Source organism: Cherax quadricarinatus, chromosome 43 (assembly GCF_038502225.1).
Source record: "Cherax quadricarinatus isolate ZL_2023a chromosome 43, ASM3850222v1, whole genome shotgun sequence".
Lineage (NCBI taxonomy): Eukaryota > Metazoa > Arthropoda > Malacostraca > Decapoda > Parastacidae > Cherax > Cherax quadricarinatus.
In genome coordinates, this window is record NC_091334.1 from 15,853,513 (window position 1) to 15,967,305 (window position 113,793).

At 39.0% G+C, this 113,793-nt stretch overlaps 2 protein-coding genes across 3 annotated transcripts; one reads left to right on the top strand and one right to left on the bottom strand.

The window, feature by feature from the left end:
- Positions 1-2,039: 2,039 nt before the first annotated feature.
- LOC128694288 (zinc finger C4H2 domain-containing protein) lies at positions 2,040-16,114 on the bottom strand. The gene is made up of 5 exons (XM_053784361.2): positions 16,022-16,114; positions 9,699-9,870; positions 6,067-6,245; positions 3,522-3,731; positions 2,040-2,624 (listed from the first exon to the last, which is right to left on the bottom strand). Exons 1-5 carry the CDS (start codon positions 16,090-16,092, stop codon positions 2,495-2,497), a joined length of 762 nt encoding a protein of 253 aa, XP_053640336.1. The 5' UTR covers positions 16,093-16,114; the 3' UTR covers positions 2,040-2,494.
- A 5,971-nt stretch (positions 16,115-22,085) lies between these two features.
- Positions 22,086-87,479, top strand: LOC128694289 (threonine-rich protein-like). Of its 2 annotated transcripts, XM_070093610.1 has the most exons (6): positions 22,090-22,244; positions 34,653-34,778; positions 43,760-44,002; positions 56,789-56,860; positions 60,737-60,827; positions 85,930-87,479. In XM_070093610.1, exons 1-6 carry the CDS (start codon positions 22,181-22,183, stop codon positions 85,949-85,951), a joined length of 618 nt encoding a protein of 205 aa, XP_069949711.1. In that variant the 5' UTR covers positions 22,090-22,180; the 3' UTR covers positions 85,952-87,479. The 2 variants fall into 2 exon arrangements, with proteins under 2 accessions (XP_069949712.1, XP_069949711.1); XM_070093611.1 differs by lacking the exon at positions 34,653-34,778 and having other exon boundaries at positions 22,086-22,244.
- The last annotated feature ends 26,314 nt before the right edge of the window (positions 87,480-113,793 follow it).

Sequence of the window (113,793 nt, forward strand, 5' to 3'; positions counted from 1 at the left end):
TATAGAAACAGTTCACTGTACAAAAAATTTTATTAATTTACCTACTGAACAAATAAAAAAAAAGACAAAAAAGTTATGAATTAAAAAAACAGTACTAGACAAAAACACATTGCTGTAAGTGAAAAACAATTTCATGCAACAGATAAAAGAACACAATATCATATTTATGGAATGTAACTAGACATGTACTTCACTGAAAATGCCTTACAAATTATTTAATTAAGTATCATCTATCCATTTACTGACATACTTAAGTCATACCCCAAAATGAGTTCCTAACCATCCTGACTAACTCTAATAAAGGAGATTTTAGAATCTAGGAAAAAGTTAAATTAACAACTTAAGAATTACTGGACTTGGAATAAACATCTGACAGTAATATACAATATAAACAGTGCCCAATTAAAGGTGCCATTTAAAATGTACTAATAAATAAAACACTGAAAAAAATATACATACATTACAGTCAAAAATATATTTTTAATTTGCACCAAGGAACAATATTTTGAAAAGAGACAAGCATTGTATTATTCTGCATAGCATAAAACCTTTATTTAGTATGAGTGAAGGTTAATTCTGAGAATAAATTCCTTGCAAATGTTATAGAAGGAGACCTTTATAATCCACAAAAACATTTATACTGTATTTAAAAAAAATATATTAAAATATAGCTCATACATTACTTGTACAAGAGAAAGGAAGGGATTGAGCCCTTTTTTTACCAGGGAAATTTGTTCCTGATATTAGTGTTAATCATATAATGACAAACTCAATGGAGCTTTTAGTCACGGGGCCCGAGATATTACACTAACCTCTTCACATGAACAACTTAACAAGAAGCACTTTTATCCAAGGCTATGTAACCCATGATGGACGTCTGTAATGTATCACGTTCAATATTTTGATATTCATGTCGCTAGTCTGCATAATAAAGTAAACCATCAATTTAACGAACTTTGATTCAATGGACCAGAAATGTGGGACAAAATCTGCTCGGTGAATTAATTAAAAAAAAAAACAAAGTTTGTTGGTTACAAAACTGTCCATTAGTCAGTTACATTGAGTGTCACCCTGTGTGTATTATAAGCATCTGTAGAGATAAAGATTGTTAAACTTGAAGTATTATTGCTGTGCATGTCAGAGTAAGGAACTAGTGATGGTTGAAGAGGTGGCTGGTTGCAGGGGAGGAGATTTATTATATTCTGTCAATGATGATGCATTCATAACCCATCTGAAATGCATCGAGAGATTTGCTTCACCCTCTGTCATTACCACAACTCACTTGTACTTTTTCAAAAATAGAATTTTTGCCAAATGATGCAGCATGCTTTTTTTAGGAACCATGATGTGTAACATGAACCAACTTAAAATAAAAATAAAAAAGTGACAGAGATAAAGGAAACACAAGAGAGTATGTACAATTTCTTCCTCTGCGATGAAATTGATCCCCTACCATAAAACATTGTGAATGCTTGAGGTTTGCACTGGAGGTAAATAAATAATGTTTGACTTTAACAAGTTTAGCACTTTTTTGTGTGTAAATAATATAAATAAGTTGAAAGTACATTTGTACAGTATTCATTCATGATACAAAAGTGCATGAAAATTAGTGCTGTAAAGAGAATGACATAGGAACCATCCTACAGAGGAGCTAAATTGGGCATGTCATTTATTTCTGAAAGCTCCATACACAGTATATATCTAAGATTAACAGTTTTTTATTTTGTTTTTACCTGACAATATTTAATCTAAATCTTAAAATTTATATTTTGGCACTACAAGAAAGAATACGATTAAGAACATTTTGAAAACACAATATGATTCTATAAGAAGATATACAATTACAGATATGTATCTGCCCAGTTCTTTTACTAAGCAAACAAGAAAGTACTACAACTTTTGAATTATCTACAAAAAACAAGTCGGTAAAAACACACACACACACACACACTTACACATCACATTATTATCTTAAGTGTGAGGTAGCCCCTTACAAAATCAACACACCATAAGAAATAGTGTCTTATCTGGGATAAGAATTCTGAAAGCTTTCACAAAAAAATATGTTAAAAGGCTTGCTGGGCATCAACATCTATTCAGAATACCAAAACTAAATTGTGAAAGGCTATCGATATAATGCCATTTATATATTTTGGAAAAAAAAAATTATTACTATTTTGGTTTGCAAGGCAAGCAGGGATGTTTTCTCTATCAGATAAACCAAAGTGGTTAGAGAATCTAAGATCAATCCTAACAAGATTTCCTCCAGGTAAGGACTAAGATTAGAAGAGAGGGGTCCAAATTTCTACATAGTAAGTGGACTATTTATATTACACTGTGAAAGGTACTGAGAGAACAGTAACAGAAAGTAAGCAGCATATACAAAATACACCTTGGCAGTATCAACATTGGAAAACTTATTCCAATGCTGATTGAGAGATTTCTGTCAGATAAAGTATTGCATCCAGAAAAACTGGGAATATATCTGTCACCATTAATCTTTCTTTTTGGGTTTCTTGGGGTTGCGTGAACGTGATTTAGCCTTGCACAGTGGGCAAATAGGAGCATTGCGGTGAATCTGTTGGTGACAGCTAAGGCAGGACTTCATGGGGGGTGGTTGTTGCCTGGGTTGAAATGCAAATAAAAATAATGATGTGCATCTAAACCATAAATCACAGCAATATTCAATATATCCAGAATTTATTTTATTAATATTTTATATATTTATGGGCAACATGTGGCATAAATATTATGCAGAGAATTCATAGTGTGGAAATTAGGAGGTGCAGAGTTACTAAAAGTATTATTAAGAGAGCTGAAGAGGGGCTGTTGAAGTGGTTCGGTCACTTAGAGAGGCTGGAGCAAAATAGGATGACTTGGAGGGTGTTTAAATCTGTAGTGGAGGGGAGGGGGAAAGGGGCCATCCTAGGAAAGAATGGAGGGAGTGGGTAAAAGGTTTTATATGTAAGGGGCTTGGACATACAGCAAGCATGTGTGAGCGTGTTAGATAGGAGTGGAAACGAATGGTTTCTGGGACTTGATGAGCTGTTGGAGTGTGAGCAGGGTAAGGTTAGCTCAACTTGAGCCCAGGAGGTGGGAAGTACAATGCCTGCACTTTAAAGGAGGGGTTTGGGATATTTGTTATTTGGAGTGACATTCTGAACTGTCATATCTGCATGCCTCTGCAAAAACAGTGATTATGTGTGAATGATGGTTTAAGTGTTTCTTTCTTTTTGTGGGTCACCCTGCCTCGGTGGGTCACCCTGCCTCGGTGGGTCACCCTGCCTCGGTGGGTCACCCTGCCTCGGTGGGTCACCCTGCCTCGGTGGGTCACCCTGCCTCGGTGGGTCACCCTGCCTCGGTGGGTCACCCTGCCTCGGTGGGTCACCCTGCCTCGGTGGGTCACCCTGCCTCGGTGGGTCACCCTGCCTCGGTGGGTCACCCTGCCTCGGTGGGAGATGGCAGACGTATTGAAACAAAATATATATAATGGACAAAGACTGAACTTATTTTTTGTTTACCTGAAAGCTGGAGTGGGTGGCCCTGGAGGAGGAGGTAGAGGTCGTTGATCTGCTTTATGAGGAGTTGCTCGAAGAGGTGCAGGCAAGGGAGCGGATGGGGACAGGAAGGAAGGTGGGGCACTCATGGCACCAAGTGAAGATAAACTCAAACTCCCACCACGAAGATCATCATGATCCATGTTCCACTCTACCCCTGCTTTCTCAAAGAAACTGAAAAAACACACACACACACACAAAATTATTTTCAAGAATTTAAGAAATAAGGAATCAAGTTATTTTCAAAAATTAAAACCCATAAAACCTGTGCTCCTTAATACACAAGCTCTTATTTTTATCATAATTGCTATTGCACAAAAAATTTATTCCTTTACATAAAACTCACGGTCAGAGTCTATTACACATGCACCACTACTAAACATATCTAACACTCTCATTTTCTTCAAGTCACAGATTCAAGCTAACTTTTCTTAACACCTACAGCATCATTAGTATTTATCTTAGGTGCCGTGGTTAACATCCACAGACCAGACAATGAGGCATAAGCCACTTCCAGAATGTAATGAGGTGGTGTAAGCTGTCAGTGGAAGGAAGCCATGTACTGGGGTGTGTAGTAGCCCAATTTTTTATAATGAAAACTGTATTATATTTTAATAATTGACAAAGTACAGTAAATGCATAACACAGTACGAAGAGTGCTCATAAAAAAGCTAGTTTTTGATTATGTAAAATTACATTTTCAATCATTGCATTGGCTTTCCCACCTCCTGTGAAGAATGTTTCTTCAAGTCCCATTCTGTGAGATCATCCATGATTTATACAAGAATTTTAGTCTGAGTGGTTTTAGCAGTGTGTACATGACTCTTGCTTACATGGATAGCCAGAATGGAGTAAGGTTCCAGTACTCTGCTGTCCCAGAAAACCTGCTCATAAATAATTCACTCTTCCTGCAGATTGTTATTCATGATTTTTATGAGCTCAGGCAGAGCTGTGAAAACAGGACTCTCAAAACAGGAAGAGTGCACCAATATATTATATCAAACAAATCATTCAATTCCTTCCTTAAACTTCTTGTTTCAACTTTTTTCCCTTCTTCATACTCCCATGTATTGTATGACAGAATGAAAGCCTTTCTTTCAGACATAGCTGTTGTATTTGTAATCTTACATAGTATTATCTTTGCCTTTACTTCCTATACCCATGTTTGCAAAAATAATTATCAGTGAACTTAAATTTCACCATATTATTTTGTAGTGCTACTTAACCCTTTCACTGTCGGTGAAATATAGGTATGGCTTACAAGCCAGTGTCGTGACATATTAATAAGCCAAAAATTCTAGTGGCTTCAAATCTAGCAGGAGAAAGCTGGTAGACCTATATGTGAGAGAATGGGTCTGCATGATCAGTGTGTGCAGTATAAAAAAAAATCCTGCAGCACACAGTGCATAATGAGAAAAAAAGAAACTCCGTGTTTTTGGTTTAAAATGCCGACTATAAGGTGTATTTTCGTATGGTATTTATGGTTATATTTTCGTTTTCTTCGTCTCATTTGATATAATGGAAGATATATTACAGAAAAAGATGATTCTGATTGCTTTCACCCAGAGAATTACCTTGAAATTGAGCTCAAAGTAGCGGAAATGTTAGATTTTTGCCGATGTTCAATTGAAGAGTAAACAAATAACGTCACTGTCCAATATGTGTCCAACTGGCCAGTCTAATACACAGTCACAAATGGGTTGACATTATTTATACAATTATTACAATAATGCAGTAGTCTGCATAACAGTAAATCTTCTATTTTTTGTGTGAATAAAAATTCAAAATGGAAAGCAAGAGTAATATAAGAGGGGCCTGGAGATGTGACTAATGAACAGAGAAAATGTTATTTTAGTGCCTGGAATGTCTGCATTGTTTATTCTGGACCCTATTTTGATGTTGGCATCTTTTGAAATTTGTGTGAAACTGGCCAAATTGTCAACTTCTGACAACTTTATTGGGTAGTTGAAATCAGAAAATGGGTGGTTTCCTGTACTCAATTAATAGAACAAATGGAGTTCTAGTGAAATAGCTATGAGTTTGGTCGACTGGAACAATGGAATTGGCTGATAATAAGGCTCAAAGAGGGCGATTTCGCCGATACACATTTATCGCCAAGACAGCTAACTTTGTGAAAGCGCAATTCTGTAAGTTTTCCATCAAATTTCGTACTTTTAGTGTCATTACCATCAGGAAAAGATTCTCTATCATTTCATGAGAAAAAATAATAATTTTTTTTTAAATTCTTCGGCACAGAGAGGAAGTTTGTGAGCAGGGGTCTTGACAGTGAAAAGATTAATTAACTAGTACTGTACAACTCCCCTGTTAGAACTAGGCAATCATATTTTAATTTTTTTTAATTTTACAGTTTAGTACAGCATAGTGCAGTATAATGCATAAAAAATTATGTTTTGCCTGAAATGTTTTGCATCCCATGGGGCTTCATACTGTATGTTGTGAACAGTAATTATGAAATAAAGATTTTGTTTTGTTTGTAATTCACACTTACTCTGGCGGCACAGGGTCATCCTCAGCTGCTAGATTTGGTAAACTGAAGTCGTGTCCCAGCTGTTGTGAGGCTAAACGGCTGGCCTCCTGTTTGAGGGGATGGTACTCATCATAGAGCCGCCTTGCATGCTCTAGACTTTTATTGCGCAGGTCTTCTGCTGATTTTATAATGCTTTCCATCTGTGGAGAGATTTTTGCAGATTTTAATACAGTATCTATATTTTTTGTAGGTAGTAGGTTGGTAGACAGCAACCGCCCAGGGAGGTACTACCGTCCTGCCAAGTGAGTGTAAAACGGAAGCTTGTAGTTGTTTTACACGATGGTAGGATTGCTGGTGTCTTTTTTTTTTTTGTCTCATACACATGCAAGATTTCAGGTACGTCTTGCTACTTCTACTTAAACTTAGGTCATACTACACATACATGTACAAGCATATATATACACACCTCTCTGGGTTTTCTTCTATTTTCTTTCTAGTTCTTGTTCTTGTTTATTTCCTCTTACCTCCATGGGAAAGTGGAACAGAATTCTTCCTCCGTAAGCCATGTGTGTTGTAAGAGGCGACTAAAATGCCAGGAGCAAGGGGCTAGTAACCCCTTCTTCTGTATATATTACTAAATTTAAAAGGAGAAACTTTCACTTTTCCTTTTGGGCCACCCTGCCTCAGTGGGATATGGCCGGTGTGTTGAAAGAAAGAAAGATCTATAATTTTCTCATTACTGTACTTTAAATACGAACTGCTACAGAACTACATTAAGAACACTGCTACTGAAGTAGTTCACATTTCCAGTGAGATTTTGAAGAACTATGATAATTTTTTTAAATCATGAGTGTTTTAAATTTGGCATGCATAATTGATAATTTTGAAGAATAAATTTATTGGTTATTGATGCACATTTTAAAATGCATTGTGATGGTCTTTAAAATAGTGTACTCATTGTATGGGTGAATTTGATCATAACATCAGTCTTGAATATGAACTAAATAAAGCTTAGTGTAAATTACTGATAGGCAATTCAAGTAACATTTTTATTTCCAGGGTTTCCCACCAGGGGTCACCCTGCTTTGGTGAGAAACGGCCCATGTGTTACAAAAAAAATGTTTCAGGGTGAAAGAAATCTCGCGAGATGACGTTCAGTGTGGAGACAATAAATGTATCACTATAAAACCAGAGACAAAATCTTTACTCTTCCACAAACATGTTATAATATCAGATTATACAATAAACAGTATACCGTATAGTAGACAGGGCCAAGTTATGGCTCACAAGCCATGACTTATACTGTATTCTACATATTAATATATTACATTCATGGGGGAAGCACTAAACCCACTGGATTCGTGGGGAATGAGAGGCAATCAGGTTTGATCAAAGGAAAGTGAGGTCAGATCAAGAGCTCCTCACTTGCATCAAGGAACCACCCTTGAGGGGAATATTATGCATAGTAACTAATACAGTTAAACATTTTAATTATACAAAAGCAATGGCTAAAGCAATGACTGAGAGTCTTCCTGGTTAACTACTAACATAAAGGAACATAATCAAGTAAATATAGTCATGCAGTATATTTATGGAAAGCTCTAAACCTATAAGGTTTACACAGCAGAGTTGAAAGAGGTGGTAGAGGAAAAAGGTGGAGGCAAAAAAGCATGTCAGCAGAAAGTGGAGGGGCTGAAAGTAGATGTAACAAACCAGAATCAGATTTAAGATATCATAGAGAGAGAGAGAGCATCTGCCTTAAAAGATGAAACTGAATGGAAGTGAAGTATTCCAGCAGTGTTGTGGTCTTTCTATTTGTTTACATCATAAAGCACTACAGATGTACTGGTAAACAAATTGATTAATTACAGCACTGCATTACTTGCTACGTTTGGCTACAAACTACGCAATTACTTGCATATAATGTTAAGAAGCATTTCATGGTGAGATACGTTAGACCTGCTCAATAATGTTTGCACCATACAGTCGACCCGCTTAATAATGCTTGTGAAACAATTTTGAATAATCGCTGAAAAACAAACTCCAACTTGCCATACTTAACAACTACGTACTTTGGTGCTCAAATAACCAACTCATTCCATGGGGTTACCATTAACAGGGTGCAAATGTACATGCCACTAATTCCAGTGAACATCTCACTATGAATACTATCATAGTATACATCAGTATATTTTATCCCCAAATAATTTGAGATATAAAATACCAAGAAAAATTAATAATAATAAATGTGGTTGTCATGTGTGTCATAAGAGGCAACTAAAATGCCAGTAGCAAGAGGCTAGTAACCCCATCTCCTGTATACATTACTAAATTTAAAAAGAGAAACATCTGGTTTTCTTTTTAGGTCACCCTACCTTGGTGGAGTACGGCTGGTTTGTTGAAAAAAAAAAATGTGGCTGTAGTGGATAGCACTGTAAATGTGTGGGTGCACTGAAGATGGTTGTGGTGGTGGTGTGGGATAGCACTGTAAATGTGTAAGTGCACTGAAGATGGTTGTGGTGGTGGTGTGGGATAGCACTGTAAATGTGTGGGTGCACTGAAGATGGTTGTGGTGGTGGTGTGGGATAGCACTGTAAATGTGTAAGTGCACTGAAGATGGTTGTGGTGGTGGTGTGGGATAGCACTGTAAATGTGTAAGTGCACTGAAGATGGCTGTGGTGGTGGTGTGCACCTGACCTACACCATCCCTCACCTTGACTAAACCAACTGAATGATCCTAACAAATAGAATCTAAACAGAACACTAACCTAACCTATGTTAGGTAAATTGTCTTATTTGTCTTTTATTTACAAAAAACACTAGACTCTTAAACTGTGTGACTGAAATAAATATTTTTAGGTTTCATATTTATTCTAGGGTCAACATAAGTGACTGAAGCATTTTTAAACACTAGTATCTATCTTCCTTCTACCAACCTCAGAATTATAACAAATATGAGATACTACAGTATACCATATCTTCAGTAGCAGATATTACTCCACAATGTGTCACAACTATAACTATTTGGAACACATGAAGAATATGCTCCTCAAGAAAGAGTCAAATTTTGTAATGCAGGTTTTTTAAGTCAATTTTTATATTTAGCCCCAATACTAACAATATACACAATATAACAAATGCAATTTGGACAGAGAACTGAAATGTGTATTAAGAGTATTTTGTTATTGCCTCTAATTTTTGCTTGTCTCATGTTCTCATTGCCAGCTGCTACTACATATATAATAAATGATATCTACAACTCTATACTAGAAGAAATTACTGGCAGTGGTTCACTTCTCTGTTTGGATCTGCATTCAGTGGGAGAGGAGGAGGAAATGAGAGAAGAACTGGGAGAGTATGAGAGAAAGTACGAGAGGTAAGGAGAAAGGAGAAGCCAATCTCTCACGACTATACTGCATAGTTATAAATTTCATCCCCCCTCCCCCCCCAAAAAATATGAGCTATTATTGTCCCAGTTTTCAGTTCAGGCTAAAAGGCGATTGTCCATAGAAAAACGCAATTCGCTTAATATATTTTCCACTTAACGAAATCTCAGTCTGGTTCCTACCTAAGTTGTCAAGAGAGGGTTGACTGTATGTGGTACTTTACCATTTTAATATTCATGCTAATGAATGTTTGAATCAGAGACTAACTGCATTGATGTCAGCATGAATTTGCCGCAGTTCTTCCACATGGGCCATCTTCTCTTGCAGCAGCAGCTCCATCTCGGCCCTGTACTCAGCAAGGCTGGCTTCCTCTGCCTGCACCACTTCCACTTCTTGAGCTAATCTGCCTCGCAGCCTCTCCACTGCTACAACTTTAGCCCTGAAGAAAAAACATACTCAACTATTTTATTATTATAGAGTAAGTTTTACTAGGGGTGTGCCCGTGTCAGTATCAGTGGGTATTGGCTAATTTTGATGGTATCAGTACTGGCCTAAAATTGGGTATTGGTAGGCAATGGCCAATTCTGATGGTGTCGTCGGGGTTCATTGGAGATTAGATGGTTGTAGTTAAACACACTGGTTGGATGGTAACACTATACAGTGGACCCCCGCATAACGATTACCTCCGAATGTGACCAATTATGTAAGTGTATTTATGTAAGTGCGTTTGTACGTGTATGTTTGGGGGTCTGAAATGGACTAAACTACTTCACAATATTTCTTATGGGAACAAATTCGGTCAGTACTGGCACCTGAACATACTTCTGGAGTGAAAAAATATCGTTAACCGGGGGTCCACTGTACATTGCAGAGTATAAAGGGGTAGCGGGAGAGAGAGCCCAGCCTTGCCTGTGTCTTCTATGGGCCTATGTGACCAACTGAGAAAGATCCCAGGAGGGAAGCGCTCACCCAGCCTCACATGATGTCACACAAACTAGTCACTGGGCCTAGCAAGGGGTCGTGTATGTAAAACATGTGGATGATACTATGATACACAGATGACATAACATATACGGGATCAGCAACTATGCTGACAATGGCACAGTATCAGCGTTGGTACCAGTATCAGTGGGTATTGGTTAATTTTAATCTGAACTCTATCAGTATCAGCCTAAAATTGGGTATCAGTATTGGAAAAATAAGAAAAAAAAAATTATTGTTCCACCCCAACTTTTTTACTTACAGTAATATGTAGCAGTAAACTTAAGTGGGCCATTCAGCACAAGAACTGAGGTAAACTCAATTATCTGCCTGCCAATGGCGAGACAGATATCGTATTTTTTGTCATATAAGGTGCACGAGCATTACGAGCATAAAAGCTTTATTATTATAATGAACTGCATGTCTTTTTATAAAACACCAATAACTCAAAGCCTACTCTTGACCCTGACCTTGAGCATAAAAGATGCAAGCTGATTTTCTAAGACTTTTCTTGGGGTGGAAAAATGCACCTTATATGCTGGAAAATACGCTATGCTATTTAACCGTGTTCAAGGACCTTCGTAACAAAAACTATACTGTGGATATGCACCTTATGAATACACATTTTTCAAAGCAATTAATATCTTTATTTCTACAAGTATATGCACAAGGTATACAGGCCTATCTGACATCAATTACATATTACTACAGTATATAGAAAGCCACTTGTTATGCAGAGCATTCCAGGCAAATTAAGTCAGTTTTGTCCCAGGATGCGACCCACACAAGTCTACTAACATCCAAGTATACTCATTTTACTAATAGGGAACATAGACAACCAGTGTAAAGAAACACGCTCAATGTTTCAACTCTCACTTGGAATAGAACCCGGACCCTCGCCATGTGAAGTGAAAGCTTTAGCCACCAGGCCACGGGGCACCGTAATTCAACAGTACAGATACAATAGTCATAGCGTACATGATGTGCACATTTCTTTAAAGGATGTTGGGCAAAGAATTTTTGCAGGAATTTTGAGCATAGTTTTGGGAAAAGGGCAAAAGTTTGGTTAGAAGAGGGGAGCAAAGATCTGATGTGAAGAAAGGGGAAAAAGTTTGGTGGGAAAGGGGGATAAATGGGTGAGTGATATTTTGATAGCTGGGATAATTGGGAGGGTGATATTTTGATAGCTGGGTGGGTGATATTTTGATGGGTATGGGGGGGTTAACTGGATGGGGATAATTTGGTGGGTGATATTTTAATAGCTGGGGGATAATTGGGTGAGAAGATGGGGGCAAGAATGGTTGGTTGGGGAAGGGGGAATTGATAAGGAAGTTGGGAGATTGTTGGAAATAGAGGGGAGGAGGAGGATGTTTTGTGAGGAAGAAAGAAAATGTTAGGTGGGGGAGGGAGAAGAATACTTGGTAGGGAAAGAAGAATGTTTGTTGGGGGAGGGGGAGGAGGAGGAGGAGAAGGGTTGGTTGGGGAGGGGGAGGAGGTTTGGAGGAGGGGGAGGAGAAGGTTTGGTTGGGGAGGGGGAGAAGGTTCGGTGGGGGAAGGGAAAGAGAATGTTAGGTGGGGAGGCGAAAGAGAATGTTTGGTGGGGGAGGGGAGGAGAAAGTTTGGTGGGGGAGGGGGAGGAGAATGTTTGGTGAGGGGAGAGAATGCTTGGCAGGGAAGGGAGAGGAGTATGTTTGACAGGGGAGGGGAAGGAGAATGTTTGGTGGGGGGAGAAGGTTAAGTGTTTATTGTTGAGAGGGGAAGAGTACAAACACATACCATTAGGCCACCTTCATAGAAGATATTTCAACCCTGAGACCTTGATCACTTTAATTACATGAGGAATATGAGCAAAGAAAAAAAAAAAACAGGCTATGTACAAAAGCAGGAGAAAGTGTACTAGTGTGGGTCATGGTGCATGAAACTGGAAGTGGGGAAGAGTTGATCTTATCACTCCAAAACGTTGACAGCTATAACATTTCCACAAATTTTGGCATGTGCATTCTTAGAAACATGCTTTCCGGGAGGGAGGGTGGGGGCGGTACAGTCACAGGATGTACCGCTCTCCGCTTTCTGTGTCTTAGCGATTAACATACTACCATACTCTTTCCTGTTTATGTATGTATGGACATGTATGTATGTATGTATGTATGAATTAAGGTATGCATTTATGTATGTTAGTTAACATTTTGTCAATTAGACACTGGTATACACGAATGACTATGCAGTACATACATACGTACAGTCACAAGCAATATGGTTTTCAGGCAGAATGATTAAAACCCAACAAATAACTGGGTCCTGATGAACTGTTCTCTAGGGTTAAAGAGGAATGTAAGGAGGAACTTAGCAAATCATGAGCTAGTTTTTTCAACAGGGTCCTAAGAAGCAAGATCACCACCCATCTAGAAACCCATCAGTTACACAACCCAGGGCAACATGGGTTTAGAACAGGTCGCTCCTGTCTGTCTCAACTATTGGATCACTACGACAAGGTCCTAAATGCACTAGAAGACAAAAAGAATGCAGATGTAATATATACAGACTGCAAAAGCCTTCGACAAGTGTGACCATGGCGTAATAGCGCACAAAATGCGTGCTAAAGGAATAACAGGAAAAGTCGGTCGATGGATCTATAATTTCCTCACTAACAGAACACAGAGAGTACTCGTCAACAGAGTAAAGTCCGAGGCAGCCACGGTGAAAAGCTCTGTTCCACAAGGCACAGTACTCGCTCCCATCTTGTTCCTCATCCTCATATCCGACATAGACAAGGATGTCAGCCACAGCACCGTGTCTTCCTTTGCAGATGACACCCGAATCTGCATGACAGTGTCTTCCATTGCAGACACTGCAAGGCTCCAGGCGGACATCAACCAAATCTTTCAGTGGGCTGCAGAAAACAATATGAAGTTCAACGATGAGAAATTTCAATTACTCAGATATGGTAAACACGAGGAAATTAAATCTTCATCAGAGTACAAAACAAATTCTGGCCACAAAATAGAGCGAAACACCAACGTCAAAGACCTGGGAGTGATCATGTTGGAGGATCTCACCTTCAAGGACCATAACATTGTATCAATCGCATCTGCTAGAAAAATGACAGGATGGATAATGAGAATCTTCAAAACTAGGGAGGCCAAGCCCATGATGACACTCTTCAGGTCACTTGTTCTATCTAGGCTGGAATATTGCTGCACACTAACAGCACCTTTCAAGGCAGGTGAAATTGCTGACCTAGAAAATGTACAGAGAACCTTCATGGCGCGCATAACGGAGATAAAACACCTCAATTACTGGGAGTGCTTGAGGTTCCTAAACCTGTATTCCCTGGAACTTAGGCGGGAGAGATACATGATTATATACACCTGGAAAATCCTAGAGGGACTAGTACCGAACTTGCACAAGAAAATCACTCATTACGAAAGCAAAAGACTTGGCAGACGATGCAACATCCCCCCAATGAAAAGCAGGGGTGTCACTAGCACGTTAAGAGACCATACAATAAGTGTCAGGGGGCTGAGACTGTTCAACTGCCTCCCAGCATACATAAGGGGGATTACCAACAGACCCCTGGCAGTCTTCAAGCTGGCACTGGACAAGCACCTAAAGTCGGTTCCTGACCAGCCGGGCTGTGGCTCGTACGTTGGTTTGCGTGCAGCCAGCAGCAACAGCCTGGTTGATCAGGCTCTGATCCACCAGGAGGCCTGGTCACAGACCGGGCCGCGGGGGCGTTGACCCCCGGAACTCTCTCCAGGTAAACTCCAGGTAAACAGATCACTAAAAAATGGGAGAGACAGGAAGGCCCCACTTTACAGCCCTTTGCCATACAGTGTTTCACTAATGCAGTGGTTTTCAATTATACCCATTCTTCATATATTCAGATTTCCTACAATATATTCACTATAAGCTAAGTATGAAAATATTTTAACGTAAGTAATGTGTGTACTGTATATGCATATTTTAGTTTGAAAAGTTCATCTCCTGCAAATGTAATAAATTCACTGTACTCCAGTTATCAAGTATTGTATATATCTGTGTAATCTATACAAGAAAAAACTGTTTATACTTGCTCTATAGTGATTATTATTTTATTATATTTAGGGGAAGTGCTAAACTTGCAGGGGTCATCCAGCACCTGGGGAAGGATAGCAAACAGGTTTCATTCAAGGAAGTAGAGGATAATTTCAATTCCTTGAATCAAAAGCCCCTCACCAGTGTCAAGGAAACCTCTCTTGAGGAGACTACAGTGGGACAAGGAAAGAGAAGAAAATAAATTTAAAAACGTTATGGCATCTATAAATATTGAGGAAATTAAGGTTTACTTGTATGTACAGCATATATGTATTTGAGTATACATATGTACAATGGGCATGTTTCTTTACATCTGCTGCCCCTGTTCACCTAGTAGTAAGTAGGTACCTGGGTGTTAGCTGACTGGTATGGGTTGCATCCTGGGGGTGAGGATTAAAGAACTTTAGTGTAAAGAAGGTAGACAGTCTGATAACTGAGGCTTTATTGGGTTAACCTGGGTTACTAATCCTCCAGGTTAATAATACCAACAAAATCTTCACTTGGGTAATGGGAGGTAATCTGGTTTGATCTGAGGAAGGGAAGGTTAACATCAATTCCTTGGATTAAGTGCCGAGAAACATATTATATTCATAGGGTGTTAAACCCAAAGGGGTCTTACAGAGCCTGGAGGAATGAGGAGCAATCAGGTTTAAGAAAGGGGTGCACAGGTCGAATTCCTTGGATCAAGAGCCCCTCACTGGCATCAAGGAACCTTGAGGGCTAAGTTACGAATAAATCAAAAAGTAATCTAAATGCACAAAAGAGGAGCTCTCATTGGGCTTGTATAAGTGTCAGGGGCCCAAGACTGTTCAACTGCTGTCTTCAAGACGGCACCGGATAGGCACCTAAAGTTAGTACCTGACCAGCCAAGCTGTGGTTCATACATTGGTTTATGTGCAGCCACCAGTAACAGCATAGTTGATCAGGCCCTGATCCACCACGAGGCCTGGTCTCATACCGAGCCACAGGGGTGTTAACCCCCAAAACCCTCTCCAGGTATTTCTTTACTTCCAAAAATTCTGGATGTATCCCAGGGAGAGAAGACTAACCCCAACTCCTCGGAACAAGAGCCCTCTACCAAGAAACACCCTCCTTGAATGGCAGAAGTGCTTGAAAAAAAAATATTAATTTAAGATCAAAACTGAAAATTATCCACATACAGTGGCCCGTGGCCTGGTAGGTAATGCTCTCGCTTCACAGTGTCAGTGGTTCGATCCCTGGAAAGGGTGGAAACACTGGATGTTTCCTTACACCTGTTGTCCCTTCACCTATCAAGTAGGTACCTGGATGTTAGTCGACTAGTGTGGGTCGCAACCTGGGGGACATGATTTAAGGACCCACAATGACACACTGACATTCTTGGGTTATCCTGGGTGGCTAGCCCTCCAGGGTTAAAAATCAGAACAAAATCCTTCTCCCTTCCACGAGACACAAGAGCTGTCACCCCAGCGGTGTTTCTTTACTTCCACCAAGTTCTATTATTTCAACTATGTTCATTTACATAATGGGCACATACTTAATCCTAATTACATTACCTAATGTCCTTAAGAGCCTCTAATTTCATATAAACTGCCCGGTCTCTCTCGTCAGCCATCCCTCCAGACATGTTTGGTAAACAACTCCACCAGTCAACTGAGCAACTCAGAATATATATATATATATATATATATATATATATATATATATATATATATATATATATATATATATATATATATATATATATATATATATATATATATATATATATATATATATATATATTATATATTATATAAATATATATTATATATTATATAAATAATATGGTTTAAAAGTTGATATACATATATAAATATATATATATATATATATATATATATATATATATATATATATATATATATATATATATATATATATATATACTATATATATTATATATTATATAAATATATATTATATATTATATAAATATATATATATATATTATATAAATAATATGGTTTAAAAGTTGATATATATATATATATATATATATATATATATATATATATATATATATATATATATATATATATATATATATATATATATATGTATATCAACTTTTAAACCATATTATTTATATAATATATAAATCAAATTATCAATTAACCTTGGTGGCATAATTTTGTTAAATTATTTAATAATATACTTATTAAACAGATTCTGTTTTGATGTTTAGAAATAATATATCAAGATCTGTATTATTTTTCAATATTAAAAAAGGGAAGATGCTAATATATAATATGATAAAAATGGGCATTTTTTTAGTTCAGGTTCTGGTCTGAGTTTATTCATATTTTATTCCTTAGGCGAGTTAGATTTAAATTAGATTTAAAGTTAGATTTAGATTCTTTACTTCCAGTCATTGCATTAACAAAATATACAATAATGAGAAAGTCCACAGGATGTATAGGATATATTAAGAAATATTAAACAAATTTTAAGAAAATCTAACCTGAGGAAACCCAACTTAATATGACAATGTATCTACCACATCTGCTCAGATAATGATAGGATGGATAACGAGAACCTTCAAAACAATATCTATCAAGCCATGATGATTCTCTTCAAATCACTTGTTCTCTCTAGGCTTAAATATTGCTGTACACTAACAACCCTTTTCAGTAAGTTTATTCAGGTATACACCAGTTACATAGATTATCATACATAGCAGCATATGTGTAGAGAACCTAGAATAACCCCAAAAAAGTCAGACAAATTGACTTATTTCCACTGGGGTCCTTCAGGGCATGCAAAATTGTAGACCTGGAGAATGTAAAGAGAACTTTTTCATAGCGATCAAGCACAAACACCTAAATTAAAGTGAACGGTCAAAGTCCCTTGATTTGTACTCCCTGAAATGCAGGCGAGAAAGATGCATGATAACATACACTTGGAAAATCCAAGGAAGCCTAGTCCCAACTCTGCACACGAAAATTACTCCCCAAGAAAGCAAGAGACTGGGCAAGAGATGGAACATCCCCCCGATGTTAAGAGATAACACAATAAGAGTCCGGGGCCCAAGACTGTTCAACTGCCTCCCAGCATATCCATGGTGAGGCCTAAAACTCAGAGGCCAGTGCGTTAACCACTTGACCTGTTGCTCTAAAAAGGTATACCTGCAGAGTCTTCCAGGGGTCAATGCCCCATGGCCTGGTCCATGACCAGGACTCGTGGTGGATCAGAGCCTGATCAACCAGGCTGTTGCTGCTGGCCACAGATAATTCAGCATATGAACCACAGCCTGGCTGGTCAGGTACTGATTTTAGGTGCCTGTCCAGAGCCTCCTTCACAACAACCAGAGGTTTATAATAATAATAATAATAATAATAATAATAATAATAATAATAATAATAATAATAATAATAATAATAATAATAATAATAATAATAACAATTATTATTATTATTTCTACAAGTACATAACACAACTTTGACTTTGACTCTGGTTCATTTTGTCCCCCAGGATGCGATCACACTGGTCGACTAACACCCAGGTACCTACTTACTGCTAGGTTAACAGGGAGAGCAGGTGTCTTAAGGAAACACTCTCCCAGTGTTTCCACCCGTACCGTGAACCGAACCACAAACTGCAATACGTAAGCTGAGTGCACTACCAACCGAGATACGGGATACCTGTTGGTAATCACCCTTATGTATTGGGACGCAGTTGAACAGTTTTGGACCCCTGACACTTATTGTGTTACTCCTTAATGGATATTTCTATACACCATAGGGAGGTTAGCATAGGCCACTACTGTGACCACACATGCATGTTTCTTTTTATTTTACAGATGAATCCCACACTAGCATGGCTGTGTCGAACTCTAGTTTAGATCCCCTCAAAGCCGCCATCATGGTCACAGTGGTGACCCATATTAACCTCCCTTTTTTTTGTGACCAGCTGGTCAAGTGATTAACGCATTGGCCCGTGAGTTTTAGGACTCACTTATCATGGGTTCAATCCCTACCCGTTCCGTCTTCTTTTGTCTGATGCTTCTTTGTGGGGTTTAGCGCTTAGTTAAAGATTAAAAATTTAAAGATTTATTCATTTATTTGCAATGTTTACTGTTTGTGATTACAATTTTGATTCGGTAAGTACAAAGATTAAATTATTATTATATATGGTTTTTCTTTTTAATAGAGGTAGCTAATTATTTACAGTAATTAAAATTTATAGTTGTGATATAGTATATAAAAAGTTACAGTATTACAATTTTGCGCAATTTACAATAATGAAATTTAAACCATTTTAAGTTGGAATTGATGATTAAATAGTTGGGAAATCATAAATTATTTACTTTTTTCTGAGTAACTGGTAGGTGTAAAGTACAGTGTTTATCTGATTAATTTTGGGTGATGAGGTGGTTTCTAAGTAGGCCTTAAATTGATTTGCAGGCAGCAGGGGCCTTTTAGTGTGCTCTGGCAATGAATTCCAGATCTTTTGGCCTTTTATGTGCATAGCATTTTTGCCTAGTGAGAGATGGACACGAGGGATATCAAAGAGTGATTTATGCCTTGTGTTGTGCTTGTGTGTTCTGTTGTAGTTATCAAGGAGGAGTTTGAGAGGAGGGTTAACATTGGAGAATAATGTTCTGTGTATGTAGTAGGCACAATAATAAGTGTGGATGTTTTGCAAGTTAAGGCTCTTAAAAAGAGGCGGACTGTGCTGTCTAGTGCAGGAACTGGTAATCAATGGCACAACAACTTTTTGTTGGGTTATTAAAGGTTTAAGGTGATTTGCTTTGGTTGAGCCTCATGCACAAATACCATAGGTGAGGAAAGGGTAGATGAGAGAGTGGTAAAGAGCAAGAACTGCTGTTTGGGGTACATAGTACCGTATCTTTGAAAGGATTTCTGCTGTTTTGGAGACTTTCTTGGATATTTGCTGTATGTGGGTCTGGAATTTGACTTTGCATTCAAGGTGGAGACCAAGAAATTTGCCCTCTGCGTGTCTTGAAATGGGTGAACCATTTATCGATATGTTAAGCTGAACATTTGAAGCTCTGTTTCCAAACAGCATGAAGCAGGTTTTGTCTATATTGAGAGTAAGTTTGTTGGTAGTCATCTAAGTAGGTGTTTTTAGCAATTCGTCGTTAACAGTGTCTGTTAGTATAGTTGGGTTTGAGTGAGAGAAGACATAAGTAGTGTCATCTGCAAATAAAACGGGTTTAAGGAGTTTAGATGCGTTTGGAAGGTCATTGATGTAAATGAGAAAGAGAAGTGAACCAAGGACACTACCCGGTGGGACTCCAACATGAACATGTTGTGTAGTGGAGCTTACGCAATTTGTGCGTACGTACTGGCTTATTTTGCTAAGATTTTAAGTAATCGAGTGAGTGTCTTCTGACCCCATAATGTTCAAGTTTTAGGTGCAATAGGTCATGGTCAACTGTATCGAAAGCTTTTCGTAGATCTATGAAAAGTCCCAGGGGAATTTCATTTTTTCGAGTGCCATATATAGAAGTTCATACATATGTGTAATTGCATCATTAGTATTTTTTGTCGGCCTAAATCCAAAATGACAAGGGTTAAGTATGCAGAAGTAGACTTATATGTGAATTAATTTGTCGAAGATTTTAGATAGTAGGGGCAAGTTTGATATAGGCCTATAGTTATGTGGAAAATTACATTTATCTGTATGTATCATTATGTACATAACAATAAATGAACATAGATAATTATTATTTATCAGTTAGACAAGTAGGAATTTGGGACACCTAGGTCGCAAAAATGTCCCCCTTCGATACCTACAACTGTCATATCCACAAGTTGCTCTGGACCTATTAATTAAATGAAATATACATACACCAGGAATACTGGTAAATATATAAATTTGTGGACTGTATATTAAAAATAATAAATGGTTATATATATACACAATTACAAAACAGAAGGAAAATATGTCTTAATATCACTCACCAATTTGACTGGAGATTAATGTGTATCACACTCAGAAAACCTCACTCTAACTAAATCTATGAAAATAATGCTGGCCAGAATTACACACAAATCTAGAGAGCTTATCTGAGGTTCCTGGAGCTGTCTTGTCCAGTCGTCTGATATCTCAAGTTATGCAGGAATGCACATCCACCAATTTCGCCTCCTATTTGAGAGGTGTCAACACAATTTAACCTCTAGAGCACGAAAAATTCTTCCCATTACACCAACGTTTGTACAAAATTCAAAAACCAAGATGGCGAGTCTCCTGCCCAGACGCAGGCTTTCCGTTTTCTATGACAAATATTAAATACAGTATAGGCCATCTATTTACCTATAAATTACCGTATTTCCGGAAAATATATACAGTATTTTCCACAAGTTATTCAGTTGGATCACCTCCTTTGAGGATCGGAGTGACCTTTGCTGTCTTGATTATTATTATTATTATAATCAAGGGGAAGCGCTAAACCCGGAGGATTATACAGCGCCTGGGGGGGGGATGTGGAAGGCATTCAGGCTTAATTCGGGGAACTGGAGCACAGATCCAATTTCCTAAATCAAGAGCCCCTCACCAACATTTGCTGTCTTGAGTATGGATGGGAAGGTAGAAGATCCAATAGCCTTGTTGAAAAGAGTTGCAATAATTGGTGACAACACATGAGAAGCTTTTTTGTACATGAGTGGTGGTAAGTTATTCAAGTCTCCTGTATTGTTCTTTAGTGTTTTGAAGAGCGAGAATTCAGTAGTGTTTGTTGGGGCTAGAAAAAGTATTTGGGTAGTTACCAGTGAGGTAGTTTTTTAGCTGAGTGTATGAGTTTGGGATTTTGTTTGCTAGCTTTGTTCCTATGGTTTGTTGGCAGTATCTGTTGGCTGGAGGAGAGGTTCTTCGGTTCTTCTGGTTTCGTTAAGTTAATCACTGTTTCGAGACAGCTTTTTAGATCCTAGAATTTCAGATAGGGTTTTCCAGGTCTTTTTCATATCCCCTTTTATGTCATAGTTAGTTTAATATGTTTATTATGCACCCCATACCCATCCTGTGGGCGGTAGTCAACAGAGGTACATAATGGGTCCACGGACTGAACCCCAAAGTTTTGATAGCTGAACTAGTTACAAAGGTAAAGAACTTTAGGTAGATCTGGTCACAATCTGTTTTAGACCTTATTAGATTAGTAAGTATTGACGAGTAACTTTTGTCAGTTCCTTTGATATTAGACCCATTCTGTAGTGTTTTTTATATAGATGTTTCTTATCAATAGATTTGAGGGTGCTGTTTGTAATAATAATAAATGATGCTTCTTTGCTTGCGTTCTAATTTTTTTTATTTGTTGCGATACGTCTTTACGTTGCCATGCGTCTTGCACCGTACAGCAATACGCATATACACTTCATTAAGAAATAAATCTGATTTAACATCTCACAACGTCCGCCATGCGCCGAGTTCATTTCATTTTTCCCGGGAAGAAATAACGAAATACTGATCCTCGCCCAATAAATTTCCGCACGACGCAGCAATCAAACAGAGAAAAACGCGAAAGCTAATGAAGTACCTGTAAGTTGATACGGTTAATTAATTTGCAAAAGAATGAAGTTAGAAGGAAGAAGAGTATAGAGCTTGATTTGAGAGGGTGTTGAGAGGAGCTCATATGACAGTGTAACGTGAGGTGTAAACACCAGAGGTAACCCGGTACGTGTACGTTACGGACATATATTCTCTCGCTCATCACCATGTACTCTCGCCTCATTATCCTGGTCCTCGGCCTCCTGGCTCACTCTCAAGTACTAGCTCAAGGTCAGTTGCTGCCACTTATTACTCTTGTGCCCCCAAAAATACAGTCGATTTTTTTTTTAACTCGTCCCCGTGCACCCGTTATCTTATCTATTTGATGACTCGGTTGCGTAATGCTTCCCAGTTTTGGGCATAATTGAAATGGTTAATTAGGGTTAAATAAGGACGGCAACAAGGTCAGATGGTTGAAGTGTAGGGTTGTTGTATAATGATGTGTTTCCAGCTCACTAGGAAAACTTTTTAGGTGTTAGACTAATGGTTTGTCCAGGTGGAACCCTGGGGGGGGGGGGGAGCTGTACATGTACAGGTGTGTTAATAGCACAGGTTGTACAAATGAGTCACATGTGATGTAAATGGTCTGGGAGATTTGAGAATCCTTATTGAAACTTTTTCGTCAGCTAGTGGCTTCTTCAGCCCAGTACATAAAAAGGTGGAAGATGAGGAGTTTGAGGTAATCAGTCCCTGAGCCTGGTGTCGACGTCTTCAGTCCATCAATCTTGAGAAAGATTGATGGACTGAAAAGTGACTCCATTGGAAATAAGTCACTTTGACTTTTTTAGGTTATCCTAAATAATTTACACTATGATAATTGTATTTGTGTACTTGGGCCTAAATAAACTTTCACATCTACTCCCAGCTGAGGCACTGATTACCTCAAACTACCCCAATGGAAATAAGTCACTCTGTCTGACTTTTTTGGGTTATCCTAGGTTCTCTACACATATGCTGCTATGTATGATAATTCTATGTAACTGTATTTGTGTATACCCGAATAAACTTGCTTACTTACTTACTTGCAAGGGATGGAGTACATCTCTCTGGGGCTGGGGTGGTAGTTCCTGCAAACTCAATCGAGAGGGCCATTGCTGAAATGCATAGGATTTGAAACTGATATATGATAGAGGTATGAGTGTGTGTGGGAAACAGTCAGGTTGCAACACTAGGGTTGAAAACAGTAAATATATAAAAGACATTCATCATGAAGTTATAAATAAAGACAATAGATCAGGTCAGCAAAAAAAGGGGGACAGCAGAGGGCAGCAAGGAATTGGCTCCCTTAAGGTCTATTATACTAATAGCAGAAGTGTAAGTAATAAGATACATGAGCCAAGATTAATTGCAAGTGCAGGAAACATGGATATCATTGCTATAAGAGACGTGGCTCAATCTGAAAGATAGAGATGCCTTCTGAATGTCACATACAAGGCTATAAATTATTCCACACTGATAGGGTCAACAGGAAGTGTGGTGGAGTAGCGATGTACGTCAGAGACAATTTAAATTGTTGTGTTAAACAAGATATAAAATTAGAAGCGTCAGCCACTGAATCTGTTTGGTTACAGCTTCTCAAGGGCCGTGAAAAACTAATTTTGGGTGTGATTTACAGGGCCCCCAGATCTTGATAGGGAGTGTGGTAAACTTCTATGGGATGAAATTCGTAAGGCATCTACATACGAAAATGTCGTGATAATGGGAGATTTAACTATAGACAGATTGAATGAAGCAATTTGACAGGAAATTTAGAATCTAGCGGCTTGATAAGATTCAGGATTGTTTTTTAAAACGGTTTGTGACAGAGTCAACTAGAGGAAATAACCTGCTTGACTTGGTTCTTGCCAGCAGGGAAACTCTAATTAATAATCTTGAGGTTAATGATGAGCTTGGGGAAAGTGATCACAAATCACTCAGTATTAATATATTATGGAATTTCTTTAATAATGGCAATCAAGTCTCTGCCCCTGACTTCTGCTTGGCTGATTTCATAGGACTGAAAAATTACTTGGGTGGGCTGAACTGGAATGACCTGACTATGGGTTAGGTAGGTGGTGATGATTGCTGATATGACGTTTTCCAGGGCATAGTTCTAGCTGCTCAGACAACTTGTGTTCCCAATAAGGAAATCAGATCAAGCAAAAATGATCCTAAATGGATGAACAATAGATTAAAACATCTCATTGGTCAAAAGAGAGGCATATATAGGCAAATCAAAAGAGGAGAGGTGCAATTAAGAAATCGATATATTCAGTTAAAGAGAGAAATAAAAAAGGGAATAAGAAAAGCAAAAAGAGATTGAGGTTAAAGTTGCAAGAGAATCGAAGACTAACCTAAAAGGATTCTTTCAGGTATACAGAAATAAGATCAGGGACAAAATAGGCCCACTCAAAAGTTACTCGGGCCAGCTCACAGACAGTGATAAGGAAATGTGTAGAATTTTTAACACATACTTCCTCTCGGTTTTTACTCGCGAAGATACTAGCGATATTCCAGAAATAATAAATTACGTAGAACAGGATGATGATAAACTATGCACGATTAGGGTCACAAGTGACATGGTCCTTAGACAAATTGATAAATTAAAACCTAACAAATCCCCAGGCCCTGATGAACTGTATGCAAGGGTTCTAAAGGAATGTAAAGAGGAGCTTAGGAAACCTTTGGCTAATCTTTTCAATATATCACTACAGACTGGCATGGTGCCAGATAAGTGGAAAATGGCAAATGTGATACCTATTTTCAAAAGTGACAGGCCCTTAGCTTCGAACTATAGACCAATAAGCCTAACCTCCATAGTGGGAAAAATTTATGGAATCGATAATTACCAAGGCAGTTCGTAGCCACCTTGAAAAGCACAAATTAATCAACGAATCTCAGCATGGTTTTACAAAGGGGCGTTCCTGCCTTACAAATTTATTAACTTTTTTCACTAAGGTATTTGAGGTAGATCATGGTAATGAATATGATATTGTGTATATGGACTTCAGTAAGTCTTTTGACAGGGTCCCACATCAGAGACTATTGAGGAAAATTAAGGCACATGGAATAGGAGAAATTTTTTCCTGTTTAGAGGCATGGTTGACAAATAGGCAGCAGAGTTTGCATAAATGGGGAGAAATCAGAGTGGGGAAGCATCACGAGCGGTGTTCCACAGGGGTCAGTGTTGGGCCCCCTGCTGTTCACAGTCTACATAAACGACATTGATGAGAGCATAAAGTGCAACTTAAGCAAGTTTGCCGATGACACCAAAATAGGCAGTCGAATTCATTCTGACGAGGACATTAGAGCACTCCAGGAAGATTTGAATAGACTGATGCAGTGGTCGGAGAAGTGGCAGATGCAGTTTAATTTAGACAAATGCAAAGTTCTAATTGTTGGACAGGAAAATAACCATGCCACATATAAACTAAATAATGTCAATCTTAATATTACAGATTGCGAAAAAGATTTAGGAGTTCTGGTAAGCAGTAATCTGAAAAGTAAAAGGACACAATTGCAACTAATGTCACATTAGTTGCACTTGTGTCCTTTTACTTTACATAGTGTCGGTAATTCTACCAACATTATTACAGTAATCTGAAACCAAGACAACAGTGCATAAGTGTTTGCAATGAAGCTAACAGAATCCTTGGCTTCATATCAAGAAGCATAAATAATAGGAGTCCTCAGGTTGTTCTTCAACTCTATATATCCTTGGTTAGACCTCATTTAGATTATGCTGCACAGTTTTGGTCACCGTATTACAGAATGGATATAAATGCTCTGGAAAACATACAAAGGAGGATGACAAAGTTGATCCCATGTATCAGAAACCTTCCCTATGAGGATAGACTGAGGACCTTGAATCTGCACTCTCTAGAAAGGCGTAGAATTAGGGGGGATATGATTGAGGTGTATAAGTGGAAAACGGGAATAAATAAAGGGGATGTAAATAACGTGCTGAAATTAACTAGCCTAGACAGGACTCGTAGCAATGGTTTCAAGTTGGAAAAATTCAGATTCAGGAAGGATATTGGAAAGCACTGGTTTTGTAATAGAGTTGTGGATGAGTGGAACAAACTCCCAAGTACAGTTATTGAGGCTAAAACATTGTGTAGTTTTAAAAATAGGTTAGATAAATACATGAGTGGGTGTGGGTGGGTGTGAGTTGGACCTGATTAGCGTGTGCTACTAGGTCAGTTGCTGTGTTCCTTCCTTAGGTGAATGTGACCTGACCTGACTAGGTTGGGGCATTGGCTTATGCCGGTAAGAGACTTGGACCTGCCTCGTATGGGCCAGTAGGCCTGCTGCAGTGTTCCTTCTTTCTTATGTTCTTTTCTGTACTAGACTGAAGAAATCACTGGCTGGCAAAACTTTTCAACAGTGATTCCCAAATGTTGATTCCCAAATGTTGCACAATTCTCATTCTTCAAGACACACATGCACACCGCAATGGAGTTGTAGGTACCAGAGTGTTAATCAACTGCTGTGGGGTGTAATTGAAAGACATCAATGGGAATAAGTCGCTGTTTGACTTTTGGGTTATCCTAGGTTCTCTACACTGCTGCTATGTATGATAATCTGTGTAACTGTATTTGTGTATACCCGAATAAACTTACTGATCCTCCAGGTTAATAAATGGGACAAGATCTTCAAACTGCAAGCGGTGAAATGTCTTTAATAGGTGTCTTGATTCCCACATTACAAGATGTCTTGGGAAAGTGGCAGTTTTGCACCTATTTCCATACCTCTATTGGCTTTGTTTACCTAGCAAGAAATGGGTTCGTACTTAGGAGTTGACTGTCTCGTTGGTGGCTCGAGTGGTTGTACCTTCACCAGTCGTCTGAAGAACCTGGGTTTGATCTCGACACAGTGATGAATAAGATGCACGTGCAATGTCTGGGTATCACTAGTGCTGAAACCTAAACTAGTAATAAAAATACCAAGTGTTGGCAAATGTCTTGATATACCTTTTGATGTGATGATCCCAGCACAAGTTCAGATTTGTTTATTTCCACCTGATACATTGTTTATAACTGAGCATAAAGTAGATACCTACTGAGTTGCATCCTGGTAAAGAGGATCAAGGGACCCAAAGAGAATAAATCGGGCATTGTGGTTAGTGAGTTTATTTAGGTACAGGTATGCACAAGTACCATTATTTTACCTAGTAACTTGTGTAAATTACATAGGATAACCCTAATAATCCAGATAGTTTTCTGGTATAAAAAGCTTCTTTCTTGTTCAATATTGAATTTAGCTTCCAAGAAAAACTTAATCATTTACTTGCACATTTTTAAATATACAATCAAGTTATTCAAAATAAGGCAAATGGTTATTTCTTGGGCAAATTCTTATGGCAATAATCTTTTAGTTTCCTTAAACACAATACACAATTGGTGACAAGTTAGTTATGCAGATTTATTGGAAAGTCCCCCTATATATATAGGCATATATAGGCATATATAGGCAAATCAAAAGAGGAGAGGGGCAATTAAGAAATCGATATATTCAGTTAAAGAGAGAAATAAAAAAGGGAATTAGAAAAGCAAATAGAGATTATGAGGTTAAAGTTGCAAGAGAATCGAAGACTAACCCAAAAGGATTCTTTCAGGTATACAGAAGTAAGATCAGGGACAAGATAGGCCCACTCAAAAGTTCCTCGGGTCAGCTCACTGACAGTGATAAGGAAATGTGTAGAATTTTTAACACATACTTCCTCTCAGTTTTTACACAGGAGGATACCAGCGATATTCCAGTAATGATAAATTATGTAGAACAGGACGATAATAAACTGTGCACTATTAGGGTCACAAGTGACATGGTCCTTAGGCAAATAGATAAATTAAAACCTAACAAATCCCCAGGCCCTGATGAACTGTATGCAAGGGTTCTAAAGGAATGTAAAGAGGAGCTTAGCACACCTTTGGCTAATCTTTTCAACATATCACTACAAACTGGCATGGTGCCAGATAAGTGGAAAATGGCAAATGTGATACCTATTTTCAAAACAGGTGACAGGTCCTTAGCTTCGAACTATAGACCAATAAGCCTAACCTCCATAGTGGGAAAATTTATGGAATCAATAATTGCCGAGGCAGTTCGTAGCCACCTTGAAAAGCATAAATTAATCAACGAATCTCAGCATGGTTTTACAAAGGGGCGTTCCTGCCTTACGAATTTATTAACTTTTTTCACTAAGGTATTTGAGGAGGTAGATCATGGTAATGAATATGATATTGTGTATATGGACTTCAGTAAGGCTTTTGACAGGGTCCCACATCAGAGACTATTGAGGAAAATTAAAGCACATGGAATAGGAGGAGAAATTTTTTCCTGGATAGAGGCATGGTTGACAAATAGGCAGCAGAGAGTTTGCATAAATGGGGAGAAATCAGAGTGGGGAAGCGTCACGAGCGGTGTTCCACAGGGGTCAGTGTTGGGCCCCCTGCTGTTCACAATCTACATAAACGACATAGATGAGGGCATAAAGAGCGACATCGGCAAGTTTGCCGATGACACCAAAATAGGCCGTCGAATTCATTCTGACGAGGACATTCGAGCACTCCAGGAGGATTTGAATAGACTGATGCAGTGGTCGGAGAAGTGGCAGATGCAGTTTAATATAGACAAATGCAAAGTTCTAAATGTTGGACAGGACAATAACCATGCCACATATAAACTAAATAATGTAGATCTTAATATTACGGATTGCGAAAAAGATTTAGGAGTTCTGGTTAGCAGTAATCTGAAACCAAGACAACAGTGCATAAGTGTTCGCAATAAAGCTAATAGAATCCTTGGCTTCATATCAAGAAGCATAAATAATAGGAGTCCTCAGGTTGTTCTTCAACTCTATACATCCTTGGTTAGGCCTCATTTAGATTATGCTGCACAGTTTTGGTCACCGTATTACAGAATGTATATAAATTCTCTGGAAAATGTACAAAGGAGGATGACAAAGATGATCCCATGTATCAGAAACCTTCCCTATGAGGATAGACTAAGGGCCCTGAAACTGCACTCTCTAGAAAGACGTAGAATTAGGGGGGATATGATTGAGGTTTATAAGTGGAAGACAGGAATAAATAAAGGGGATGTAAATAGTGTGCTGAAAATATCTAGCCTAGACAGGACTCGCAGCAATGGTTTTAAGTTGGAAAAATTCAGATTCAGGAGGGATATAGGAAAGTACTGGTTTGGTAATAGAGTTGTGGATGAGTGGAACAAACTCCCAAGTACCGTTATAGAGGCCAGAACGTTGTGTAGCTTTAAAAATAGGTTGGATAAATACATGAGTAGATGTGGGTGGGTGTGAGTTGGACCTGATAGCTTGTGCTAACAGGTCGGTTGCCGTGTTCCTCCCTTAAGTCAATGTGACCTGACCTGACTAGGTTGGGTGCATTGGCTTAAGCCGGTAGGGACTTGGACCTGCCTCGCATGGGCCAGTAGGCCTTCTGCAGTGTTCCTTCGTTCTTATGTTCTTATGTTCTTATGTAGAGCATTTTGGGCAGTCTGAAGACTATGATTTAAATGGTTTAGAAAACCATAAAGTTGAAGAATTAGACACTATTGCAACATTTGGGGATCTTTGTTGTTGAAAGTTTTGCCAACTAGTAGCTTCCTCAGTCCTGTATAGAGAAGAATGGTGGAAGATGAGAAGGAGTTTGAGGTAATCAGTCTCTCAGCCTTGAGTTGATGTGTTCAGTCCATCAATCTCGAGAAGAGTACAGCATTCCACAGAGAAGTGGGCTTATATATTGCAGACAAGTAAATTGAGTCAACATCATGTTATCTTGATACAGGAAATTCTTCAATGCTTGCCTAACCTATAGGCATGACCTACTTGCACCAGTGGAATTTTCCACTGGTGACCCCACCTCCTGCTGTTTAAACTTGACTCGCAAAATCGTAATGACACGATTGCAAACAAACCATACCACGGGTGGGGTTTGATCCCACGGTCAGAGTCTCGAAACTCCAGACCGTCGCGTTAGCCACTGGACCAGCTAGCCACTTGCATTTGTGGTCACAGTTGTGCCTATGCTAACCTTTCTATGGTGTAGAAATATACCTAGTTGGACGAATCTTATTGTGGCTAGCTGGTCCAGTGGCTAATGCGATGGTCTGGAGTTTTGAGACACTCTGACCGCGGGATCAAACCCCACCCGTGGTATGGTTTGTTTAAACTTGCCAGACTGCAGTATATAAGCCACTTTTCTGTTCACTTGTAGTTTTCTAATAGATTGATGACCTGAACACAGACTGAAGGCTGAGGGACTGTTTACCTCAAACTCCTACTCATCTTCTACCATTCTTCTCTATAGTGGACTGAGGAAACCACTCGTTGACAAAATGTTTCTAGAGTAAAGATTACCCAGATCTTCTATGGTCAAAATGCTCTGTAAATATCACTTATTCCTACCCAGGTCTTTTAGTAGACAGTGAACAATGCTGTTCATTAAGGCCAGTTGTGGAATCCAGCTACTGTATACAGTATACCATATTCCTTAGAACATAAGGAAGGTAAGAGACCTGTGTGTAAATATTAGAAGCTCCAATATATAGGACAGTAAAGTAACCATCCCTTCCAGACACTATACTGACATGTGACTGCAGAGTTCGTAAGGTCCTAATCATAATCATAATCCTTGTTATAATCCCTTCATACATCAACATGAAGAGAAGAAAGAAGAGTGTGCCAATAACATCACAGTTTCATGAAGAATAACAATTAGGATAAATTCATCAGAAACCCGCTCTTGAGAAGAACCTTTGACTGTGTTTAGGTCCATTCTGGACAATTGTCAAGTCACAACTGAGGTCCAGGGGGGAACTGAAGTGAGGCTCTTCTCTTAAGTGCAAGTTTTTGGTGAATTGTTCCAACCATGGTATTTTACTTGCGTATTCTTAACTAGGATAAAAATAGCTGTCCATCAAAATGTGCGAAGACAGTAATTATCATTATTATTGATGTACACTCAACAGCTCCATTTATTCTATGCAAATTTTGTAACCTTAAAAATAAGCAAACAACTGTTACCGTTCAAACATTGAAATGTTGGGAACATTTAAAATCCCTCTCTGTAATCCTTGAAGTGCAGGTGCATAGCATGTTTGTCAGGAAAATACTGAAAATGGGTCTAGATTTGCACACTGAAGTAGTACTGTAGTTGCTTACGAGAGCAGTAGCATATACATACTACTGTAATACGTATTGTAATAGTGCCAGTGAACATTACACACTTGATGTTGGCAAGTAAAACGGCATAAATGCCACCATGGCTGAAAATAGTATTTGTTATATTCTACTTAGTTTTGTATTCATCTGGTGGTAGAGGGACTGAAGCAAAATTGTCAGTACATTATGGTCTAAAATTGCCTTGAAAGTGACAAACTAATCAACTTTGTGATGTCTTATCTAGTTTGTGGGGAGGTCTGACACAGGCATGCTATGCTGTGAATGGAAAGACTGTTAATGCTTGAGAAATAGGTCTTGCATGTTGTGAACATCTACTTTAATTATAACTGCCTGGAGTGTGTTCGGAGGGTCATTACCCTCACAGCTCAGTCTCAAACCAGGCCTTCTGGTGGATGACCTGATCAACCAGGATCTAGATGCTAGCCACACAAAGTCCAGCCTAAGCACCACAGCCTGGCTGATCAGGGACTTGATAAACTTTAGTGCTTTCTTTAAGACAGTTAAGAGGTCTGTTAATGAGACTAAGTATTGTGTGTATTAACCCTTTCAGGGTCCGTCCCGTAGATCTACGGCTTTACGTTCAGGGTCCAAACCGTAGATCTACGTCATGAGCTCAGCTCACTCTGATAAACTGTGAGTGGTACATTTGGGCCTAGATATGACAGAATACATCTGTGTGGTATGTGTGCACCACATAAAACAGATCCTGCAGCACACTGTGTATAATGAGAGAAAAAAACTGAAATCATGATTTTTCGATTAAAACAGCGACTTTGCAGTGTTTTTTCGTATGTTTTTTATAGTTGTATTTGCGATTTCTTGGTCTCATTTGATAGAATGGAAGATATATTACAGAAATAGAGATGATTTTGATTGGTTTTAGCACTGGAAATGGCTTGAAACTGAGCTCAAAGTAGCGGAAATGTTAAATTTTTGCCGATATTCAAGAGTAAACAAACGACCTCACACGTCTAATACACGCCAGTTGGTGGGTCTAATATACATTCACAAATATGGTGATGATATTTATACAATTATTACAGTATTGCATAACAGTAAATCTTCTATTTTTTGGTGTGAATAAAAATTCATTATGTGAATAAAAAATCAAAATGGAATTTATTTGTAAAGCCTCAAAATGTAACTAATGAACAGAGGAAATGTTAGTTTAGTTCCAGGAATACCTACGTTGTTTTTCTGGAGCCTATTTTGAAATTGGAATATTTTGAACTTTGTGTTAAATTGGCCAAATTAACAATTTCCGATCACTTTATTTTGTAGTTGAAACAGTTGACTTGGTGATTTCTTGTGCTCAATCGATAGAATAGAAGTAATACTAGTGAAATAGCTAAGAATTTGGTTGATTGGAATAATGTAATTGGCCTAAAATGGGAGTCAAAGTCGGCAAAATCGCCGATTCGTAAATACCGCTGACATATCAAAATTCGCGAGAGCATAGTTTCGTCAATTTTCCACCAAATTTCGTACTTTTTGTTTTATTACCTTCACAAAAACATTCTCTACGATTTCATAAGAAAAAAATAACTTTTTTTTTTTTTAAATTCTTGGACACTGGTGCGTGACTTCAGATTTTGGCCTTGGACCCTGAAAGGGTTAATGAATTCAAAACTTTATATGAAATGAAAGCTCCAAAAATGTCATAAATTTATGGTTTCTATTTTATTTATTTATTTCTTGTGTATTGTACAGTATTTTTTTTTTTTTTCATCAAGTTGGCCGTCTCCCACCGAGGCAGGGTGACCCAAAAAGTGGATTGCATTTTCTTGGACTGCAAGAAGGCGTTTGACACAGTTCCACACAAGAGATTGGTGCAAAAACTGGAGGACCAAGCAGGGATAACAGGGAAGGCACTACAATGGATCAGGGAATACTTGTCAGGAAGACAGCAGCGAGTCATGGTATGTGGCGAGGTGTCAGAGTGGGCACCTGTGACCAGCGGGGTCCCGCAGGGGTCAGTCCTAGGACCAGTTCTGTTTCTGGTATTTGTGAACGACATGACGGAAGGAATAGACTCGGAGGTGTCCCTGTTTGCAGATGACGTGAAGTTGATGAGAAGAATTCACTCGATTGAAGACCAGGCAGAACTACAAAGGGATCTGGACAGGCTGCAGACCTGGTCCAGCAGTTGGCTCCTGGAGTTCAATCCCACCAAGTGCAAAGTCATGAAGATTGGGGAAGGGCAAAGAAGGCCGCAGACGGAGTACAGTCTAGGGGGTCAGAGACTACAAACCTCACTCAAGGAAAAAGATCTTGGGGTGAGTATAACACCAGGCACATCTCCTGAAGCGCACATCAACCAAATAACTGCTGCAGCATATGGGCGCCTAGCAAACCTCAGAACAGCATTCCGACATCTTAATAAGGAATCATTCAGGACCCTGTACACCGTGTATGTTAGGCCCATATTGGAGTATGCGGCACCAGTTTGGAACCCACACCTAGCCAAGCACGTGAAGAAACTAGAGAAAGTGCAAAGGTTTGCAACAAGACTAGTCCCAGAGCTAAGAGGTATGTCCTACGAGGAGAGGTTAAGGGAAATCAACCTGACGACACTGGAGGACAGGAGAGATAGGGGGGACATGATAACGACATACAAAATACTGAGAGGAATTGACAAGGTGGACAAAGACAGGATGTTCCAGAGATTGGACACAGTAACAAGGGGACACAGTTGGAAGCTGAAGACACAGATGAATCACAGGGATGTTAGGAAGTATTTCTTCAGCCACAGAGTAGTCAGTAAGTGGAATAGTTTGGGAAGCGATGTAGTTGAGGCAGGATCCATACATAGCTTTAAGCAGAGGTATGATAAAGCTCACGGCTCAGGGAGAGTGACCTAGTAGCGATCAGTGAAGAGGCGGGGCCAGGAGCTCGGACTCGACCCCCGCAACCTCAACTAGGTGAGTACAACTAGGTGAGTACTGTTTTTGCAGAGGTACCCAGAATACAACAGTTTAGAAGTATATACTGTACATATAAAAATACACAGTATATCCCTCCAAACTGCCAATATCCCAAACCCCTCCTTTAGAGTGCAGGCATTGTACTTCCCATTTCCAGTACTCAAGTCTGGTTATATAAAATAATCGGTTTCTCTGAATCCCTTCACTAAACATTACCCTGCTTACAATCCAACAGCTCGTCAGGTCCCAAATACCATTCGTCTCCATTCACTCCTATGTAGCACGCTCATGTATGCTTGCTGGAGGTCCAAACCCCTCACCCTCAACACCTCCTTTACCCCCTCCCTCCAACGTTTTCGAGGACGACCCCTACCCCGCCTTCCTTCCCCTACAGATTTATACGCTCTCCATGTCATTCTACTTTGATCCATTCTCTCTAAATAGATATTTATTTTTCCACTTTGTATAATTACTGATATTTATTTATCAGATTTTGATTTTCATTTATAGATGCACAAATTATTTTTTCAGACAACTGTACAGAGATTGACACCTGTGAGGAGTGTACTTTGACTGAGTGCCAGTGGGTACAGTGTCTTTATGAAGATTCCAGCTGCCAGAGAAATGATCCGGCAGAATTCTGTGAATTGAAAGAGTGTATGTGATGTATAGAAAATTTTAGCATTTACTAAATTAATCAGTACGCATGGTGTCGGCAGTTTAATGTTTTCAACATTGGTACATTGGTGCTATGCTAATCATTGTTAGGTATGTTTTCAGCTACTGTCTCAGAGTACATTGCTGTATTTTCTCAACACTGTTTCAGTTGGCTTTGGGTAGATTATGACTATAATAGGCATTTAATAGACATGGTTTTTAAAATGGATTTTAAAATTATGCATGTAATTTGGTATTTTTTCATGATGGTACTGAGGGTAGTGTGTAGCTTCATTAATTTTAACCCGTTAATTGTCCAAACATAGATCAACGTTGTTACCGCTAGCATTCCAAACGTAGATCAGAATTTTATTTTTCCTCCCTTCAAATTTGGCACGACTGGCCTGAGATGCCTGGTCAGTATAGAATGGGTCTTAACACTTGGTGTTTGTAGTATTAAAAAATCTGGGACCACTTAGTACCTTGTGGGAGCACCAGTTCAGTTAAGCGCCCACTAGAGTAAACAGTGTGGCAAACGCCAGGGATTCACTGATGTCATGTTATATGAACTCTTTGACTATCACGACCCCAAATCCTGAAGTGTCTGTGTCACAAAATATTAAAAAAAAAAAAAAAATTTCTTATGAAATGATAGAGAATCTTTTCCCAATGGAAAACTCGTGGAATTACTCTCTCACGAAGTTAGCGATCTCAACGATATAGTATACACATTGGCGATTTCACCCACTTTGAGCCCTATTTTCGGCCAGTTCCATTGTTCCAGTCAGTCAAATTCATAGCTATTTCTTTAGAACCTCCATTTGTTCTGTTGACTTGAGTACAAGAAACTGCCCATTTACTGATTTCAACTACCCAATAAAGTGGTCAGAAATGGGCAGTTTGGCCAGTTTCACACAAATTAAAAGATACCAATTTCAAAATAGGGTCCAGAATTATCAAGACAGACATTCCTGACACTAATGTAACATTTTCTCTGTTCATTAGTCACATCTCCAGGCCCCTCTTATATTACTCTTAATTTCCATTTTGAGTTTTTCTCACAAAAAATAGATGATTTGCTGTTATGCAGACTACTGCATTATTGTAAAAATGGTACAAATAATATCAGTGCACTTGTGAAAGAATATTAGACTTGCCGTTTGACGTGTATTGGACGCGTGGAATGATTTTTTTTCTTGAACATCAGCAAAAATCGAACATTTCCGCTACTTTGAGCTCAGTTTCAAGGTCCTTTTCATCGTGAAACCAATCAAAATCATCTCTCGTTCTATAATATGTCTTCCATTCTATCAATTGAGACCAAGAAAACGAGAATACAACCATAAATACTATACGAAAATACACCTCAAAGTCGGCATTTTAATCTAAAAAGTTTTTTTTTCTCATTATGCAGTGCAGTGTGCTGCAGGATTTTTTTATACTGCACACACTGACCACACAGACCCATTCACTCACGTGGACCTACCAGCTTTCTCCTGCTGAAGCTGCTAGAATTTTGGCGCATTAATATGTCTGAAACACTGGCTCGTAAGACATATAAATACGACTGAAACAGTCAAAGGGTTAATTAACACTCCCCTTTTAAGAGGAAAGTGATGCTGACCCTGAGTTTAGTAGCTTTGAGATGGATGTGGCCACAAGCGGTCAAGGAAATATCAAAAGCTTCGATAGTAATCCATATGCAACATTTGTGCAACATCCTTTCATTTTTGATACCACTGGTAGTGTCATCCTACCAAAATGTCCTATAACCTATGCCCTGATTAAAGAGAAACAATTCGGGAATATGTGTAATACGCGTTTGGCAGGCTGGCTGGCAAGCAGGTTGATTGGCTGACTGACTTTGGCTGTCTCTATCCCTGTCTCTGTCTATCCCTATCTGTCTGTCTCACAGGTACACATATACATATACAGGTATTATTTATAGTGTAAATTACCTAGGATAACCAAAAAAATCCAGACAAAGTGCTATATTGTGCTTGTAGATTTTTTTTTTTTCTTCAACAAGTCAGCTGTCTCCCACCGAGGCAGGGTGACCCAAAAAAGAAAAAATCCCCAAAAAGAAAATACCTTCATCATCATTCAACACTTATGCCACACTCACACATTATCACTGTTTTTGCAGAGGTGCTCAGAATACAACAGTTTAGAAGCATATACGTATAAAGATACACAACATATCACTCCAAACTGCCAATATCCCAAACCCCTCCTTTAAAGTGCAGGCATTGTACTTCCCATTTCCAGGACTCAAGTCCGACTATATGAAAATAACTGGTTTCCCTGAATCCCTTCACTAAATATTACCCTGCTCACACTCCAACAGATCGTCAGATCCCAAGTACCATTCGTCTCCATTCACTCCTATCTAACATGGTCATGCACGCTTGCTGGAAGTCCAAGCCCCTCGCCCACAAAACCTCCTTTACCCCCTCTCTCTCCAACCCTTTCGAGGACGACCCCTACCCCGCCTTCCTTCTCCTATAGATTTATGTGCTTTCCATGCCATTCTACTTTGATCCATTCTCTCTAAATGACCAAACCACCTCAACAACCCCTCTTCTGCCCTCTGACTAATGCTTTTATTAACTCCACACCTTTTCCTAATTTCCACACTCCGAATTTTCTGCATAATATTTACACCACACATTGCCCTTAGACAGGACATCTCCACTGCCTCCAACCGTCTCCTCTCTGCTGCATTTACCACCCAAGCTTCACATCCATATAAGAGTGTTGGTACTACTATACTTTCATACATTCCCTTCTTTGCCTCCATAGATAATGTTTTTTGACTCCACATATACCTCAACGCACCACTCACCTTTTTTCCCTCATCAATTCTATGATTAACCTCATCCTTCATAAATCCATCCGCCGACACGTCAACTCCCAAGTATCTGAAAACATTCACTTCTTCCATACTCCTCCTCCCCAATTTGGTATCCAATTTTTCTTTATCTAAATCATTTGATACCCTCATCACCTTACTCTTTTCTTGTAGATATAAGGCATAATATGCACGACTGGCAAATAATACGCTGTTTCACTTGTTCAGGAATCAGATGTGACGACTGCATCGTTGTGTAATACCTGTTGGTTCTTGATCCGCTCTGAGACAGACCAGCAGACAGACAGGAAGATAGACACAGTGACAGACAGGAAGATACACAGTGACAGACAGGAAGATACAGACAGTCAGTGACAGGCAGGAAGATACAGTCAGTGACAGGCAGGAAGATACAGACAGTCAGTGGCAGGCAGGAAGATACAGACAGTCAGTGGCAGGCAGGAAGATACAGGCACACAGTGACAGGCAGGAAGATACAGGCATACAGTGACAGGCAAGAAGATACAGGCACACAGTGACAGGCAGGAAGATACAGGCACAGTGACAGACAGATACAGATAGACATACAGACATGTTTGTGTGTAACTGAAAACAAGTAAAGCCAAGGCAGTGAGCAATCATCAAATGTCACTCCACTGCTGTACAGTCAGCAGTGGAGTGACACTCGTCTTACTCCCATGTATCTAAAACATTGCTGGGACCTATAAATATTATGTATATATTTCTAGACAATAGTATGTGACTAAGGTAGGTGAAAATGTTCTGTCACTGTATTTGTGATGATTTGAGTATACTATTTCAGTACCTAATATTAGTGTCAGAACAAAGATTGGCCACGAAATCACAAGACCTACTACAAATTGTAATTATCAGAAGATAAAAATTATATACACTGTAAATTAAAAAAAAAATGAGAAAAAAGGTATATTGGAAACACTTCTGCAAGTGGCAGTGCTTCATGTTGCTGTCAGGTGAGTGACAAGCACTGATTTTGCAGCCTTATATCTCAGTAAGTACTCTTAATTTTTTTTTTTTTTTTTTTTTTAAATGGAACACTGGGCGAGAGAACATACATCTTTGTTTGGACAGTTAATGGGTTAAAATGGTTTACTTACACTTATGTAATCTGAGTGAATCTCTGTAGAAAGACAAATGCTTAGCCAAAGTTAACCAATCATTATTGTGCTATGCCTTGGAAGTGTAATTTTCTATTCAAGATATAGCATTTTAAAGAATTCACTTGTTTTCCTCATCAAAGAAAGGGATGCCAAAACTTCAAATCACTAGAAATTTTTTTTAGTATAAGCAAGCTAAAAAATTCCATGAACTACAGGTTAATCATTGTATCTCATTTTAGTGTTTCATGTAAATGCTTATCGGCTTCAGGAAGTTTACTTTTTTTTGCTATATTAACCCTTTCAGGGTTTCCGCCATACTAGTATGGCTTACGGGCCAGGGTCCTTGACGTACTAGTACTCATAAATTCTAGCGCCTTCAAATCTAGTGAGAGAAAGCTGGTAGGCCTACATATGAAAGAATGGGTCTATGTGGTCAGCGTGCGCAGCATAAAAAAAAATCCTGCAGTACACAGTGCATAATGAGAAAAAAAAAAACTTTGACTGTGTTTTTTGGATTAAAACAGCGACTTTGCACTGTATTTTCGTATGGTATTTATTGTTGTATTCTAGTTTTCCTGGTCTCATTTGATAGAATGGAAGACATATTACAGAAATTGAGCTGATTTTGACTGGTTTTACAATGAAAAGTACCTTGAAATTGAACTCAAAGCAGCAGAAATGTTCGATTTTTACCAAAGTTCAAAAGTAAACAAATCATGCTAAGCATCCAATACACGTTAACTGGTGAGTCTAATATTCTTTTACAAGTGTGCCGATATTATTTATACCATTTCTACACTAATGCAGTAGTCTGTATGACAGCAAATCTTCTATTTTTTGTGAGAATGAAAATTCAAAATGGAAAGCAAAAGAATGTAAGAGGGGCATGGGGATGACTAATGAACAGAGGAAATGTTATTTTAGTGCCAGTAATGTCTTTCTTGTTTATTCTGGACCCTATTTGGAAATTGGCATCTTTTGATATTTGTGTGAAATTAGCAAAATTGATAAATTCTGACCACTGTATTGGATAGTTGAAATCAGTAAATGGGTGGTTTCTTGTACTCATTCGATAGAAAAAAATGGAGTTCTAGCAAAATAGGTATGATTTTTGTCGACTAGTACACTGGAATTGGCTGAAAGTAGGGCTCAGAGTGGGCAAAATCGCCGATGCGTAATCATCATCGAGACCGCTAACTTCGCGAGAGCATAATTCCGTAAGTTTTCCATCAGATTTCATACTTTTAGTGTTATTATGATTGGGAAAAGATTCTCTTATCTTTTCATAAGAAAAAAATAATTTTTTTTTTTTTTTGAAATTTGGGGGACCCTGAGAACAAGTCTCCAAGAGGGCCTGTGGACCTTGAAAGGGTTAGAGTAATTATATTTTGGTGTCAGTGTAATCAAGACTTTGAGATTGCAGTTCATTGTTTAATTACCACTCAAGAGTAAAGCAGTAAATGTTTAAGAAGCATATATCAGTTATGGAATGTGATAAAACCCTACTGATGTCAGTTCCTAAGTGGGCATGTTGGATCGCATGTCCATCACAAGTCGTCTGCTCGGGCATCTTCTGCAGGAACTTGTGTAGTTGCCTCTTGAAGAATTAATGCCTTGTTCTGAAAATATTTTGTATTTGCTAAAATGCATCAGCTGATTGAAACTTGATATACATGGAGCTCTTGGAAAAAATCACAAATGCTTCATAAACATGGAAATGCAAAAAATTACTGTTTAATACACAGCTAACACTACCTCCTATAGTACTGTAGTTTGTAGTTGAACTCTGATGGATAAATATTGCATAATGAGATAAGAGTTGTAAAAGCTGTGAAGTACTGTCCTGTGAAGTCCTGAAGTCCTATATTTGCACGAGTCTCTTGCATTGCAACACAGTATATAAAACAGGGCACTGTTGCTTACTCAAGGTTGTGGGACTGAAAATTGGCACACAAATTAAATAGGGGATCATTCAATTTCTCTCAAGGTTGTTACTAACCAATTGTGGTAAGATTAGTAGAGCATGGGGTCTGGAGAGACTAGTATGGACCTGTGTATAGTTTAAGATGGCTTGACTTGTTCATTAGGGCTGTGCTGTGACATACCTTGCATGGCTTCTGCATATTAAAAGATGTGCCTTAATAAGGTTTTAGGGGCCATTTTTCATCAGTCTGGCCAATGGTGGAGGAAGGTTTTTAAAACTATTATTAAATACTGTATATAAATAATGCCTTTGGCCTTTACACTTGGGGTATATAAATTATTTTATTAATTACTTTATTAATTCAGCAGTTTTGTCATTTATGTGAACATTATCTGTGTATCTTTTACACACAAAAAATGAAATCTCTTGCAAAACCCACTTATTTATTATACACTATAAGCTATAAATTATCACCCAACCCCACCAAGCAGCTCAAGTAAATATTGAACTTGGTTTTTAGTTACACATTCACTTTGTGCCACTAAGCAAGGAATACATTGATTTGGTAATCTTGCAGATTTATTTCATAATTTTCTGTGCGACTAGTTAATGGCCCAAGTCCAACCAAAACTTCTTCATAAGTTTCACTCTCCTATGCTAGGGTTATTTGTGTACTGTTCCAGTCACTGTATTGTGCTTTTTTATTCTTTAACCTAACCTAGTCTGCTATAGGGTCAAACTTAGCCATCAAAATTCTAAATGCCCATACCCAAGTTAGACACATCTCCCTGACAATTATCCGAGTTCTCTATACCTATCCATACCCTTTATGGGTAGGGATAACTGAAGGACTCTTTGATCCAAAGAAATACAGTACCTTCCCTTTCCTTGGAGTGAATCTGATTCTCATTATCTGGTGCTGTATAACCCTCATGGCTTTAGAATGCAATTGTAATTACAGTGGAACCTCAAAAATCGAACTGCTCCCAACACGACCAATTATGTAAGTGTATTTTTGTAAGTGCTTTTATAAGTGTATTTTTGAGGGTCTGAAATGGACTAATCTAATTTACATTATTCCTGATTGGAATAAATTCATTCGGTAAAGGCACTCGAACAGCCTTCTGGACCGAAGAAAGTTCGATATTTGAGGTTCCACTGTATATATTAATGTATAAATTAGGCCAAACTTGGAGGCGCAGTTGTAATGTGGTGAGCACACTTCAAAAAAAGTGGACAACACTGGTCTACAAATAAATGCTTTGGAAACAAAGCATTTGTCATAAAAGTGCATGAAAGATGAAATTTTGTTACTAGTATTGTACCTGCATCAGAGATAACAAGAGGCCACATTTGTAAATTAAGGAAGGAATGGAGCTGAAGGTATGCTAGACAAATTATCTTTGCAAAGAAGAGCAGTAGACCAGCAGTGAATTAAGAGATAGTGAAAAGTGCCACAACCATTGGTAATGTAAAAAACAAATTATATAATGAATAAATTAAGACTGTACATACTCCATGAGGCTAGCTTTGCTTCTGTAGCTACAAATAAGTAATTCCATCTTGATCAATACTTTCACTGCATTTGATGACACTACAATCAAAGTTGTTAGGGATTTACCTTCATCTCTGCAATGGAGAAATCTGAATTTTTTTAACATCTGTCCGGTCTGCCTCTCAATAAAATAATTGAACATTTTTATTAAATTTCTCATGTATAGTGAAATAAAATTTACCTGCAAATTTTGGCTTTCATTTTGGCCATATGCCTTTCTGTAATTGATAGTCATATCTGCATATCTGGTTTATCCAGTTTCCGTGGTGATCTGATTGTTTATTTGTGCAGTACTGTTAGATTGTTCAGTGTATGGTATTGTTGGATTGTTCATTTGTACAGTACTGGAGAAAATTTGCTTACCAGTATTGCTTCTTGTATCCCAAATCCCACAGTATCTAACAGTTGTTTCTGCTGTGGAAGGTAACTGCAGATAATTTGAGGTGATTCTGGTGTCCATTTCATTCTCGACTACTTTCTGGTGTGATTTAGGGGTTGCAATTATTAATTGGAACATATTAGAAACTGTCTTCCTGCTACTATCAAGATAAAGGACACTTCTGTGTGATTGTCGTTTACAGTATGATTTACCTCCCGTATCCCCAGTGGTGTGTGACCTCCACATTGTTAGTGCTTCCCCCCTAAATATAATAATAATGAAATCACTCTTAATAAACTACTGGGTTATTTAACCTCAAGGTTAATAATAGTTTTCTTCCTCAACAGTACTTTTTATGTTGATATTGATTAATAAATTATTTAACACCATAACTCTGACATTCCTTCTGTTTCAAAGTCAGCAGTAAATTTTGCTGTTGGGCATCTTCTGTATAAGAAGAAACTACAGAACAGGTGAGGATTGAACCCATGGCAAGCGAGTGTTACAACTCCAGGCCAATGTGTAAGCCACTCAACCAGCTGGCCCGGTGGTTTACACACTGGCCTGAAGTTTTAGCACTTGCTCGCTGTGGGTTCCATCTCTGCCCGTTCAGTGGTTTGTTTGCAATTGTGTTAATATTTCGTGAATCTTGTACCAGAAGGCTTGCAGAAAGTGATTAAATTAAGGTTCACTACCTTTGTAACATTGATTCAATTGCTTCATTTTTGCGCCGGTTGTCTTAGAACCTTCATTGTAAACCTCTACAGGTTTAAAGGTAATTTTAGAGATGTTTGATTTGGTTTGTTCCACACTGTCACTTGTGACTGGTTTCAGTGTGAAGGAAAGGTATCATTCACAGGTGATAGCACAAGAGCCAACACCTGTGGATACCCTGTATTTTTAAACTAACTGGAACTCTGTAATGGCTTCCGTTGTGAACTTTCCAACTGTTGTATAATCTAAACTTTACACTGTACTATTATTTACTGCAACACCCACACCTTTAATTGCTTAGTTCTTTTAAAGTTTGTTTATGAAAAGTACAGTTTTGTACCAAATGTAGATGCAAATGTAGAAGAGTGTGTGTGTGCACTTGTATTGTGCATTAAGTAATATAAATTTTTTGTCGTTAGGTAACAGTACGACTACGACAACAGAAGCTCCCACAACACCAACTACAGAAGCTCCCACAACACCAACTACAGAAGTTCCCACAACAACTACAGAAGTTCCCACAACAACTACAGAAGCTCCCACAACACCTGCACCCACAGAGGCTCCCACAACCCCTGCACCAACAGAAGCTCCCACAACACCTGCACCAACAGAAGCTCCCACAACACCTGCACCAACAGAAGTTCCTACTACAACTACAGGTAAAATTTAGTGCAACAAAATTCTTGGTTCTTTGAACAAGGTGGATGTGTGCCAGTGATTATTTGTACATGACAGGATGATAGAATAGGTTTTCAGATTGTAGAGCAAGGCAAGGCACCTGCTTATTTGCCATTTTAACCACTTAGTGTGTGTGCCATAGTACTGTGGGTTTCCGGTCTGTGCTGTGATGAGCTCAGCTCATTCAGATAAGCAGTGAGCTGCAAATTTAGGCCTAGATATGAGATAATGGGTGATTGTGGTAAATGTACACTATATAAAAAAAAAAAATCCTGTCCCACACAGTACATAATGAGGAAAAAAAACCGAGTGTTTTTAGTATAAAACAGCAAATCTGTGGTGTATTTTTGGTTGATTTTTATGGTTATATTCTTGGTTTCTTGGTATCATTTGATAGAATAGAAGATATATTACAGAAAGAGATGATTTTTGATTGGTTTCAGGATGGAAGTAGCTTGAAATTGAGCTCAAATTAGCGGAAATATTTGATTTTTTACCGATATTCCAGAGTAAACAAATCTCATAACTCGTTCAGTATGCATCCAGCTGGTCAGTCTGATGTGCGTTCACAAATGCGCTGACATTATTTATACAATTATTACACATCCCTGTATAACTAGTCATGTTAGAAAATGTCTTCCCCACCCTCCATATGTATACCTTACCTGGAGTATACATAGAGAGGGTTTTGGGGTCAGTGCCCCTGCATAAAACTACACATTTCATACATCTGCAACTTCTGCCACATTTCTGCCCCAGCCGCCCTAACATATCTTTTTTTTCTTTACCTTTATGCTCCACACATTTTTTTTTTCCTTCAACGAACTGGCTGTATTCCACCAAGGCAGAGTGACCTATAAAAGTAAAAACTAAAGTTTTTCTTTTTAAATTTGGTAATTTATACAGGAGAAGGGGACAAATTAAATACGTAATTCATTATTATTGTTATTGATAGAGTGAATGATAGTGGGAGAGGCACTGTCAAGAAATTTTGCTGAGAATAAAAAAGAAATTTTGGAGTGAGATAAACAAGTTAAGAAAGCCTAGGGAATGAATGGATTTGTCGGTTAAAAATAGAGTAGGGGAGTTAGTAAATGGGGAGTTGGAGGTATTGGGTAGATGGTGGAAATATTTTGAGGAACTTTTATATGTTAATGAAAAATGTGAGGCAGTAATTTCATGCACTGGCCAGGGAGGTATAACATCTTTTAGGAGTGGAAAAAGAGCAAGATGTGAGAGTGGGGGAGGTGCATGAGGCATTGTGTAGAATGAAAGGGGGTAAAGCAGCTGGAACTGACGGAATCACGATAGAAATGTTAAAAGCATGGGGGGATAGTGTTGGAGTGGTTGGTATATCCCTTTATATAAAGGGAAGGGGGACGAAAGAGATTGTAAAAAAATTATAGGGGAATAAGTTTACTGGGTATACCAGGTAAAGTGTATGGTAGGGTAATTATTAAAAGAATTAGAAGTAAGACAGAGAGTAGGATTGCAGATGAGCAAAGAGGCTTTAGAATGGGTAAGAGATGAGTAGATCAAGTGTTTTCATTGAAGCATTTATGTGAACAGTATTTAGATAAAGGTAGGGAAGTTTTCATTGCATCTATGGATTTAGGAAAGCCATATGATAGTGGATAGGGGAGCAATGTGGCAGATGTTGCAAGTATATGGAATAGGTAGTAAGTTACTAAATGCTGTAAAGAGTTTTTATGAGGATAGTGAGGCTCAGGTTAGGGTGTGTAGGAGAGAGGGAGAATACTTCCCGGTAAAAGTAGGTCTTAGACAGGAATGTGTAAAGTCACCATGGTTGTTTAACATATTTATAGATGTGGTTGTAAAAGAAGTAAATGCTAGGGTGTTGGGGAGAGGGGTGGGATTAAATTATGGGGAATCAAATAAAAAATTGGAGTTGACAGTTACTTTTTGCTGATGATACTGTGCTTTTGGGGGATTCTAAAGAAAAGTTGCAAAGGTTAGTGGACAAGTTTGGGAGGGTGTGTAAAGGTAAAAGTTGAAAGTGAACATAGATAAGAGTAGGATAATGAGGGTATCAAATGATTTAGATAGAGAAAAATTGGATATCACGTTGGAGGGAGGGAGTATGGAAGAAGTAAATGTTTTCAGATATTTGGGAGTTGACTTGTCAATGGATGGGTTTATGAAGGATGAGGTTAACCATAGAATTGATGAAGGAAAAAAGGCGAGTGGTGCGTTGAGGTATCTGTGAAGACAAAGAATGTTATCCATGGAGGCGAAGAAGGGAATGTATGGAAGTATAGTGATACTAAGACTTGTATGGGTGTGAAGCATGGATTGTGAATGCTGTAGTGAGGAGGCAGTGGAGATGTCATGTCTAAGGGCAGTGTGTGGTGTAAATATTATTCAGAGAATTCGGAGTGTGGAAGTTAGGTGGTGTGGTGTTACTAAAAGTATTAGTCAGAGGGTTGAAGAAGAGCTGTTGAGATAGTTTGGTCATTTAGAGAAAATGGAACAAAGTAGAATGACTTGGAGAGTGCATATATCTGTAGGGGAAGGAAGGCAGGGTAGAGGTAGTCCCCAAAAAGCTTGGAGGGTGGGGGGGTAAAGGTTTTGTGGGCAAGGGGCTTGGACTTCCAGGAAGCGTTCATGAACATGTTAGATAGGAGTGAATGGAGACAAATGGTTTTTGGAACCTTATGAGCTGTTGGAGTGTAAGCAGGGTAATATTTTGTGAAGGGATTCAGGGAAACCAGTTAGCCAGACTTGAGTCTCAGAAATGGGAAGTACAATGCCTACACTTTAAAGGAGGGGTTTGGGATATTGGCAGTTTAGAGGGGCGTCTAAGCTGTCGTATCTTAGCGCCTCTGCAATGACAGTAATTATGTATGTGTGGGTAGTGTTACTGAATTTCTATGTATATGCTTGTGTAGTATATCATAAGTTGTATCATTCATATTACAATGGACCCTCAGTTAACAGTATTAATCCGTTCTAGAGAGCTTGTCCTTAACCAATTTTATCATTATCTGAATTAATTTTTCCCATAAGAAATAATGGAAATCTAATTAATCTGTTCCAGACATCCAAAAGTATTAAAAAATTTTTTTTTTTACATGAAATATACTTTTCCCTACACAGAAAACAATGAGACATGCAGAATAAATACATAAATACTAAAATGACACGTACCTTTATTGAAGAGTATTGATGAGTGATGAGACACTGGTTTTCTTGAACACTCTGGGATTTTCAGAGTGGGTAGGGGATGTGTAGATCAAGTGTTTACATTGAAGCATATATGTGAACAGTATTTAGATAAAGGTAGGGAAGTTTTTATTGCATTTATGGATTTAGAAAAGGCATATGATAGTGGATAGAGGAGCAATGTGGCAGATGTTGCAAGTATATGGAATAGGTGGTAAGTTATTAAATGCTGTAAAGAGTTTTTATGAGGATAGTGAGGCTCAGGTTAGGGTGTGTAGAAGAGAGGGAGACTACTTCCCGGTAAAAGTAGGTCTTAGACAGGGATGTGTAATGTCACCATGGTTGTTTAATGTATTTATAGATGGGGTTGTAAAGGAAGTAAATGCTAGGGTGTTTGGGAGAGGGGTGGGATTAAATTTTGGGGAATCAAATTCAAAATGGGAATTGACAGTTACTTTTTGCTGATGATACTGTGCTTATGGGAGATTCTAAAGAAAAATTGCAAAGGTTAGTGGATGAGTTTGGGAATGTGTGTAAAGGTAGAAAGTTGAAAGTGAACATAGAAAAGAGTAAGGTGATGAGGGTATCAAATGATTTAGATAAAGAAAAATTGGATATCAAATTGGGGAGGAGTAGTATGGAAGAAGTGAATGTTTTCAGATACTTGGGAGTTGACGTGTCTGCGGATGGATTTATGAAGGATGAGTAGAATGACATGGAAAGCATATAAATCTATAGGGGAAGGAAGGAGGGGTAGGGGTCGTCCTCGAAAGGGTTGGAGAGAGGGGGGTAAAGGAGGTTTTGTGGGCAAGGGGCTTGGACTTCCAGCAAGCGTGCGTGAGTGTGTTAGATAGGAGTGAATGGAGACGAAAGGTACTTGGGACCTGACGATCTGTTGGAGTGTGAGCAGGGTAATATTTAGTGAAGGGATTCAGGGAAACCGGTTATTTTCATATAGTCGGACTTGAGTCCTGGAAATGGGAAGTACAATGCCTGCACTTTAAAGGAGGGGTTTGGGATATTGGCAGTTTGGAGGGATATGTTGTGTATCTTTATATGTGTATGCTTCTAAACTATTGTATTCTGAGCACCTCTGCAAAAACAGTGATAATGTGTGAGTGTGGTGAAAGTGTTGAATGATGATGAAAGTATTTTCTTTTTGGGGACTTTTTCTTTTTTGGGTCACCCTGCCTCGGTGGGAGATGGCCGACTTGTTGAGAAAAAAAAAAAAACACGTATAAAGGCTTCACTTTGCAATCCCCACTAGCATTACAACAAAACATGAGTTAACCTGTTTTTCATAGGCTTGTGTCCTGGGAGTGCCTTTTCCTCCTGAGTAATGTAGGTCCTGTTTGGCACTTTCTTCCAGAACAGGCCTGTTTCGTCACAATTGAACACTTGTTGGGGTTGGAATTTTTCAGCTTCGCCATGCCTTATCACACTGTGTATGCCACTGATTCTTAAATCTCTCGTAGCAACCTTTGCTGGCCTTAAATTCACCAGTTCCAGGCATTTTTTCCTGTTCACCTGGGTGTTAGTCGACTATTGTGGGTCGCATCCTGAAGAACAAAATTAAGGACCCCAATGGAAATAAGTTAGTCCTCGATGACGCACTGACTTTCTTGGGTTATCCTGGGTGGCTAACCCTCTGGGGTTAATTGTTTCTCGGATAATTGTTTCTCGTTAAGGCACGCCAACAGTCTCTCCACATCAAGTAGTATTTGCGATCTCTGTTTTGTAAGCATATTTGCACCATTTTGCAACAACAGCTTCCTTGATTACCTTTTCCTTGGCCAAGATAGTAGCGATGATTGAATGTGGTTTGTTATATAACCTGGCAAACTCGAAGACACACTCCACTTTCGTATTTTGCAATGATCTCTTCAATTCAATAATGTTTCTTACCCTCTTTACCACAGGGCTGGCACTAGAAGCTTTCTTTGGGCCCATGGTGGCTTATTTAGCAGTTACAAGCACTAAAAACAATGGAATAAAAGTATCGCATGTACTCGTGGGATCGTCCGCACTGGCTTTGTAAACAATGGCACACTGGCCACACTGGAGTGGCTGGGCGGCTCAAGCCACGCAGACACGTCCTGGACGAATGTTCTCAACTGAGTTTATCATTAGCCGAGCCAATATTTTGATGCAAAAACATATCGGTGTCTGATTTTATCGCTATCCGATGGCATCGTTAACTGAGGGTCCACTGTATATACATAGGCTCCCTACCCAGTTAGGTTCAGTGGCTAACTGTGACGTCACGCAGTGAAGCATATGAGCGGTTGGCCTCTGGCCTCCTTCTCAGATCCAGTATAGGCGTAGGCGAGACAGGTAGGCTGGGCTGTATTCCCCTCAAGACTGGCATTACAGTGGTCCTTCAATAATCGTCCGGCCTGAAAGTCGTCCATTTCGGAAATAATCCTGTTTTTTCGTCAAAATATTGGCTCGCAAATGGTCCAGTAACTCGCTAATAGTCCTTCGTCCCGGATGCGTACTCACGCTCTGAGCCGCCTCGAGCCGCCTGGGCCTTTCCTTCCCAGCCAATGTGCCATTGTTTACCAGTGAGCAACGGTCCCCTCACATGCTCCAGCGAAATATTTCATAATATTCCATTTATTTTAGTGCTTGCAAGTTATTTAAGTGCTAAATAAGCTACCATGGCTCCAAAGAAAGCTCCCAGTGCCAAGCCTTTGGTAAAGAAAGTGAGAAATACGATTGAATTTAAGAAAAACATCATTGAACAATATGATAGTGGCGTATGTGTGGGCGAACTGGCCAGGATGTGTAACAAATCCCGTACAACCATATCTTCCATCATAGCCAAGAAAAAGGAAACCAAGGATGCTGTTGTTGCAAAGGGGGTAAATATGCTGACAAAAATGAGATCACCAGTACTCGAAGATGTTGAGAAGCTATTATTGGTGTGGATAATGAGAAACAATTAGCAGGAGATAGTTTTATGACGTTGCTTATTTGTGAAAAGGCTAGGCAGTTGCATGACGATTCGGTAAAGAAATTGCCTGCAACTAGTGATGATGTGAGTGAATTTAAGGCCAGCAAAGGCTGGTTTGAGAGATTTAACCCTTTCAGGGTCCGTCCCGTAGATCTACGGCTTTACGTTGAGTGTCCAAACCGTAGATCTACGCCAAAATTCTAGTGCCGTCAAATTTAGCGCGAAAGCGCTCATAGGCCTACATATGAGAGAACGGGTCTGCGCGGTGGGTGTGCACCATAAACAAAAAATCTAGGCGCCTGCATAGCATTGTGGGAACGCCGGCTCAGTCACCCTTGTTCACCATGCCTCGTCGCAAGTCAGCTCTCACTCCCCGGAAAATTGGGACTCTCCTCTTCCTATCTGATAGTTCTGACACTGATGGAAGTGGAAATGAAGTCAAAATCTATGGCTTTGATCAGTTAGTGACCGAAAAGAATGACCAGGATATCGATAATAGTGCAGAAAACCCTGACGATCCTCAACCTTCTACCTCTGGTGTGGGCACTCGTGACTCACGGTCGGTTGTTCCTCAACGCAAGAGAAAACTAATATTTTCGCGTGGCCAGGCCTCTGACTTCAGTAATGATGATGATAGTGACGTGGATTGTGATTTTATTGCACTCGACGATCATTCGAGTAGTGATAGTGAGGAATCATATTCACCAGTGAAGCGTCGGTATGTTCGCCGCCGCATGCGCTCGGGTAGTGTACCCTATGCTGTGCCTAGGGGACGGAGTACATCCCGGAGTACATCCCGGAGTACATCCCGGAGTACATCCCGGAGTACATCCCGGAGTACATCCCGGAGTACATCCCGGAGTACATCCCGTGGCCCTACACCAGTTTTAGGTAGTGATAGTGAGGATGATGTGGCTACACTTGGCATGGATAGACCACAGGCATCAGTGGATGGTGTTAGTGGTGATGGTAGTGGCACCGCCATGCATGACTCGCCAGGTCACGCTGGGACCCACGCTGCTGACTCGTCAGTTCAAGGACAAAGCGGAGCGTCAGCCACCAGCCCACCACAACCACCCGCACAACCAGCCTATGATGTCCAGTATCCACCAGCAAACCGTATGTGGGATTGGCAGCAAAATCCCAATTTTGTTCCCAAGCCTCACCACTTTGATGACTCTCAAAGTGGAATTCTACCTACTTGTCCCCTTGGAACCACGGCCAATGAACTGGAATTCTTTGAATTATTCTTTGACCAGCCATTAATGGAAATTGTCAGGGAAAGTAATAAGTATTTTGAGTACACCATGGCAAATACGGTCTTATCACCACAGTCAAGACTACACAGGTGGAAAGAGACGACTGTTGCAGAAATGTATTTGCTTTTTGCAACAATAATGCTTATGCCTCACGTCTATAAGCATAATATAAAAGCATACTGGTCCACAGATCGGCTAATTTCTACCCTGGTCTTCAGTGAAATCATACCAGTGAACAGGTTTATCTTACTCTTACGTATGTTGCACTTCTCTGACAAAACCAGGCCTGACAGAAGTGACAGGTTATACAAGATTAGAAATGTTTTCATGTATCTCAAACAAAAGTTCAGCATATACTTTTATCCATTCAAGAATCTTGTAATTGACGAGTCTTTGATTTTGTTCAAAGGTAGACTCTCGTTCAAGCAGTATATACCGAGCAAGAGGAAACGCTTTGGTATAAAACTGTTTGTACTCTGTGATTGTGACAGTGGCCTGGTGTTGGATATTGTTGTATACACGGGTAGTAAAACATTGAAAGATACCAAGATGTTATTGGGTATCTCAGGTGACGTGGTGAGAAACATGATGGCACCTTATCATGGTAAGGGGCATACATTATATACCGATAACTGGTACACAAGCCCATTACTCAGTGATTTCATGCGAGTGAACAAGACAGATGTGTGTGGCACAGTGCGCTCTAATCGTAAACATATGCCCAGGCTCAACGCAGGTGCTCGTGGTGATGACGTGCAGGTGTTTACTGCCAATGACATCATGGCATTACGGTGGCATGACAAACGAGATGTCACATTGTTGACATCCATTCACCGTAATGAAATGCAAGACAGTGGCAAAGTTGATCGAGTGACTAATGAACGTATTCGAAAACCAGTGACAGTGATTGATTATACACAAAACATGCACTTGGTTGACAAATGTGACATGCAGATTGGTTTTGTTGACTGTGTTCGTAAGAATTACAAGTGGTACATGAAACTTTTCTTCCATCTCATGGACATTTCAATGCTCAATGCATATAATATGTGCCAAATAAAGACTGGCAACAGACCACCGTATGGTGAATTTTGTTTCTGTTGTCAGACAACTCATAATGAAGTACCAGGTAAGAACACCTGCTATACAACACGGTCCTCGAATTCCTCAGGATATACCCAAGCGTTTGAGGAGGGAAGGTGATCATTTCATAATACAACTTCATTCAACTCGGAAGAAATTTGCTCAGAAGAGATGCATTGTCTGTGCACAAACAAAACGACGGCAACAAAGACGCAAAGACACTCGGTTTATGTGTGAGGAATGTAAGGTGCCTCTGTGCATGGTGCCTTGTTTCAAGGAGTTCCACAAGCTCCAGCAGTTCTAAAACCATGTCCAGTGATTGTAAATATGTAAATATATGATAGAACATTAGTATTATACAAGATTTGTGCATGTTTATTGTAATAAACAACAGTGGTAAACAATAATATGATAATAACTTTAGTGCGGTTATTGTGTTCAATACAGTGAGTTTATATATATACATTATATACAGTATTGGTCTCTCAGGCCCCAAATGTTAGTAGGAATAGAAAAAAATGGAAAAGAAAAGAAAAAACAAAAACCGCAAAATAATGTAATGTGCATATGTGGAATTCATCGATGTTGCCGCCACCACATCATTTTTGACAAACTTCTTGGCACTGTATCTCGGTAAGTACTGATCAGAATTTTTTTTTTGTCTTATTACCTTCACAAAAATATGCTCTTTAATTCTGTAAGAATTTTTTTTTTTTTTTTTGTTTTTTTTTTTTTTTTTTTTTTTTTTTTTTTTTTTTTTTTTTTTTTTTTTTTTTTTTTTCAAAATTTCTTGGACACTGGAGCACCACTTCAGATTTTGGCCATGGACCCTGAAGGGGTTAAGAAGCGTACTGGCATACACAGTGTGGTAAGGCATGGTGAGGCTGCCAGTTCGGACCGCAAGGCGGCTGAAAAATATGTGCATGAATTCAAGGAGTACATAAACAGTGAAGGACTGAAACCTGAACAAGTGTTCAATTGTGATGAAACAGACCTCTTTTGGAAGAAAAGGCCAAAGAGGACCTACATTACTCAGGAAGAAAAGGCGCTGCCAGGACACAAGCTTATGAAAGACAGGCTGACGCTAATGTTCTGTGCTAATGCTAGTGGGGATTTCAAAGTGAAGCCGTTACTAGTGTACCATTCTGAAAATCCCAGAGTGTTCAAGAAAAACAATGTTATGAAGAGTAAATTGTGTGTGTTTTGGAAATCTAATAGTAAGGCATGGGTCACGAGGGAAATTTTTGTAGAGTGGTTCAATGAAGTGTTTGGCCCTAGTGTGAAGAATTACCTCCTGGAAAAGAAATTGGATCTCAAGTGCCTCCTAGTAATGGACAATGCACCTGCTCATCCTCCAAACTTGGATGACCTAATTCTGAAGGAGTTTGGGTTCATCACAGTAAAGTTCTTGCACCCGAATACCACTCCTCTCCAGCCCATGGACCAGCAGGTCATTGCAAACTTTAAAAACTCTACACCAAAGCAATGTTTGAAAGGTGCTTGAATGTGACCTCAGACACTCACTTGACCCTACGAGATTTTTGGAAAGAACACTTCAGTATTCTCCATTGCGTAAGCCTTATAGATAAGGCTTGTGAGGGAGTGACTACCAGGACTTTGAACTCTGCTTGGAGAAAATTGTGGCCAGATTGTGTCCACAAGAGGGATTTTGAAGGGTTTGGGGCCGACCCTGATAAGCCTTTGTCAGTTGTTAAATCCATTGTGGCACTGGGGAGTTCCATGGGGTTGGATGTGAGTTTGGAGGATATGGAAGAGTTAGTGGAGGACCACAACGAAGAGCTAACCACTGAGGAGCTGCAAGAGCTTCAGCAGGAAGAGCAACAGATCACAGCTCAGAATCTTGCTGCAGAGGAGGAGGAAGAGAGATGGAGGAAGGTGCCTTCTTCAGAAATTAAGGAGATTTTTGAAATGTGGGGTAGGATGGAAAGATTTATGGAGAAACATCACCCAGAGAAGGATGTTGCAAGCCATATCGGCAACTTGTACAGTGACAGAGTCTTGGCCCATTTTAGGGAAGTTTTAAAGAGACGCCAGAAACAGAGCTCTCTGGACAGTTTTTTTGCGAGACAGGACTCCAGTGACTCTCAAGGTGGTCCTAGTGGCATTAAGAAACAGAGAAGAGAAGTAACCCCAGAAAAGCAATTGGTACCCGAGGTGTTGATGGAAGGGGATTCCCCTTCCAAACAATAAATCATCCAATCAGTCTCCTCCTCCAGTCTTCCATACACAAAGAAGAATTGCCACTAAAGGTAAGTGTTATTCTGTTAATGTTTAATTCATCATGTGCCACTGTATTGTTTATGTACTACATCTATATTTCATGTAAAATTTTTTTTTATTTTAATACTTCTGGGTGTCAGGAACGGATTAATTGAATTTGCATTATTTCTTATGGGGAAAATTGATTTGTAAATCGTCCATTTCAATAATAGTCCCACTTCCTGGAATGGATTATGGACGATTATTGAGGGACCACTATACATGTATACTTTTTATCAACAACCCAGCGAGTGTATTCTTACTTCTATACACGTGTATCTCCTTCAGGTACCCACGTAACATATGAGTGATGGTAAAAATGTTGAATGATGAAAGTTTTTTCTTTCTTTGTGGGTTTTTCTTTCTTTTTCTGTCACCTTGCCTTGGTGGGAGACAGCTGACGCGTTAAAAAAAAAATTAACAGTGGTACGTATTATACACAAACAACCTGCACTTGTGAGAAAGAAACTTTAGATGACGCTTTGGTCTGATTTAGACCATTAACCAGTCACACAGAAACGTAAAGGAAAAAGAGCCAGTATATATATGAGGGGAAGGGGGACAGGAGCCAGAAAGGAGGAAGAAGAAATAATAAGTAGAGATGGTGATGGTAGTAGGTAGGGGGGGGTAGTGGTAATGATACAAGAGTAGGAGTGTAGTAAGGCAATAGTGGTAGTGGAGGAACACTAAAGACAAGAAAAAGGAGCATTGCAGGAAAGTCAGTGGCTCTCCTGCACTAGTATTTAGCAAGGATATAGACAAAAAATTTTGTATCGTCTCATCACTACAGCCTCTCCTCACTTAACGGCGGAGTTCCGTTCCTAAGAACACTTCAGTAAACAAATTCGTCGCCAAGCAGGAGCATACTACAGTGGTAGTGGGTTTGTGTAACCTTTGCACTATTTATAAATTTTTTAGTATACAGTGGTACCTCGGGATACGAATTTATTTCATTCCAGAAGGCTGTTCGAGTGCAGATACCAAACAAATTTGTTTCCATAAGGAATAATGTAAATTAGATTAACCCGTTTCAGACCCCCAAAAACACACTTACAAAAGCACTTGCCTAAATACACTTGCATAACTGTTTGAGTTTTGAGCTGTTCTTACCCTGAAGTACCACTGTAGTATTTTTAAATGTTTATAGAGTAGTGTACTGTATGTTGTAATAAACAGAATAAAGGAAAACAGCTGTAATATACATAATTTTAGTATGCATACTGGTCAAAGAGCCCATCATAAGTCAGTCATCGGTAAACAATTACGTCGCTAAGTGAAGAGAGGCTGTAATATATTCAAATTTTGGTATAATAGTTCTCTCGAGTGAACATGGAGCATTCATGCTTCTTAACACACTTAAGCTTTCTACTGGATGATATACAATTTTGTTGTCTTGCCATATCAACTTTTTATTACATGGTTAAAGTTTGTTTCCACTTTGTCATTATCTAGTTTTTCACTATTACCACTTTTGTATTTTAAAATGCTGTACTCTGACTTGCTTGGGTGTAAATTTTTCTAACTTCATAGGTTTATAATGCTGGTATTACATTCAGGACTAATTGCTTATTGATATTAACAATTTTAATACTGTTCAAATTTCAGACCATAAGTAAAATAGCTTGCCATATTTTCCCCCATATGGAGTGAATGATGGTGAAAGTTTTTCTTTTTCGGGCCACCCTGCCTTGGTGGGAATCGGCCAGTGTGATAATAATAATAATAATAAAAAAATGAGGTGCATGAGCATACGAGACATATATGATGATGATGCCAAGCAGCTGTAATGTATCATCAGTAAACAACTGCTAAAGCATAACCCAAGACCTACCCTTGATGCTGACCTTGAGCATATAAAGTGCAGGTTGATTTTCCAAGACTTTTTTTTTTTTTTTTTTTTTTTTTTTTCCCCAGGAGGAGGGATGAGCCTTAAATGCCAAAAATATGGTAATTACTATACTTATCCCAAAGTGAATCCTGAAATGATTGAGATTTTTGTATTTCAGAGGCAACTACAACTGTGAAACCTTGTCCCCCTTGTCCCTCCAATAGGCACTTTGATGCTGCCAGCTTCTTTGGTAAGTGAGAGACGAGTCTTAGGGTGATAATCATGAGCCAGTGTAAAAAAAAAAAATTACTTTGGAGGATGTATTATGCTTAATTTTAAGTTTGTGTTGCTAATTTTTTGTAGAAATTTACTCATCTCAAGAATTAAAACGTTTTCAAAAGCCATTATTGACTATAGATATACAGTAAAGATTTTCCTGAATATAGCAGGCTGTGTCATATGCAATCTTGTCAGTGATTTTCAAAAGTTATTACTGCACTTTAACCCTTAAACTGTCCAAACATAGATCTGTTTGCACTGCTAGCGCTCCAAATGTAGATTATTTTTTTTTACAAGCTTTCAGATGTAAAAAAAAAAAAAAACGTAGATTTATGTTCAGAGCACTAGCGGTGCAAACATATAGTATCTACGTTTGGACAGTTTAAGGGTTAAAGGAGGAGTTTGGGATATTGGCAGTTTGGAGGGATGTCTAAGCTGTCATATCTGAGCGCCTCTGCAAAGACAGTGATTATGTATGAGTGATGGTGAAAGTGTTGAATGATGAAAGTTTTTTTCTCTTTGGGCCACCCTGCCTCGGTGGGAAATGGCCAACGTGTTAAAATAAGTGTAAAACAAATATATCAATTGCATCCCTGGGAGATTTATTATTTTTTAATATCTGGCACATTTGTGGCAGATGTTGCAATTGTATAGAATTGGTGGTAGGTTTTAATGTGGATAATTAGGCACCACTATGACCACAAATGCAAGTTTTTTCTATCCAGGCTTCAGGAATGGCTATCGAAATCTTTGACACAGAGAGCTTATAAATCTGTAGGGGAAGGAAGGCAGGGTAGGGGTCATCCTAGAAAAGGTTGAAGAGAGGGGGTAAAGGAGGTTTTGTGGGCGAGGGGCTTGGACTTCCAGCAAGCGTGCATGAGCGTGTTAGATGGGAGTGAATGGAGACGAATGGTATTTGGGACCTGATGAGCTGTTGGAGTGTGAGCAGGGTTATATTTAGTGAAGGGATTCAGGGAAACCGGTTATTTTTATATAGCCGGGCTTGAGTCCTGGAAATGGGAAGTACAATGCCTGCACTTTGAAGGAGGGGTTTGGGATATTGGCAGTTTGGAGGGATATGTTGTGTTTCTTTATACGTATATGCTTCTAAACTGTTGTGTTCTGAGCACCTCTGCAAAAAGTGATTATGTATGAGTGATAGTGAAAGTGTTGAATGATGATGAAAGTATTTTCTTTTTGAGAATTTTCTTTCTTTTTGGGTCACCCTGCCTCGGTGGGAAACAGCCAGCGTGTTGAAAAAAAATGAGGTTCAGGTTAGGGTACATAGGAGAGAGGGGAGACTAGTATTTCCAGTGGAAAGTAAGACTTAGCTACTGTGTGATGTCACCATACTTGGTTTAACATATTTATTCATGGGGTTATAAAAGAAGTGAATGATAAGGTGTTTGGGGGAGGTGTAGCAGAGAGATGGATCTGATACAAAGTGGGGGCAGTGGGAGGGGGACACAAGTGGTTCTTTAATGGATATAATGTTGTGTGTGTGTGTGTGTGTGTGTGTGTGTGTGTGTGTGTGTGTGTGTGTGTGTGTGTGTGTGTGTGTGTGTGTGTGTGTGTGTGTGTGTGTGTGTCTGTGTGTCTGTGTGTGTAAGATAACATTTACAAAGTGATTCAGGGGAAAATTGTCAGATAGACTTGAGCCCTGGTGGTGGGAAGAGCAGTGCTTGCACTCTTACGAGAGGGCTGTGGCTGTTGCAGGAGGAGGATCACCCTATAGTGATGTCACCACATTTCTGGAATGAATTATGGTGCATTTTTTCGATAATTTTTATATTTTTTGTTCAATATATGTATCTTTTCTATGTGTTTAATGCTTTTTTTTTTTTTAAGTGGGTAACAGCAGTAGAAAAGATGTATGAACACCACACAATTTTTTTTTTTTGATAAAAACATTATGAACATACAATAAATATAATTATTTATTTTTAACTCATTGGCCATCTGCCACTGAGGTAGGGTGACCTGACAAAGAAAAAACTTTTGCCGTCACTTATTCAATCGCCATCTTGCCAGAAGGGCACCAATATCATAGTTCAGATGACCTCAAAAGTGCAGTATCCCCACTTTTCTTTTAGAGTATAGGCACTGCACTTACCACCTCCAGAATTCAAGTCGGGCTAACTTGTTTTTACCTTATTCCCTTCATAAATGTTACTGTGCTCACAGTCTAACAGCACTTCAACTTATAAAAAACCACTTGCCTCCACTTACTACCCTCTAACATGCTCAAACAAGCCTGTTGATTGTCGAAGCCCCTAGCACTCAAAACCTTTTTTACCTTCAATTTTCCTAGGATGACCCCTGCCCCTCCTTCCCTCCGCCCCAGATTTATGTGCCCTCCTAGTCATATTTTTTTCCATCCTTTCTAAATGTTCAAGCCACCTCAACAACCCCTTCACAGCCCCTTGAATAATACTTTCGATGACACCATCCCTCCTAATCTCCAGACACTGAATTTTCTACATAAAATTCACATCACACATTGCCCTTAAACATAACCTCTCTCTCTCCCTTCAGCCTTCTCCTTGCTGCAACATTCAAAACCCATACTTTACACCTATACAACAGTGTTGGTGCCAATGTACTCTGATAATTTTTTTTATCTTTATACAAGACTTATCTTACACTGTACTGCTTATGTCCTAACATCACTTTAGTTCTTTGAAGTGTAAACTTCATAGTAGGTCTGTTTTTTACTATTTATACATTATAGGAAAAACACTACATAATTCTCTACATTCATCATGTTCAATCAGTTGTTTAAGTCCTCATTAGACCCATACCGGTGGCCTGGTGGCTGGCCCGGTGGCCTGGTGGCTAAAGCTCCCGCTTTACACACAAAGGGCCCGGGTTTGATTCCCGGCGGGTGGAAACATTTCGACACGTTTCCTTACACCTGTTGTCCTGTTCACCTAGCAGCAAATAGGTACCTGGGTGTTAGTCAACTGGTGTGGGTCGCATCCTGGGGAACAAGATTAAGGACCCCAATGGAAATAAGTTAGACGTCCTCGATGACGCACTGACTTTCTTGGGTTATCCTGGGTGGCTAATCCTCCAGTGTTAAAAATCCGAACGAAATCTTATCTTATCTCTTATATACCTTCACACTCATTTGGTTCACTTGGGTGAAGATTGAGGAAAATACTTTTTTGGGTAAACCTTAAGCATTGGCTATCCTTTGCTCTTGTAGCAACTGATTGGTTATGTCAGCCAAATGAAATTGAAACTTTTCATTACTTAAAATCCAGTTTTGTATTTTGTCTCCCCATGAAGCTTCATATTACTGCATGTAAAGAGAAAAACTATTTTTTTTTTTTGTCACCCTGCCTCAGTGGGAGACAACCAGTGTGTTAAAGAATAAATAAAGCTTCATTGCTCATTGATTTTTGTCTCGTCAGCTTTTCTCTAGTTGTGATCGTTGATATCCCTCTTGGGTTATTTGCATGGATGGGTGTGAAATTTTGGCTGTAGGTGGCACCAAATTATCTTTAGCCATTTTGTTTACTTCTAAGATCATATTTAACTGCTATTTTATTTTCCTTGATGAAACTTAAATTTCTTTATGTTCACAATACATACATCTCCTTCATGGTTTAAATCAGCTGCTTTTTTAGGATTTTTACTACCTTTGCAATCACAATAAATTATAATTATCAAACATTATGCTTATCTTTTGTCCCCTTTCCATTTATACAGAAGAATGACACGTGCTCTATGCCAGTCCATTTGCACCTTTCTTTTCACACACACACAGGAACATGGTCATCAGCCATGATCATATTTCTCTAATTGAAGTTGTATTTATTAATCATTGTTTTCTGAATTTAAGGTGGCATAGTCCTGGCAGTTGCCATCTTGGCAGTGGCTTACGCTGCTTGGCGCTTCTACAAATCCCGAAATGAACGCAACTACCACACTTTGTAAGTAGTAAACTGGTGGCTACCTGTGCTACCTCTGTGCACCACATCACTGAGTGTTGTCTTCTGATCCCTCAACACCCAGTAGGGCCGTCTCTTCTGCTGTTTAGTTTTTGTTTAGCATTGCACATGTGGTAAACTTCAGTAGATTTGTGGAAGATGTAGTCAACCAGTCGTGTTTTAGAAGTAAAAGTTTCAGTATGTATTTCATAGTGGGCTTTTAATGTACAATATTAGAACAAATCTTGGGCAGGGCTTAATGTAGGTAATGTTCAGTGTCCATTTGCAAGCTTTACATTTACAAACTTTTTTTTTCTCTGATTGACAAGCTGTTGTTGGTTTTCTATATCTTCCACATAACTGAAGTGTTTATGCCTGGCTAATTTTTTTTCAGTATATTTTCTTGGGCATCTTTGTTAATTTGGTTGTGGGATATGCACTATTAAATGTTACTTATGAAAAATTATGTAGGAGCAAGGAAAATTTCCAGACATTTTGAAAGAATTTTTTTTTCATGTGCAGTCAGAGGTTGTTTATTTTTAAAAGCGATCCATGCATAGCTAATTTGACCAGTTATTTAGGAAAAAAAATGCGTGTTTTGAATTTTCAAGTGTGTTTGTATCAAATACTGTTCAACTTAATGATTTCTTTGTGAATTGTATCGCAAGTTTTCGTATAACACTGCTCAAACAGGTTGAATGCAGGGCGGTTTCTTGCAAATTAAATTACTAAATTTTGCCATGTGGATTATACTAGACCATTGATCGAAGATTAGTTGGAGGTTTAGACATGTTAATTTGAAATTATGGAATTTTATTTAATTGATTAATGTATCTGTGTATAAAACTTATTACTGCATTTGTAGCAGGAAGTATTATGGAGAAGTATTATGGAGCATTAGTATAAATAATTTTCTTTTGTACTTTTTCATGCTGTTGCTTAAGGATGAGTGAGCAGTAAGTTTAGATAGTAATTCACTTGATATGAAAGGCAATGCAGGATGTGTGAATGATAATTGCTGTTTTTTTTTTCTTTCAAGGCAAACTGTGTACTGATGAAACTGTAAGTGAAGCGCTTATTTTTTTTTTTCATCCCCTGCTTGAGCACGATGGCCCTCTTTTTTAATTCCTTTTTTAAGTTGCAGCACAAGCTGGTGTTGTATGTTGAATAAGCCTTTGAATTTTGTGATATATTACTGAATAGGTGCCTTGACAGATGCATTTTTTTAATATGTTATAATTCCCAGTTAAGTGACCAGTTGTAGTACTACCACATAATGCTAACTGAGAATTTTCAGTCACAGACTTGAATTATAAATGTAAACAAACCTCCTTTCCAATTGTTAATGGGGATACACAAAATGCTGAGCATCCCCTCATCTTTTGATTTTTTAATGTGAAGATTTTTTTAGATCTAGCACAATATTCCATCAGTGTTCTGTGAAGCTCATCTTGTATCCGTCCATTGTACAATACTATAAGGAAAGAAGTGGTCAAAATTTTTTTGCAAATAACTTTACAACTGTTGCATAAAGTCATTAGGAAGTAATGAAAAATGTATGATGCTAGAACAATAATAATTTTATTTGAAATGGATTAAAACTTAGTTTTGCATGCAGTAAACAGGAATTAACAATAATTCTTCTGTGCATGATAGTATTTTTTTATTAGGGTAGTGTGAATTTTTTTTATAAGAGAATAATTACTAATTAATCAGCTGTGATTTAATTTGTTAGTTAAATGTGCATACATGTTGTAGATGTTAGGATTTGTATCTGTAATATCACAAAGTTGAATACTGTGCATTTAAAATATACTTTTGAAGAAATTTGCAGTTCTAAGACCGATAAATATTTGTCACTATTTTTGTTGTGCGATTTTAGAATTTTGAATGGATTATTATTTTGTTTTAATTAGGCATATTTAGTATAAATATTTTTGCTGGCATTTTCTATTAGCAAAATTTTTCAATTCATTATTTTCTATTTAGCATGATTGTAAGTGTTGGGCTTGCAACTGCAGATCTCTCATGCATGATGCCATCTTGTGCCTCATTATTGATGTGTAATTGGGTATGGTAGCCATATGGAACTTCCACAGATTTTTCCATTTGGTTATTTTTTGCTGAAGTGTAAGGATTGGCATTAAGAAGCTCACAAGATGCTCGTCTCGTTCCTCTCACTGTCTTTGGAACGGTAGTCAATATTAGTTTTATTTTTTATTTTATCATTGAAATAAGTGTGGAGCATTGTATGGTACTACAGTGATTTTCAAACTTGTAATGTCACCTTCTCGAATAGCCTTCACAACACTTGAGATTTTGATGTACAGTACACATACTGTTTATTAATAAGTCAAAAATTTAAATAAATTGTCATTTTTAAGTATCCAGTAAGGATTATAGACTGTTGCTAATTGAGAGAAGATATGTTTTAACAGTATGGAGAATAAGGATTCCAGTCCTCCACAGAAACAAACATAGAGGAATATTCTATTTTGACTTTCAGCTGAAAACCTCAGTTGAAAGTCGAGGTATGCAAACTACCCATTACTCTGTTTCCATTTTGGTTTGAACCTCTCGTTAACTGGTGTCATTACACTTCCATCTTTAAATGTATATGAAATCTGTGTTTTGCATGTAACAGTCTATTAAATACTGGTGTAATGCCTTTTTATTTATTTTTTTTTTAAGAAATAAGGGCATTTTTTGTTCCAAGTATAGTACTGTATAAAAAAAATATATATGTAAAGAAGTTTTTCTGTAAAATGTAGGGAATGAAGAATTAGTAAAAAATAAATGCTTATACTCTTTAGATAGTGTGTTACTTATAAGATTTTCCACCATTTCTGTGTTACATTAAGTTTAATTTCTTATGGGACTAAAGTCAATCTTATTTTTTAAAATATTGGTAAAAATGAAAGTTTAAATTAAAGTTAGTTAGTGAGAAGGGCACTGTTTGTTGGAAAGTTTTTATTATAACATTTTGTCTAGGATTGGTCTTTGTCAAGTATTGTATACAAAAATCAGATACTCTCTCATAAGTCAGGCTGAAGAAGGGTCATAATTAAGGTAACAAGTGAGGTCATAGGAAGATATACTTCAAACAATGTGCATGTTGGTTAGCAGTGGATGGGGGGAGGTGCAAGATTAGGAACATAAACATTATACCTGGAGTTTACCTGGAGAGAGTTCCGGGGGTCAATGCCCCCGTGGCCCGGTCTGTGACCAGGCCATATACTACACATGTACAACATGACTGATGGGATCTGCCATTCTATATGGTCCTGTGTTTTGTTCTATGTTGTCGGGAAAATAGTGACTGCTTCCAGAATTTTACATTTGGATTAGTCCTGATAGTTGTAAAGCTGCTCCATATTTCATGTGAGTGTAGGTTGCAAGGAACAGTGCATTTGTTGTTGATACTGTCCACCTGTAATCATGTTTGTGTCCCTGCAGGAGTCTGAAGGTCATGCCCTGTCTCATCAGTGTAAACCTTGCTACATCCACCCTTGTGGAATGCTGTTAATCCTCTGCACCAGTGGTACTCTTGTGTCTGCAAGGTTTGTTGATGTCTTTGATGATTTTGCTGGTTATGACAGCAGTGTCTGTTGCCTTTATGGAGGACATCACCGATATTAATTTTGGCATTCTTCTGGGTATGGTGTGGATACATTATTATTATTTTTTTTTTATAGCAGTGTGAAGTGGATATTTAATGGCTGTGAAGGTATCCTCAATGTATTTCTGTTCTTCCTCAAGAAGTTCTTAATTACAAACCCTGAGGGTGAGTAGGAAAGAACCTGTAATGACTCCTTGTTTAGTCTTGGCATTGTGGTGAGAGAAAAAATAGTTAATAAAATAAATCTTGATGAATTTTCTATAAGTCCTCTGCTTGAATGTTTCCTTCCTTGTTGGCATCAAGAAAGGGTAAAGTCTTCATTTTCTTCTTCTAGAGTAAACTGTGTGTTGGGTTCTGAGTTGTGTGTGTCCTTGAATTGAAGATTATAGAGCAGGGACAATGATGAAAGCATCATCAAAATACACAAATAACCCGCACATAAAAGAGAGAAGCTTATGATAACGTTTCGGTCCGACTTGGACCATTGACAAAGTCACACTAACCAGAAGTGGAGTAGGACGGCTATATATAGGCAGGAAGAGGTGGTGGTGGTAGTAGTAGTAGTACAAGAATGGTATATAATACCGACAAGATGAAATTAAGACACATGCGCAACACCCGGGCATCCCTATCATAGATGTTTCGCCATCCAGCCAGCCAGTGCGGCGTCTGGTTGTCTTTGTTGTGGACGTTTCGCCATCCAGTGGGTGGCTGGATGGCGAAACGTCTATGATAGGGATGCCCGGGTGTTGCGCACGTGTCTTAATTTCATCTTGTCTGTATTATATACCATTCTTGTACTACTACTACTACTACTACTACTACTACTACTACTACTACTACTACTACTACTACTACTACTACTACTACTACTACTACTACTACTTCTACTACTACTACTACTACTACTACTACTACTACTACTACTACTACTACTACTACTACTACTACTACTACTACTACTACTACTACTACTACTACTACTACTACTACTACTACTACTACTACTACTACTACTACTACTACTACTACTACTACTACTACTACTACTACTACTACTACTACTACTACTACTACTACTACTACTACTACTACTACTACTACTACTACTACTACTACTACTACTACTACTACTACTACTACTACTACTACTACTACTACTACTACTACTACTACTACTACTACTACTACTACTACTACTACTACTACTACTATTATTACTACTACTATTATTACTACTACTATTATTACTACTACTATTATTACTACTACTATTATTACTACTACTATTATTACTACTACTATTATTACTACTACTATTATTACTACTACTATTATTACTACTACTACTATTACTACTACTACTATTACTACTACTACTATTACTACTTCCTCCTCCTCCTCCTCCTCCTCCTCCTCCTCCTCCTGCCTATATATAGCCGTCCTGCTCCACTTCTGGTTAGTGTGACTTTGTCAATGGTCCAAGTCAGACCAAAACGTCGTCGTAAGCTTCTCTTTTATGTGCGGGTTATTTGTGTATCGTTCCAGTCACGGTATTGTGCCTTTTTTGTTATCAAAATATCTTGGCCATGTGATGTTGCCAACATTGATCATCTTGTCCTCGCCTGGATTTGCGGCATTTGTCGAGTGGGCATACACCATGCAGTAAAGAACTTTAGTTCGTCTGGAAATAAGGAGTTTCTTGTGGCGGTTGTTTGTCGAGTGGCTTAGAGAAATTTCATGAAGTTGGCTTGAAGCCGTCTGAATCACTACCATCTCTATTGAAGCCAATGTGCTCGTATCTCTCATAATCAGCAAAAGCATCAGGGACTTCACCAGATCTTGTAGACTCGCGAGTACCACTGCTGCAGGAATTTACAGGTTTCTACGTGGGGGAAGTACCAAGATTTAAATGAGTAAGACAGGACATGACCTGCAGACTCCTTCATTCTCGCTTCATGAAATATGGAACAGTACTACAGTTGTACCGAAGATTATACCAAAGATTCTGGAAGAATCCAGTGTTTATTTTTACGACTGTGTCAAACTGAACAAGGGAATGAATACACTGATGAGTCCCGTTATTTATATTTTACAATTGACCCTTGAACATCACTGGTTTGAAGTACATGGGTCCACCTATATGCAGATTTTTTCGTTAAAGATATTGATTGTCTTTATATTTGCAACCGAAAAAATTAAGAAAAAGTTAGGCATGTCATCAATGCATAAAATATACGTAGTTACTACATTTTACTACCATAAAATATACACAAATGTATGATATACACAAATGTATGCTATGTACGATTATGTAACTATTCGTGTATACCTGAATAAACTTGGTCTTCCCAACCACCCATGCTGTTTTCCCCGCCCACACCATCTTCCCCCACCATCCACGCTGCCTTCCCCATCACCCATGCTCTCTTCCCTTTTCACTATCAGTATCTGGTATCCTGGGCATTGCTTTTGGTCACAAACTCCTCAAACCCATGAAATTCATCTTCACTGACACTTCCATCTGTGTTAGAACTATCACTTGGGAAGAGGAGAGTCCCATATTCGCCGGGGAGTGAGGTATTCCTTACCGCTATGCATGGTGAACAAGGTGTACTGAATTGGCACTCCCACAGTGCACTGTGGCTTTCCAGATTTTTTTCATATTGCGCACACTGAGTACACAGACCCATTCTGTCATATGTAGGCCTACCAGCTTTCTCCCACCAGACCTGAAGCTACTAGAATTTTTTGCATGGTATTATGGGACTGACACTGGCTTGGAAGCCATAATATTACGGGACCAACAGTGAAAGGGTTAAAATGCAAATTGTTTGACCTCTCTTTGTCTCCATTACCTCATGCGACCTTTCCTGATCCTGACCTCAGGATGCTCGTTTGCCTCATAAGGCAGTATATATGTGGCTTTTATCTTCTTGATTAAAGTCCAGTCCTGGACAAAATTTAATAAAAGGTTTTGCCTGCATATATTAGGGGTTTTTCCTTCCTGTCTGCTTATGCTATTGTTAATTGTGTTCTCATTTTCTATTTTTTTATATTGGCAGAATTTTAAACATAGTTTTCAAGGCAGCATATTTTTTTTTATTAATGGTACACTTTTATTCAATTTTGTGCCTTGAATATCTTTTACAGAATTAATAAATAATGTTCTTGAAGATTGATTAAAAAAAGTATATAGAGGCATTTATTTTTCAATATGAGGCTAGGTATATTATTTGCTTAACATTTATTGCACTGCTTGCAAAATAGTTTTTAATAGGTGTGGGTGGAATAAAGTTAGCCATTTGAGAAATTTTTTAGGAGAATAAGTTATGCTGCTTTGCACCACAGGTGATATTGCAAGGTAACCTTCAGTGTGCATAGGAATGTTTGTGTTAGTGGTTTCAGAGTGGCTCAGAATTTGTTAAATTGGGGGAAATACTGTATAATAGATCATCGACTATCCGGCAATCACTTGTTCAGCATTTATTGTTATCCAGTGGTCTTTTTCGTGCAAGGCACCGGAACAGCTATTGAAGAAAATGAATGTGCAAGTGTTAGGGACCATAAAAATCATGCATATCGGATGCTTTGAAAATTCAGCGTAATCTTCTCGCAACAATGTTGGAAAATCGATTATCTGTGTTTGCTCCTAAACATGGGATGAAAATTTGCATGGTTGATATGTGTAGAATATTAGTCCCCCTAGCACTTCAGTGTTTCATGGCTAGAGAAAATAATGGTCATCACTCAACCCAGGTTATTAAGTTTGTGGTAACGTTTTTCCACACAAATGGTGCAGCATTTCCTCCCATGACATAGCAAAGGAAAGAAGCCAATGTACTGTATCTTTGTTGTACCAAGAGTTAGCAAGTTATAGGTAATCAAGGCTTTTGTTGTTTATTTTGTTGCATTTTATCTGAACCGCTAGGGACAATGTTCGTGTCTCGTGTTATGTGCAGTGAGAATTAAATTTATTACATTGCAAATGAAAAATACACAATATCCTAATGTCATTTGCAGTGTCAAGGAATTTATATAGTTTAATGCCTAATACCAAGAAATTCTTGGCTTTCAAAGAAATTTTAATGTATTTTTATTGACAATGTTTATGGTGACACATTGATGGTAAAGAGTTCCTGTTGTATGCCTCTGCTGTGGAGACAAGACAACTAAATAATTAAAGAGGCTGTGGAAAAATGTGAAGAATTTGAATGAGTAGGTTAAATACATTAGTTGTGTAGGAGGACTGACGGTCTCAAAAGTTAAGTTTTGCATTGTTTACCATTCATTTTTTTTTTTCAGTAACCTCCTTTTAATACTTGCAGTATTAAAGTTCAACCTTGTGAGCATCAGATTAACATTGATAAATTATTACAGATGTAGGCATAGTTGTATTTCTGGACAGGCGCTGTATGACCCTTACAGGTTTAGCGCTCCTCCATGTCACTAATAATAATGATATTTTTCGACTAAAATGCTGGGAGCAAGGGGCTAGTAACCCCTTCTCCTGTATATATTACTAAATTTAAAAGGAGAAATTTTTGTTTTTCCTTTTGGGCCACCCCGCCTCGGTGGGATATGGCAGGTGTGTTGGAAGAAGAATTATATTCTTGGAATATATTGTATAAAGGCATTGAGGGAGGCACTAGGTTTTTTTTTATCATACATGATGGCATGTTTCTTCAAAGTTTTGGTCACTCTTTGTTATTGATTGTGTTTACATGTATGTTGTGCTCTTGCTTTGACTTAAACTGGTAACTCCTGCACAAACTATGTATTATTTAAGGTTGTACTGTGGTGCTTTAATGCCTTTCCAATAAACTAGGTGACTGGACAGCCTGTTTACACACCTTAGATATTTCTTGTATAAAACTATAATGTAATTATTAGACTACAAGGGTACCTGACTTTTAGATGCCAAAGTTATGATGATCCACATTGAGGAATGAGGTCTATAAAAGGTGTACCAAGAAAATAATCATGAATAGTGATCTGCAACTTACAAATTTGTGACAGTGCAAAAAAAAACTTTTCCTATAGTGTAATAGGTTCAGGGTTGTCATAGACTTATTCTTAAGTAGAAATGCTGGTAATGTAACTCTCATATGAGCTTAGTACCCTCTGTGTCCTGAACTTGGAACCAATGCCAGTAGGTTGTATTTCAAATGAAGCAAGAATAATTTTTATCTTGAACTGTGTGTGTGTGCTGTAATTCAAGAATGTCTTTATAGGAAATCGTTTTTATCAAGATTAAATGTGCTTTATTTCAGATTATATGCAGTGCTTGATGTATTCTTCAGGCTTATGGCTTTGTGTATCACTAATAAATATTGCTTTCACTTCATAAATAAATCAGTAGCTTTGGATTCGTTTGCATAAAATATCAGAGAAAAAAAAATACCCTTCAAGATATCATCATGTGAATGGTGAGAGTTGCAATTCATTGGCATTCTTTAGAAACCTCAACATATGTATGAAAATGCTATAAAGATACTTGGGTACAGTTTTTCACTAAAATGTCTTCTAAAAAGTGCACTGTTACATAAAATTCACCATGTTCTGGAATTAAGAAATGGTAGAGTAATAGCATGAAATGTTATTATCCAGGATCCCCAAAAAGACCATTCTAATTATGCTCATTAAATGCATTTTTGACCCTGATAGCTGTATGATCCTTATGGCTTTAATGCTTAGTTGTGATTCTTAATAATTGAACCTAACAAGCTTTTACCTCTGGATGAGTTTGCACATAATTTGGTAATTAAGGCTGTTGCTCTGGGAGGCATTGTGGTCAGTGGGTCCTGGAAAATTGCAGCAATCGTGCATAACAAGTCACCCTGCTTTGTTCTTCACTTCGTTGTGAGCATCTAGCTGCTACACCACCTTCCCTAGTGTTTCTCCACACCTTCAGGTATGTTTGATTTGGTTTCCCTTCTTGTAGTATCTGGTAAACCTTGATTGATAACTTCAAGGGGGATGTCTTAATGCTAGTCAAGGGCTCTTGATACAGTGAAATGGAGCTACCCTCTGCTTCCTTGGATCAAACCTGGTTACCTTCCATTCTCCAGGCGCTGTATGACCCCTGTGGGTGTAGTGCTTCCCTTGAATATAATTATTAATGACCATTGGTAGATAGCATGTAAAAATAAATTGGACTCTCCTAATAATTGAAAGGTAAGGCGTATGGTGGCAGTTTAATACCTGAAATAGGAACTTTCTCTGGCAATATACAAAATGTAAACACTTGGACATTTTATTATGAACATTTCAGTCCTGGGAGTAATCAACGCCCCAGGATTGAAAGGTTTCCAATGTCCATTTGTTTGCATTTTTTTCTTGTTGGTATCACATGCCATTTTTTACCTGGAACCTTCTCTGGTCCAAAGACACGTAGTGCAGTGCAAATTTTTTTTTATAGATGACTTTGCCCTGGGCAGTTTGATGAAGTTATCTAGAGTGAACCATTGTCTATATTAAACTGTTTGCCTTGCACAGTGGCTTTCTACAATACCTGCCATCTCACAAACAGCATTCTTTTCTGGCTGAGGCTTGGTGATGGTTTCTCTTTTTTTTTTCTTCATTAAAAAAAGAGCAGCAGTCATTTGTATGTTATCTGATCATGCACATAAATTATACACTTTAATGAGAGGTCTAGGCAACTTTTAGTACACATTGTCTAAAGAATGCACACTGATTTTGCTCTGCAGCACAATTTCATTTTTTTTTTCAGAAATTTCATTGTTGCTTTTTGTATCGACAATCTCCAAGCTTCCAGGCCTTTTGCAATCTGCATGCTGCTAATCAATTACTTCAATTTTATGAATTTGTGACATTTTTTGATATATATTTCTATTTAAATTTGTATACTTGAAATGCTGTTTCTACAGTTTACATTGATTTATCATCCCTTTCCTTCCCTACCCTCATCCTCTCATATTTACATGATTCCTTGGAGACTGGAGATTGCTTGCCTCAGCTTGGAAAGGAGTACACCTCTTGTCTGTTTAGAGTGAAGAAAATTGAGCACTATATTGAATAATAATGTTTGGTTTCAAGAAATAATTGCTGGAAATTTTTCTTCATTACAACCAACCTTCATTTTATAATTTTTACAGTGATTGAATGAATGATGGTGAATGTGTTTTCTTTGGGTCACCCCGTGTTGGTGAGAAAACAGTAAAGTTAAAAAAAAAAATGAGATCATTGTAATAAACCATAAAGGATTCTGATGCTGGAATTTTGCCTCGGAAATATTTTATCATTGAGAAAGAATCCTTTTGCTAGATTTGTGCAGGGAAAGCAGAGAGCATCCTCCTGGTTGTCCCTCCCTCACTACAACCATCTAGGAATTGTTGCTGGCAGCATCTCAGAAACATGACATATTCTTAACCAAGTTAATAAAATTTTTGTGAATTTGAATTCAAATAATTTTGGTAGAATTGCCAGCTGTGTTAGGTAAAAGGACACATGTGCAACTAATACCTTTTATTGTGGTAATGTTTCAGTCTCCAGGAGCTTTGTCAAGCAGTAACACCTTGACAAAATTTTTGGAGAGCAAAACATTGCCATAATAATATGTTGCATTAGTTGCATATATGTCTTTACTTAACACATGTTGAAATTAAGATTGTGTGTGTTTTTACCTGCCCCATCATTGTGGGCTTAGAAAAGTTTACATAGCTTGCACTTAAAACCAGTGCTTATCAATGACATAACCCAACAGGTAGTGAGAGTTGAACCAGTGTTTATTGATGGCATAGATCGACAGGTAGTGACAACTGAACCATGGCATAAACTGAAAGATAGTGAGAATTGGCAGTCTGCTTGGATATATTTAATGAAGACTTTATATCCAGGACAAGGCTTCAGGTATACAACAGAAGTACAGTGGAACCCCGAATATCAACCGCTGGGTTTATTGGCCAAATCGTTTTTGGGCTGAAATTTTGCTTCGTATTTCAGCTGGTGCCTCACAAATCAGCAGTATTAGATGCATCAACTCGCCTCCTGCCGGGACGCCGAGCGTAGGCAAGTCAGTCTCCCTGTGTCTTTCGGAGAATAAGCATATACTCTGCGCATTCATCCAAACATTTCCTTAAAATACATTGGTTTTTGTGTTTATTAAGTGTGACTGTGAAATAAGCCACCATGGGCCCAAAGAAAGTTCCTAGTGCCAGCCCTTTGGCAAAGAAAGTGAGAAACATGATAGAATTGAAGAAAGAAATTGTAGAAAAACGAGTGGTGTGCGTGTCCTCCAGCTTGCCAGGATGTATGGCAAAAACAAATCAACAATCACTTCTATCCTGGCAAAGAAAGAAATGAAGGAAGCTGATGTGGCAAAAGGGGTAAACATGTTAATGAAAAAGAGATCACAAACAATGGAAGATGTGGAGAGAGGCAGGGAGTGTAGCAGGTAACCAGGGAGTGTGGAAGGGAGACAGGGAGTGTAGCAGGCATGCAGGGAGTGTAGCAAGGGAACAGGGTGTGGAAAGCAGGCAGGGAGTGTAGCAGGCAGGGAGGGAAGTAACCCCAGAGAGGGCTTTGATACCTGAAGTCCTTATGGAGGGGGACTCCCCTTCCAAACAATAATCAGTCCTCCCTCTCCTCCTCTCTGTCTTCCATAAGCCAATAAGAGCCTTCAATAAAGGTATGTAATAGTGATTTCACCCATAAACGGTCCAAACGTATACAGTGGACCCCCGAGTTTCGGCAGCCTCGACTTTCGCGAAATTCGACCTTCGGTGAGTTTTCTGGAAAAATTTGGCCTCAAGTTTCGTGAAAAAACTTGTTTCGGTGACCATCCGGTACCCGTCCGCCCGTCACCGCGCACACAAAGCCAGTCTCTCATGCCATTCACGCTCAGTGTGCCATTGTTTACCAACACTTGACCATCACCCCGCGAGTTCATACAATACATTTCATAATCCATTGTTTTTTGTGCTTGCAACTGCTAAATAAGTCATCATGGACCCAAGGAAAGCTAGTGCAAGCCCTATGGTAAATAAAGTGAGTAACGGGGATGTGGAAGAGTTGGTGGAGGACCACAGGGAAGAACTAACCACTGACGAACTGCAAGAGCTTCAACTGGAACAGCATCAGACCACAGCCAAGGAACTTGCTTTAGAGGAGGAGGAAGAGGGAGTGGATGAGGTGCCTTCTTCAGTGATTAAGGACATGTATGGAACGTGGAATGAGTTGCAAAGTTTTGTTGAAAAGTATCACCCTGACCAAGCTGAAACAAGCCGTATCTGCAACATGTACAATGACAGTGTTGTGTCCCACTTCAGGGAAATCTTAAACGCCAGAAAAAGACCTCTCTGGATAGATATTTTGTGCGCCAGGGGTCCAGTGACTCTCAAGTTGTTCCCAGTGGCATTAAAAGAAGAAGGGAAGTAACCCCAGATAAGGACTTGCTACCTAAAGTCCTAATGGAAGGAGCTTCTCCTTCCAAACAATAGTGGACACCTTCCTCCTATCACCTCCTCCCATCTTCCATCCACCCAGAAGTCTTCAGTAAAAGTAAGTGTAATGTTATTATTATTTATTTTAAATGCATGTGTACTTGATTTCTGATTGTTTTCATTATGTAAATCTTTATTTAATTTGAAAAAAATATTTTATTTTAATATTTTTGGGTGTCTGGAATGGACTAATTTTATTTCCATTATTTCGTATGGTGAAAATGGTTTTGAGTTTTGTGAATTTCGACCTTCGGCGGGCTCTCTGGAACGGATTAATCACGAAACTCGGGGTCCACTGTATATACGTTTTTTCAACATTTGAAAGTATATAAAAAAAGTAGATCTTTTTTTTTTGTACATTTGAAAATGTGTAAAAAAAACTTTGATCTACTTTTTTTTTTTGTTATATTTGAAAATATTTAAAAAAAAACTTAGATCTACTTTTGGAGCACTACGCATGTGAACGTAGATCTGCTTGGACCGTTTACGGGTTAAATGTTCATTTATTTTATTTAGTTCTCATTGTTTTGTGTATGCAAAACTATAATTAATCTTTAAAAAAATGTATTTTTTGTTAATATTTTTGGGTGTCTGGAACGGATTAATTGTACAGTGGACCCCCGCATAATGATCACCTCCGAATGCGACCAATTATGTAAGTGTATTTATGTAAGTGCGTTTGTACGTGTATGTTTGGGGGTCTGAAATGGACTAATCTACTTCACAATATTCCTTATGGGAACAAATTCGGTAAGTACTGGCACCTGAACATACTTCTGGAGTGAAAAAATATCGTTAACCGGGGGTCCACTGTATTTACATTAATTCTTATGGAAAATATTGCTTCAAATTTAGGCCTTTTTGAATTTAGGCTGACCTGGAACGGATTATGGCTGATATTCGGGGTTCCACTTTATCACCTTACAACACAAACCTCACTTGTTACCTCTTTTGATCTTTCCAGAGGCTGACTTCAGGGTGCTCATTTGCCTTAAAAGATGTAGTATGTGTAATTTTATATAATTTATAGTCTTAGTCCTGGACAAAATTTTGTAATAAAGATTTCCCTGTAAAGTGACCCTAGTGGGTTTAGTGCTTGGTTTTGATTATAATAATGATAATTCCCCATAGTCTCATTTGCTTTTCAGTACCTGAAGTTTAATTTTTAACTATCTTAGATTTTTTTTAGTCACTTAAATCACAACTCATTTTACATGACAACATAAATCAACCATAAATCTATACAGGAATATTTTTTTAAGCTAAATAACTTTATAAAGGCTTGCAGTGAAGTAGATAGCCTTTTGAATACATATAAATGGTTTCAGCAGTGACTTGACTACATAGAGCTTAGGTTTTCTGCCTTAAAGCTAAGTAAAACTTTCTTCAGATATTTTCAAGGTCAAGAAAGATAGTATTGTAAAATCTTCAGCTGAGCTAGAAATTTGCAGCAAGGTTAATGATTATTTTGCTCAAAAAGTAAGAATAATTCCGTTGAACTATTTGAAATGGCAAGTTGAATTTTTTTCATCTCTACTATTTGTTTGTTAAATGCTCGCTCTCGTCTCTGCATTGGCCATACTCGTCTTACTCATGGATATCTCGTGGAGAGGTGCCCTGCTCCTCTCTGTGAGAATTGTCAGGTTCCATTATCGGTCAGCCACATTCTGTTACTGCCCACTTTATCAATGAGCACGCAGAATTTACCTCCGTCGTCTTTGCTCCGCTGCTCTCTTTACCTTCCCTTCTCGCTGATGGACCCACCTTTCATCTGGACTCTCTCATTGACTTTTTGACAACAACTGACTTACTTCACAAACTCTGATGATAACTTCAACCCTTTCTACCTCACTCTTGCTACTCTCTACCCTGCACTATCCCCTGCCCCGCTGTTTTCTGTAACCTACTGATCGCCCCTCCCCCCTTCTGCCGCCCAATACCCTCGCTTCCTTTCCTACCCTGCAGCGCTGTATAGCCCTTGTGGCTTAGCGCTTCTTTTTGATTATAATAATGTTTGTTAAATGTATCCCCTTGAGAGAGATACATAGATGCCAGTGAGGGGAAGACTCTTGATCTAGGGAAGTGGCCTATCATTCCCTTCCTAGAATAGAACCTGAATGCCTCCCAGATGCTGTATGACCCCTTACTTTTCACTTTAATCACAGCTATCACTGTGACCATTTGATTTTCACTTTAATCAATGTATCACTCAAAATAAATATTAATACAGTGGTCCCTCGTTTTTCGTAATTAATCCATTCCTGGAAGTGTGACTATTATTGAAATTTACGATATTCGAATCAATTTTCCCCATAAGAAATAATGTAAATACAATTAATCTGTTCCTGACACCCAGAGGTATTAAAACAAAAAAATGTTTACATGAAATACAGATGTAGTACATGAACAATACAATGGCACATGATGAATGAAACATTAACAGCATAACACTTACCTTTATAGGTATTCTTCTTAGTGTATGGAAGACTGGAGGAGGAGAGAGATTGCATTAGTTACTCTTTGGAAGGGTATTCCCCTTCCATCAACACTTCAGGTACCAAGTGCTTTTCTGGGGTTACTTTTCTGGGGTAGTAGGTTGGTAGACAGCAACCACCCAGGGAAGTACTACCGTCCTGCCAGATGACTGTGAAACAAAAACCTGTAACTGTTTTGCATGATGGTAGGATTGCTGGTTTCTTTTTCTGTCTCATAAACACGCTAAGATAACAGGGATATCTTGCTACTCCTACTTACACTTTGGTCACACTTCACAGACACGCACATGCATATATATATATACATACATCTAGGTTTTTCTCCTTTTTCTAAATAGCTCTTGTTCTTTTTTATTTCTTCTATTGTCCATGGGGAAGTGGAAAAGAATCTTTCCTCCGTAAGCCATGCGTGTCGTATGAGGCGACTAAAATGCCGGGAGCAATGGGCTAGTAACCCCTTCTCCTGTATACAATTACTAAAAAAGAGAAGAAGAAAAACTTTATAAAACTGGGTTGCTTAAATGTGCGTGGATGTAGTGCGGATGACAAGAAACAGATGATTGCTGATGTTATGAATGAAAAGAAGTTGGATGTCCTGGCCCTAAGCGAAACAAAGCTGAAGGGGGTAGGAGAGTTTCAGTGGGGGGAAATAAATGGGATTAAATCTGGAGTATCTGAGAGAGTTAGAGCAAAGGAAGGGGTAGCAGTAATGTTAAATGATCAGTTATGGAAGGAGAAAAGAGAATATGAATGTGTAAATTCAAGAATTATGTGGATTAAAGTAAAGGTTGGATGCGAGAAGTGGGTCATAATAAGCGTGTATGCACCTGGAGAAGAGAGGAATGCAGAGGAGAGAGAGAGATTTTGGGAGATGTTAAGTGAATGTATAGGAGCCTTTGAACCAAGTGAGAGAGTAATTGTGGTAGGGGACTTGAATGCTAAAGTAGGAGAAACTTTTAGAGAGGGTGTGGTAGGTAAGTTTGGGGTGCCAGGTGTAAATGATAATGGGAGCCCTTTGATTGAACTTTGTATAGAAAGGGGTTTAGTTATAGGTAATACATATTTTAAGAAAAAGAGGATAAATAAGTATACACGATATGATGTAGGGCGAAATGACAGTAGTTTGTTGGATTATGTATTGGTAGATAAAAGACTGTTGAGTAGACTTCAGGATGTACATGTTTATAGAGGGGCCACAGATATATCAGATCACTTTCTAGTTGTAGCTACACTGAGAGTAAAAGGTAGATGGGATACAAGGAGAATAGAAGCATCAGGGAAGAGAGAGGTGAAGGTTTATAAACTAAAAGAGGAGGCAGTTAGGGTAAGATATAAACAGCTATTGGAGGATAGATGGGCTAATGAGAGCATAGGCAATGGGGTCGAAGAGGTATGGGGTAGGTTTAAAAATGTAGTGTTAGAGTGTTCAGCAGAAGTTTGTGGTTACAGGAAAGTGGGTGCAGGAGGGAAGAGGAGCGATTGGTGGAATGATGATGTAAAGAGAGTAGTAAGGGAGAAAAAGTTAGCATATGAGAAGTTTTTACAAAGTAGAAGTGATGCAAGGAGGGAAGAGTATATGGAGAAAAAGAGAGAAGTTAAGAGAGTGGTGAAGCAATGTAAAAAGAGAGCAAATGAGAGAGTGGGTGAGATGTTATCAACAAATTTTGTTGAAAATAAGAAAAAGTTTTGGAGTGAGATTAACAAGTTAAGAAAGCCTAGAGAACAAATGGATTTGTCAGTTAAAAATAGGAGAGGAGAGTTATTAAATGGAGAGTTAGAGGTATTGGGAAGATGGAAGGAATATTTTGAGGAATTGTTAAATGTTGATGAAGATAGGGAAGCTGTGATTTCGTGTATAGGGCAAGGAGGAATAACATCTTGTAGGAGTGAGGAAGAGCCAGTTGTGAGTGTGGGGGAAGTTCGTGAGGCAGTAGGTAAAATGAAAGGGGGTAAGGCAGCCGGGATTGATGGGATAAAGATAGAAATGTTAAAAGCAGGTGGGGATATAGTTTTGGAGTGGTTGGTGCAATTATTTAATAAATGTATGGAAGAAGGTAAGGTACCTAGGGATTGGCAGAGAGCATGCATAGTTCCTTTGTATAAAGGCAAAGGGGATAAAAGAGAGTGCAAAAATTATAGGGGGATAAGTCTGTTGAGTGTACCTGGTAAAGTGTATGGTAGAGTTATAATTGAAAGAATTAAGAGTAAGACGGAGAATAGGATAGCAGATGAACAAGGAGGCTTTAGGAAAGGTAGGGGGTGTGTGGACCAGGTGTTTACAGTGAAACATATAAGTGAACAGTATTTAGATAAGGCTAAAGAGGTCTTTGTGGCATTTATGGATTTGGAAAAGGCGTATGACAGGGTGGATAGGGGGGCAATGTGGCAGATGTTGCAAGTGTATGGTGTAGGAGGTAGGTTACTGAAAGCAGTGAAGAGTTTTTACGAGGATAGTGAGGCTCAAGTTAGAGTATGTAGGAAAGAGGGAAATTTTTTCCCAGTAAAAGTAGGCCTTAGACAAGGATGTGTGATGTCACCGTGGTTGTTTAATATATTTATAGATGGGGTTGTAAGAGAAGTAAATGCGAGGGTCTTGGCAAGAGGCGTGGAGTTAAAAGATAAAGAATCACACACAAAGTGGGAGTTGTCACAGCTGCTCTTTGCTGATGACACTGTGCTCTTGGGAGATTCTGAAGAGAAGTTGCAGAGATTGGTGGATGAATTTGGTAGGGTGTGCAAAAGAAGAAAATTAAAGGTGAATACAGGAAAGAGTAAGGTTATGAGGATAACAAAAAGATTAGGTGATGAAAGATTGAATATCAGATTGGAGGGAGAGAGTATGGAGGAGGTGAACGTATTCAGATATTTGGGAGTGGACGTGTCAGCAGATGGGTCTATGAAAGATGAGGTGAATCATAGAATTGATGAGGGAAAAAGAGTGAGTGGTGCACTTAGGAGTCTGTGGAGACAAAGAACTTTGTCCTTGGAGGCAAAGAGGGGAATGTATGAGAGTATAGTTTTACCAACGCTCTTATATGGGTGTGAAGCGTGGGTGATGAATGTTGCAGCGAGGAGAAGGCTGGAGGCAGTGGAGATGTCATGTCTGAGGGCAATGTGTGGTGTGAATATAATGCAGAGAATTCGTAGTTTGGAAGTTAGGAGGAGGTGCGGGATTACCAAAACTGTTGTCCAGAGGGCTGAGGAAGGGTTGTTGAGGTGGTTCGGACATGTAGAGAGAATGGAGCGAAACAGAATGACTTCAAGAGTGTATCAGTCTGTAGTGGAAGGAAGGCGGGGTAGGGGTCGGCCTAGGAAGGGTTGGAGGGAGGGGGTAAAGGAGGTTTTGTGTGCGAGGGGCTTGGACTTCCAGCAGGCATGCGTGAGCGTGTTTGATAGGAGTGAATGGAGACAAATGGTTTTTAATACTTGACGTGCTGTTGGAGTGTGAGCAAAGTAACATTTATGAAGGGATTCAGGGAAACCGGCAGGCCGGACTTGAGTCCTGGAGATGGGAAGTACAGTGCCTGCACTCTGAAGGAGGGGTGTTAATGTTGCAGTTTAAAAACTGTAGTGTAAAGCACCCTTCTGGCAAGACAGTGATGGAGTGAATGATGGTGAAAGTTTTTCTTTTTCGGGCCACCCTGCCTTGGTGGGAATCGGCCGGTGTGATAATAAAAAAAAAAATAACTTCTCTTCTGTTTCTTAATGCCACTAGAACCACCTTGAGTCACTGGAGTCCTGTCTCGCAAAAAAAACTGTCCAGAGAGCTCTGTTTCTGGCGTCTCTTTAACACTTCCCTAAAATGTGCCAAGACTTCGTCACTGTACATGTTGCCAACATGGCTTACAACAGCCTTGTCAGGGTGATGTTTCTCCATAAATCTTTCCATCTTACCCCACATTTCAAAAATCTCCTTAATTTCTGAAGAAGGCAACTTCTTCCATCTCTCTTCCTCCTCCTCTGCATTATTATAATCAAACAGAAGCGCTAAGCCACAAGGGCTATACAGCACTGCAGGGTAGGGAAGGAAGCGAGGGTATTGGATGGCAGAAGGGAGGAGGGATGATCAGTAGGTTACAGAAAACAGCGGGGCAGGGGATAGTACCCGGTGGTAGAGGGTAGCAAGAGATAGAAGTAGAAAGGGCTGAAGGTATCAGAATGAAGTGTGAAGTCAGTCAGTTGTTGTCAAAAAGTCAATGAGAGAGTCTGGATGAAAGGTGGGTCCATCAGCGAGAAGGGAAGGTAAAGAAAGAGCAGCGGAGCGAAGACGACGACGGAGGCAAATTCTGCGTGCTCGCTGATAAAGTGGGCAGTCCAACAGAATGTGGCTGACTGATAATGGAGCTTGGCAATTCTCACAGGGAGGAGCAGGGCGCCTCTCCATGAGATATCCATGAGTAAGACGAGTATGGCCAATGCGAAGACGGGAGAGAGTAGTCGTCCTCTGCAGCAAGATTCTGAGCTGCGATCTCTTCCTGTTCCTGCTGAAGCTCTTGCAGCTCCTCAGTGGTGAGCTCTTTGTTGTGGTTTTCCACCAACTCTTCCACATCCTCCAAACTCACATCCAACCCCATGGAACTCCCCAATGCCACATTAGATTTAACAACTGACATAGGCTCATCAGGGTCAGCCCCAAACCCTTCAAAATCCCTCTTGTGGACACAATCTGGCCACAATTTTCTCCAAGCAGAGTTCAAAGTCCTGGTAGTCACTCCCTCCCAAGCCTTACCTATAAGGCTTATGCAATGGAGGATACTGAAGTGTTCTTTCCAAAAATCTCTTAGGGTCAAGTGAGTGTCTGAGGTCACATTAAAGCACCTTTGAAACATTGCTTTGGTGTAGAGTTTTTTTAAGTTTGAAATAACCTGCTGGTCCATGGGCTGGAGGAGAGGAGTGGTATTCGGGAGCAAGAACTTTACTGTGATGAACCCAAACTCCTCCAAAATTAGGTCATCCAAGTTTGGAGGATGAGCAGGTGCATTGTCCGTTACTAGGAGGCACTTGAGATCCAATTTCTTTTCCAGGAGGTAATTCTTCACACTAGGGCCAAACACTTCATTGAACCACTCTACAAAAATTTCCCTCGTGACCCATGCCTTACTATTAGATTTCCAAAACACACACAATTTACTCTTCATAACATTGTTTTTCCTGAACACTCTGGGATTTTCAGAATGGTACACTAGTAACGGCTTCACTCTGAAATCCCCACTAGCATTAGCACAGAACATTAGCGTCAGCCTGTCTTTCATAGGCTTGTGTCCTGGCAGTCCCTTTTCCTCCTGAGTAATGTAGGTCCTCTTTGGCATTTTCTTCCAAAAGAGGCCTGTTTCATCACAATTGAACACTTGTTCAGGTTTCAGTCCTTCAGCCTCTATGTACTCCTTGAATTCATTTACGAATTTTGTAGCTGCAATTTTGTCTGAACCGGCAGCCTCACCATGCCTTACCACACTGTGTATGCCACTACAGTTCTTAAATCTCTCAAACCAACCTTTGCTGGCCTTAAATTCACAAATGTCAGTACTCATTGCAGGCAATTTCTTTACCAGATCGTCGTGCAACTGCCTAGCCTTTTTACAAATAATTGACGTCATAAGACTATCTCCTGCTAATTGTTTCTCGTTTATCCACACCAATAATATCTCAACATCTTCGAGTACTGGTGATCTCATTTTTGTCAGCATATTTACCCCCTTTGCAACAACAGCTTCCTTGATTTCCTTTTTCTTGGCCACGATGGAAGCTATGGTTGTATGGGGTTTGTTATACATCCTGGCCAGTTCGGCCACACGTACGTCACTTTCATATTGTTCAATGATGTTTTTCTTAAATTCAATCGTATTTCTCACCTTCTTTACCAAAGGATTGGCACTAGGAGCTTTCTTTGGAGCCATGGTAGCTTATTTAGTAGTTGCAAGCACTAAAATGAATGGAATATTATGAAATGTTTCGTATGAGCAAGTGAGGGGACCGTCGCTCACTGGTAAACAATGGCACACTGGCTGGGAACGGCTCAGAGCTGTGCGTACTCGTCCCAGACGAATGACTATTCGCGAGTCAAACTACGATTAGTGAGCCAATGTTTTGACGAAAATAATGTTATGGTTTTCGAAAATTACGATTATCGAGGGACCACTGTACTGCATTTATACTTCACCTTTATCAAAAAAGAAAAAAAGCTTACCAGTGTCCTATGCTTACCCTAACAATTATTTCACAACACCTCACTGGACATTAGATTTAGGAACTATTAAGACTTAGGAATTATTTATAATTGAGCAATTTAATTCCTAATTTTGTCCAGTAGACAGAAAAATCCATTAATCATGTTGGTGTAAAAGATTTTAATAGTCCGGAGTTTCACTTTTACAACGTATTTAGCTCATTTAAATTGTCGATGCTTTTATTGTAAGAGCAACCTTAAAAATATATTAAATTATCAATTTTTTCTGATTGGTATCTTTCCCACACTTAACCCCTTCAGGGTCCAAGGCCCAAATCTGAAGTGGTGCCCCAGTGTCCAAGAATTTAAAAAAAAAAAGTTTATTTTTTCTTATGAAATGGTAGAGAATCTTTTTGTGAAGGTAATAAAACAAAAAGTACGAAATTTGATGGAAAATTGACGAAATTATGCTCTCGCGAATTTTGATGTGTCAGCGATATTTACGAATCGGCGATTTTGCTGACTCTGACTCCCATTTTAGGCCAATTACATTATTCCAGTCAACCAAATTCTTAGCTATTTCACTAGTATTACTTCTATTCTATCGATTGAGCACAAGAAATCGCCAAGTCAACTGTTTCAACTACAAATTAAAGTGATCGGAAATTGTTAATTTGGCCAATTTAACACAGTTCAAAATATTCCAATTTCAAAATAGGGTCCAGAATAAACAATGTAGGTATTCCTGGAACTAAACTAACATTTCCTCTGTTCATTAGTTACATTTTGAGGCTTTACAAATAAATTCCATTTTGATTTTTTATTCACATAATGAATTTTTATTCACACCAAAAAATAGAAGATTTACTGTTATGCAATACTGTAATAATTGTATAAATATCATCACCATATTTGTGAATGCATATTAGACCCACCAACTGGCGTGTATTAGACGTGTGAGGTCGTTTGTTTACTCTTGAATATCGTCAAAAATTTAACATTTCTGCTACTTTGAGCTCAGTTTCAAGCCATTTCCAGTGCTAAAACCAATCAAAATCATCTCTATTTCTGTAATATGTCTTCCATTCTATCAAATGAGACCAAGAAATTGCAAATACAACTATAAAAAACATTCGAAAAAAAACTGCAAAGTCGCTGTTTTAATCGAAAAATCATGATTTTAGTTTTTTTTCTCTCATTATACACAGTGTGCTGCAGGATCTGTTTTATGTGGTGCACACATACCACATAGATGTATTCTCTCCTATCTAGGCCCAAATGTACCACTCACAGTTTATCAGAGTGAGCTGAGCTCATGACGTAGATCTACGGTTTGGACCCTGAACGTAAAGCCGTAGATCTACGGGACAGACCCTGAAAGGGTTAATAATTGATATTAACTGCTATTTGCTGTGTTTATTAACCGGATTAAAATGATGTACGTATTAGATGTGCTTTTTGCAACCCATCGAACTTAAAAATGGCCTGACTTAATTTTGTATTTGCAATTGTAGAGGCAGCTGTAATTATTATGCACTGTCCATTGTCTTTCCAAGATAGGGTGATAAAAAAAAAATGCATTTATCATTCATCCAATAGATTACTTGGCAGAAGTGTGTGGACTTCACAATTCAAATAACCCTCTGAACTGCCAAATCCCCACTCCTCCAGAGTTCAGGCAGTGTTCTTCCCATTTCCAGGACTCCTGTCCAGCTAACCAGTTTCCCTTGAATCCATTAATAAACATTACCTTAATCACACTCCAACAGCACATCAAGCCATAGAAACCACTCGTCTCCACTTGGATCTAATACGTGCAAGCCCTTAATACCCTCCTTCAATCCCCATCTTGACATAACCTCTAACCTTTTTCTTCTTCCTCTCCAGATTAACATACCCAATTGGTTATCCTTTACCACTTTATCCCCTCTAAATGCCCAAATCGCCAATATATTTGTGTGAATATACCATACGTGTATAGATAAGATAGGTAATAAATGGATAGATACTGTGCTATTAATTGAATACTGTGGGTTTGTGGCAGTGGATGTATGTGAGAGTAGTATGTATACTTTTCATGGGCTATTGTGATAATACGAGACAGGGAAAAGGGCAGCAGAGGTGGGTATATGATGCCATAACCCTTGTCAGTTTAGCACTTTCTTTGATTATAATAATAATGATTCCATAGATTGGTACATGGTGGTGGGATATGGATACATGGCAGCGAGTGCAAATAGATGTAGACTTTTGTGTGGTCTTTCTGTGGAACAGCAATAACTTATACATGTACATAGAAATGTAGGTAAAGAAACATGTAGGAATAGATGTTAATAAACAGTTAAGATTAAGATGTTTATTTTGACAAATTACATGGTTGTACAGAGGAATATAATAGTTGGGTGTACATGCCAAAAGTCTCTTTGTATGCAGAGCATTTTCGGTAAACTTAAAGATTAACTTAAGATTAGGAAGGCAATAATACATACATCATATGGTCATTAGATGAGTTAGAGCGAGTACAGGAGAATTGAATATTCCATCAGGTAATACTACATGGTTTTGATAAGTCTAGTAGAGACTTATTGCACTATTGAATTAGTTAATAAAGATTACAGTATGACAATGTAACAATTTAAAACTATTTACAATATGATGTATTACAGTTTAGTACTATTTAAAACAATGAAATTTGGTGTTACAATGGAACAATTTACATTGTGATGTACTGTATTACAATCTAGTACTATTTAAAACAATGAAAAACAGACATCCTAATTTCAAAGTAGTAAGTGGTTGAGCATTCATCAGCACAATATGAGTAGTTTGAGAAACTGGTAGTGATTAGGTACAGTTTGTCTGGTTATAGAGGGATGTGGGTTTAGTGCTTAGTTTTGATTGTTGTAATAATAATAATAATAAAGGGAAGTATGTGTAGTGTGATATAGATGGCGATTTTTGTAGCGCTGTTCAAAGGTATGTATTAGGAGCTTGATACTTAGAATTATTCATTTTTCAAAATCAGTATCTTGTTAAAAGATTGTGGCAGTGTTATGCAGTGGTACAACTTTAATTAATGAAGGATTCCAAGTGTCCAAATCTTCCCTCTCTCCTCCATCTCTACTTTATGTACTAACCAAATTTTCAAATGTAATTTATCAGTCTTCTTGGGTTTTTCTCCACCGTATACAAACTTGTAATTTTTGTCTACTATTTATATTTATTGGGCTACATACAAGGAAATTAAAATTTATAAACAAGGCATTATATATACATTATATGTACATTCATTGACAGTCGTTAATTACGACTTGAACTGAGTTCAAGGCAGTATATAATTATTGTATTTTCTTTTTCATAGACAGGAGACGGTACACATGTAAGATGGAATCAACTGCTAGAACAGATTATCTTGACAACACTTGCAGAAGGGAATGTGCATTGTATTATGTTTTACAAAGCAGTAATCCCGCGTGTCATTCAACCTAAGATGTAGAAGATCAAGCCTATCTACCAGTCACAACCTGGTTGCTGACCCAAGAGCATGTGGAGATGACTGCTTGTATACAACAATCATATTGGTGATATATTAAAGGTTACCTTGTCCATTAAATATTATAGGTACTGTATATACCCATGTTGTATGGAGATTTACAGGCAATGCTGCATTGAAATATACATATTTTATAATGGTAGGAGAAATGGCACATCCTGCTACAAGTCTAGCATGAACAGGAGAAAGAAATGAACATTATGGAATTGTGAAATGGGAATTTCTCTTCCAACTGTTGTTAGAATATTAGAATTGAAATATTAAATGCATTAAACAGGTTTACAAGGAAATTTTGAGAATTCAATTTTATTTGAGCAAATAAAATAGAATGAATTTTTGGAGTACTGTAATATAGTACATTAGGATCTGTCAGTGTAGCTGTTGAATGGCAAGAAAAAAAATGAAGATCTTGGGCTTTTCTGTAATTTTTTTTTAACACATTGGTCATCTCTCACCGAGGCAGGGCAGCTTCTCTGTATATAGTAGTTTAATATAGTCTTTCATTGAATAATCTCATGGTTATAACATTGGAAGATTCTTATTTTAGCAAGCTGAATAGCAATACCCAGTTTTGTTTTTCTCATTACTCAATAGAATAAATTGCAGAATTATTAGTGAGGACATAAAAACTAGTGTGAGTGACTTAGTCACATCGCCCCTTTTACTGAAAGCATGGTGTGCTGCAGCAAAATTGTGTGTCTGTCTGTCTGTTAACAAAATTTGTCCAACATTAATTATCAAAGCTGATTATTGAGGTGTATACCGTGGTTATTGATGTGTCTTTGATGACAGTTAGTTACTGCCAAAATTAAAATGGTGTATCTCTCAAAAGTTCATTGCCTTGTATCTCTCTTTACAGTTTTTAGCAGGGCATAGAAGTTTATCCACATCTCCATATGTAGATCTATTTGTATATACAGTATGGATGGGCAGAGGCAACCATGTCCTATGGATTGATATATAAATATATATTCTCAGTCCCCCTCCCCCCTACACATAAACATTCAGACTCACACACACTCACATTTTCTTAAGAGTTTGATATAGGTTTGTGTTTCCTGACTCAAAAGAATTCGAAGGACTTGTTACGTACGTGTTAATGGCTCTGATGATGCCTGCTTCCCATCCCTGCTGACCAGTCCTGGGGGTCACTGTCCCCTCTGACCTGCTCCTAGACTAGTTTTATAAAGAAAAATATAGAGGGCAAAATACTGTGTATGCATAGCTATTGTAAATTGATATTTGTAACAATGCTTGCACACTTATTATAACTTAAATTCTATACATTTGAATATAATACAGTGTGTGAATGTAGAATACATTAGGATTTGTATAATCACTAAAAAAATACTTTTTATTTCATACATTGTATTTTTTTTTATTAACACATTTGCCGTTTCCCACCAAGATAGGGTGGCCCAAAAAAGAAAAAAACTTTCACCATCATTCGCTCCATCACTGTCTTGCCTGAGGCGCGCTTACATTACAGTTACAAAACTGCAATATTACAATATTACACTGTGTATTGTAATATAGACAATACACATTGTAATATTGGTGTATCATTGCTAAGGAATGCTTGAAGTGTAAAATACACACATTTATATACTGTACTATGTAAATGTTGTTAGTCTGATAATTTATATACTGTGTATATGTCTTTTTATATTCTGTAATGCCATTAGTTTTGTTTAATTAAAATTCTGAGATTCATATTGTCTTTAAGGGTCTTGTTACTAATATGAAGGTCACAAAATAAGTAAATATTGGTTAATGTTCAGGTGAACTTAAACTGAAAATTGTGAACCCTAAACCATAATTAGAATTTACATTTTTTTGAAATTTTAAAGTGCAGTACACTTGAATCTCAAAATTCATGGAAGTTCGTTTCTTGGCAGTCCCCTAAGGATTCAGAATCTGCAGATACTGATAATTTCTGCCCATGTAATAAGTTTTGCTTCAGATTTAGGCTTTTGTTTGTCTGTCTTTTTTTTTTTTTTTTTTTTTTTTTTTTTTTTAGTTATAGAAATGTCTTTAATAAAGTACTATTTTAAAACTTTTTTTCAAATCTGAGTAGATGCAGTCTACCCAGCCATATATCCTTTGATTTCTGTGACTATCATAATAGTTTAATAGATTTGATACAGTGTAGGAACTTGCTGATCAATTACTGAATTCACTATTAGCACTTTGTGCTCCAGGTGTTTTGTTTTTTTCAATGGCTTCTGGTATTTTAACAATGCTTGTTCATAAGTCAGGCCTATAGTTCAATGGGCTTTCTTTTGGAATATAAAATTGACATGCCTTGTACATAGTAATATCCAGATAACAGTTTTGAGTTTGTATCAACCAAATCTTTGTGATGTATATATTGTCATGTATCTTCATTTTAGGATCCTAATGTTTTGTGAAGTTGCATCCCAAATGAGACTCCTAGACTTTCAGAACCCTCTGAGACTATTCTTAAGTTTGTGCAATTCCATCTTTCCTTTAGTTTAGGTGCTAATTCTGTGATATGAAATCCAGTCTGAACTTCACTGGGGAGGAGAGGAGGAATATGCCTCGCATTTAATTTAGAGTTGTATAGTAAATTCACTAACACTAGCAGAGCATAATCCTTGAAAAGCCACAATGTTTTTTTGCATGCGTTCACCAGATTATTTGAGAAGTTGACTTTAAAATGATTTGGTTTGTATGTTTGAAAGTCTTGGTATTTTTCTCTCCATGGTTCATTTAAGGAAGTTAGTGATGCAAGTCCCAAGTTTAAAGTACAGAGAGATTTTCATATTTGCACTGTTAGAAAGGTGGAGAAAATGCACAGGAATGTACTTCAGGATATGGAAAGTTGATAATCATATTGCTAAGATTGTGTGGCTTGTGTAAAAAAAAAAATTAAAAAGTTTTACTATACAAATTATATAATTGTAAAGAATGTATTTTAGACTGTGTTGCTTGTAGCTAAAATTTTTTTAGATGGTCATGTGATCATCCTCTCAAACTCAGTGGTATTTGTTGTGTACAAACTGGCTTCACCGTCATTTGAAATTGCAGGTCACAAGCTCATTATTTCATACACGTGAACCCCCTGCCCCTTCCCCTCAACACATAAAGGTCACACTAAAGTTTTGTATATAAATTTTATTTGAAGTTTCTGGATATTTAAGAAAGCTTACATGTTGTGGGACAAAGTGTGGGGAGTGTAAGCCGTATTTGAGAAATGTTTTGTTCAGTGACCGTTAAAAAATTCCACATAACTGGAGGACATGAGAGGCAGAGAGCAGGAGACCACAGTCCATATTGAGGCTATCTACCAGGAGAAATAACTGTAGCTGAGCTATCTCTAATTCTGTCTAGATGGAGGAAATTAGGATAGTATAGCAGAAGGCTTTCTCCCTGCTCTCTAGTATGTGTTTAAGTTCGCGTATGTTGATGACTGACTAATGGTATGCAAGGTGAAAAGAATAAGTGGCTCAGAGGCTACATGGTACTCACCCACCCTAAATGCAGTGGGTGCTTTCTGTCACTAGTGCAATATTTGTAGTGTGTGTGTGTGTGTGTGTGTGTGTGTGTGTGTGTGTGTGTGTGTGTGTGTGTGTGTATACAGTGGTATCTCGAGTTACCAACTTAATTTGTTCTAGAAGGCTGTTAGAGTGCTGTTACCGAACAAATTTGTTCCCACAAGGAATAATGTAAATTAGATTAGTCAGTTTCAGACCCTCCAAAAATACACTTACTGAAGCATTTACATAAATACAGTTACATAAGGGACCCTGCCTGTAAATGTACATGCTAGTACCATTTACAGGCAAGGTCCCTTGTCAATAAATGGTACTAACATACAGTGGACCCCCGCATAGCGAACGCCTTGCATAGCGAACAATCCGCATAGCGAACGCTTTGTTCGCCAAAATTTTGCCCCGCATAGTGGACAAAAACCCGCTCAGCGACCTTCGTCCGAGACGCGTCCATTGTTTACCAGCCAGCCTCCGCGGTAACATTCAAGCATACACTCGGAATATTTCGTATTATTACAGTGTTTTCGGTGCTGTTTCTGGAAAATAAGTGACCATGGGCCCCAAGAAAGCTTCTAGTGCCAACCCTGTGGTAAAAAGGGTGAGAATTAGTATGGAAATTAAGAAAGATTTTGAAGGGTTTGGGGCTAACCCTGAGAAGCCTATGCCAGTTGTGGAATCCATTGTGCCTACTTCAAAAATTAAGGAAATGTGTGCACAGTGGGTTGAACTGCAAACCTTTATGGATGAAAATCACCCTGACACAGCTGTTGCAAGCCGTGCTGGTGACTATTTCAATGACAATGTTATGGCCCATTTTAGACAAATCGTAAAGGAACGGGAGGTACAGAGCTCTATGGACAGATTTGTTGTGCGACAGAGGTCCAGTGACTCTGAAGCTGGTCCTAGTGGCATTAAAAGAAGAAGGGAAGTAACCCCGGAAAAGGACTTGCTACCTCAAGTCCTAATGGAAGGGGATTCCCCTTCTAAACACTAACACTCTCTCTCCCCTCCTCCCATCCCATCAATCATCACCAGATCTTCAATAAAAGTAAGTGTCATGTAATTGTGCATGCCTTTTTCAGTTTGTGTGTACTAAAATTAACATTTTTTTTGTGGTAAAAAAAAAATTTTTTCATACTTTTGGGTGTCTTGCACGGATTAATTTTTTTATTTTATTTTTTATTATCACACCGGCCGATTCCCACCAAGGCAGGGTGGCCCGAAAAAGAAAAACTTTCACCATCATTCACTCCATCACTGTCTTGCCAGAAGGGTGCTTTACACTACAGTTTTTAAACTGCAACATTAACACCCCTCCTTAATTTTATTTCCATTATTTCTTATGGGGAAAATTAATTCGCATAGCGAACATTTCGCATAACGACCAGCCCTCTTGCACGGATTAAGTTCGCTATGCGGGGGTCCACTGTATATGTATATATATACAGTGGTACCTCGGGATATGAAAAGCTCAAAACTTGAAGAATTATGTAAGTGTATTTATGTAAATGCTTCTGTAAGTGTATTTTTGGGGGATCTGAAACTGACTAATCTAATTTATATTATTCCTTATGGGAACAAATTTGTTCGGTAACAGCACTTTAACAGCCTTCTAGAACAAATTAAGTTCGTAACTCGAGGTACCACTGTATACACACACACACACACACACACACACACACACACACACACACACACACACACACACACACACACACACACACACACACACACACACCACACACACACACACACACACACACACACACACACACACACACACACACACACACACACACACACACACACACACACACACACACACACACACACACACACACACACACACATGCACTCACACTCTCTCACACTCACACATGCACTCACACTCTCTCACACTCACACACACTCACACACACACTCTCACTCTCACTCTCACTCTCACACACACTCACACTCTCTCTCACTCTCTCACTCTCTCACTCTCTCACTCTCTCACTCTCACACACACACACACACACACACACACACACACACACACACTCTCTCTCTCTCTCTCACACTCTCTCACACTCTCACTCACTTCACAAATATTGCTCCATTGACATTTCAACTGGGCAACAATGCACTGGACGTCCTGGTCAAACTGCAACCTGTCGCAGAAGCCAGATGAGAAGACGGGGGCCTCTGATAATTGCTTCTGTGAAAGAGGAAGTGTTGATAAAGAAAAAAATGGCAATGAAGTTAAACTACACTTTACCCTTGACTGTGACAGAGGGGCTCATGATGCTTTCTAAGAGTGATATTTTTTTTACCTTGTTGTTGGTTCAAATACGTACAGTGATGCCTTGTATAAAATTACTCAATGGTGTATTCTATCAAAGTAGCCAACCACTATAAAGAAAAACTATGCCAACCCTGTGACGCATCCAATTAGACAGCCCTGTATCCAATAGAATCTGTCCCCATATACAGTGGAACCTCAGTACTCAAATGTAATTCATTCCAAAAGGCCGATCCGTTCGAGTATCAAATAAATTCTTTGCAACCAATTTTCTTTTTGGTTGGTTATCACTAATCTTCATAGGCTCCATGGTGACTTATTTATACAAATAATATAAAAACCACAAAATGCTAAGAAACACGAAATAATTTACAGTGAAATTCTGGTACGTCGTGCTTGTTTGGTCAAGTGCCGAGCTTTGTTTGAGTAGGGAGCTGTTCGCGTACTGAGGTTCCACTGTATATAGTTCAAATAACTGAGCTCTCACTGTACATTACTTTGAAAGCAGATTACCAGATGACAGATGGATGTTGCATTTATTTACTTCAACAATATGCAACAACAAAATTGTGATAAATCATTTATAGAAAGCAAATTGTGTAACTTGGACATCTTGATTTATAATGGACTGTCAAAGATAGAAGCTGAATTGAAAGGTGACAGGAGGATGAGTCTCTTCTCAGATAGGGGACAGCAGATTTGTTAGACATTGCTTTGTAGTCCATATCTATAACTTTCATGGGTGACCAGATCTATTCAGCGGCATCTCCTGCTACTCTCTCTAGCCTTAACCCCATTCATCACCAAGGATTACGTTTACGCCTTGGTGCTTTTCGCTCTTTCCCTGTCGAGAGCCTCTATGCAGAAGCGAACGTTCCATCCTTATCCGATCGCCGTGATGCCCATTGCCTTCGCTACTATGTACGCTCTCATGATCTCCGCAATCCTTCCATTTATAGAATGGTCACTGATTTTAGTAGACATTCTTTATTTGTTCGCCGCCCCTGTTTACTCCGTCCCTTCTCTCTTCGCCTTCATTCGCTCTTGTCTTCTCTTCAATTACCACCTTTCTATGTACATGTAGCATCTCACTTTTCCCTACCCCCCTGGGAAGTTCCAGCTGTTCGAGTCTGTTCTTTCTCTCTCCCTTGCTCGAAAGCCCAACTGTCTACAGTCGCTTCCCGCTCTCATTTTCTTGACCACTTTCACTCTCATTCTCATGCCATTGCTGTGTACACAGATGGCTCTAAGTCTTCTTACGGCGTAGGATTCGCAGCAGTGTTTCCGGACAGTGTCGTACAAGGGCATTTACTATCTTCGGCTAGTATTTTTACTGCTGAATTGTATGCCATCCTTACAGCACTTATCCATATTGCATCTATGCCTGTGTCATCATTTGTGGTTGTCTCAGACTCCCTTAGTGCTTTACAGGCTATACAGAAATTTGATACACCTCACCCCTTAGTCCTCCGTATCCAACTTTGGCTACGCCGCATCTTTACCAAGCATAAAGATATTGTTTTTTGTTGGGTCCCTGGTCATGTTGACATACAGGGCAATGAACAGGCAGACACTGCTGCGCGGTCAGCAGTACATGACCTACCAGTTTCATGTAGAGGTATTCCATTTACGGACTATTTTGCTGCAATATCTTCCCAACTTCACACCCGTTGGCAACAACGTTGGTCTACTATGCTCGGCAACAAACTTCAATCTATTAAACCGAGTATAGGTTACTGGCCGTCTTCTTATCACCAGTGTCAAGGTTGGGAGACTACTCTCTCCCGTCTTCGCATTGGCCATACTCGTCTTACTCATGGATATCTTATGGAGAGGCGCCCTGCTCCTCTCTGTGAGAATTGCCAATTTCCATTATCAGTCAGCCACATTCTGTTGGACTGCCCACTTTATCAACGAGCACGCAGAATTTACCTCCGTCGTCATCTTCGCTCTGCTGCTCTCTCTTTACTTTCCCTTCTCGCTGATGGACCCACCTTTCATCCAGACTCTCTCATTGACTTTTTGACAACAACTGACTTACTTCACAAATTCTGATACCTTCAGCCCTTTCTACTTCAATCTCTTGCTACCCCTACCCCCGTACTATCCCCTGCCCCGCTGTTTTCTGTAACCTACTGATCATCCCTCCTCCCTTCTGCCATCCAATACCCTCGCTTCCTTCCCTACCCTGCAGCGCTGTATAGCTCTTGTGGCTTAGCGCTTTTTTTTTATTATAATAATAATACCCACCTTCACACCCGTTGGCAACAATGTTGGTCTGCTATGCTCGGTAACAAACTTCAATCTATTAAACCGAGTATAGGTTACTGGCCGTCTTCTTGTCACCAGTGTCGAGGTTGGGAGACCCCTCTCTCCCATCTTCACATTGGCCATACTCGTCTTACTCATGGATATCTCAATGGAGAGGCGCCCTGCTCCTCTCTGTGAGAATTGTCAGGTTCCATTATCAGTCAGCCACATTCTGTTGGACTGCCCACTTTATCAACGAGCACGCAGAATTTACCTCCGTCGTCGTCTTCGCTCTGCTGCTCTCTCTTTACCTTCCCTTCTCGCTGATGGACCCACCTTTCATCCGGACTCTCTCATTGACTTTTTGTCAACAACTGACTTGCTTCACAAACTCTGATACCTTCAGCCCTTTCTACTTCAATCTCTTGCTACCCTCTACCCCCGTACTATCCCCTGCCCCGCTGTTTTCTGTAACCTACTGATCATCCCTCCTCCCTTCTGCCGGCCAATACCCTCGCTTCCTTCCCTACCCTGCAGCGCTGTATAGCCCTTGTGGCTAAGCGCTTCTTTTTTATTATAATAATAATATAACTTTCATGGATTTTTCTCTGCAGAGTTCTAGGTCACATTTTTTTACAAATGACAGGTTAACTAATGACTGGTTCTGATGTGCCTAACCTAAATGTTACTTGACGTGAATGATGACATAAGCTGCAGTGTATATTAATCTTCGTTGCACCTAAAGTGAATATATTGACCATACTGAGCTGCACTAAATGAAGCCAGAAGACTGAGTAAGGTTCAAGATTTCCAAAACGGAAAGACTTTGTGATACTGTATGTGCAATTCGTACTTGCATGTGCAATTTGAAAAATGGTCGCGTAGGTAACGGCCATGTGAAAACATCAGTTTTTATAAAGTTAGAAATAATTGCTATTCAGATTGGTTATTCCTCATTTAATTGCCACTGGTTTTGGCATTAATGCTTAGACAAATCTTGCAAGTACAATTAGCATGGTAGCTGTAGTGAAACTGAGAATGTAATACAGTATAGGTGCTCCTCAACCTAGTGGGCCTCTTCAAGGGGGGCTCCTTGGCGTGGTGAAGAGGCTCTTGGTCTGAGGAATTAGCCCTGTCGGTCTTCTTCCTCAGACCGAACCTAATTACCCCCCATTCTCCCCTCCCCTATCCCATCCTCCCCATCCTCCCCTTTTTCCATTCCTCCTCCTCCTCCTCACCCCTCCCTTTTGCCCTTCCTCTTTTTAGCCTTCGTGATTTCTCCCACAGGCGCGCTAGTTCCTAGGTAGGGGAAAGGACACCGGGGTCGATCCCATTCCGTTGAGGTTTCTTGGCGGTGGCGTAGTTTGCCGTGGAATCTGGATTGCCTAGGGATGTCCCGATCCCTCTCCGGTATCCCGGAGTAGCTTTGGGTGTCTTTTGGGCGACGGGTGTATCTCTGGAAGCCACCTTTCGGATTCCGGGGGTGGTGGCTGAAGGAGGTATGCTTTGTGGCGGATATCCGGCCGCCCTCTCTTTTGTCCACCGAGGTAGCTCGGCAGATGTGAGGTTGCTATCCCGGATTGCTGGTTTACTGGCATGAAGGGTAGGGTATGGCACGGGTTCCATGCTGCATCTGCGCTACTAGCGGTGTCGAGTCCTCTTGGGCGCGGAGGGAGATTTCCGGCCCTTTCATTCCTCCTGGGAACTATTCCTCCCCGCTCCCCCCTTTTTTTATTCTTTTTTTTGTTTTTATTTTCTTTTCTTCTTTCTTTTTTTTTCTTAAAAATAAAAAGCAAAGGAGTAACCTAACCATGGCAGCCCTAGTCCATGAAACCACTACCCCCGGGCCCCTTCTTGATACCGCACCCCATTCTGACCCTGCCTTGTGTTTAGACCACTCTTCGGACACTCCTGATGCCCCTGTACCTCTTGCTGGTGCTGTTTCCTCACCCGCTTCAGGTACCGGGGCTTCGACTGACTCCTTCGATTTGTCTGAACTCCGCTCTCCTTTGACTATGCTTCCGGCTTCTCCCTCTACGGTACGGCAATTTTCGAATCGCCCACCCATTTCATGCCGGACCAACTCCGGTCCTACTCCTAAACGCCAACGTCAATCTCCTGATGATGCTCCGTCGTTACCTTCCCATTCTACTCGGAAACGACCGACACGTCAAGCACTCCCTCTCCACGCTCAATTTCGGACCACACAATGGACTAAATTCTTTACTTTAAGACCAACTTCTTCTTCTGCCTACCTTTCTGACCATAGTATTGCCAAAGCGCTCCTGCGTCATGTTGGCAGAGATATTTCATTTCACGCTCTCAAGAGCGGTACGCGCATCGTCACTGTCCAGAATGCTACCCAAGCTCATGATCTTTCTCTCCTTTCGAATATCGATACTACTCCTATCACTATTGAAAAACATCTTTCTCTCAATTCTTGTAGTGGTACTGTCATTCTGCCCCATACCATAGTCCAACAGAATTTCCAGTCATGTGGCAATGACATTTTTGAACAGCTGGAACTCCAGGATCTCCCAATCCTCAAAGTAGACACTTATGTCCTTCCTGCCCGGGGGCGGAGACGTTACCCTTGCAATGTGGCTCGTTTAACTTTTGACAGCCGAGAACTCCCGTCCTCTGTATATGTCGCGGGACATCGGTTACAAGTTCGAAAGGTGATACCTACACCGCAACAATGTAGAAATTGCTGGCGTTTTGGTCACCCAGCGAAATATTGCAGATCTATGGCCGAATGCCCAGTCTGTGGTGCCGACAACCATTCTAATACATCTTGCAGTCAACCTCCATCTTGCCTTAATTGTAATGAAGCTCACCCTTCGTACTCCCGCCGTTGCCAGGTCTACTTAAATGAACGTGAAATCCGTTGCCTCAAAGAGGCAGAAGGTCTCCCTTATGCTATGGCAGTTACTCATCTCCGCCTCCAAGGGAGACTACCCCGTGTTTCTTATTCTCGTGTTTCCAAACATCCCCCCACTTCTGGGGTCCCATCTTCTGCAGCCTCCTCTGTTGTTACCCCTCCCATAGCCATTACGGCATCTAATCCTTTTGCTGTCCTTGGCTCTGACGTCCCGACTACAACTCAGTCTGTTCTCGCATCTTCGCGTCCTTCCTCACAAGCCCCAGTATCGACAAGACCTCGTACGACACCTAATACCAATCGCCCCTCTACTCAGAAGTCCAAAAAATCCACATTGCTCAAATCTTCTTTGCCCCTTCCTTCCCTTCTTCCACCTCCACACGTTACCTTTCCAGTCTCTGTACCTAGTTCTTCCCCTCTCTCTGGCTCTATTACAAGTGTGGAGATTCACCCTCCTCCTCGTACTATGCCTTCCACCCCCGTCCCCTCCCAAGTTTCTCCCTCTTCTGTCACCTCCCAGGTTTCTACCTCTTCTGTCCCCCCCCACACTTCATCTCCAGTCCCTTACACTTTTCCCTCCCCCTCTACTTTGGTACAGTCCATTACTGTCCCAATCTTTACTCACCCTCCTCCTCCTATCTCCAATATGGTTTCCCATACATCTTTGAATTCAGAAACACTTGAAGCCATTTCAGAATATATTGCAGAGACTAAACCTTCAATGGACACTGATTCACTTCCTGTTCCTTCTCTTCCCTCTCCTCCATCTTCACAACCCCATTCTTCGCAACGCTCCGTTCCTTCGCTACTTGAACATCTTCCAATGCCACCACACGTTGACTTTTCTAACCCCTCTAGTCCGTAGGTGCCTTTACCTACAGATTCCTGATATTTTCTTCATCGCCAATCATGGCCTATTTACAGTGGAATATCCGCGGCCTCAGGGGTAATCGGGGTGAGCTTCAGATGTTGCTTTCCAGGTTTTCCCCTGTTGGTGCTTGCTTACAAGAACCAAAATTACACTCGGCTGTTTTCCAACCTATCTCAGGCTATAATTTATTGTATTCTTCGGATCCTTTCTCAGATGGGACCTTTAATGAAAGTGCCCTTCTTCTACGCAATGATATTCCGTACTGTCAACTATTTGTCCATACCTCGCTGCATTACACTGCAGCCCGTATCCACTTGAATAAGTGGTTTACAATATGTTCTTTATATCTCTCTCCTTCTCGAGCATTTTCTATCCCAGACTTTGCCTTTCTTGTTTCATCCTTACCACCACCACTTCTGTTACTTGGTGATTTTAATGCCCACCATTTCCTCTGGGGGGGGTCTCATTGTGACTCACGTGGCATTCAGTTGGAGGCTTTTCTTGCCTCTCACCCCCTCCATGTTTTAAATACGGGTACTCCCACCCATTTTGATCCTCGTACTCATACTCTCTCTTGCATCGATCTATCAGTCTGCTCTTCCTCCACTGCACTAGACTTCACCTGGTCTGTTCTACCAGACTTACATGACAGCGATCATTTTCCGATCATTCTTACTTCTCCTTCCTATTCACCACCTTCCCGTAGCCCTCGCTGGCAATTTGATCGGGCAAATTGGGATCTTTACTCACACCTCACTGCTTTTAGTGAGGTTCCTTCTTCATCCTCCATTGATGAGCTCCTACACATCTTCTCGACATCAGTTTATACCGCAGCTTCTCATTCTATACCCCAAACCTCAGGCAGGCATTCTCAGAAGTGCGTGCCTTGGTGGTCTCCTGCTTGTGCTCGTGCAGTACGTTTGAAACGTGCTGCATGGGGCAGGTACCGGTACAATAGAACCGCTGAGAGACTTGTTGATTTTAAGCAGAAGCGTGCGATCGCTCGCCGTGTCATCCGTGAAGCTAAACGCACTTGTTGGCGAGACTATGTTTCCACCATCACCTCTGCTTCTTCTATGAGTGCAGTCTGGAAAAAAGTGAGGAAATTGAGTGGTAAATACTCTCCTGACCCGGCTCCTGTTCTACGGGTCACTGGTGTTGATATAGCAAACCCTCTCGACGTTGCCATTGAACTTGGCACACATCTGGTCCGTATTTCCCGAGGGCTCCATCTATGCCCCTCGTTTCTTTCCTCAAAGTCTGCCAGAGAGTTAGTACCCTTGGACTTTTCTTCTCTCGGAGAAGAACAGTATAATGTGCCTTTTACACTTCAAGAACTGGAGGCAACGCTCTCAGCTTGCCGATCATCGGCAGCTGGGCCTGATGACATTCATATTCGTATGTTACAACATTTACATCGGTCAGCCCTTGTAGTCCTCTTACACCTCTTCAATCTTATTTGGGCACAAGGAGTTCTTCCCCAGCTGTGGAAATCTGCCATTGTTCTCCCTTTCCGCAAACCGGGTACTACAGGACATGATGCCTCCCACTATCGCCCCATCGCTCTTACAAGTGCAGTTTGCAAAGTGATGGAACGCCTCGTAAATCGACGTTTAATGTGGTATTTAGAGACTCACAACAGTCTCTCCGCTAGTCAATATGGCTTTCGTAAGGGTCGTTCTACCATAGACCCCTTACTACGCTTGGATACGTATGTTCGTAATGCCTTTGCGAATAATCACTCAGTTATTGCCATATTTTTTGACCTTGAGAAGGCATATGACACAACTTGGAGGTATAATATTTTGGCCCAGGCCCATTCCTTAGGCCTCCGAGGCAATCTACCATCCTTCCTTAAGAACTTTTTAACTGACAGACATTTCCGTGTTCGAGTCAATAATGTTCTTTCCCCGGACTTCGTCCAAGCTGAAGGTGTCCCTCAGGGATGTGTTCTAAGCACAACACTTTTTCTCCTTGCTATAAATGATTTGGCCTCTGTTCTTCCACCCAATATTTGGTCATCACTCTATGTTGATGACTTCGCTATTGCTTGTGCAGGCGCTGACTGTCACCTTATTGCAGTTTCTCTCCAGCATGCGGTCGACCGTGTTTCCACTTGGGCCACCACACATGGGTTTAAATTTTCAAGTACCAAAACTCACCAAATTACTTTCACTAGACGCTCTGTTATCTCCGATCATCCTTTGTATCTCTATGGCTCCCGTATCCCCGAACGTGATACAGTCAGGTTTCTAGGCCTTCTCTTTGACCGTCGGTTAACCTGGAAACCTCACATTACCTCTCTGAAGGCAACTTGTCACAGCCGGCTAAACCTTCTTAAAACCCTTGCTCATCTTTCCTGGGGAGCTGATCGTCGAACTCTGCTTCGCCTACATTCAGCCCTCGTTTTATCGAAACTCGATTATGGTGACCAGATTTATTCCGCGGCCTCTCCTGCTACTCTCTCTAGCCTTAACTCTATCCATCACCAAGGCTTACGTTTGTGCCTTGGTGCTTTTCGCTCTTCCCCTGTTGAGAGCCTCTATACAGAAGCAAATGTTCCATCCTTGTCTGATCGCCGTGATGCCCATTGCCTTCGTTACTATGTACGCTCTCACGATCTACACAATCCTTCCATTTATAGAATGGTCACCGATATTAGTAGACATTCTTTATTCGTTCGCCGCCCCTGTTTGCTCCGTCCCTTTTCTCTTCGCCTACTTTCCCTCTTGTCTTCCCTTCAGTTACCACCTTTATATGTTCATGTAGCATCTCACTTTTCCCTACCCCCCTGGGAAGTTCCAGCTGTTCGGGTCTGTTCTTTCTCACTCCCTTGCTCGAAAGCTCAACTGCCTACGGTGGCTTCCCGCTCTCTTTTTCTTGATCACTTCCACTCTCACTCTCATGCCACCGCTGTGTACACAGATGGCTCTAAGTCTTCAGACGGCGTCGGATTCGCAGCAGTGTTTCCGGACAGCGTCGTACGAGGGCATTTACTATCTTCAGCTAGCATTTTTACTGCTGAACTGTATGCCATTCTTGCAGCACTTATTCGTATCGCATCTATGCCTGTGTCATCATTTGTAGTAGTCTCAGACTCCCTTAGTGCTCTACAGGCTATACGAAAATTTGATACATCTCATCCCCTAGTTCTCCGTATCCAACTTTGGCTACGCCGTATCTCTACCAAACATAAAGATATTGTTTTTTGTTGGGTCCCTGGTCATGTCGACGTACAGGGCAATGAACAGGCAGACACTGCTGCGCGGTCAGCAGTATATGACCTACCAATTTCCTATCGAGGTGTTCCATTTCTGGACTATTTTGCTGCAATAGCTACCCACCTTCGCACCCGTTGGCAACAACGTTGGTCAACTCTGCTCGGTAACAAACTTCATTCTATTAAACCGAGCATAGGTTACTGGCCGTCTTCTTGTCATCAGTGCCGAGGTTGGGAGACCACTCTCTCCCGCCTTCGCATTGGCCACACTCGTCTTACTCATGGGTATCTCATGGAGAGGCACCCTGTTCCTCTCTGTGAGCAGTGTCAAGTTCCAGTATCGATTAGCCACATTCTGTTAGACTGCCCTCTCTATCAACGAGCACGCAGAATTTACCTCCAACGTCGTCTTCGTTCTCCTACTCTCTCTTTACCTTCCCTTCTTGCTGATGGACCCTCCTTTAATCCTGACTCTCTCATTGACTTCTTGACAACGACTGATTTACTCCACAAACTCTGATGATACTTTTCGCACTCCCCTCAGCCCTTTCTGGTTCAGTCTCTTGCTGCCCTTTACCCTTTCACCATCCACTGCCCCGCTGTTATCCGTAACCTGTTGCTCATCCATCTCCCTTTTGCCACCTGATGCCCTCGCTTCCTTCCTGCCCTGCAGCGCTGTATAGTCCTTGTGGCTTAGCGCTTCTTTTTGATTATAATAATAATAATAATAATCAACCTAGTGGGGTTATGTTCCAAGGAACTCGTCCTAATTTCATAAGTCAAGTGTGAATACATGATAAATAAGTAAATAACTATTGTCACTGAATAAATAAATATATAAAATACTGTAACTAAATACCAGTATTGAAAAATAAACAATACAAGCCTTTTTTTATTTTTTATTTTTTGTCTCTAAAATGGTACCCTGATGCTGGTGATGGGCTCTTGATCCAAGGAATTAGAGCTACTCCTCTCCTTTTTTTTTTTTCCTTTCTGACCCTACTGGTTTAGAGCTTCCCCCATGAGAATACTGTACTGTAAACTTTCATTGTTGCCTACAAAAATAAGTTTGATTTAAGGCATGTTTTGCTATACTAGTAGCTAAAGTCACACACTGCCTTATAGGCCTATAGTAATTAGAAGTGTTCCTATAATAACTTAAGTGATACATACAATGCCATAAACCTGGCTGGATTGTGACCGTTACTAATGGGGCAATACCAAAATTTATACCCAGTTTTAGGCCAGTACTGATGCCATCAAAACTTCGCCGATGCCAGTACCATCAAAATCAGCAAATACTACTTTGGCACATCCCTAGTTCATATTACCTTACTGCACTGTTCAGTGCTGTATGATCTATTAAGGTTTACCACTTCTTTGAGTATAATAATGTAGTTCAATAATGTGTTTACATTTAGTTACTGGATAGTATTGCCACTCAGGTGTCAAGACTTTTTCATTTGGACACTTGTTTTAGGGCAGAAGTCAGTTTTGAAATCTCTGTAGGGAAGAAGGAAGAATAAAAAGCCATAATACCATGGATGGAACAATTTGTCAAAAGCAGAGGAAAGAAACGTTAGGATGACATTTCGTTCCATCCTGGACCATTGTCATTGACATTTGGACTGTTGACAGTGGTCCAGGATGGGCCATCTTGGACCATTGACAGTGATCGATGATGGACCAATACATCATCTTAACCCTTTGACTGTTTTCGACGTATAAATACGTCTTACGAGCCAATGTTTCTGACGTATATATACTCAATAATTCTAGCGGCTTCAAATCAAGTGGGAGAAAGCTGGTAGGCCCACATGTGAGAGAATGGGTCTGTGTGGTCAGTGTGCACCACATAAAAAAAATCCTGCAGCACACATTGCGTAATGAGAAAAAAAAAACTGATCGTTTTTTTGGAATAAAACGCCGACTTTGAGGTGTATTTTCGTATAGTATTTATCGTTGTATTCGCGTTTTCATGGTCTTAGGTGATAAAATGGAAAACATATTACAGAAATAGAGATGATTTTCATTACTTTTACGATGAAAACGATCTTGAAACTGAGCTCAAAGTAGCGGAAATGTTCGATTTTTACCAATGTTCAAGAGTAAATAAATCACACCACACGTCCAATACACGTCAACTGGGGAGTCTAATATTCTTTCACTAGTGCACTGATATTATTTATACCATTTTTACAATAATGCAGTCATCTGCATAACAGTAAATTTTGTATTTTTTTGTATGAATAAAAAATCAAAATAGAAAGCAATAATAATATAAGAGGAGCCTAGAGATGTGACTAATGAACAGAGCATATGTTATTTTAGTGCCACGAATGTCTACCTTGTTTATTCTGGACTCTATTTTGAAATTGGCATCTTTTTTATTTTGTGTGAAATTGGCCAAATTGCCAATTTCTGACCACCATATTGGGTAGTCCAAATTAGTAAATGGGAGGTTTCTTGTACTCAGCTGATAGATAAAATGGAGTTCTAAAGAAATAGCTATGAGTTTGGTCAACTGGAACAATGGAATTGGCTGAAAATAGGGCTCAAAGTCGGCGAAATCGCCGATACGCATATGTCGCCGAGACCGCTAACTTCGCGGGAGCATAATTCCACGAGTTTTCGACCAAATTTCGAACTTTTGGTGTCATTACCATCGGGTAAAGATTCTCTATCATTTCATAAGAAAAAATAATTTTTTTTTTTTTTTAAAAATTGAGCGACATAGAATGACAGTTTCAGAGAGGGGCCTGAAACAGTCAAAGGGTTAATGATCATCTCTCAAGTGCGCTCTTTTGGCCAAGTGAATCAGTGTAGACATTAATGATGTTCAATGTATCTGAGCCTCGTATATCATCTTATACATGGCTTGATCATGTTACGTTATCCATTATCATGTTTTCTCCAGCATGCCGATGCCTTAACCTACCATTTTAATTACTGTTAGTTAATGGTACACAAAGTTCCATTTTGCACTCCTTAAGAACTCTTTAAATAAGTTCACCAGGGACCGATGATTAATTTTGCTTTAAATGGTCTACCTGTTTGTGATATTGCATAATTTATATTCTTCAGGCCCACTATAATAAAAACAAACTGACTTCAAGAAGACTAAAATGTAGGCTAATTTGAGGAAATTTAGAACAATACATAAATAACCTGCACATAGGAGAAGAAAGCTTACGAGAGCATCATAAGTTTTCCTCTCCTATATGATTTGTGCATTGTTCCAGTCACAGTATTGTGCCTCTTTGTTCTAAATTTGGGATAATCTGAAAGATGGATCAACACTGTTCCATCCTCTGTGTTTTCTTCTGTGTAAAAGGCTTCAGTGATAGGAAATGAGTTCAATAAAATAAACATACTGTATCTGAATCTTAATTTTTCTAACTGCTTAATTCTGTTGTTGAAATAAGTGAATTATGAAACCATTATGTATGGTAATAAAGGCCAGAAAACTTGTGGGGAAAATTTGTGTCCTGTTAAAATCTTTGTTTTGTTCATAGATTTGTTATTGTTCAAAGCTTGTTCTCTTCCAAAAAGTTGTTTAAAAAAACTTGCAAAAGTGCCAGATGAAATAAGGCAGTAGTACAGTACAGTGGACCCCCGGTTAACGATATTTTTTCACTCCAGAAGTATGTTCAGGTGCCAGTACTGACCGAATTTGTTCCCATAAGGAATATTGTGAAGTAGATTAGTCCATTTCAGACCCCCAAACATACACGTACAAACGCACTTACATAAATACACTTACATAATTGGTCGCATTCGGAGGTGATCGTTATGCGGGGGTCCACTGTATTTGTAATTTTTCCCTCAGGTTTAGTGTCTTTGTTAATATAATTTATTATTTCCTCTATGGTATTTGTATTTATGTGATGTATTACTCTTATTTTAACCAGTATTAAATGACCTACATGGGTTCATTGTTTTTATTTTGAGAGTATGACAATTTTTTTTTTTTTTAGCTATAAATCTGTCCTCTTTACACAGTGCAATAATACTTAGGTGGACTGAATTAAGACTAGACAGACAGTAACTTGACTTTTATGCTGATTCATTTCCACTATGTTGTTATACCAGGGATGAAACAACTCTCAGCTAATTCACAATTTGGAGAAGACACTTTAGACTAAAGTTTCCTCTAAATGGAGTTAGTTGTAAGCAAAATAAAGCATAAATTCACTTGAGATATCTCCTCAGATCTTGGCAATAGTTACACAACTGCACCAGTTGATCGCCTTTTGCTTTAATGCAGGGTTGGGATGTCAGCACCTCTGCATATAATATTTTTGTATAGTGTCCTACTTATTATATGATTATATGTCAAAAAAAAAAAATTAATATAAGGATGCACCATTACATGTAAATAGTAATGTTTAGAATTCACAGAATAGGCGAAATATTCACAAACACTAATCCCTGGTCGAGGGAGATTCGAACTTAGGTTCGAGTCTGCTTCGACCAGAGATATAAATAGTAAAGTGTTATCATTGCCCAATTTCTCTTGTTCAGGCTAATTTGAAGTTGTGTTACTGGATATATAGAAAATTCTGAATAGTGCAATAGGTAGAGAAAATTCTAAGTACGTACTGTAATAAATATAAAAATTCTACTTAAAAAAAAAATTCATCCAAATTAGAGAATTTCGTAATTGATATTCAGAATTTTCTCGTCAGTGTCTAGAATATGCGAAGATCAATTTCCCCATAAATCTCGCAGAACATGGTGTTCACTTTTGATAGCTTTATTTTCTTTTTCAGTTAAAATTTGGAGTTGTTGCCCTTTGGAGAATTTACAATTCAAATAATTTTGGAAATTTGGGGATTTCCAAACAAGATCATTTTTGTCTCGTAATGTCCATAAAGAGTAATGTATGTATGACTTAAACTTAAGCAAGGTTCTCCACTGTTTAACAGTTTCTAGTTTAACTGATAATAGCCTAAAGGTGTAGAGGAAAGATATGTCCCTCTAACACATGGAATAAACAGTTTGAAATATAATGTTTCTATAGCAAGCTTTATAAATGCTTGGCCTTGGCATTTTGTACTTAGACTTTATAAGCATGACATTGAAAAATGTGGGGAATAATTTTAAGCTCGTCATATAGACAGTGCAACAACTTGCCACATTACGTGTTCATGGAGAACCGTGCTTTAATAAATGTTAGCAGCATAACTGCATTTTTTGAAGCCCGTTGATAATAATAGAAGTGTGGATGTTACAATATTTGCAGAAATATATAATGTTATGATTTTTGGCATTGGTGTAGTTAGCTGGTACAGTAAGTCTCTCAAGAGATTGTGATTCCTGTGTACTTAAATCATAACCTCTTAAAACTGTAAATTAGTTTAGTATATTGTACCTCCATCTGTAATATAGTTTTCAAAAATTACGCTTGCCAACAGTGGTTTCTGGTTTCATTTCATTTTAAAATGTGCTTCTAACTAATTTTAGAATGTTGACATCAAATCTGAGCTTAGTTTTATTCCAACACAGACAACTTCTGTAACATAGAACCCCATGGTGAACAAATTCAACATGACCTAACCATCAGGAGCAGCAATATCAAGGGAAACCTGATGATCAGGTTGATAGTTGACTACTGCTGTCTAACGGTGCTGGAGAGCCATACTGAACACAAAGGTAGCCCTTGTGGTTTAGCGCTTCTTTTTGATTATAATAATAATGAACACAAAGGGATATTTTTTCAATCGTCTCTAAGTCTTTGAACCACCTTAACAACTCTCCCCTCCCTCAGCCCTCTGGATAATACCTTCTAATTACCAAGCTATGGATTCTCTGCATTGTATTCACACTGCACATTGCCCTCAAACATGACATCTCCACTGCCTCCAGTGTTCTCCTTGTTGCATCATTCACCACCCACGCTTAACACCCATATAAGAGCATTGGTACCACTATACTCTCATACATTCACCTCTTTGCTTCCATGGATAACGTTTTTTGTCTCCACAGATTCCTCAATGCACCACTCGCCTTTTTTCCCCCCCTCATCAATTCTATGATTCACCTTGTCTTTCAAAGATCCATCTGCTGACAAGTCCACTCCCAATTATCTGAATACATGTAATATCTATGCATAATATAATACCCATAATGATCATAAGATTGAAAGAAAAACTTTCATGATAGAGACCAAACAAGCTCAGATTTGTGATCGGCACATCAAAGTTAGCTTAAAATAACCAACTTGGTTACTGAACTGGATACTAGGTTAAATTTTGTTGGCTAGTGTTATTACTACAGTATGAAGTTTTTAATTCAGGTTTTGTTATGTCTTGCTCATATGTAATGTTACATACATTGATTTTGAATGGAAGGGTATTTTTTACTCTCGGTAAAAGCATTACAGTGAAGATTTGTGATGACATAAAGGATATTCAAACTTTGTCCTTTGTACCGATCAAATGAGATGTAATGAAATTAGCATAATAGAGCTAGATCTTGTTTTGATTATTCTCCATAATTTTATTTAAAGCACATGGTTTTGTTTTGTATTCAATATATTTGTCTTGGATCAGATAAGTGACAAAATGCAAATGGTGCTTCATTAATAGTTACAGGATGTTATATTTGCTTGTGGTTCTGGAGATTGTTTCCTCCATGGCCTGGTCTTGCACGCGACCACCTCAGTTACAGGAATAACTAATAAGACACTCGTGTCATAGCAGCTTGGTGGAAGACTGATAAACCGACCTTTATAGACATGATTGCCCGATGGCATTAATAAAGGAGGATAACTTCCTTTTAAATTTGTGCATCAAGGTAAAGGAATAAAAAGTATGTTAGGCAGTGTATTTTGGAAAGGTAATGATGGAATATAATTTTAACAGACTTTTACAGTGGTGCCACTAAACACAGTTCATTAATACAGTTACGTGGGAGAATGAAGGCCTCTGGTTGTGACTGTATTGCTGAACCATAAGTGACCTTGATAGCATAAGAAATAGCTAAAGATCTGTTACCTTGATCCGAGGGAGACTATAAAAATATAGGAGTGATATAGTCTAGTATTAAGGCTTGTTGGTTGTAGTTCACTTTATTTTTTTATTGAAATTCCATAGCCTTGTCAGTGTTTAATACCTGACACTTAGAATTCAACTTAGAATATTTCTCTTGTGATAATTTGACAGTGTGGCTATTAAAATATCCAAAAAGACTGGAAAACTTTTTTAGTAATAATGTTCTATATTGTATTATTTATAATTCTTTGTGCCTATTCCCCAAAGCATCAGGTGAATGGCATACATGTAGAAATGTTTTAACTGCTGTATTTCAGATTGCCGAGGTATTTTGACAGCTACACTTTCAGACTATTAGTGGAGATCTTGACATGGTAGTTTGGCAAGGCATCCTAATACCCACTGTCTTGAATATTACATTCAGTATCTATGTGCACTTTGCATTATGCTTTTCATAACTGCTGTTTAAGTTTTTATACATGTAGCTACTGACTGTGTCCAGAGTATAGAGGCAATACTTGCTTGGCTATTAGCCTGAAGATCTTGCCTTTTTTTTCATGTAATTTAATGTCAAAGGACTCCCAGCTTTATAATGTTCATTCTCACTTAACCACAGGGATGGATTCGTCTTGCTTGTCACTATATACTGTTTTGAGTTGATGACTTATTTACAGGAATATAAAGTGTAAAGAAATTTTTGTGAAGCACTTAGCTTAGGCTGGGCTAACACTTCAGCACTACTTTCTTCCTTACCTTCTAACATTTATACCATTTTTTTTATTTAATTCTTCTCTGTTGTTCTTGTCATTCCAAGGACCTTGTGTAAAAATTTTCAAGATTGTGGTTGAGCGGGCTTAAATGTGTCGCTACAGTGGCCAGACTGAAGGATGTGAAAATTCCTGTAGTTTGATGTTTTACACTCGCATCTTTCATCACTTACCTTCCACTGATGGTTATTGAATTCTGGCCTACTGGTTTTTTACTTCTTCAATAGGGGACAGTCTTGTAGTAACAATCTTCATCCCAAAGCTCTTTAGACTTGTGAGACCTTTCTTTTGTTAGACATAGTATATGGATCAATAATAACATTTCCCCCAGCTTTGTTCAGGATCTTGTCCCATTGTCATGGCATTTGATCTTCATTGTTTATAATTTCACCATTGATGTATGGTTCTCCAATTACAACTTACCAAATGGTAAAATTTCTAGATTACCTCTGATGGCTGATTTCCATGGAAGCATCACAATGCCTGTTAAAAAGCCGAGTCCTTTATAGTTGCTTGGAATTTTGTTTGAAGACTTCATTTAGCCTATGGTTTTGTTTGAGCCCAAGTGTGGTGACCAGGTGTATTGTTTCTTTTCCACAGCTTCGTCGTCCAGCTAGATGCTGTTCATTATCAAGGATTGTTTACATGGGAGCTTTTCCTGTCATTGTTAAAAGTCTTGATGTGAAGTCTTGTGTCCCTTATAGAATTGCTTTATTATCCATTTTCTCCAGTATTTTATTAATTTCCAGGTTTCTCATGGATATCTCTTGTCATGGATATCTCTTGTCATCCTCTGTTTACAGCCCTTCATTTTACACATTCAGACCCTTGTGGAGCCATTCTGTCTACCTCATCTTTGTTTTTCTTCTCTATTTTTATCTTGCCATGGAGAGTGCTAATGATTCAGATCTGCTCTTCCTTGCCTGAAGATACAATTTTCAGCTTTGGACTTGCAATTACTCTTCATCAGTCCCATTTACACTGATGCTTCTGCTGTGTACACTGGTGGCTCAAAAACTTTTGCTGTGGTAATGTCCTTCCTGATATTATTTTTCTAGAGGGATTAGTACAGATAGCTAGCATTTTCACTGTTAAGTTACCATTCATATTGTTAGGTCCACATTCACTGTTGCATTTTAATTGTAATTTGGGACTTGTGCATCACAAGTGATCCAAACAAGGTTATCTCCTGCCAAAACAGTGGCTCAAAGAAGAAAATATTCACTATAACTCATTCAATTGTTTTCTTGCCAGAAGCATGCTCAGATCACAATTCAGATTAACTTCCGACTGCAGCATATCCACCCTGCCGTCAGAGTGCAGGCACTACCTTTTACACCTCCTGGACTAACTGATTTCCCTGAATCCCTTCATAACAGTTATCTTGCTCACGCTGCAACAATATGTTCATTATAAACCAATTGTCTCCATTCAGTCCTGTCTAAAATGCTTATACAAGCCTTCTGGATGCCTTGATACAAGTTAAAGACTCTTGATCCAAGGAAGTGGAGCTGCCCTCCTCTTAGGTTTAGCACTTCTTTTTTATTATAATAATAATGCCCTCCCCTTGGATCAAATATTATTTCTTATCATTCCCCAGGTGCCGTACAACTCTCCTTATGGGTTTAACACTCCTGCATGTAATAATACAGTAATAACATAAATTTCAACAGACACACACACACTGTAATTTACATTGCTAAACTGTGCTTATTAAAGTGTAGACAGTTGCTATGAGCTGCAGCCAATAAGCTACTTTTCAATCAAACCACATTTGAGCTTTTCAGTGTCCTTGCTTCATTGTCATCTGTGGTCTACTTCTCTCAATGCACACTTAACCTCTTGTGAGGTTAGTCATGTAATGGTGATTGTGTAATGGATTTTAACAGATTTTTGGGCTTAGTGTTTAATTTGATTGTGATGATGTTGATGATGCGGATGATGATGATGATGATAATGAATTGTCTTTATCAGAAAATGGCATTTTTTTTTTTTTCAAGAAGCAGTTCCTCATGAATATAATAACCTCTTTTCAGTTCCTTGCCATGCTTACTCTGCCATGCTTACCCAGCCATGCTTACTCTGCCATGCTTACCTGGCCATGCTTACCCTGCCATGCTTACCCTGCCATGCTTACCCTGCCATGCTTACCCTGCCATGCTTACCCTGCCATGCTTACCCTGCCATGCTTACCCTGCCATGCTTACCCTGCCATGCTTACCCTGCCATGCTTACCCTGCCCTCCCTCTCTGAAGTTGCTATTACAGTACAGAATTTGTTAATAATTCACATTAAGTGCTAAACCCATGTGGGTAATTTAGCGGAAGACGTAGCGGAGGCTTAAACCTTCATCTGCTGAGCACTAGACACATGCTTCCTTTTGTGCTCACCTACATTGCTGGACAGTACAAAGTACTTAACTGTCTTTAATGCACATGATATCTCTTGGTATTTTTTTGTGCTTTTATCTCTGGCATTTTTGCACTGATTCTGAATATGTTCTTGTCTTTTTTGCCTTTAGTTCTAATTGCCCTCTGCACTCTTCCATCCTACTCACTTTTGATAAATGTTTTTTCCTATCATTCACTGCCAAATTACCACTGGTTTAGTGCTTTCATTAATATCATTTATTTTTTTTTTTTTTTTGTCATTCTTTTACCCTACTTGTGCCTCTCTCTCTCAGAGCAATGTCATACTACCATGTAGCACTGAACTACTTGTATAGGCTTAGTGTTTTTATAAATAATACTACAGTGCAGTAGACACACACTAATCCAACCTCTTGTCCAGTGTTGTATTAAACTTTTTGCTTACCAAATCTAGTATGTAATACTGTTGTGTGCTTCCCTGGGGGAAGGGGGAGGGGTGTTGACCCTTTCAGGTTTAGTGCTTCACAATATTTATTATAATTGTTATTATTATTCTTTCAACAAACCGGTCATATCTCACCGAAGCAGGGTGGTCCAAAAAGAAAAACAAAAGTTTCTCTTTTTTAACTTTAGTAATGTATACAGGAGAAGGGGTTACTAGCCCCTTGCTCCCGGCATTTTAGTCGCCTCTTACGGCACGCATGGCTTACAGAGAAAGAATTCTGTTCCACTTCCCCATGGAGATAAGAGGAAATAAACAAGGACAAGAACTAATAAGAAAGAAGAAGAAAACCCAGAGGGGTGTGTGTGTATATATATGCTTGTACATCCAAGTGTAGTGTGACCTAAGTGCAAGTAGAAGTAGCAAGACATACCTGAAATCTTGCATATTTTTGAGACAGAAAAAAGACACCAGCAATCCTACCATCATGTAAAACAATTAGAGGCTTCCGTTTTACACTCGCTTAGCAGGACGGTAGTACTTCCCTGGGCGGTTGCTGTCTACCAACCTACTACCTTAAATTTATTATTTATTAATATTATTATTATGCCTGGGGTAGACATTCTCTCATCTGCACACAGTACTGTTGCTGTAAACTTATTTTGTCATTTAAATAAGATTATTTATTGCTAGAAGTTCTTTATACACGTACTTTGAAAAATAAAACTAACTTTATTTAACTTAACAAGTAATACTTTACCTCTACTTCCCACTGGTTCCATTCACGAGTTCGTCTCTAGGTAAAGGTGTTACAAACATATTTTGTTGCCTGTACATCAATTACATTGATTAGCCTGTGCACACATTAAAACACTGGCATGTGTATAAGAGGAAGGAGCTATCAATGAATTATAAGTTGAAACTAGCAAGTTCAATGAAGGTAAATGAGATTTTTTTAACTGCTTGCAGTGTACGTGTAATATGCATATAGTTTGTATATAGTACTCTGTTGTTTTTATACACACACATTAAATATTTAATACATATGTTAAAACATTTGTTTTTATGCATATACGCAATTATTTTTTGATAACTGTATTTGTTTAATACAAACTGGTTGAGAAATTTGCTTAATCCGAAACAAGGATTAATATTTTCATTTTATATCGCTTTAGGATCTAATGCATTGAGGATTAACATTTAACCCTCAAACGGTCCAAATTTTTTGAGAATTTTTTTTTTATAGGAAAAAAGAGCATATGGTACCCAGATGTCCCCAATTTTTTTCATATGGCACACAGTGAGTGCACACACCCATTCTCTCATGTGTAGGTGACTCAGGCTTATCGTGCCAATGTTGAATGAATGACAAAGGAAACATATATACATGTATACATTTGGGGCACTACGCGAGAGAATGTATATATACGTTTGGACCGCTTAAGGGTTAAATACGGACAAGTGAGTGTTCTGTTGTTCTCACTAACGAAACCAAACTTAGTCTCTTTTGCCTGCCCACCCTGTTTGCTACTTGGCCGCTGCCCCCCCTCCCCCCACCTACTGGAGTATACCTGGAGAGGGTTTCAGGGTCAATGCCCCCCCCCAGCTGTGACCAGGCCTCACCCATGCATTTCTTAACCAGTTTGGATAAGAGTGCATTCACTGTATCATAACTTTAATCTCTGTAAACATTATAGGATTTCAGGCTGTAGATGTTTCCTGTGTTTATGCAGTGTTACATATTTATTAAAACAATTACTCATTTTCAAACTGAACCATAAATTGATTTTTTCATAAGTGACTTTTGAGCATAGTATTTTTGTAAAATTGTTTTAAGAGACAAAATATATTCACAGTGCCTAAAATGTTGTTAGCTAGCAAAACATTTCAAAAGTGGTTAAATTAAAATTTAGTGTGCAATAACAAGAGAATTATATACGTCCAGTATAGAGGGAGTTTTGGGTTATACTCAACTTCTGCATTGCATATTATAATTGAGAACTAAATAAAAATATATTATCAACTATTTTATTTTTTTTATCCTACATTCCTGAATTAGAGCCTAGTCTGATTATATT

Bases quoted from the DNA above. Each gene is read 5' to 3' on its own strand.
- LOC128694288 (XM_053784361.2), bottom strand. From the start codon at position 16,092: ATGTCTGGAGGGATGGCTGACGAGAGAGACCGGGCAGTTTATATGAAA. The intron at 9,871-16,021 runs GTAATGTAATTA...TTTTTTCTTCAG, and splicing joins GAGGCTCTTAAGGACATTAG to GGCTAAAGTTGTAGCAGTGG. The intron at 2,625-3,521 runs GTAAACAAAAAA...ATTTCAACCCAG, and splicing joins CCACCCACTCCAGCTTTCAG to GCAACAACCACCCCCCATGA.
- LOC128694289 (XM_070093610.1), top strand. From the start codon at position 22,181: ATGTACTCTCGCCTCATTATCCTGGTCCTCGGCCTCCTGGCTCACTCT. The intron at 34,779-43,759 runs GTATGTGATGTA...TTTTGTCGTTAG, and splicing joins ATTCTGTGAATTGAAAGAGT to GTAACAGTACGACTACGACA. The intron at 56,861-60,736 runs GTAAGTGAGAGA...TCTGAATTTAAG, and splicing joins TGATGCTGCCAGCTTCTTTG to GTGGCATAGTCCTGGCAGTT.